The sequence below is a fragment of the Barbus barbus genome (genome assembly GCF_936440315.1).
Source record: "Barbus barbus genome assembly, chromosome: 19".
NCBI classification, from domain to species: domain Eukaryota; kingdom Metazoa; phylum Chordata; class Actinopteri; order Cypriniformes; family Cyprinidae; genus Barbus; species Barbus barbus.
The window spans coordinates 21,387,568-21,489,392 of NC_136747.1; the positions used below are offsets into that span (position 1 = coordinate 21,387,568).

At 35.9% G+C, this 101,825-nt stretch overlaps 9 protein-coding genes across 17 annotated transcripts; 3 read left to right on the forward strand and 6 right to left on the reverse strand.

The window, feature by feature from the left end:
* Window positions 1-229: 229 nt before the first annotated feature.
* On the reverse strand, window positions 230-4,048 carry LOC306885747 (uncharacterized protein). Of its 4 annotated transcripts, none has more exons than XM_079442500.1 (6): window positions 3,785-4,048; window positions 2,691-2,939; window positions 2,478-2,591; window positions 2,051-2,105; window positions 1,660-1,792; window positions 1,289-1,544 (listed from the first exon to the last, which is right to left on the reverse strand). In XM_079442500.1, exons 2-6 carry the CDS (start codon window positions 2,781-2,783, stop codon window positions 1,511-1,513), a joined length of 429 nt encoding a protein of 142 aa, XP_079298626.1. In that variant the 5' UTR covers window positions 2,784-2,939; window positions 3,785-4,048; the 3' UTR covers window positions 1,289-1,510. The 4 variants fall into 4 exon arrangements, with proteins under 4 accessions (XP_079298623.1, XP_079298624.1, XP_079298626.1 ...); XM_079442499.1 differs by lacking the exon at window positions 3,785-4,048 and adding an exon at window positions 3,497-3,603; XM_079442497.1 differs by lacking the exon at window positions 3,785-4,048 and adding an exon at window positions 3,497-3,634 and having other exon boundaries at window positions 230-1,544; window positions 2,478-2,939.
* A 9,213-nt stretch (window positions 4,049-13,261) lies between these two features.
* LOC306885273 (phosphatidylinositol 4-phosphate 5-kinase type-1 alpha-like) lies at window positions 13,262-27,190 on the forward strand. Its single transcript, XM_079441689.1, has 16 exons — window positions 13,262-13,801; window positions 14,081-14,184; window positions 16,477-16,511; window positions 18,659-18,748; window positions 19,179-19,309; window positions 19,405-19,522; window positions 19,818-19,970; window positions 20,472-20,771; window positions 21,110-21,306; window positions 22,402-22,485; window positions 22,562-22,610; window positions 22,712-22,796; window positions 22,880-23,074; window positions 24,425-24,557; window positions 24,722-24,822; window positions 25,373-27,190. Exons 2-15 carry the CDS (start codon window positions 14,142-14,144, stop codon window positions 24,798-24,800), a joined length of 1,692 nt encoding a protein of 563 aa, XP_079297815.1. The 5' UTR covers window positions 13,262-13,801; window positions 14,081-14,141; the 3' UTR covers window positions 24,801-24,822; window positions 25,373-27,190.
* Window positions 27,191-27,919: 729 nt separating this feature from the next.
* LOC306885275 (26S proteasome non-ATPase regulatory subunit 4-like) lies at window positions 27,920-34,774 on the forward strand. 4 transcript variants are annotated; one of them, XM_079441692.1, is made up of 10 exons: window positions 27,920-28,241; window positions 31,573-31,713; window positions 31,811-31,925; window positions 32,085-32,171; window positions 32,299-32,367; window positions 32,464-32,679; window positions 32,969-33,077; window positions 33,729-33,860; window positions 33,953-34,005; window positions 34,203-34,774. In XM_079441692.1, exons 2-10 carry the CDS (start codon window positions 31,592-31,594, stop codon window positions 34,368-34,370), a joined length of 1,071 nt encoding a protein of 356 aa, XP_079297818.1. In that variant the 5' UTR covers window positions 27,920-28,241; window positions 31,573-31,591; the 3' UTR covers window positions 34,371-34,774. The 4 variants fall into 4 exon arrangements, with proteins under 4 accessions (XP_079297818.1, XP_079297820.1, XP_079297817.1 ...); XM_079441691.1 differs by lacking the exon at window positions 27,920-28,241 and adding an exon at window positions 29,816-31,022; XM_079441694.1 differs by lacking the exon at window positions 32,085-32,171 and having other exon boundaries at window positions 28,164-28,241; window positions 34,203-34,686.
* Window positions 34,774-46,883, reverse strand: LOC306885274 (uncharacterized protein). The gene is made up of 5 exons (XM_079441690.1): window positions 46,700-46,883; window positions 44,673-44,801; window positions 44,187-44,501; window positions 43,809-44,111; window positions 34,774-43,695 (listed from the first exon to the last, which is right to left on the reverse strand). The coding sequence occupies exons 2-5, from the start codon at window positions 44,754-44,756 to the stop codon at window positions 35,488-35,490; spliced, it is 8,910 nt and encodes a 2,969-aa protein (XP_079297816.1). The 5' UTR covers window positions 44,757-44,801; window positions 46,700-46,883; the 3' UTR covers window positions 34,774-35,487.
* A 4,117-nt stretch (window positions 46,884-51,000) lies between these two features.
* On the reverse strand, window positions 51,001-53,195 carry LOC306885262 (uncharacterized protein; the record flags this gene model as incomplete). Its single annotated transcript, XM_079441673.1, has 4 exons — window positions 51,001-51,328; window positions 52,380-52,667; window positions 52,800-52,950; window positions 53,153-53,195. 4 exons carry the CDS (start codon window positions 53,193-53,195, stop codon window positions 51,001-51,003), a joined length of 810 nt encoding a protein of 269 aa, XP_079297799.1.
* A 2,273-nt stretch (window positions 53,196-55,468) lies between these two features.
* On the reverse strand, window positions 55,469-60,594 carry LOC306885804 (uncharacterized protein; the record flags this gene model as incomplete). Its single annotated transcript, XM_079442588.1, has 3 exons — window positions 55,469-56,036; window positions 58,910-59,027; window positions 60,570-60,594. 3 exons carry the CDS (start codon window positions 60,592-60,594, stop codon window positions 55,469-55,471), a joined length of 711 nt encoding a protein of 236 aa, XP_079298714.1.
* A 3,245-nt stretch (window positions 60,595-63,839) lies between these two features.
* On the reverse strand, window positions 63,840-70,222 carry LOC306885767 (putative ATP-dependent RNA helicase DDX6). 2 transcript variants are annotated; one of them, XM_079442557.1, is made up of 14 exons: window positions 70,033-70,222; window positions 68,372-69,217; window positions 68,168-68,231; window positions 67,824-67,928; window positions 67,210-67,339; window positions 66,954-67,100; window positions 66,759-66,853; window positions 66,455-66,577; window positions 66,218-66,346; window positions 65,341-65,457; window positions 65,148-65,211; window positions 64,915-65,016; window positions 64,600-64,828; window positions 63,840-64,434 (listed from the first exon to the last, which is right to left on the reverse strand). In XM_079442557.1, the coding sequence occupies exons 2-13, from the start codon at window positions 68,554-68,556 to the stop codon at window positions 64,620-64,622; spliced, it is 1,470 nt and encodes a 489-aa protein (XP_079298683.1). In that variant the 5' UTR covers window positions 68,557-69,217; window positions 70,033-70,222; the 3' UTR covers window positions 63,840-64,434; window positions 64,600-64,619. The 2 variants fall into 2 exon arrangements, with proteins under 2 accessions (XP_079298683.1, XP_079298682.1); XM_079442556.1 differs by having other exon boundaries at window positions 64,174-64,429.
* A 530-nt stretch (window positions 70,223-70,752) lies between these two features.
* LOC306885562 (hormone-sensitive lipase-like) lies at window positions 70,753-78,747 on the reverse strand. 2 transcript variants are annotated; one of them, XM_079442175.1, is made up of 11 exons: window positions 78,468-78,747; window positions 76,731-76,983; window positions 75,703-75,987; window positions 75,448-75,538; window positions 75,143-75,288; window positions 74,313-74,498; window positions 74,014-74,166; window positions 73,757-73,901; window positions 72,593-72,820; window positions 72,107-72,468; window positions 70,753-72,031 (listed from the first exon to the last, which is right to left on the reverse strand). In XM_079442175.1, exons 2-11 carry the CDS (start codon window positions 76,971-76,973, stop codon window positions 71,798-71,800), a joined length of 2,073 nt encoding a protein of 690 aa, XP_079298301.1. In that variant the 5' UTR covers window positions 76,974-76,983; window positions 78,468-78,747; the 3' UTR covers window positions 70,753-71,797. The 2 variants fall into 2 exon arrangements, with proteins under 2 accessions (XP_079298301.1, XP_079298300.1); XM_079442174.1 differs by having other exon boundaries at window positions 72,575-72,820; window positions 78,468-78,720.
* Window positions 78,748-85,520: 6,773 nt separating this feature from the next.
* slc9a3.2 (solute carrier family 9 member A3, tandem duplicate 2) lies at window positions 85,521-99,684 on the forward strand (the record flags this gene model as incomplete). The annotated part of the gene is made up of 16 exons (XM_079442589.1): window positions 85,521-85,800; window positions 93,261-93,563; window positions 94,196-94,356; window positions 94,513-94,591; window positions 94,686-94,863; window positions 94,968-95,188; window positions 95,290-95,492; window positions 95,696-95,785; window positions 96,811-96,881; window positions 96,963-97,092; window positions 97,236-97,399; window positions 97,550-97,667; window positions 97,838-98,011; window positions 98,720-98,771; window positions 98,869-98,946; window positions 99,416-99,684. The coding sequence occupies 16 exons, from the start codon at window positions 85,521-85,523 to the stop codon at window positions 99,682-99,684; spliced, it is 2,571 nt and encodes an 856-aa protein (XP_079298715.1).
* Between the last annotated feature and the right edge of the window lie 2,141 nt (window positions 99,685-101,825).

Consider the following 101,825-nt stretch of genomic DNA (forward strand, 5'->3'; position numbering starts at 1 on the left):
TAAACCGACAGTAATTTATATTCCTCTTTTCAACGTTGTGAATTGTGGAGGTAATTTCCACGTACTGATTAGTGATTGTTTCCTTTTTCATAATAATAATAGTTTTAATTATTATAATTATTATAATTATTATTGATGCTGTTGGTGTTAATGTATAAATCAACATAGTCAAGATTAAGAATTGTATAACCATATGCAGAAAAGCCGAACATTAAAGCTCACAAATGTTCTAAAATGTCTGTTTAATAGCTGAATTTGAAAGTTGGAAGCGTAAATATAAATAATTCCAACAGCCCAACTCCAGAGACCTGATCGAGGAGCTACTGGATAGAGCTGGAATGAACATCAAAAATAACAAAGAAAACCTCCTGGCAGAGATGAAGAAAATCATTCAAGGGAAACCATCACATTATAATTCTGATTGTTGATTCTCAGGTATAGTTTGTCACAACACAATGAAAATTCACTGGCTTTTCTAGTTCTTGCCCATTAGATGGCAGCAAAGAACAGGCGGTTCGAATGAGAGAGTTTGTTGGTTTGAGCTGTCTGAGAGAGCAAAAATCAACATAATCAAAACATTTTGTGGAAAATAGTTTATATGCAATTATATTTTTTTGTTATTTTGGTCATAGGTGTTAATAGGCCTATTAACGCAAGTTATTAGCCTCTAATGTCTCTGAAATAAATCTGTGGCTGACTTCTCTTAAGTTATATTAAAAGACTTTCTCCAACACCCTTTGGCATGAAACATGATGCAGCAATTTGACCTTCAGCCAAAGCACACGCACACATTCGCTTACCAAGTTGTAACTCTTTACAATTTTCTCCGTGTTTTGAGTTCATAGTGCATCAGAATCAAACTAAAGAGAATATTTAGAAATATGTTTGCTGTTTTTATACTGAGTTGTTTTCCATTATATAAATTATTTATAATGTTATTCTTTACACAGACAGGGAATAGGATGTTGGATAGAGAGAGAAGTAGTAGAATGTGCAGAAGTAGAATTCTTAAGAAACATTTTTTTTTCTTTTAGTAAAACCATAGTACAATATGTTGTAATAAAAAGTATAAAACAGTATAAAGACTATCATGGCATCCATTGAGCAACCCCCCCCCCCCCCCCCCCCCCCCAAAAAAAAAAGGATTCCATATGCGAAAGCAATTATGAAGATACCAAAAAAGTCTTCAGTTTTCTGTGGAGATTCTCCATACGTTACCATACTCATTTAGCAGATGCTTTTAACCAAAACAGTTTACAGTTTACCAACAATGTAACAACCAATTTATAATAGGGAATCAATAACTTTATAAAACAATTTTAAGGTTACATTAGAAGGGCTACTGGAGAGATACAGATGGTTCTGAATAAATCCATCATTTTAAAGCTGTCTAACCAGTCTAAAAGACACAAGACTTTCCCCTGAGAAAAGACTTTTTCAAGTATGTCATCTGTTTAATCCTAGAAATCTTTTTAGTTTAGAATTCCTGTTATAGATCGCTGTCTTGAATTCAGACTGCTACTTGAATTTGAGGGCAAAGATCCCTGTAATAAAGAATGAAAAGAATGAAAACTCTAAGATCAATCTTAGTGATTAGTATTCATATCATGAATGCATTCATATCTGTAGGAAGAAGGAAGCAATTCTTCAAAAACTCACTTTAGGGTAGATTCTCTCTTGAGGACTTCTGCAGTGACATTCACAAAGGCACAGACTGGACTTTGGTTCTGGAGCTTCTGTTTAAAACCATTCATTTCTTCACTCCATTTAGTCTTTTCACCGCCAAAATTACCTCAAAAGATCAAGAGAGGTTATATATAAGCATTTCTTTTCTTTGTTGGTCTATGTTTGCCTCCTTTTTATGGGCATTTTTTTTTTTTTGCAACCTAAGCCCAAAGTATACTTTTATACTTCTTGATGCTCAAGAAGGCAACAAAATGCTAACTATCACAAATGCTCACAAAACAGTTTGGATCATCCAGGTAGTTACACACGGTATTAAGATTCAAGGGTATGTAAACTTCGGTCCTTGCTAAACATATAAACATACCCTCCATGTCACTCTTCTCCTTCTCCATGGCTGCAACGTCATTACTCAACACCGCCTTTGAAACACAATACAGAGGCAGATTTTAAGGAATGAGAACAGAGCTAAACTGCAACACTTGTTACATAGAACACCCACTCTAGTCTTAGCATGACATGTTTCTTGAGCATTAGCTAAAGCAGATACCAAACCAAATAAATGAATAGCCTACATATACAAGACTGTTTGCGATCTATGACTTAGCTAGGCCTGTTCTTTTGAATTGTCTGACAGTAATGCTGGTTAAACTCATGTGGTTACTGCCAGTTCAGCAGTTCTTGTCAAACCTGCTTTAGTTCCATTGCTTTGCACAGCCCATATCAAACAATATGAAAATACTTCACAACACTCTATCATATTGTCATATGTCATGTAAAATTTTTTCACTCACCACTGAATCCTTGCATGCTTTAACTTCTTTGTCCTTTTCCTCCTTAGCAGAGTTCAACTTCCCGACCTCATCCTGAATTTCCTTGACCTCCTTGTCTACTTTGTCAAATTCCTTCTGTGTGTATTCAACTGTTAAACCGTAATTATTTACATCCAGATCTTTTTCTCTCACCTCTGCCTCTGAGAACTCTACTTCATTTGATAGTTTGCTCACCAATTCCTTTTTAAAGTGTATATATCCCACCAAGGCCATGATCACCAATATTATTGAACACAGGATCAGGGACGAGCATGACTTCCTCTCCATTGTATGTATATGTCCAAAATAATTTTTCAAATCAGCTTTCCTATATAATTTCCTATCAATGTTTTTCTTATGTCAGTAAGGTTTTTATATTAGGCTACCTTTTTTTCAGCCAAAAGAAGTACATGCGCGTATATGATGAAAATAAATGTTTGGTTCCTAAAGGAAAATACAAACAGAAAAACGAGGTGAAAACAATTAATAATGTCACAAAAAAAAAAAAATAATAATAATTTACAATCATATTTTGACATATTTAAAAATATAGGCCTAAATAAAATGATTTGATTATTATTAGGCCTATAAATGGTCTAAGTCACAAGCCCTTTCTATACATTAGATATTTCTTTTACATCCTTGTTGGAAAAAAAACTGCCTAAGTGTCTTTGCTGGCCTTAAATGGTTTAGACAAGCCTATAGTCTCCCAGTCTCGTCAAACTGTTCTTAGCTCTCTAAAGTCACAACGTTGAAATGCAAAACATCCCCCCCGTCTCGATTATTAACTTGTAATAACTTGTAATATTTTGTATAACAATTAACTCGTCTGATAATTATTTGACGAACAGTGGCATGCACTTGTCTTTTCACCTCACCTTTTCACCTCACATGGAGACTCCCAGAGGTCTGTGCACAGCTGCACGCCATTATTGACAAATATATATGAACAGGCATGAATGTGCCATTCAGATAAGTACAATAGGACTAATTAAACTCACCTCTGCCAGGAATATCACAGAATAAGCATAAAACAACAAAAAGACCAAGAGTAAAACAACAATTCTCCCTCTGTACGTCCTTATTTCTCTTACATCCAACTAGTACTGTAGGCTAATCATTACTTTTCCGTCTCAGTCATTCACAGACGACCAGTCTGACTAGTTAAGCAAGAAGTTTCATTTCGTTTTTTTTATCTCCTCACTAGTATAAAAGTAAAAATGTAATCATGTCATGTTATTAGCACCGCCAAAAACTTTTTTTTAATTGCTGTGCATGATTAGGCCTACCTTAATTTGAATGTTGTTCAAGTCTGATTGGATTTTGATTGTGAGAGCAGTATTCTCAGCCTTATCGTAGGCTACTCTTGAAGTCTTTTGAATCGCTGTAGCCTGTAAACTGGCTGTGAAAACCCTAACCTTCTTCAAATAATGAGACTTGCAGCAGCTAAGAAGGATATTTACATAGTAAAAACAAGTGGCTGTGTATGTGTACACAAGTGGGAATGAACAACCAACAACACGGGCTGCTATAACATTATGCCTCCTACTACTATTCTGATCTTCCGCAGTTCCTTCAACAGCAGCTGGCAAGCTCAAGGAACATGCTTGCAAGACTTTCAAGGAAATTGCAGCTCAGGTCTGCCCTCTGCTAAGTCACAGCTCACTCCATTATAGAGACAGTCAATCCACATGTCTGTGGAGGTTTAAGTGGCATGTGGCCAAGTATGGTGACCCATACTCAGAATTTGTGCTCTGCATTTAACCCATCCAAGTGCATACACACAGCAGTGAACACACACCCGGAGCAGTGGGCAGCCAATGCTGCGGCGCCCGGGGAGCAGTTGGGGGTTCGGTGCCTTGCTCAAGGGTCTCACATCAGTCGTGGTATTGAGGGTGGAGAGAGCTCTGGACATTCATTCCCCCCCACCTACAATCCCTGCCAGACCTGAGACTCAAACCGCGACATTCAGGTTACAATCCGACTCTCTATCCATTAGGTGCATAAATCTGATAGTAGTGCATTGAGGAAACCAATAAAGCAAATAATCAGAGATAATAAATTCCTCTATTTATTTTGGTTAATATTATTTTCACTTCTTATTTATATTTTCCTAATTAAATAATTGCATTCCACGTTCCAAAACGTCATTCTGAAAACAGACAAAGCAATTCAAATACACAGTTTCTGTTGCTGACAGCTTTCTAAATTCTTCCATAATAATAGCTAGAATAGCAATGTTGATCGACTCCTACACCTACACCACGGATATGGCTCGCCCAACAGCGTGAGTTGTGGCTTGGCTCATTTGTTCGTTCTATAAACGTCTGCAATTCTTTTCTGTGACGCTAGAGGCACAGAAATGACATGCGCTTTAGTTAGCGCGGCCATTCAACTGTAAATTTGTATCCACAGAGATATAGAATAGACTAGTAGCCTATCAACCCTAAATTCCTACCACAACGAATTGTTTTCATTGCAGAGTGCCATTGTGACATGCTGTCCCACAGTACTGGTTCATACGTGAATGCTGTGCAATTGGAGACAGACCTTTAGTTGTTTTGTAATATGAAACGCATCACATTCTTTATCTCCACTGTTTGTGGCCTTAACTGTATTAAAGTCTGGATTTTATGATGCATTCCAGCAGATAAGTGTGATCAGTATGAGAACGAACAAGAAAATCATATGCAATTTCGATTTTTTTTTTTTTTTTTTATGTAAGGAAATAGAAAATCCTTTCTGCACCAAAATGACCAACAATATGAGAATTTATATAGCAGTATATAATGAGTGTTTTGGGTAAACTACTCATTAAATGGCAGTAAAAAAAAAAGCTGTTTCTAATTTTGGATGAATGATGACAGTGGCTTTACCCCTGCAGCTGAACAATGACATTAAAGTTCAACTGTCTGGAAATATCATGGTAAGGTACATCAGAAGATTTTACACTCACTGTTACTGAGTAGATGGCAGACACATTAAGTGAGTTTTATCTGTTAATGTTATAGCATATCTATATAAAACCAAACTGTGCAACACAGAAATAAAATAATGGTTATCATGATCCACAGATTACAAATACCAATGTCAAAGCTCTTATTGTCTGGTTGCAACCTAACCTAAAAGTTACCAGCACAGTATTGCACCACTAGAGGGCACATGAATCCCACTACCCAGCTTGAAGGTCATGCCCTTTGTACATGCAAAATCATTATCAGTTTGCTCAACACATCCTCTTTTTGCTACCCTGTAGTTTCCCAAAGAAACCATAAAATATAAATAAAAGTAAATGGTTAAGCTCTAACAAAAATACAAGATTCTGCAATTTCTAGTGTGCTATATTCTATATATAGAAGCTGCAATCAAAGTCTAGTTAAAAGACATACATGTTTCTGCAGTTTTTTGTCTTTATTAACACAACAATGATATTTCAATACAATTTCTGGTGCAAGTTAAATGCCATTTTTGAGGTGAGAACATTGAACCAAATCATTTAAAATAGTATATAATCAGTTACTGTTTCTTCAGGTTTCAATAGGTGTCAGTTATTATTCTTCAATTTAAAGGGATAGATCACCCAAAAATGAAAATTTTGTCATTAATTACTCATGCTCATGCTTTTCCTGCAAGTATGCTGTGCCTTGTTTACATTCAGAGGAAAGCTCATGCATACATCTTGGTACTCTCCAAAATGGTGCTAAGATGACACGGAGGAGAAGATTTGTTGAAAGTTGTTATTTTTATTTTCTTTGTGCACAAAAAGTATTCTTGTAGCTTCATAAATTTACGGTTGAACCACTGATGTCACATGGAGTATTTAACAATGTCCTTACTACGTTTCTGGATCTTAATCGTGGTAGTACCCTTGCTGTCTGTCGAGGGTCAGAAAGCTCTTGGATTTCATCAAAAATATCTTAATTTGTGTTCCGAAGATGAACAGAGGTCTTATGGGTTTGGAACGACATGAGGGTGAGTAATTAATAACAGAATTTTCATTTTTGGCTGAACTATCCCTTTAAATTATTTAGCCAACAGAGCTTTTCTATATTGACAGTTTTTTCAGTCTAGGTTAATAGGAAGATATGTATTTCTTTTATGCAAAAGCAGACCATGAATTATGTAAGCAGACTTTTTTATTCAGTGCATTTTCCCAGTATCCAGCATTTTTATTCAGAGAAACATGAATGAGCAAGCACTGTGTTGTTGGAATATGCATGTATCACTGAAGATCATCCTGATCTGTTAATGGATTTTGTTTGTTCATGCTTCTATTTAGGTTTCCTACAGCTGATATGATTCATTTCTGTGGTGAGAGTATCTTAAGAATATTTTTGATCCAGTGGTCACTAGGTAAACCACATACCATCTTCAAAGTAACTCAACACTTTGTTCACACACTTGAACATAATTGTTGTAACTTGTTGAAAAACTGAATAATACTGATAATTATGCTGATAAAGTAATATCTGATTATATTATGTGCACATCTATAATACGTAGCCTATTATATATCAGACGATCACCAACAAAAACATGAAAAAAGTAGTGCTGGGCAACAATTAACGATTAAACGATTATCGCATCCAAAATAAAAGTTTTTGTGTACATAATATATGCGTGTGTACTGTGTATATTTATTATGTATATATAAATACACACACATGCATGCATATATTTAAGAAAAACATGTTATGTTTATATATGAAATATATTTCTATATAATATAAATATATACATATATGTACATGTAAATATTTTCTAAATATATACTGTATGTGTGTGTGTCTTTATATATACAAAATAAATATACACAGTACACACATATATATTATATAAACAAAAACTTTTATTTTGGATGCGATTAATCATGATTAATCATTGCCCAGCATGAAGAAAAGTTACCATATAGTCAATCAACTAAGTCTTTTATGGTCATCAAGGCTGAATTTATTTGATCAAAAATAGTAAAAACAAATTGTGAAATCTTACAGTTTAAAAGAACTGTTTCTAAAATATTTTAAAAATATAATTTATTAATTTATTCAGCATCGTTACTCCAGTCTTCAGTGTCACATGATCCTTCAGAAATCATATATGCTGATTTTCTGCTTGATTATATATATAATTGATTATAATATATTCAGGATTGAATTAGTAATCTTTTGTAACATTATAAATGTCTTTTCTGTCTGAAAAATGTATGATGTTTGATAAAGGTATTAATGTATTTTTCTTACTAAGGCTAGTGTATCTGAAAATTCTGCTTTGCCATAATAGGAATAAATTACATTTTAAAATATATTCAAATTTATTGGTACCCTTCAGATTTTTTTTAAGTTTCCACATCCAAAGAAATCTTATATATCGAAATAATAATAATAATAACAATAACCCATTGTTAGTGCTAAGGCAATGATTGTTATGAATTTAAAACACAGCAACTTGACATTATATATATAATATATTTAATAGTATATTAAAATACCACATTTAGCATGCCATATTATTTATTTATTGTATTTTTATATATTTATTTGAAGAAATTATTATATAATACTATTGTTTAAATGTATGTATTTAATTTTATTCATTTATTTATGCGATATTTATTCATTTGAATGCAATCAAAAATGTATGCCCTCTCCAAAGGAAGGAAGAGCCTTACAGGAGCCGTAGGCCTACTTCCCTCCCGCCAAACCATCACTGAAAAACCTCAATGCAGTCTGTGATCGTGGCAATGACCGCTCCAGATATCCTGCCAGCTGCCTCCCATCTTCAGGTTACAGCTACATTCTTCGTGCGGGAACTGCAGTAAACGGAGCAGAAGCATGGTTCAGTCAGTGCTGCCACACAGGTGTAGCACAAGGAGAGCAGCAGATCCTTTTCTGCGTCAAACAGGAGGTGAGTAGGCCTACAGACCAGGGGCAGATTCACACCACGTGCCAAATCAAACAAAAACACAACCAATCTCACAAAAAAATAATCTAACTCAACCATCAATATTCACAAGAAAAGAAAAATATTCAATGTCAAAGATGCCCTAAATAAAATACTCTTTAGTCCACTACAAACTAAAAAGATACAGAGGGTGGCACGGGTCTCTAAACTAGTGTTCTGTACACAATTGAAAGTTCAGTGTACATGTTGTATATCACGTGATGTCACCTGTTCTTTCTCTCTTCCCAGTTTCATGACAGATTTTACCACTAGGTAACAAAAACGGTAAAAGGTACAAAGAGAAAGAAGATCGAATGTCAAAAATCAGAAGTACATGGCACACATAAGCACGTAAGCTTCACAAGAAATGGTCAATGCAGTGAGCTCTAGCGTACATGGGAACTCCTGCTACCACCACAGGTGCACTTTTATGTGGCACACCCTTATTAGCGAGACCATGCAGTGTTGTCTCGATGATTGATAGATGAATAAACCAATCAGGTACGTGCGTCACCCTGCTGAAAGCAAAAGTAAAAGAAGGAAAGGGAGGAAAAACACTGTTCCCAACAGCAATCCCATGATTAGCTTTAACATTGAACGTAACAATTTATGATAACTAACATTGCTTCTATATACAGTAGCAGGTATAAATTGTTAAACTATAGCATATTTAGTCCACCATGACAAATATTGCCAAATATCTGAAATGAATAAAACAACTAAATAAATGGTTTATTTTGCTATTTCTTTCATAGCAGTAGTTCATTTGTTCACTATTTCATTAATGGGAAAAAAATAATTTCACAAACTGGTAAGCAGCTGATAAGTCTGCCCTGGAGGGAGTTTTGATCTCGTACACTTCAAAGAATTTCTCATTACTTCATGCTGAAATTGGTATTTATCTTGCTTTGTTTAGCTGCCAGCAGTGGGATACATCAAGATATTTGATGGTTTTCTAATTGCAGTTCCTCAAGCATGATGCATCACATTATTATCAGCAGAACTGATTGGTTTGCAAGAAGCCATGGGAGTATTTCTCTCATTCACTTGAGCAAGCCATTTTAATTAGATAAAAATGTGTGAATAAGCTCAATGTTTTAGAATAGGGTTGAAGAACATTCCTGGTTTGACTATCCACTGTTTTGATGTTTGAATTAGTATCATGCAGGAGTTTATATAAAATAAATGCAGATAACATTAGGCCCTTATGTCCTTTCTTCGAGCTCTGCTTGAACAACCAGCTTTGACCCGCCTCTCATTCCCCTTCCAACCCTTTCAATCCAGACACGGCCTTGCAGTATTTTAAAGTTCCCATCAAGACTGAAGAAAAGAGTGCAAATTTGCAAACAGGAAAGAAGGACTTTTTCTTTAACTTCAAGAAAAAACAAACAAACAAAAAAACAGTCATGGTTTGGAAAAGCACACTTGTAACTTCTTTGATCCGTCATCTAATTTAATTGGCAGGTATGTGCTTTATTTTACAAAACTTTATTCTCTTCTAATTTTGGAGCATCTTCTAATGGAATAAATGTAAACATTAATAGATATATTTCTCTAACAATGTCCATTGTGGTACCTGCACATTGTATTCAGATACGTTGATGCTGGCCCCTTTCTCCTCCCAATGCTTTCCTGTTGTCTCTCTACTGTCCTGTCCTAATAAAAGGCATAAAAAAGATATGCTGATGCTGCGTTCTCGAAAACTTCCTGTAGTAATACATTTAAAAAGGATCTTTCCAAAAAAACTAAAAAAAGTGACTTTTTAATAACATATATATTGTCTTTATTCCATTAAGGGGGACAGATCACTGACCCTAATGTACTGATGGAATCATCCTTCCCTCCAGCCAGTCCTTTGGTTAACAATCTCAATGCACGCTGTCTTTATGGAAATGGGCGTCCCAGATATCCTGCCTTCTGTTTCCCTTCATCCAGTTATGCTTACACTCATCGCGCTGGAAATGCAGTAAACAGACTAGAGTCGTGGTTGGGTCAGTGCTGCTTTGGAGGTTTGGCCCTTGGAAATGGACAGGTCCTTTTACTATAGCACTGATAACCAGAAATATAATGATGACTTTTTTCTTTGCATTTGCAGTGGGAAATTGCCTTGTCCTATTTCTGTGTTGAGGAATATTCCACTATGACTTTGGTCCATGAATCCTGCGAGAAGAATGGAGAATAAAGGTGGAGCTGCTTTGAAAGACAGGCTCCTAACCCTTCCTACCAACCCCTGTGTGGGTACACTGCTCCCCTAATACCACCTGACAGTGTTTTCATCTGGGACCCCAAAACCGGTTAAAGGGCTTACTGCCATATGTTTTTATTTCATTTTAGCAGCACCCAAACTCTGTCAATTAATCAACTGTGAATCACAAGAGTCAGAATATAGCATGCTTTTCATGTAATTTAATCATGCTCATTCTTCTAGAAGAGCTATGTATCAATACTTTTATTTTCACATGCATTATTTTATAATCACGGTTGATGTTCAAAACAAAGTGCACTGAGTGCAGTCAGTTTATTTTCAAAGTGGCAAAAGGATTCAAAGGATTGTTTTACATTTGTTTCCATGGCAGATGTATTTGTGGAAAAATATCATGAATAAATCACAGATCCTACATACAGCTGCCCTTCTGTCTGATTCGTAGGGTTATTTATTTATTGGGAATCTAGTGAAAGAATCATGGGAATCAGATCAGGTTCTGTTACTGCCTTCAAAATTGAATAAAACCTTTTTGACAAATGTTCTTTTTTTAAGGTTAGAAAAGAGTTTCAGCATCTTGACACATAAATCAGTGACATACAACAATAATTGTAGGGTTCTGTCAGGACCACTATCATCAAAGATGATTGACAATTAGCATATAGTTTGGATTGGCGGAAATTGTTCTGTTCTGGGCAAGAACTCCCTGCGCATCCATGCAGCCTGTCATGGATGAGAGCAGGGAGAGCACCGATAACCCCCAGGGTAAACAGAACAGAACAAACAAAAGTATTGCAGATTTGTTAAAAGTTCAGTAATTTTATGTACACATTTTTATTTGTCTGATTCGAAAGAGAATCAGAAGGCTTGATCCTGACTGACAGAGGAGGAGTTGGGGATGGAGGAGGGTAATTAGCTATTGAGCAATGCGAAAACTGCTGATAATGCTTAGATAGGTGTCGTATTCCTAGATGGGGATCAGCTGAGAGACAGCTGACGTGAGCTTGACTAACGTGACCTGCCAGAACTAACCCTATGCTCGATTTATACAGACACTGCATGATCATGGCAATATAGCAATATTCCTTTACCAGAAAGTAATAGTTGTCCTTAGATATCCCTTCCATAAAATATTGTTTAATACGGCTGTGTACCTCCTGTGTATTTTTAGGTAGTTAAAGATTAGTTAGTTGCTTTATGTTGGATATGGCATTGTTTAGCTTTATTTACAATCATTAGCATCTCATATAAGACATTTTTAAATGATTCCTACCAAAGATCAGTTCCAGTTATAGTTCTGGCTCTAAATTCTGATTGGCTAATATTTGTTTTTTCAATATTTGTGTGGTTTGTGCATAATTAGTAATAAATATCATTATTTATTGACTATTAATGTTAGTGTATTTTATCATAGCTGCTGTCACTGTACGAAATCAGAAAAAGAGGCCATGCATTTCAGGTCCCTCATAATTTATCATTTTAATTTATCTCACAAGGTTTATGAATGAACAAATATGCTCAATGAACACAGAGAACAGTGATTTAACCCTAAAACAGGCAAGAGTGGAAAATGATCAGCAAAAAATCATTTCATGTCACTTTTTATATCATCTGGACTTAAATAAAGCATATTCAAAGGAATCTTTGAAATATTTTATATATTTAGGATTTTATGAATTGTACCTCCCAGGATACTTTGCCCTATTAGGGTATAAAAACAACCAAAGTCATCAATAATTCTGATTTATTTGATGAAAACAAATATGTAATACTCAAAATTTGCTGAATGTGTGACATGTCTAAGTGTCCTCAAATGGAGGCACAGATATTTCTTGTATTTTTACATTTCTGAACTGTTTCGTTTTCATTCTCAGGGGTGGGGAATTCCACCCCTTGAGCTCCACTGTCCTGCACTGTTTAGCTCCATCCCTAAACAATCATATAATGTAATTTATGTAACAACATATAATTTTTATGTAACGTTAATCCTGAATCACAATCAAGGCTCAGAAATGTAGGAAGGTTCATGTGACATCAGTGGTTCAACCGTAAGCTGAGAATACTTTTTGTGCGCAAAAAACAACAACAAAAAAAACAGACTTTATTCAACAATTCTTCTCCTCTGCGTCACCCTATAGCGCCATTTTGGAGAGTATCACGTTCGTAAACAACATATGTATGCAGATATGTTGTTTACATTCATGTAAGGTGCTGTTGACACAGAACAGCATACATTGTTTATGCATGTGATACTCTCTAAAATGTGGCAGAGGAGATGAATTGTTGAATAAAGTCATTGTTTATGTTTTATTTGAGCACAAAAAGTATTCTCGTAGCTTCATAAAATAACATTTGAACTACTGATGTTATTTTATGATCTTCTTGCTACATTTCTGAGCCTTGATCGTGTTAGGATCCTTGCTGTCTATGGGAGGTCAGAGAGCTCTCGGAATGCATAAAAAATTTATTAATTTGTGCTCCGAAGGGTGAGTAATTAATGACATAATTTTAAATTTTGGGTGAACTATCCCTTTAATGCAGCGCTGCGCAGACCGATCATTGCATGACATCAAAGTATCGCGAGAGCAGACCGCTTCTTATGCTTTTGAATCGCTCTCGCGATACTTTGATGAGTCTGACATACTTCGATCTGTGTGCACAGCGCCGCTTCAAGTCGAGCACACCTGTTAACTTTAGGTCAAACTGACAAAACGAGCATAGAAAAATTGAACCAAGTCATGTGACCGCCATACTCAGAACAAGCTCAACTATGATGATGAAAAATTATTCCTCCTACCGGAGACTAATGGAGGAATATGTATCCTGTGGTGCACGTTGCCTCTTTAAGGGTTAAACGCCTATTTGGACTAGTCTGTATCAGTCGAGCTGTGGTGTAGAAAGCCAGTTTGTCCAAGTTCAACGACCACCGCGCCCAGCAGGAGGAAAGTGCGGCGCAACAACGTCACTTCCGCTTGTTTGGGAGGCTCGTGGAACGAGGACGCTTCCGTGCGTTTCAGCTGGTTATTTACTTCGGATGGACCCGGTAAAGTAATAAAAACAAGAATTTCGAGTACCTCAAAGATTCACACGAATCATCGAGCAGTTCTGAACGTAAACAAAAGTTTAACGGCCCTGTTTTTGATCCTCGAGTGAATAAGTTGAGGTAAGTTAAGCGCTCTTACCGGTTGTTATTGTGGGTCTCTATCCATTAAACCATTAGCATGCAAGCAAACAAACTTGTGTTTTGTTTTGTTTAGCGATTGTTTGAAATGAGAATGTAAAAAAGTACGACAGGTAACGTTAGTGTGGAACTAACTACCACGCTCCTCCAGTAGCTTACATGTCAGGGTAGAATATTACCTCACTAAGTTAAGTAACTTTTGTAATCCTCCATCAGTTAGATTCTGATAACAGACTTTATTTGAACATGCTTATCTTCCAGGGCTGTGGGGCATAAACCACAACTGAAAACAAGCAGGACCTTATGAAACTTCCGCCAGAAAATGGCTACGCCGGCTGTCGTTTCCACGGATGGAGCGAGCTCCAGTAAGAGCCCTTTATTTCCTCTAGCTCTTTATGACACATTAGTGTAAGGTAGATGAAGTTATTGTGCTCTGGCTTCAAAGAATGAATCTCATGCAAATCAGTCTTGTGTTTTAAAGTATGAAATGAATACCTAGGTTTGTTGAGCCCATATGGAAGCAGTGACCACACAGAGCTGTTTATTGTTGTTATTATTATTACCTTCTGAAGATTTTGATGTGTGCTGGCAGGACGTAGTTCAATAACTAACATTTTTCTTTTTGTGCCCTTCAGGTTAGTACATATGGTGATTTTCTAGTCATTACATCTAAATATGCATGAGTTTTGTAGATATTCAGTAGTTCCCAAAGCTTTAAATGGCACAGATAAAATATAAATGTGTATTATAATGCTCAGACAAGGGATGTTTGCTTTCTAACAAAATAAGCTATGAAAATGGTGCTCACTTTTATTATTATTATTATTATTATTATTATTATTATATTAGTATGGGAGCCCGTTTCTGCCATGGGACAAAAAGGGTCATTGAGACTTTTTATCCCTCAATTCAACAAAAAACTCACAGGAACATAAGCAATATATAAACTCAATTCTAAGAAGAAAAGCAATAATTGTGAAATATAAAGAATTTCACAATTGTGAATTTCACAATTACCGTTTCATTTTTTTGGTTTTCATTGTGGGGAAGTCGTGGTCTAATGTTTAGTCGGACTTGTAATCAAAAGGTTTCGGGTTCGAGTCTCGGGCCGGCAGGGATTGTAGGTGGGGGAATGTACAGCGCTCTCTCCACTCTCAATACCACGACTGAGGTGCCCTTGAGGAAGGCACTGAACCCCCAACTGCTCCCCGGGCGCTGCAGCATAAATGGCTGCCCACTGCTCCGGGTGTGTGTTCACGGTGTGTGTGTTCACTGCTGTGTGTGTGTGCACGTTGGATGGGTTAAATGCAGAGCACAAATTCCGAGTATGGGTCACCATACTTGGCCGTATGTCATGTCACTTTCACTTTCAAAATGGTCTTCCATATCAGTGATAGTAAAGTTTTTTTTTATTTTTATTATTATTTTTTTTTTATTACTGTTGTCACACTTCAGATGCTTTTATTTTGGAGGTTATTCCAACAGAGAGGTACATGCATGTGTGTAAGCACATGAGTGCCCATGTTGAGTGTTGTAGGCTGTCTGTAGTGTTGTAGACTGTCCTGTGACTGCCTGGGTTGTGCTCGTCTTTCTTATTTTGAGCGTAGTGCCACCACGCACTCAGCTGGTGTGATTGGGTTACAGTGTTTTCATGGAAGAACAAAGGAATTGAAACCCAGGTGTCTGTGCATGCTGCATGCTTACACTCATAGTTGTGGTTAACGATACATCTCAACTCCGTGTGAACAGCTTTCTTTTGCATTATCATTTGCATTTATTTTGCATTTTATTTGTAGTGTAGTTTTTCCAAAAGCAAATAAAACAAAACACCCTCAGGCCATTTAAGTAGATGAGATTGGTTCTTCAACAGAACAGTTCTGGAGAAATTTAGCATTACATCAGTTGCTCACCAACGGATCCTCTCTAGTGAATGAGTGCCGTGAGAACGAGAGTTCAAACAGCTGATAAAACACATCACAATAATCCACAACATTACTCCAGTCCATCAAGTAATGTCTTGTGAAGTTAAAATCTGCTTGTAATAAACAAATCTATGAAGAATTTTTTTACTTGGATTTTGATGTTAGAAGACTTTTTCTCTAAAGGAAGTGTTACTATATTATATTATGCAAATGCATTAACTGGTGGACTGGAGTAGTGTGGATTATTGTGATGTTTTTGTCAGCTGTTTGGATACTCTTGGATACTGGTGAGCAAGTGATGCAATGCTGATTTATTCCAAAGCTGTTCTTTTTAAGAAACAAACTTGTCTATATCATGGATGGCCTGAGGGTGAGTAAATTTGAAGCACATTTTAAATTTGGGGTTTGCTATTTCTTTAAAGTGTTTGTATCTTAAAACAGCACGATTCATGGATATCATTAGCTAGTAATTCACAAAATTAAGAAACAACACCGAAGCTAGACAGAATTTTTAATCAAACCAATAGGAAATGTCTAAGAAGTACATTCTAATGCTTCACATACTTGAAGTATGCGCTGTGCGTTCTTGAATTTTTGAGTGTCAAGAATCTTTTAGTTAATTGTAATACGGCTAGCTACATATCATAAATCAATCAGAGGGCACCATATAATGGCTAATGGCCTTTTCCACTATTAATTTGGATTCTAAAATTAAACTTTTTTTATACTCTATAGGTATTCCTGGAAATCGAAAGATGGCTTCCTCGGAGGTAATTATACGCTTCTCTATTGCTTTAATTATAGTTTCACATTCACTTTTTGTCTCATCCACTTTCTGTGGTTATTGGCCAATTTACTTATGGCTCCATACTGTAACTGTTTTCCTAATCAGGGCTAGCAGACATCTAAAGTTTGTCTACAATGTGATTTTTGGACTCTCTGCCCTCTTCTTTTATTTTTATTTATTTCTCATGAATCAGCACAGCTCTTGATGCGGTTCTTGATTTACATCCATTAAAGCGTTCACAATATATCCTGCTTAACTTCTGTGCTACTTATGTTACTTTATTCTTGAGATTAAGTTTCTTTGTTTTTTGTTGTTGCACTGAGAATAAACAGTGTTTTCTTTTTTTTTATTTATTTGGAATTTAATTAACCACAATTTTAAAGGGGGGCATAACACACACAGTTTCATCCAATCTCATGTTAATCTTGAGTACCTATAGAGTAGTACTGCATCCTTCATATCTTCAGTTTTATCATATTGATTCTCTCCAAAAAAATCCAAGCTTCTGGAGGCGTGCCGTGTGCGGCGCTAAAGATTGACGAGCACTTGCGTGACGATTGCCAACTAAACTCAGACATTTGATCATAAATGACAGCTGTTTCACTTCCCGTCTGCTGTTCTGAATCATGACCGGGATCTTTTATAGCTGGGACCGCTCCATCTTTCAGTATCAAACGATGTGCAGATCCAGCGTCAACCTGGGTCTTGTTTATAAAACGTTCGTCAACAAACACACTTGCAAAACTCTGTTGCTGCCCCGGAAAAACAAAATGCATCCACTGTTTAGTAACGCTGGGTTCTTAGGGAAGCTGAACTAGGTAAAACACACTTCTTTAGAGACATTCATCCTGAGTGAGTCCTGTGCACTGCAGCAGAATGAAGCGCGTTGATGGGTGCGCTCTTGCTCTCGCACTGGTCGATGTGTGCGTGGGTGCGCTCTTCCGGGAGAAATGCCCATATAAGGAGTTCCACCCTTCATTACGTCACAAAGCCACGATCTAAAAAAAACTTTCCGAAACCTGGAAGTGTGCATTTGGCACAGAAGTACTCTGTTATACGTCCAAATTGTTTTTTGAAACTTTGGCCATGTTTACCATGAGAATCCAACTCTTTAACACTGTAAATAACTCAACGTGCATGAAACCGCATTGGACCCCCCCCTTTAAATACATTAAGTTAAGAATATAATATAGTTGTCTATCAGCCATGTACAGAAATATCCCCTACTGAAATCAGTGATGCTGAAATGTTTTATTGAATCGCATCATTGTATAATTTGTTCATATTGATTTTAAAGGGTTACTCCATGCCAAAATGAAAGTTTTGTCATTAATCACTTACCCCCATGTTGTTCCAAACCTGTAAAAGCTTCGTTCATCTTTGGAACACAATTTAAGATATTTTGGATGAAAACCAGGAGGCTTGTGGCTGTCCCATTGACTGCCAAACAATTAACACTGTCAAGGGCCAGAAAAGTAAGAAAGACATCGTCAGAATAGTTCATCTGCCATCAGTGGTTCAACCATAACGTAATGAAGCTACAATAATACTTTTTGTATGCAAAAAACAAAGCAAAAATAAAGACTTTATTCAACATTTCGTTATTGATATGCTGTTTTTGTTCAAATCAAAGCGTAAATGAATGTTTAAAATGTATCCATGACGTACGGCTGACTCAGAACAGCATATGCAGTTTGCGTCCAGCGGATACTCTCCAAAATAGCGCTACGCTTACGCAGTTTAGATGAATTGTTGAATAAAGGGGGATTTTTTTTGTCTACAAAAAGTATTCTTGTAGCTTCATTACGTTATGGTTGAACCACTAATGGCAGATGAACTGTTCTGACGATGTCTTTCATACTTTTCTGGCCCTTGACAGTGTTAATTGTTTGGCAGTCAATGGGACAGTCACAAACCTCCCGCTTTTCATCCAAAATATCTTAAATTGTGTTCCGAAGAGGAACAAAGTTTTTATGGGTTTGGAACGACATGGGGGTAAATGATTAATGACAATTTTCATTTTAGGGTGGAGTAATCCTTTAACATCCTAAATAACTGATTAATAACTGAAATATTCTGATATTTTTGTCTTCTTGTCTGATGTGTTTACTGAGCAATCATATCTTTCAGCTTCTCAGCATCTCTGGTGCATCCCAGACAAACAAAAAGACCATGGGCCACAGAGGAATTGACCCCACTGGGGAAACCACATATAAAAAGGTACGAGCTGTGAATATTTAAATATTTAAGTTTGTAAGAGATGGGACCAGATCAAATGTATCGGCAGTTCAACTTACAATCTCTGTGTCATGACGCACATTCCTGAATCTGTCAGATCTTCCTGCAACACACAGATTATTGTTGTCTTCACTGTTCTTTGTTTGGCACCATGAAGAAGATAAAGCCTAATAAATTACATGGGCAGGTACATACAGATAAGACCAGCAGGCCTTGAGTTATTGCTACTCCCTTTCAATTTTATTAAATCACGTCATTTGTAGGCCTTCAAACTAGATTAATGTATCAGTGATTATATGTAGTTTTAAAATGAACCTTGAGTAGTTCCAGAAGAATTGTCTTGTTCTGTATTGTACACTAACTAACACATTCTTATTCTGTTCATCATGTGCCCTCCATTGGAACTCTTCAGACCACATCGTCTGCTCTGAAAGGTGCCATTCAGCTGGGCATCACACACAGTGTGGGAAGCTTGAGCCAGAAGCCAGAAAGAGATGTGCTCATGCAGGACTTCGAAGTGGTAGAAAGCATCTTCTTTCCCAGGTATGTGTGTCTGCATAAAAGTAAGCTTGAAGAACCTTTCATTAGTACTAGTCACACTGTGTACATAAATGTGCTTGTTTTTGTCTCCCTCTTAGTCAAGGCAGCAACTCCACTCCAGGTCATCACCATGGTGACTTCAAGTTTAAAACATATGCTCCCATTGCATTCCGCTACTTCAGAGAGATGTTTGGGATCCGACCTGATGACTACCTGGTAATCTTGTTTGTTCAGCAAACTTTATTTTTTTTTTTAAATTTTAGGTGTGGAATTGTCTTTGGAATCTTTTTAGGAAAACTTTGAATATTCATTTTTGTAACTGCTCTGGAATACTTTAGCTAGAATTTGCTGTTGTGTAGAGTTAAACTTGTGAATGATTAATTATCACTATATTCTGAATCATATCTAGAAAAACCAAAAGCGCTTCTCAGTGACACTGCATTTAGTTAAATGGGCACCTGCAAGCCTCCAGTCATATGTTAACTGCTGTGCATGTGTGTGTTTTCTGCAGTACTCTCTTTGTAATGAACCCCTTATTGAGCTGTCTAATCCTGGAGCGAGCGGGTCTCTCTTCTACGTATCTAGTGATGATGAGTTTATCATTAAGACGCTACAACACAAAGAGGCGGAATTCTTGCAAACACTCCTGCCAGGTTACTTTATGGTAAGTGTGTATTTCTATATATGTGACCCTGGACCACAAAACCAGTCATTTTTTCGAATTTATACATCATCTAAAAGCTGAATAGATAAGCTTTCCATTGGCGTATGGTTTGTTAGGACAATATTTGGCCGAGATGCCACTATTTGAAAATCTGGAATCTGAGGGTGCAAAAAAATAAAAAAAACTGAGCAAATCGCCTTTAGAGTTCTTAGCATGCATATTACTAATCAAAAATGAAGTTTTGAGATATTTACAAAATTTCTTCATGGAACATGATCTTTACTTAATGTCCTAATGATTTTTGGCATAAAAGGAAAATCAATCATTTTGACCCATACACAGTATTTTTGGCTACTGCTACAAATATACCCCAGTGACTTAAGACTGGTTTTGTGGTCCAGGGTCACATATTTGTAAAAACTCTCAACATTTCTTGTTCATTTTATCATAACCTATTAAGCGCAGTAGTTTCCATCACATAATTGACTTTTCATCTTCTAGAACCTGAACCAGAACATGCGTACGCTGCTTCCTAAGTTCTACGGCCTCTACTGCGTTCAGGCCGAGGGGAAGAATATCCGAATTGTAGTGATGAACAACCTGCTGCCATGCGCTGTACCCATGCACCTTAAATTCGACCTGAAGGGCTCGACATACAAGCGACGTGCTTCACCGAAAGAGAGGGCCAAGGTTTTGTCTACATACAAAGACCTAGACTTCATGCAGGACATGCCTGAGGGCATATTGCTGGAGAGTGACCACTACAATGCCCTATGCAGGACTATTCAGAGAGACTGTCGGGTAAGAGTGTTTGTCTGTGTGTGTTATAGACAGAAGCTGACGTATTGTAAGAGAAAAGAAACGTAAGCAAGGATGACGCAACATTGTCCTTGAATTTTGCTTACAAATTTTGAATTTTCAAAGTAGAATGGGTTTAAGATAACTGTGCCTTTCACATGGTGCAAGATCCAGCTATAAGTTCTGTGCTTGAGATGCTTGGTTGTAAATTTACACGTAATAAATGCATTGTGCTCATTCGTGGTAGCTTAATCCATTCTTTTTTTTAAAAACTGTTATGATTAAATCACTCTACAGTTTGCATCTGCTGCATGTGCCTCTCTATATTCCTGTATATGTAGGTACTACAAAGTTTTAAAATCATGGACTACAGTCTGTTGATGGGTATCCACAACTTGGACCAGGCAGGTGAAGAGGCAGCTACTGCAGTTCCCGATACCCAGAAAAAGGCACAAGGCCAGAAGCCCCTTTACTGTACAGCCCTTGAGTCTATTCAAGGGGAATCCAAGGGCAAGACTTCACCACAGCCCTATGAAAGGTTAGAGATCCACCTTTGGCTAGCATCTTGAATCTGAAAAACACCTGGTAGGACATTCAGAAATAGCACAAGACTGTCTAAATGTGTATGGCTGTAGAGCCTGTTTTAGAGAGAGCCTTACAATATCATTCAAAAGTTTGGGGTTGGTAAGTAAGTGTTTTTTTTTTTTTTTCCTTCATGTTTTTTAAATGGGTTTCTTATGCTCAACAAGACTGCATTTATTAACAGTAACATTTGTGCAGTTTCAAATTTCCAATATAATTTAATATATTTTCAAATGTTATTTATTCCTGTGATGGCAAAGCTGAATTTTAGCAACCATTACTTCAGTCTTCAGTGTCACATGCTCCTACAGAAATCATTCACTAATAGGTAGGGATGTCATGATATTATCAATATTGTGATAGCAAAACTGCCTCGATATTATCGTGGTCACATGACTATATGAAACGATAGATCTTGCAGGCAAAAAGTGTAGTTTTTCAAATATATTTATTTTGGGCCATTATGATTATTTGGCTCAGTCTCTGTCAAATGAACTAAAATTTAACTCGTTTATTGCACATGCTGTGAGTTTAGCACGCGTTTGGGAGTTGTTATTATTATTCTTTTCTAATTTGTTTGGCTTCCTAAAACACCATTGTGAATGTAATTTAGACTGAGAACAGTATATCACAAATAAAAAGAGGGTTGACTCCCCTTTAAAGTTCAGGTACAGGTCAATTCACTGACTTTTTAAACTGACTGAAGTTTTCTCTTAATTTTAGGATCTCAAAGTGCATTAGATAGAATAATTGAACTTTAAAATGTACAAAATTTTATTTTTTTTCCCCAAATCTTCATTTGACTTTTTTTTTTTTTTTTTTTTATATCGTATTGTGGACTTCATATCACAATAATATCTTGAGATTTTGATATCGTTACATCCCTTACTAATAGGTTAATTGGCTATAAGATGACTAGTCAATCAGTGTGACACATCCTTGGTTTAGAGCTGCAATTTTACTGTTAATAATAGTAATATTATTATTACTGTGAAATTATTACTTGTGCTTGCACATTTGTTAATGTGCGATATTTGTTGTTTATTTGCAGCATGGGAGGAATTCCAGCATTTAATTCAAAAGGAGAAAAATTGCTGGTTTTCATCGGCATCATTGACATCCTCCAGTCTTACAGGTAAACTGTATTTCCATATCTTTGCATTTTCTCCAAAATAAATTCCTATAATTTACTAATAACTGTGTATGTTTAGGCTTGTGAAGAAGTTGGAGCACTCATGGAAAGCTCTGCTGCATGATGGGGTATGTCTCATACTTTATATCAAACATTGCATGAAGAACAACTATACAAGCGTATTTTGTTTATTTTTTTCTCTCTCTGCTATTTAATGTTTCCTCTGCAGGACACTGTATCTGTGCACCGGCCGAGTTTCTATGCAGATCGTTTCCAGAAGTTTATGTGCAGTACAGTCTTCAAAAAACCTACTTGTAAGTTTGATCGTCACATTGAAACATCTGCAACGGATGCATTAAAGGCCTAATGCATTCAAAAAATCCTATTCTTCTTTTAGTGAAAACGTCTCCCTCAAAGAAAAGTCGAGGAGGAACCGTGTCTGGTGGGAAGAAGTCAAACATTTCAGTATCTGGACTATCACAACAACAGTCCCTTCCTGTAGCAGCAGAACAAACACAGCCACAACAGACTACAGCACAGCTGTGCAGCCGTGGAGCTGTGTCCCTCAGCCCAGACACTCAAGGAGACCGTGGTACGAGAAGACATTGATAGATAGGGGGGAAATGAGAAGGATAAGCAGGATAGCCTACCAAGAAAGCAGTCAAATGAGCCTTTAAATGCTTGTGCTTTCCGATATGATTCTCTCGTGATAAGAATATCTTCTAAATGCCTTAAATGTAAATCATTGGCCATGTTTCTGGACTGCTTGAGATTGCTCAAGGAAATCTTCTTTGATTTTCCTCATTGGTTCAGTGTTGAGATGTAAATACTAAAATTCTAAACTGTTTTCTGAATAGATTAAAAATGAAACATTAAAAACTGAAACGCTGATAATTGGATCAAATGATTCAAGTGAATTTTGGCATCACAATATTATATTGTACAGTATGAAAAATGTTTACTTATTTTAAGATTATATTTAAGTGTTTTTAAATTGTTTTTAAAGTAAATTTAAAAAGGCGAAACGTAATCCACATGTACACACAGAGGTATGCAAAATTAAAGCCTGCATAAAAATAAAATAAAAAATCTGTTTTCTAAATGAAACAATTCATCCATGTATGCATATGTTGTTGTTATTTTTTAGACTTTGTAATTTTTTTATTGAAATATCATAAATAATCCACTTACACTCCACCCCTGCAAGCTCCACCTGCTTTCACTTTTGAATGTAATGGCTATATTCCAAAATCCAGTCAACAACCTATTAATAGGGGGAAAATAGTCCCTACCTTGTTTCTTTAGTCTGTTACACTCAGATAAACATCATATGGAAGAAAATGCCCTTTCTATTTCATTGCAAATTTGAGTGGCAACTGATGCTGATATATTAGAAGAACATATTAAATATTGGCCCAAATAATATAAAACTGATATGTTGTGCATCTGTAATTGTGTTATTTTCATGATTGCTAATGACCATTTGCTTTATGCAGAGTTTACTTTTTGCATTCAAGCTACTTGAGGGTCTCAACTCTTAGGCCAGGGTTGCTCAACTTGTCCTTGAGAGTATGGAAAGCGTTGTTCATGCTATGCTTTGTTTTATTTCAAGGCTAGCAGAGATTACATGAGAACTTTGTGTAGTTTAATAGTCAGATAGCCTTGTGTGCTGATAGCAGAGCAACTGATAGCTGTAAACATCTGCCCCCTGCAGCACATACATGGACAATGCCAGCATTGTTCTCATAATTCAGGAATCAATAAAGCCTTCAGTTCTCTCAGAGGTTTATGCATTTGAATCATCTGACATTTTAGAAGCCTAAATGGAGTCATCAGCTAGTAGTGAAAAGCAGTTTTGTAGTTCAGTCTTTCCTGTCATTTGCTCATTTTAAATCATTATTGACTAAGGAGTGCTTACTCTTTTTCTCTCGTCTTTCCTCAGGTGTGCAGACTGCTCGTCCTGACCTGCTCCCACAGCAACTGAATGAAGATGAGATCACAAGTAGCTCAGCTGATACGACTCTGTCAGCAACCTCTCCTGTAAGCTTTCGGCCCTCAAACACTCCAGCTCTGAGGTATGTGGTTTAACAAGATTTGGTTGAATATTTATTTATTTTTTTAAGTCAGCTACTACTAATAATAGTGTATTGATTCTATGACATGCTGATGCACTCTGTCTTTTCACACATAATAAACATTTACTGACATTTCTATTGATTCAAGTTAATTTGATTCCCAGTCATAGCAGTATAGTTGCCCAGTCATCAGGGGAAAGCTTGGATGTGGAAGCCACTTCACTCAGTGAGACTGTTCCTTAGACAAGCAACAAGCACGTCAGAAGTAAGAGACATTCTGTTCTGGGCCGCAATCTGTTTTAGTGTAGACTAAACACAGTCACACTTGATATACTTGAATGTTTTGAATGACCTGCAGCAGTGGTTCTCAATCAGTTGGTTGCAATTGTGAACAGTTATAATTTGACATATGAAACTTGTCATAATCATAATTTTGCATATTGTACAGGCTATGCATGGTAATATGAATACAATTTAATGTTTGAGTTTAAGACTTTTTTTTTTTTTTACCATTTTGCTACGGTATTGGGTCACCACTTGATATCTGTTATAAAATCTGAAACCATTTGGGCAATGCTGCTCTATCATGCCAACAAATACGAAATGTGAAATGAAAGGTTCTCTTTGTCCTCAGTGCATGCACTTTTACAAATCATTGATTGCAATGTGATCTTTGTGTCATTTAATAGCCCTTGTGTGCCGATAACAGGAAATGAGAGCTGCCTTTTACAAAGCATGCACTGCTGGATTACTCGTCTTACTCATTCTACTCTATTCTGCAGAAGTTTAATTTATTCTTTCTCTTGCTGTTGCAGTGAAAGTCTTTGGATAAACAGGACAAAACAAATCCCTCAAGGACAATGATTTACACTCATTTAAGGATATCAGAAAAGAAAGAAAAAGAAACACATAAAAGTAAGAAGGACTTGCTGTAAACACCTATGGAAGTGGAAACCAGAGTATCTGGAGAACAAAAGGGAGTAGTGCACATGATCATAAAACTGTAAAGACGTAAGGATAAAGATATTCTCCCTCTTTTTTTATATATGTATTTGTTTGGATGTCAACAGTACAGCATCCAATACTGCTGCTATGAAATGGAACCAAAAGAAGATGCCACTGTTATACCTCAACAGTGTGAAATCACTGTTCTCAAACAGTGCCATATTTACAGGAACTTCCAGAACCTGGTAATGTTCACCGCAGAAGTAAAGTGATGAACTTCGTGTGACCTGCTCTTGGACAGCAAACTTGTCTTTTGAGTACCTCTGTGAGAGTTTTCTAGTGGACTTCATTTGACCATGCAATTTTTTTCTCTTAGTTTGCCAAGGAGACAAATCTACAGGAGTCATGTTATTTACTTTGTTAAGGGATGAAAGGAAATCTGGTTCATTGTGAGTTTTTATTGCCTATTTTAAAGACATTTTAGGAATATGGCAAGATTATCAAAAAAAATGTAGGAAGAGTCAAGCCAGATCAGGTTGCCTGAACAATCACATAAATAAGACACTTTTCAAATCTGTAAAATGTATTCGACTTGGTTTTATGAATCGATACGATTACAGTACTGTGATATTGTATTGGATATTTAAACGTGCCTTAATCACAAGAGTTATTTTGCCTTGTCATGAACAGGAAGCCTTTTAACATGCATGATGACTGTGAGTTAACTGTGCACAATTGCATGGTCTCCTCAAGTGTGGAGAACAAAAAAAATCAGTCAGTTGATGTGACTTATGATATACTTATTTAAAAAAAACTAAATTGGAGCTTGCCAAGAAAATGTTTTTCGTAGTTTTAATAGCTTTACATTGTTTGTGAGAAGCAAACACAGGGTAAAAAGATACCACATATTAAAGACCAAATTCAGTATTTCGGCATACGGGACTAATTTCAATTTTTTTTCTTTGTTTAGCATTGAATTTAAAATGGTTGTTTTTTTTAGGGCACAATAATACCTAGCATAGTAGCTACTGTAAAACATAGCATCTGTACTGTCTTCAGTATCTTTTTATGTTGACATAAACTGGGTAGAATAGGAACTTTGGTTTTGTGAAGAGAGATGTAATCAAATTAAACTAAATCCTAAACCAAAACATTTTTCTTTTCTTTTTTTTTTATAAATTCATGCTAATCTTTACGTCTGAATGCAGAGACGTTGGTAATAAAGATGCAAATATATATTTTTAATTCAAATAGGTAGAGTTAAGTAAGGGAACATTGTTGTTGTTTTTTCTGTGATTAATTTTTATAAACAAAAGAAACATTCCTGTACAAAGTCATATTTATTTGGATGTTTGCATGTAATTTATTTCTTTATCTCTACTTCTACGGTGTCCGATACTCGATGGCGGTGTACATTTGTTTGGGAAGCTGAATGAGTTTTTTTTTAACTGAACAATCACGATCTGGGATTCTTGTGCAATTGCTGTTTATTAGGAAAATGTTGCCTTCATTCCTATTGTCTTATCAAACTGAGAATAGTCTTTAGTAGCTTTAAATGAAAATATTCCTCACTCTTGTAATGACATATTCATGTATTACTGCTCTCTTTCAACATGATATTAAGATTTGGAGTAGAACATTAAGCAACATTTCGTGCTGTATGCAAATAATGAAATAAACAACACTGGAAAAGTAATGGAGTGTCTATTTACACTAAGTGCAAATAGCCCGCCTTGCTCCGCCCACCAAGTGTAACTGGACAAATCAACACTACAAAAAACAGTCTCTCAGGGCCAGACCAACCCGAGTTCGAATCCATTTGCTGAACCTGTTTTCCCCTCCCTTTTCGAATCTCATATCACATTAGAAAGGAATATATTTTCAATAAAAATGAAGGAAATAATCTGAAAGTTGAAAATAAAGTATTGGTAGGCTATAGGTGTAGGGAAGGCTTTGTCCTAATAAAATGGCATTTAATACTATATACGATAATAAATATCGCTTTTTATTTAATTTTTTCATTGATATGTTTATTATTGAAATGTTGTTGTTATATGCATGTCAATTTTATTTAATTTATTTTCTTAAATATGGGTAGATAGTATTTATAGAGTTGTAACTTTTTAGTTTTAGTCACTTTTTCTTATTTGTAAGTCGCTTTGGACAAAAGCGTCTGCTAAATGACAAAAGTAAAGTAAGTAAACTAAGTAAGTAATAATTTGAATGAAAATTACAATTTACACTCAGTTATGATTGCATACTGTTTTATAATGTACTACAATACTGAGGTGAAGATATTTGCAATAAGTAGTATAAACAGCAGAAAAACTATTTTAACAGTGTAAATAGAATAATTAGGCTGTATCCGAAATCGCCCCCTATACCCTCAAATAGTGCACTATTTGAGGGAACGGCCATTTTAAGTGGTGTTCGAAACCTTAGTGGATGTTCTCGAGTGCACTCATTCAATCCCACAATGCACCGCAAAAACGAGTGTACAACCGATGTACACTCAACCATAGACATAAAGAGTCTATGTCTATGCACTCAATTATGTCTATAATTATGTCTATTATGTCTATGCACTCAACGGCTAGAGAATCCCCAGAATGCACTGCGAGAGTCGCGCGCCGAGTGAATTCCCGCGTCTCGCCAGAAGATGGCGCCCGCAGCTGAATCATCCATCCATTGATTTTAGAAGCGCTGGTCCACGGCGTAATACAGTGGAATACAACAAAGGTACAAAATTAATTGTAAATTGACTATTAGGGTTTATACATAATTTCCGTGACAGAGTTCAAGATAAATCCTTCAATCTTACTACTGGAGCTGCCCGTTTCAAATGATTATTTAACAGGAAGCAAACTATGCAAAAGCAGCAGTCCTTCCGGTGCATTCAGTTTCCGAATTCACTCACTCGTTTTCATTCACTCCTTCAAGTGAACTATATGAGTGGACTAATGTAGGGAATAGTGAATGAGGGTATAGGGGCGATTTCGGATACAGCCTTAGTCTATTTCCACTAGGGGTTTTCAAACTGTGGGTCGCGGGGGACAAGGTGGGTCGCACAAAGTTCCTAGGGCGGGACTATATACAAAGATTAATTACGAATTAGCTACTTATTTATTGCTCAATGCGATTTTCGAATCGCAAACGCCGGGATTTAAAACACGTGTTTTGAAGCGCGGGCGCGCACGAGTTGTATTAATAGTGAGGGTCTCAGAGCAAAGGCTCATTATTAAAATGCTTGTCCGCATTATTAATGAGAAGAAACTTGCTCACTTCACTGCGCTGTGTTCTGCATGAGATTGCATACACCGGAAAATTCAAATGTTGCGAAAACTGTTTCAGGAAGTCTTTGTTCATTCATTTCTATCTTCTGTTTGAACTCTGCGCTAGAGCCCTGCATTTCGGCCCCGACTTTCTTATACCTCTAGGGCCGGGCTTCGGGACAACTTTCACGTCATAGTTCAGACGCGGGCCGGGCCTCGGGCCTGTTTTAGGCCTCTCCTTATTTTTATATTTAAAAAACTATATATTTTTGTTGTTCCGCGGCTGGTGGAAACAACATGAGTCTGTGCTATGTGGCTGTCAAGAGTGCCTTCAGCGCAGATGAAGAGTTCTGCCTTCAAATACACGCAATAAAGCTTGCCATAAAGTCCCAGCAAAAGTAATTACCATGAATGTGCCCATGACTTATTTACTAATAAACTAGTGTTTTCTGTGTCAGTGTCGCAAAGATGAAGATGAAGATCCTGACTGGCCATCTCCTCATTAGACGCGCCTTTAGAGAGAAGTGCATCTTCATAGATTATGATTATAATGAAAGAGTTTTTGTTTTCGATTTGATTTATTTCGTTAAGACGTAATTTAAAGCTTTCTATAGATATATTTATCATGTCTGTGAGGCATGTATTTGCTGACTTCCGGTTAATTTTTGTGAAGCCACCTGTTCAAGACTAGACGGCAGAAAGCGCATCATTGTTTTCTATTTTATAAAAGCAGACGTTTTGTTGATATTTTGAGTGCACACAAATAAAAGTAGACCCTTTACAGTTCCGAATGATGCAGTACTCTTATGAGCAAAAAAAACAAAACGGCGTATTTTAAGTTGTTTCCATTGAAAAAAAAAATGCAATTGATGCTGGTGCCTCCATGTCCTGCACTTTAGCTTCAACTCTCCGCACAAACTATTGGATACAGCGCACATTTATATAGGTTTAACGTTTAAACATTGATATATGCTTGAACTGTTTTAATATATCTATAGATTTTATTTTAGGCAAGTTGTGATGATTTGTGAAGGCTAAATTGATCAAACATATGCTACAATCCGCTTGGTCGTTACTTTAAGAAAGAAAAAAAAAACGTATGCCTATTTATAATGAACAAAAAACGTTTTTCTAAATTAACTTAATAAGAAAACTAAACGAAATATAATCACTTTGACATAATATACAAAATTTAACTATTTTAATAGCTGAAACGTCTGCTAAATGCATAAATGTAAATGTAAATTTCACATGTAACCACAAATGCGGGGTTAATTAACACTATACAAACATTTCCACATGCTAACATAACAGAATTTACAAAATGTCCTATTTCCTTGCCATATCATCACTAGGCTATATAGAGAAAAAAATGCGCCAAATTTAAAAAATCTTTTGAAGATATAGCTGAACATTTATTCAACCATTGCAAAAGTAAATTTGGATGAAGTAAATTTGTCATCTCGGTTTAGTGTTTATTTAAATTTTTTTTTTTTTTTACAATTATTTCACAAATATTTTAATCTCCAAACTATTTGAGAATCTGTTTTTCTTCTTAAGCTTTGCTAAAAAAAAAAAAAAAAAAACTGTTGGGTTGAAGGCATTTTCTGCGTTGAACCCAGCGATGAGTTTAATAACACTCGCACCGGAGTGAGCGCATTTCAAGGTTTTATGGACATATTTCATAGACTCATTATCGTCTGTAAATGAATAAATTAAAACGTAAATATTAGTAGAGAAATTTTACAGTGGTACTATAAAATAAAACGGCTAATTTTTTAAAATACTTAATTTCTGCCATATTATGCTTTTAATTAAGATTAAGCTTATAGTAATGTCAATTGTTTTTTTATCTCAAATATGTTGGTGGGTCTTGAAATAGAAATAGGTCGTGGAATGGAAAAGTTTGGGAACCCCTGCACTAGCACATTGCTAATAGCTTATCGCTAAAAAATACTGCTAAGTTTGGGACAACATTGGGGTAAGGAAATTTTGTCAATTTCAAAGTTTGGCGTGAACTATCCCTTCAATTTAACAACGTCCTCAGCAACGCGAACTCCAACCACACGTGAGAGCGACAAATACATTTCCACGCCGCGTCAGCGTCCGCGACAGAACTGTCAGCCAATCAGCCTCGCTGTTACAAATCGCGTCAGTGTCCTACATCTGTAAGCCAATCGGCGACGCCGTCACTTTGGGAAACGGCCTAGAGGATTTCCAAGATGGTGCTCGAAAGTACTATGGTCTGGTAAGAAATAAACAAACGCGTTGTTTTAGATATAGTTTCGCTTTTTACATAGTTAAAACTCCTCAGAATTACTGTAAATTCATAGTTTTATTTTGTTCTGTCACACTTTTGAACCCTTAAACGAGAACAAGAAAGGGAATTCAATAGTCGGTTTCTGATTAGAATGACATTCTCCTGAGTCATTATTCAGTCGTAGCTCTACAATAAAGAAACGGACCACTAACACAAAAACAGATTTATGACCTATAAACAATCGCCACTTATTAGTGATCTCAGTCTGATAGCGTCTTATTTAGTCTTCTAGAGCTGTCACGAAGCGATACTGGCTGTGCCTCAGAGATTAGTGAGCAGAATTGTTAGTATAACGCCCTCAAAAGATGTCTATATAGGCAGCTCACTCTGTTTTGATTCACAGACATTTATCTAAAGCAGTTTTCCACTACTGGGATCCAGTTTACTTTGACTGTTATGTAAATAAATAATTATTATTATTCTCTTGCACTTGTATACAATGGATGGAAACATGCTGATTGTCTTCATGTCTTAACAGTGTGGACAACAGTGAATACATGAGGAATGGAGATTTCCTGCCCACCAGATTACAGGCACAGCAGGATGCTGTCAACATTGTCTGCCACTCAAAGACCCGTAGTAACCCAGAGAACAATGTGGGTCTAATCACAATGGCAAAGTAAGTATGTCGTTGTTGTATTATACGTCATACATGTATGATTTGTCAGACAATGGTGTTGTTTGCATGTAATAACACATCTTTTGGTTTGGTGCAGTAATTGTGAGGTCCTCACCACTTTAACAGCAGACACAGGCCGTATTCTCTCAAAGCTCCATGCGATTCAGCCGCTGGGAATAATCTCCTTCTGCACTAGCATACGAGTGGCACATGTAAGTACATTCATTGATGGCTAAAGGGATAGTTCACTCAAAGATTGAGTTCCTTTTGTGTTCCATTGAGGAAAGAAGTTCATAACATGCTTTGGGGGATTTCCTTTTTTAAAAAGTACTTTAATCTGTTAACATTTACATTTGTGTGTCTGCATCTAGTTGGCACTAAAGCATAGACAAGGCAAGAACCACAAGATGAGGATTGTTGCTTTTGTGGGCAGCCCAGTAGAGGACAGTGAAAAAGATGTATGTTTATTTGTTGTTGCTTTTTATTGTTCATGAATGACAAATGCTTTTCATCTTACCTTGTTAGTCAATTGTGATATTTTGATAAGTTTTACAGTTTTTTTTTTTTTCACCAAATCCTTTCCAGCTGGTAAAGTTGGCAAAGCGGTTGAAAAAAGAAAAGGTCAATGTAGATGTGATAAATTTCGGAGAAGAGGTAACTGGCATGCAACCTTTCTTTTGACCACTTAAAAATCTTTCAGATTTTCTTGCTTCGATTTTTCACTTTCTCTCTTTTAATCAATCTGTTCAGGAAGTGAACACAGAGAAACTGACTGCATTTGTGAACACTCTGAATGGAAAGGAAGGCACAGGTTCTCATCTGGTCACAGTGCCCCCTGGGCCCAGCCTGGCTGATGCCCTTCTGTCTTCTCCCATCTTGGCTGGTGAGGGTGGTACCATGATGGGCCTGGGTGCAAGTGACTTTGAGTTTGGAGTGGACCCCAGTGCTGACCCAGAACTGGCTCTGGTAAGATACAAATTCTTCTTTTATATAACTGCACTGAAGAACGAGTCCATAACCTTAACAGGTGAAATGTATTGCTTATTTAAAGGTGAAATTACTGATAGATACGTTAAATATGCAGAATCATCATTCCTTAAAAATGTGTGAACACTTAAGCTCTGTGATGCTTTAAATTAGTTTGTTTACCAGCAACTGAATTAAGCTTTTTTTTTTTTTTTACTTCAATTTCACTTGACTTATTCTAATGAAATTGAAAGGGGATATAATTATTTAAGTTGCTCTTGATCCACAGGCTCTGCGTGTGTCTATGGAGGAACAAAGGCAGAGGCAGGAAGAGGAGGCTCGAAGGGCGGCGGCCCAATCTGCAGCTGAGGCTGGCATTCCCACCTCAACCGCTGATGGTAAGGATGTATATAAATGTTTAAAGTAGTGAAGGATGATAAGCATAGTGGCTCTGTGCTAGTACTGGGTAGATTGCAGGTTTCAAAATTTACCAAAATTTTAAGGATTGCATATATTGCGTACAGCGCTCTCTCCACCCCTCAGGACCATGACTGAGGTGCCCTTGAGCAAGGCACCGAACCCCCAACTGCTCTCCGGGCGCCGCAGCATAAATGGCTGCCCACTGCTTCGGGTGTGTGTGTGTTCACTGCTGTGTGTGTGCATGTTGGATGGGTTAAATACAGAGCACAAATTCCGAGTATGGGTCACCATACTTGGCCGTATGTCACGTCACTTTCACTTATTAGGTCTTGCTGGTTAGTATGACCCCGCTGGTAGATGCTGGTACTACATGATCCGACAGCATAAAGCATCTTTCACATTTTGATAGCCTTTCATGGTGACTTTAACATGGTCCTAATTCTGAATAACCTTTTCATGTATTGATTTATTTGTGTAGCCTGTTCATGACTGTAATGAAATTGGATTGATGTTTGCTTTTTATTATTAAACAGATATTCACCTCAGTACTTTGATTATTTACCATTTAGTTGATACCCATTGCAAGACCAAGTCCTGATTTTCTGTGCCTCTTTTCTTCTCCCCTTCAGAATCAGAAGAAGCACTTCTGAAGATGTCTGCCTCTCAGCCTGAGAGCAGTGTGGCAGCACTGCCAGACTTCAGCAGCATGACAGAAGAAGAGCAGATAGCCTATGCTATGCAGATGTCCCTGGCAGGTGGAGGTTTGTGCCTCCTCCTTGTACCTTCTTATTCTTAGATTATGCTCTGTGCTTGACATAGTATGTGACAATGACCATTATCCCTCTTATGTCAGAATTCGGAGAATCAATGGATACGGGAGCGCCAATGGACATTGCGAAATCTAAGGTAATAAAAATGATTGTCTGCTGGCCTCATCAGTCTCAGGATACCGAGAAATCAAATTTCAAATTTGCTTGTATTTTATAGTGTCAAATTGCTGAGCAGTTTTTGTTCATTATATATACGGTACCCGTGTATTTTCCTTGTGAACAGAACACATATCACAATGTCTTTTCTCTTGGGCTTTTTAACTGATTCTACAGGAAGAGGATGATTATGATGTAATGCAGGACCCAGAATTCCTCCAAAGTGTCCTGGAGAATCTACCTGGTGTTGATCCCAACAATGAGGCCATCCGTAATGCCATGGGCTCCCTAGCCTCTCAGAGTGGTAACAAACAAGAGGGGAAAAAAGATGAGAAGAAGAAATAAATTCAAGTGTTCTGTGACTGATTGTGATTGATGTACAAGCCACTTGACATGTGAAATGAGTTCATTCAAAAGGTGGCCATCAGAAGTCCTTATAAAAGCAGTTTTAGATGCATATGGAGTTGCTAAGACTTTCACTACCAGATTATTGCAATGTTGTGTGGTACCTCAAAAATTCACACATAGCTTGCTAATAATCTTTTTCCCCTTCTGCTTTGTGCACAATTGATTGAATATTTGATAAAACCATGCAAAACATGTATCCTGAACGGTTTATCCTTTTTCTATTGCCATTAAAACACAACATCTGGTCACAAGCCTTACAGTTTGTTATTTTTCTTGGAAACACATTTTACTTTGGTTTTTCAGTAGTATTTTTGGTAATATAAATAAAAATTACACATGACAAGTAGTATGTTTTATTAAAAAAATGAATACACTTAAAACCATAGAATCTTTTGGATCTTTTCAAAGACATTATTTTCCAGAAATATTCTAATGTTCTCAAGATCTACACATTTTTACAATAAACTATGTTTGTCTCAGCCAGACAGCTCAAGGTTAATCTACATTGAACCACCTCTCAATATTACAAAACTGAACTTTAAAAGGTTTTGAAAATGTAAATGTAACCATGAGATTTTTACAGAGGAAGGACTAGGAGGTTGTGCAGTTATACAGGATTATGTATATCTATTTACAGAACCAAAACTGTCACTGAAGGCACAAAAGGAGATGATAAATGGTAGTACAGAGATAACTGTGATGAGGCATAGTGACATGACCCCAGTAATACAGTATTTAAGAGTGGCTAGTGGGCAACAATTTTTAAACTGAATGGACCTGAGGGTTGAAAAAGCATGTTAGAATGAAGAGTCGTAATGCTAATTTTTTCACACTGTTCAAGACGTAAAAAAAATAAAAATAAATTACAGCCTGTATTTCAGCCTTTAGCCTGTAAAGGCTAAATTATTTAGCCTATATTACAGCCTGTATTTCTGCCAATGTTTGCTTTAACATTGGAACTGTAAAACATAGCGTCATCAACACATTTGTTTCAAAACATTCATTTTAAAGCATAATATCTGTGGGAAAATGTCTCCTAACATTATCACAATGATCAGTGTACTTTTACATATGCATCTCCCATTGCGTGAAGTATGTAATGTTCATAAAGGCCCAACACGCTGGTTAGTTTTTCAGTACAGTCTGCACATTCAAAACTCTCCTCTGACTCTTCTTCTTGAGTAGGTTGTTCTACTTCCATGTCAACACTTGTCTCCACAAATGTAGGGCTTCTCTGACAGTTGAGGCTGTAATTATGTTGACCATTTGCCATCATCTTTATGCTTTCATTTAAATTTAGATTGGTGGTTTCCTGATCTGAAGTGGCCTGAGGTAGGTGTGTGCTGTCCAATTGAGAAGTGATTTCACTATTTGGAAGTTCAGGACCAGGATTCTGAGAGTCTGAGACCTCCTCCGGTTCATCAGGGTCCAAATTAATGACAGGAAGCTGCATTTTGCGACTAGGGGACACATAGAGCTTGTCGGGGTGGGAATAAACATACAGGCTGTCATCATTGGGTATGCTATCAAGTTTGAGGTTTGATATATGATTCCTGTGAGTGGAAGGTGGGGTAGATGGTGTGTCATTACAACAAGAATTGGACAATTTTGAGGTAGGTAATACTGCTGGACGGATGTGAGTCTTTGCATCTCGAGAATGGCGTATCTGATGAGCATAGAGCAAATCTCCAGTTGAAAAGCTCGCTTTACACCTTTTGCATTTGTGAGGAAAATCAAGCGGCTTTGATGGAATATCAGGGAGGGCCGGTCCATGGTGTATGGTGTGCGTTTTCAAGTGTTCCTTTAAGACTCTTGTATTTGTGAATGATAGATTGCAAAGGAGACAAATGTGAGAGGTAGAACCATTGTGCAGAAGACTGTGCTTGATTAGGTTTGTTAAACTACTGAAAGTCTTAGAACAGACATCACATTTCAGACTTTTACGAAGTTTATGAGACTCACATTGGTGAGCATGCAAGCTTGCCTCCTGAATGAAGGTTTTGGGACAGAGTGGACAAGCATATGGTCTCTGCCCGGCATGGTCAATCATATGCTCTCTAAAAGAGCTAAAGAAACGAAACTGCAGGTTGCACTGTGTACAGGAGTAACAACGGCTTTTTAGGCGATGACGCTGCTGATGTAGCCATAGTTTACTCCACCTTTCAAAGAACTGTCCACAATGTGCACAAGTATATCTGAAACCAGGAGCATGCGTTTGCAGATGAGCACTCAAATCCCTGTACCTCTCGAATCGCTGACCACAACGTAAACATTTAAATTTCCAAATACTCCGAGTGATTTCAATGCATTCTAGAGAGCTACTAGGGGAAGTACAGTTAACATCAGAACGAGCGGGTGATTGGGTATTTGGGAGCTTGGTGGGTGAACATGTTTTAGGAAGTTTTGAAAGATCTGTATCTCTTGTTTGTGTAGGTTCCACATCCATCAATCGAGGCAGCTGCGGGAGCTGTTCTGAGCTGGTTGGTGTTTGGGAATTCAGCTGAAATCCTGTACTTGGTAGACTCTGAGATGAGGTACACTTTAGAGGGTAGATTTGGGTAACGCTTTGCAAGATTTCGGCGAGTGTTGCACCACAAATCTTCTCCTCCCCACTTGACTGGCAACAAACCTCACAGTGCACATTCATCTCTGAATCCTTCTCATAACACTGTCCACAAGAAAAACAAATATATGGGGGAGAGCTGGTGTGTGTTTGAAGGTGAAGTGTATATTGGCACCATTTCCTGAAAAGCTGTTTGCATATTTGACACTTGAAGAATACTGGTGTGTTCACTTGACCATCAACTCCTTGACTTACAATGAAGCCCTCAATGTTACTGCTCGCCTCATCATTTCTCCTTGCGATGCATGTTTTGGATGCTTGGTGCATCCTAAGTGCAGACAGGGCACTGAATCCATGACCGCAGTGAAAGCAGGAGAAAGGTGTCTCACCAGCATGGTCTTGAGAATGATTTTTTAGTGCTTTTAGTTGGTTAAAGCCTTTTCCACAAATTGAGCAAGCATATGGTTTAACAGGCCAGTGGGTTTTTTCATGAGCTGTGAGGCTTGACTGTTTCCAAAATGTCTTCCCACAGTCTTTACAAGTCAAGGGCTTCTCCACTTCATGCACTTGCATGTGATCCTGCAATTTGACGCGTTTTACAAAGTCTTTCTTGCGAATAAGGCACCCATAATTGTTTGGGGCCTCCGAAGCCACATTTGATGAAGTATTTCTTTTGCTCTTTATGGGCTTCTGTGGTTCACTGTTTGCTTTTGATTCCTGCAGGTGAACTTTAAAATGACACAGCAAATCATCTTTCTGCAAAAACCTTCGGCTACAGCAAGGACAAGGAAAAGAGGTATCCTCTTTATGTACGTTATGGTGGGACTTTAGTTTAGACAGTTGAGAAAAGGTTTTTCCACAGATCTTGCATTTGTAGGGTTTGTCCCCTGTATGAACACGTTGATGAATGGTATATGCTGTAATGTGCCGAAAGGCAACTCCACAGTATTTGCAGGTGAGAGGTTTCTTCACTATTTCTTTAGGCTTGGATCTTATTGTCCTGTTATTAGTCACTTTGTTTGGCATTACAACACAGTCTTCACTATCCTCCTTCCATTCTATGGAAGGCTGGAGTGCATTTTCTGGCTCTGGTGGGTTATCAAGTACTTTTTTCCCAGACGTTCCCATGCTTAGTCCATCTGCTTCCTGAGTACATTTCCGTTCAATGTTGGGTTTGATTTTTGTATCCAGAGAAATTTGTTTTGACTCCTCCTTGAACACATTACTAGAAATGAAATTACAAATTCCTCTTGAGACTCCTGTATTATCAGTACAGGATTCCACAGAAACCTCAAATGAATCTTTTCTGTTCAGCTCAGCACTGTGTTCTTCCACTTTGCACTTCTTGACTTCTTTCATTAAACTGGAGTAGAGGTCACTGGGAGAACTGCATAGGGTGTCTGTTTTTGGTGTTATCTTGCAGGTCCTTGGAGTTATTGGTGAGATCATTTCAACACTGTTTGACTTGGTTTTCTCAATATCATTTTTCTCTGGTGTGACTATATTATTTTGGTCCTCAGTGGGAAATTTACTGGTCATACTGAACTTTGTCAGCAAACCTTTGGCTGGTTCACAACAATCTTGTGTTTTTGATCTTTGAAGCTGTCCATCTTTAATTTTTTGTCTCTTCCGACCACGTTTTCTTCCTCTCAGTACTTTAATTGTTGCCTTATTCTCTGTCTTTATATCTGCCAACACATTGTCATATTGTATAGCAGTTTTTTCACAGAGTTTCTGTTTCTTCACTGTACCAGACATAGGCAAAGATGTTTTCCCTTCCTCATTAAACACATTTGTGGAGGTTTCTGGGAGGGAAGTTATGTCTGCTTTTTGAAAACCTTTGACTGATGTTACAGATGTTCTGCTGGATACTCTCAAGCTTGTTAACTTTGGGTCTCTTATTGGTCTTTTAAGGTTCTTCCCTTTTTTACGCCCAGATGTAGAGATGCTTTGTAACAAGAGAGAATGCTGTGTAACAAGTTCATTAGAACTCTGAAGGGATTCCGAGGGCTTCGTCCCCAATTGTTTGGTAACAATTACATTTTTATCCATATCTTTTTGCTTTATTGGACTTGCAGCTGCTTTGATAGTATTTTCTGTGCAGTCTTGACATGGAGAGAGATCTGAGATCTGGACAGATGGAGAGGTGTTATCTTCTAAATGTGCTACAAATAATTTCTTTTTCTTGCTTTTCTTTGAAGGGGGTCTTCCTCGTCTTGGTGGCTTTTTCTCAACAGTGTATTTGTCTTCACAATCAGCAGTTTGTGGGGAACTTGAAAGAGTCTCTCCAAGTGTTGTGTCTAAAGAGACTGTGCTCTTGCCCTGTGTTAACAAATTCTCAACAACTGGACCTGTGTTTATTTTTTGTGTCCTAGTTGATTTTCTTGATTTCAGTACTGGTTCTTCTGGAATGTCTGTTATCCTATGTGACATTTCAGAAATTTGAATTTGTGTGTTGTTTAGAAAATCAGAGGCAATTCTGTTGTCATAACATATATCTTTATGTTCCTCTTCTTTAATGGTTTGAGTCAACTGGCAAGCCATCTTCCTCTTCTTTCGTCCAGGTTTTCTACCCCTTTTCTTAGGGGGTTTTGTGGCTTTGAGGTCTTTTTGATCAACCACAGCATCATCTTTTTCAGGCTGCTGTGATCCTACCGTCTGACTATCAGACACTTCACATAAATCTGGAACCTGTGTAAAAGTGACCATGACACCTGCCTCATCTGATCCAGTATTTTTCTCTTGATGCAAAGAAACGCTAGTAAATCCATGTGTTTCTGCAATTTCCCTGGATTTTTTGGATTTCTTCTTTTTAACAACCTTTAAATGCTGGTCACAGCTGCCTGTTTCAAAATTCTCAGAGGCTACCCCTCTCACAACAGTTGGTAAATCTGATATTTTGTCCTCTCTGTGAGGCAGTTCTAGGATATTGCTTTGTTCATTCTCTTCTTTTTGTTCTAGCAATTGTTTCTTTTGTGTTTTCTTTGCCTTCTTCAGTGAGCTCTGAGGGCTGGCAACATCTTTAGTAGTAATGGAAACCTGGTTCCTGGCTCCAGTAATTCCAACATGACTTTCAGCTGTTTCATTCACATTGTCTGTCTTCATGCAAGGGTCTTGTGTTGCATCCTTACTCTGAGATACTGGTAGAGGCAGAACCACATCCTCTGGTTGATCATTTCTGACTTTCAGTGCCGATGTTCTCTTTTTCTTACATTTCTTTGTCATGTCTTCTGACCTTGAATTTGTCTCTCTATTTGAAACTGAATTTTCTTGCTGCACAGTAGTCTGTTCTCTAATATCGCTGACTGCTTGGGTAATGTGTGTTTTGCATTTAGTGGCCTTTTTAGGCTGTTTTTCCATCTTCACTTTTGTCTTCTTTTGTTTGAGAACATCTGAATTATCCATTTCTGTGGCTGGTGTAGAATCAAATGGATGGATTTCTTGTTGCATTGTTTGGTCAGCTGCAGGTGTATATACTGCTTCATGTTTAATGTCAGACATTTTCTTTGACTTTTTTCCTGTGCAGTGAACTGAAGTTGAAAAACATTCTGTTTGCTTCAGAGTGAGTGTAGAAGCCTGCATTTTGAAAAGAGCAACTGAATGGTCATCCTTAATTTCCTCCCTAATTGCCTTTTCCACAGTTCTTTTTTCTTTTAAAGTCATTTGTGAACTGGAGGCTACTATGTTTGCACCAGATTTTGAGGGTACTGCAGCCAGATCTTCTTGCTGGTTTACACTGAATATTTCTGCTGCCTCATTTTTTATTTTGGTTACAGTCTTTTTTCTTGGCTTTTTCAATGTGCTCCTTAGTCTAAAACTCCTTGAAGATTCAATCTTTGTAGGTAAAATAGAACTTTCTTGTGTCACAGTTGTAAATAAAGATGTTTCTTCAACCAAATTACCATTTAAGTGGCTGTCATTTGTTTTGTTTCTAGAAAATCCTTTGGCTTTCACAATTTCTTCTGGATTTGAAACCACAATAGATGAAACATCTTCTGAGGGCGGTAAAGTGACGTCGCCCTGTTGGCTAATAGTGGATGGTTTAGCTTCTATAAACTTGAAGTCTGTCTTTCTTCTCTTACTTGATGTCTTTTCTGTGTTCTGTTGGCTGACACCTGAATAGTCAGTTTCTGTAGTATACACAGAATCACCTGAAGAAAGAGTCATATGAGTGGGTTCACAGTTCTCACCGACTGTGTTACAAGAAACTTTTTTGTCAAGTTTTTTTCTTGTTCTGAATCTTTTTGTAGTTGGTTGCACAATGCTAACATCAGATTCTGTGAGTGCATTCAAAACACTTTGTTGAGCAGTTGTTTGGTCAACTGCAGGTACATGTATTTTCTTTTTCTGTGACTTTCTTGGTGTGCTGAGAATAACAGGAGACTCAACTTCATTTCCAACATTTGAAACAGAATCTGGTTGCTTAGCAGTGGCTGTGGAAGGCTGTGTGTCCAAAAGAGTAGTTTCACTGTCATCTGCTCTAATTGCCTTTTTTAGAGGACTTTTTGCTTTCACAGTTTTTGATTTGGGAGTCATCGTGTTTTCCATATCCTCTTGTGGGCACACGTTGGGTGTTTTTGCTGGTTTGTTGATATGTGCTCTTTTCTTCTGCTTTGATTTCTTTGGGTTATTCTGAGGGCTTAGAATCTTTAAAGATTCAGTCACTGAGGTTGAAATAGAATCGGTTTGACCCTCAGAGTCTAGTGAAGACTGTCTATTCAGCAGACTAGTTGCATTCTTATTTTTTCCTTTAGAAGCCTTTAAAGGAAATCTTTTCACCTTCTGATGCCCTTTGAGGTCCATGTCTGCCTCAACTTCTGAAAATGTTGTGGGAACATTTTTATGTGGATCATCTTTGCTTTGTAGTGTTTGCTTTGTAGTCTTTTTTCTGGACTTTTGTAATTTTTCTGGAATGGACTCTAGACTAGAGATGGCATGCTCCATTACTGCTGGATTACTGACTCCTTTCACTGGAGTTGTGTCACTGACCTGAAAATGTGATGTACAGTCCTCTTCTGGGGACAAGACAGTGCTTTGAGACAAACACTGATTGCCAAGGGTAGCAGAGTTTTTTGCCTTTAAACGTAACCTTGTTTTTTTCTTCAGTTTCTTTCTAGAAACAGCCTTCCTGTTGATCCTAGCATTTGAAAGTACTTCCTGTGAGGCTTCAGAGCAGCTATGATCTGGCTTTTGTGAGGTCTCTGCTGTATCTGCCAGTAGCTCAAGTTGTGACATCCGCCATTTTTTCCTAGGTGCAGGTGGGTTTACATCACTATTTGTAATTAAAACTTTCTCTTTTGGTGCAGTGCTGTCATGATCAGCCAAGAAAAGGTTTTGATTAGCTTTCTCCAATCCTGTCGTGTCTAGTTTGACAGCACTGTCTAATATTTCTGAGCCATACATAGAACAGTCATCTCTTTTATTAGATTTGTGTATTGGTCCTTTTAATGCTTCAAGCTCAGTTATTTTTCTTTTTCTTGCTTTCTTATGCCTTTGCAATGGTTTCTGTAGGTTATGCTGAGAGGAGCAGTCCATCCTTGATGTGGGAGAAGGTGGAGCTTCCTGAACATTCTCAGTAGATGGAGGAATACTGCTTTCTGAAGTAATGTTGAGAAGTAGCTTTTCACTTCTTTCAGAGTTTTTTTCATTCGCTTTAAAAGGCAGAAGATGCGTACTTAGACTTGTTGGGGTTTGTTTTTCTTGGACATGAATATCACATTCATCTGTAGTTCTTTGAGTAAACACAGAAGTTGAGGTAAGTGTCAGTGTCACATCTTTTGAATTGCTCTCTTGAAAACAAAGCTCATTTAATTTTCCACTTTCGACTGGTTCAAACTGAGAATCTTTGCATTTATAATCAGTGTGAATTTTGTTGGACACAACAGGTAGATCTGGAACTGTCTCTGATACTGAAGAAGAGTTCTGAATTTCAGGGGCAAATTTAGTTTCTAGCTTTAGACTGAGTTCAGTTTTGGTGTTAATAGATGTCTCTTGAAAATCATTAGTTTCAATTTTTCCTGGCACAGGTAGACTGTTCTCAGAGAACCTTTCTTCTGTTGATATCCGCAGTTTTAAGTTTTCACATTCAACCACAGCTGTGTTTTGACTGCCCACTGAGGCTGGAGTGGGTACAAGATCATAAACTTGCTTTTTTAGCTTACTGCCAAAGTATTGACTACTGGGCAGATATGCAGCAGTTTGTTTTATTACTGTAGTCTCAGAGACATGCAGATTGCTTGTCTTTACTCTCTCATCTTGCATATTATGCTGTAAGGAATGATCCTGAGAATTAACTGAAGTTTTTCCATCTGTAACCTCTGCTTGGTGACAGCCCTTTTGAAGATCAAGATGATGAAGACCATATACAGTAGAACTTTCAGGAACAGTTTCATTGTTTACTTCTGCCTGTTTGAAGCCAGTTTTTGTGCTGGCAGTTTTTCTAGGACTGACATCTTTGCCCGACAGCCCACATTGTTGTGTTGTTCCCTGGAGGGTGTGATCAACAGACTGGTTGTCCAAAGGAATACCTGGAAACTGTTCGCTTTTCATAAGACTTTCTGATGAAGAAAAAGGAGTGTATGAACTCCTGTCAAATCCTGGTAATAACCCTGGCTCATGTTCTCTGATTGCAGTAATTCCAAGTTCCTCTTTCCCTAGAGATGATCCAACATCTAATATGCTTGGCTCCTCATGTTTCCCCTGAGAACAGATGAAATATATGACAATAAATCAATTATTTGTTCTTTGAGGACTTATTTTGCATTCTGTTTTATAAAATCTACATTCAAAAGATTTTTTATATCAGCACCTACCATTTCCAGAACATCTTTATTTTTACTGTTGTCATCTGACAACATTGAAATAAAGGAATTTGATTCTTCTTTTACTCCTTGCTCATCCATGTTCTCATTTAGTTTGGATCCTGCAATCTGATAGTGGTCCTTCAATCTAAAATTTGTCTCAGTTTCAGGTTCTTTATATATAGGATTATAATCCATTAGGGGGACACGTTCATCCATGGATAATGTCTGTTCCATTTCCATTCCATTACTCATCTCTAAAGCATTTTTGATCACTGATGTCCAATTACCATTTCCCTGGTCCACTTCTAGGTTCTGTGAAAAGACAGATATTAAGTGACAGTGAAGAAATAACATTTATTTTGGTTATGCAGTGTAGAGGTTACATACCTTTTCATGTGTCACATATTGGGCACACCTGAGAGGAAGCATATGTGTTGCACTAGGTAATGCTTCACCCAAAGGGTCTGTCAAAAAATCACTTTCTTCCCTTCTCTCCACTGCTATCTTTTCATCCACTGCAGTGCCAGGTTTGATGAGGCAATGATCATCAGGAGAATAGGCATATTTATCAGAGTTTGTTAACATTGCTGAAGAAGTTCCATGGTAATCTGGTAGCAAAGCCTTAAATGCACCACTCATACAAGATGACAGTGGTGTCATTGGTTCTCCAACAGCAAAGCTGTCTCCTGTCAAGTCATGCTCCTAAAGAGATATTTGAGTTTAGAAGTGAGGAACTGCATGCAACCTAATATTGTTGCTCTTCAACCTTACAATTGAGCCAGGTACCGTGAGAGAACTCTTCCGCTCTTTCACAATAATTCTCCTCAGTCATTACTTTATCATAATGTAAAAAATAAAATGACTGTAACCTACCATTTGACGTTCCCCTGCTGTATTATAGGGAACCCTGCTGTTATGGCTTCCATGTTTATTCCATGGGGGTAACTCGTCATCCATGGTCCCCAAATGGTTTATTGGAGACAAAATATTCTTATGAAATGCCTGAGGGGGGAAAATTGTTTAGATTTAGTTCTAAGTTTAAACTCATGATTTGAACATTTCTTATAGATCAAAAATGTTTACTACCAAAATGAATTTTTTATATAAAAAAAAAAAAAAAACTAATTTTAATTTATTTTAGCTACATACAGTGGCATGCAAAAGTTTGGGAACCCCTTGCAGAATTCACATTCACTGATGCTCCAGAAGGCAACACAATGCATTAAGAGCCGGGGGTGAAAACTTTTGAACAGAATGAAGATGTCCAAATTTTTCTTATTTTGTAGAAATATAAATTTTTTTTCCATTTAGTACTGCCCTTCGGAAGCAACAGAAGCTACTTGCATGTTTCCTGGAAGAAAAATTAAGTACAATTTACCTTGATCTTCAAATTCAAAAAGTTTTCACTTAATGCATCGTGTTTCCTTCTGGAGCATCAGTGAATGTTTGAACCTTTTTTAATAGTTGTGTTTGAGTCCCTCAATTGTCCTCAGTGTGAAAAGATGGATCTCAAAATCATACAGTCACTACTGGAAAGGGTTCAAATATGCAAAAGATGCTGGAAAACTGAGGAATCTGCAGGACATGGAGAATTTTTCTGAAGAACAGTGCTCAGTTGAACTGTTCAGAACAAACAAGGGACTCAAACACAACCATCACAAAACAAAAACACAGTCGTAGATCATCCAGGTAACCACACACAGTAGTAAGAACCAAGGGTTCCCAAACTTTTGAATGTGGTTATTTTAATAATTTCAGCTGTTTGTTTATCTTGTGGACTATATGCAAACATCTTTTATGTAAAATATCTTACTCAGGACAGTACTAAATAAAAAATAACATGCATTTTGTATGATCTCTCTTATTTTGTTAAAATTATTCACATTTTCACAAATTCTGCAAGGGGTTCCCAAACTTTTGCATGCCACTGTATTTGTGTCAGAAAATAGAAGACTGCGTGATAAAGACCTGAAGATGACGATTTTGATGGCCGCATAAAATATAACGCTCTATTTTAAATTATTTACTTTAAATCTCCATATCTGCACCTTCTCTGTCTTGCATGGCAACATTCACAACTCTGAATACCTCTATGGCATAGAGTAAGGAAGTAACTGTACGCATAATCTTTGTAACATCTTTGTATCCATCCATTTAATATTCATTTCTACTCAGTTTTACAAGTTTCAATAAAATTTTCATTTTTTTTTAGAGTGTGTAAACTGATCAATTAATTCTTTATTAATTCTTGATTAGGCTAAAGCAATTATGATTTGTGTGAATATATATTCTTGTAAATAAATACTTGTAAATATATATTTTCTTGTAAATAGGCAACTTGTATACACTCATAGTTACTTGTTTTGGTTTTATGTTTCCCTATCCCTAACTAAATGTATATATACACAAGATTAACAAACACTGAGACAAACAACTCAGACTAACTCCCTTGCGATTATTTTGATAGTGACAGAAATGATCATTATAATAGTGTTTTTTAAATGTAAGTTACATTTTAAAAACAAAGGGGGAGGGGGAGTGTTCATGGACGCTACTAAATTACTTGCAAACCAAGGCTGGAGGAAGTCCGAGCTTCTTGTGCAGTCGACCATAAAATAATATTCCTCAAAAGCGTTTATTACAAACCCACAAATAGTAATTCGATGGTTTCGATTGACGGAGTTTGTTTGTTGGTCGCGCCTGAACCTTAGCTTTGTGCTAATTCGCAAACTAAATATTACTGCATTTATATAAATTTACATGAAACACGACTTAAATGTTAAGTGAAAGCCCCAGTAGTCATCTGCTCGATGAACAGTATAAAGCAGTTCGCGTAGGCCAGTTTTGAAAATGTAAAAAATGCAAGCCACTGTGAGAAAACAGTGGGCTCGTGCACTCACCGCTTAATCCCTGGCTCGCGCACGGTCATTTATTATTGGTTGTTAAGAATATGTCCATTTATCCCAGAGCGTTGCTACTGTATGAATATCCGTGTCGTGTAATTATTTCCCCTATTTAATGCATCTGTTGTGGGGTCCTGGTATATCCAAACACAACATCCGTAATAGACCGGAAGACTGAGAAGTCTGTGTGGTGTGGGACACTCGTGTTGTACTGTGAGTGCATAAAAGTTAAATATTGTTACATTATAGAACAGAGTTTGGTTCAATAGATTTATTATTAGCTATTTGATGTATTTTGATAAGTTAATCACGTCTATTGTATATTTCTTTATATACATTATTGATTCCAACAAATATGTTTTTGAAGTTGATTCTTATAACTTGGCTGTTGACCCAGATTTAAATTATTTTCCATCATTTAATGCTTCAAACTCTTGTAGTTTTTACTGAAAATCAGTTTAATGATTTATGTAGATCTTTGCCTTCTAATGTCTTTTCTACTTTTCATTTGAACATAAGAAGTTTATCTAGGAATTATGATCATTTTATTCATTAATCTTTATTTAAACATCAGTTTTCTATTATTGTTTTATCTGAAACATGGTTAAATGAAAACTCTAGAGAAATATTTAAATTATCTAAATATAACTGTTTTCATTATGTTAGAAAGAACAGGTTGGGAGGTGGAGTATCTTTGTTTATGCATGACGATTATAAATTTAAAATTAGGGATGATCTTGCCTTAAATTCAGATATAATTAATGTGGAACATTTATTTGTTGAGCTCTCAATTGGTCATGGAGGAGGAAATATTATTGTTGGTGTTATTTACCGAGCATCTGATTCCAATATTCAAGATTTGAATGATACTTTTACCAACTTACTTGATTTGATAAACAATGAGCATAAATATTGTTATATTTTGGGTGATTTTAACATAAATCTTCTAAAAAAGAAATTTGATACCCCTACTGCAGATTTCCTAAATATTCTTTATTCTAGTTATTATTTTCCTCTTATTCATAAACCTACAAGAGTTTCAGCAACTTTAATTGATAACATTTTAACAAATTATCTAAGTCAAGGAATTAAATCTGGCGTTTTATGTTCAGACTTCCCTGATCATTTTCCTATATTTCACTATTCTGAAATTAGGGTTAACAGTGTTAAACTATCAAAATAAATTCAGCAAAAGAGAATTATGAGTAAGTTAAATATTTCAGAATTTAAGGATCTGATTTATAGTACCTCTTGGGATGATCTGTATAAGGAATATGATGCTGATAGAGCATATCAACAATTTATGACTGTTATTAGTTCTAGTTTTAATAAATGTTTTCCAGTCAGTAGTTCTGCGAAGAAATTTAGTCAGGACCTTAATAAGTCTTAGTTTATAGTTAGTTTACGGAAAATGTTGAAGACAAAGAACAAACTCTATAGAAAATATATTTTAAATCCCACTCCTCTCACATGGTGTTTATAAATCTTACAGAAATAAATATAACCATTCTATTAGATCAGCAAAAAAGCAATACTTTGGTGAAAAATTTAATTTATGAAATGATATTAAATCCACATGGAAAGTAATAAATCAGTTGCTGCAAAGAGAAAAGACCAACTCGGAATTACCTTCAGACTTTGTGGATGGCGAAAATTCTTTTAATGCTCCATTTGACATAGCTCAAACATTTTATGAATTTTTTGTTAGTGTTGGTCATAAATTAGCTAATAATATCCCTATTGGTAATGGTGTACCCCTGGATTATATATTAGGAAATTTTCCTTTTATCTCTATTTTTAAGCCACCTGAAATGCAGGAAATAAGTGAAATTATTGATGAATTAAAATTATCTTCAGTTGGTCATGATAATATTTCTGTATTTCTTGTCAAACTGGTGAAATGTTCAATATTGCAGCCACTTGTTCACATTTTTTCTCTTTCTTTGAAAACAGACATTGTACCAGAGGATTTAAAAATAGCTCAAATTATTCCTCTGTTTAAAGCAGATGATCTGCAATGTTTTAACAACTATAGACCTATATCTATTTTGCCATGTTTCTCAAAAAGTTTAGAAAAATAGTATATAAACGGATTCTTTCTCACTTAGACTCAAATTCTATTCTTTATAAGCATCCATATGGATTCTGAAAAAAACACTCTACTTATATGGCTTTGCTTCACCTGATTGGAAAATCAAGAATTTGCTTATAGTATTTTTTTAGACTTGTCAAAAGCTTTTGATACAGTTAATCATTACATTTTATTGGATAAATTGTATAAATATGGTTTTCATGATTTTACATATAAATTGTTGATGAATTATATTTTTAATAGAAGACTTAAAATAAAAGGGTTGCTATTCTAGCAAAGCAAGCCTACTCTGTGGGGTTCCTCAGGGGTCCATAATTGGACCATTACTATTTCTTATTTATATAAATGACCTGTCGAATGTTTCAAATATTCTTACTCCAGTTATGTTTTCTGATGATACAACCTTAGTTCTCTCTCACTCAAATTTTAATTCATTGATTAAGAATGCAAATGATGGTTTACTTGCTCATGCAAATTATCGTTAAATATGATAAAATCAAGTTTTATAATGTTTAGTGGTAAAAAAAAATATACCCAAAGGATTTATCAAAAATTATTATGGAGTCTATTGAGGTGCCTCAAGTGTGAACTACAAACTTTTTGGGAGTATTTATTGATGAGACTTTGAGTTGGAAAGAACAAGCTGATTGCGTGAGCAGAAAAATACATAAATCTACTGGTAAGGAGGGTTAGGCATCTTGTTACTACAGAGTGTCTTATGCTTTATTATAGTTTAATTTATCCGTATGTTTCATATTGTAATATTTTTTGGGCGAGTACTTTTCCTACTACTCTTCGAATAATTTTTGTTCTTCAGAAGCATTTTGTTAGGATTGCAACCCGATCAAACAAATATACTTCATCTGCTTCTTTATTTCATAAACTTCTTACCATTTATGATATTAATATTTTTCAAATATGTGTTTTTATGCATAAGATATATTCAAGTGAGGGTTACATTCCAGAGCAATTTAAAGTGTATTTTAAAGTAAATTCACAGGTTCATTGTTATTTAACTCGTAAACTTTCAAATTTTAATTTTCCTAAAATTCTCACTTGTAGAGGTCAATACTTGATAAGATTTAGGGGTGTTCAATTATGGAATAATTTATCTCATATAGCAAAAAAATTTTCCTCTTTAACATGTTATAAAAGAAGAATAAAAGATCATTTAAATGCTGCTTTGTAATAATTTATCTGGTATTTTATGTACCATAGATGGTTTATTTTGAGTATATTCTGTTTTTGTTTTTTTCGACATGTTGTAATTAATTTGTATCTGTATATTTGTAATTGTAATCTAGCTCTTCATTTAGTTTCATGAGTTTATTTGTTTTTCATTGTTTAGGTGGAGGCTCTAAATAAGCCCTTTGGGTTTTCTGCCACTCCCTGCACAGTATATGGATTGCATTATATATTTTTTGATTGTTTGTTTGTTTGTTTATTGTGTTTTTATTGTATCTATTTACCCTTGTGCAAAATAGACTAAAACTAAACTGGAAACACCCACAAAATATATATATATTGTAATGTATTATATGGGTCAGTGACAAATAATTATTTGTAATAGTGATAAATTAATAATGATCTAAAAAAAAAATGTCTAGTTCAAAAACGTTCTAAATGTTAAATCGTTAGAATTTATATTTTAAAAGGAATGTTTTTTATGCTGGTTTGAAAAACGTTACTAGTAAAGTGTTAATTTGTATTATTATTTTTTTTTTTAAAGAACAGTTTATTTTTAAGATTAATAATAAAAGTGCTGACTAATATAGGCCTTTTTTTTGTTTGTTTTTTCATACCCAGACAGTAGCCTATACAAACATTTACAAGACCTATACATTTTTAACTTTAAGATCCACAAAAATATGAAAATGACTTATTCAGAAATTAAAACATGTTTACCTTTTATATTCTTGTGTATTTTTTAATAAGAGATTCAGAGAAAACTAAGTGATGTCATTGACCCATATACATGTTATACACAGACAGTTCATTTAACCAGGATACTTATACTCATGGGTACATGCTGGTTTTATTGAGCTTTATTTTGCATAGCTTACATCTGTAGTTACATCCATGTGCATCCATGGTATATTTCACTCATTACTTTGACATTTCCAATACCTTCATTTCTGCAAGCAACGTTTAGTGAAAAAGTTAATCAATTCATTTTCCTATGAGACCTCATTCTTATACACTGGTATTACAAGCCCTCCATGACTGTCTCTAGTTGCTTCTGGACCTGAGACACATAGGGCTCAAACCAATTTTTTATCTCCTCTGCCTTTTCCTGAATTGTGTTACGCATATTCTCTGTGTTCTTCTCAACTTTCTCCTTGAGGTCCTCCATTTGTGATTCCAGTTTCTCTTTTATTCCTTCTCCCTGGCTTCTCAGCAGATCTGCCAGAGTCGTCAGCTTCTCTTCAGCACGCTGATGCACTGAGGTGAAGTAAGGGTCGAGACGATCCTTCAAATCCTCCATACCCTGATTAGCACGAGAGCGAACCTCCTCAAAGTATGTTGACATTTTCCTTTAGACCAGAGAATAAACAATCACAGAAATAATTCAAAATGGAGATTTTCATAGATTCGTTTTTTACTATTAACTATATTTCCAAAAATAGATGTTTGCAAATTATATAAAATATATTTTTGGTTGCACTTTATTTTACAGTGCGTGTACTTACATGTACTTACAGTGTACTTACCCAAGAAAGTACTGGTAATATAAGGTAACTACATGGGGTAGGGTTAGGTTTAGGGGAAGGTTCAGGGTTAGTACTTAGTTATTGTAATTACCACAATAAATACATAGTATGTACATGAGGAATAGGACTGTAAAATAAAGTGATACCATATTTTTTTATAAAAAATATATATAGAATATATATACAAGTTATTTTATTTTATCTTAAAATTGTGAAAGTGCAAATCAATTTTTTTTAATTATCTTTTGATTATCATATCTATGGTATTTCTATGGTAATGGAGATATCAAAGTCAAAATGTGAAACCTTTTATTTATTTAATGTACATCCTAAACTGTCAGTGTCAATAAGGAATACTAAACAATGATGTCCAATATTAAACAGTGATATATACAAGAACAGTAAGTTATAAAGTTTGCCTTGTACACTACCATTCAAAACATGGGGCTGGTAATAATTTGTAATGTTTTTGAAAGATGTCTCTTATGCTAAATACTGTAAATAAGGAACATTATAAAATATTATTACAGTTCAAAATAACTGTTTTCTATTTTAATACATTTTCAAATGTAATTTATTCCTGTCGTGACAGTGTCACATGTATCTTCAGAAATCCTTCGAAAATGCTGATTTGCTGCTCAACAACATTTATTATTATAAATGTTGAAAACAGTTATGCTGTTTAATATTGTTGTGGAAACAGTGATTCTTTGATGAATAGAAAGTTCAAAAGAACAGCATGTATTTGAAATAGAAATCTTTTGAAACATTATAAATGTCTGAACTGTCACGTTTCAAATGTCTTTAAATGGTAGTGTACCTTTTATTGAGGTGGAGCAAAAGTCATGTAATTGAGATCAATTATGTCACTCACTTGTTGATCTCTTGGATGTCCTTGTTAAAACGTTTCCTTAGTTTCTTGGCGTAGTTGTTGACCTTGTTCTTGACCTCATCAGCGTTCTGTTCCACAATGGTTCGGAGCTCCTCTGTGTATTCATTGACACGATCCTTAGCGTCCTCCATATGTGTGCGGAGCTTATTTGCCAGCAGCTGAACATCTTCATTGAATCTATTGGCAGTCTCCTGTGCATAAGGGCCCAGTTTGGAGTGCAAGTCATCTTTGTACATTTGCAGCTCCATCATGCTTTCACTCATCAGTGTGCTGCAAAGCAATGAATGTCAATATCATACATCAGCTTTCTTGACTCTGGACTTTAAGTTAACTTTCTACATCTTTACAGATTCAAATTTTCAAATATTTGCTCTGCTACAATGTTTTGTAGCATTTACTCACTCTAATTCTCTGCCAAGCTGGGTGGCCTTGATGTTGTCCCTCATCTCCTCAGCCTTAGAGGTCAGCTCGGACACATGGTTCCAGAACTTATGCACTGCCTCTTCCCAGCGGCTTTTTGGCTCATCCTGAAACAGGAAGCGCCCCTGGCAGCCTGAAAGTCAGAACGGAGCACAAATATTGTTTAATGTATCAAATATTTGTTAATGTAGTCCGTTGTTGTAGACATCTCATCTGTACTGTCAAGCTCTCAAAGAAAACCATCACATAATCCATTCAAATGATCTGCCGAAGTAATCCAAGTTCTATTCACATTTTAAAGTTGTGAAGATTTGCATTTGTTGGTGATCTCTTACCTGAAATAACAGCGAGAGCAAGGATTACAGCCACAAACTTCATGATTGTTTTTGGACAGTACACCAGACAGATTTTCCAATGTGTTCTGTAATGGGAGTTTGGAAGCAGCTGGTATTTATATGGCTTGGATCACATTCATGTTGATAGCCATAATGTGACTATGAACAGGTGAATTGGCAGCTTGTGTCCAAAGTTCTTCAGATACTTATCGCAGTCTTCCATTCCACGTTGCAGGATTAAGGTTCCAAAAGGACAAGATGTACTATAATTTAAAAATTGGTTTATTAAAAATGAATGTGGCTCATTGGTTAGGTGTTCTAGCCAGAGGTATCTCAGTGAAAGCACAGAACAAAGTCATAATGTCATATTTGAACATCAATGTATTTTTTATTGAACGCAATTGAATTGTTAATACCAAAATAATCACAAAACACAAAGAGATGGATCAAGTCATAAAAAGTGGGACATTGATGTTAATGTCAAAAAAAGACCTTTGTTGCAAAACAAATATTTCATTGTTATGCAACAAGACATTTGCTACTAAAAAGCATCTTGGCTTGCATGATTCAAGGATCAAAGCTTATCATTTATCTCTCGTCTAGTTGCAATTTTATCACTGTACTTCACATTCACCCCATTTGGAAGGAGCATTGTAATGCTTAAAATGGAGCTGTAACTATAAGCTCAGCAAGCTAAGAACACTTGACTCATGTAGCCATGTTTTCCTGTGCCCATGTATTGTTGGCTTCTTTATATAGATGATATTATTTTCTATGGTACGTCTACAGTACAGTACGGGAAAATGACATTGTGTTTTAAAGTAAAACAGGATAAGATATCATGTCAGCAAATCAGAATCAGTCTATTATCTTGAGCATTTCTTGCATGAAGACTTTGTGCAAGAGGACTGTGATAAACAAATTTTTGCTCACGTACCACACATAATAAATAGATTAAATAATAGGTTGTTTTGTAAAAAAACATATCTGTTTAATAGGCCTCAGTTGAAATATAAATATATATCAAATGCGTAATTGACACTGCATCAGTGTTGTTTCTCACATTTAGTTTTATATTGTTATTACCACCTAAGATATTATGCTTATTATTTAACATGTAAAGGTTCAACTATGAAAAAGGGATACATTATACACTTTCACATCTGTATTTGCTCTTTTAAAGTTTCAGTAGGCCTTTTTTTTTTTTTTTTTTTTGGTCACAGACAATAACTGATGTCAAGCCAATGCACTTTTATCCAGGCTATTTATCTTAATTGAAATGTTACAAAAAGTAGGTAAAACATTCCTCATAGGGTTTAAAGGCCACATGACCTTAAAATTGAAGTGTGGAGTAAAATGGCTGGGTGCTTGGTGACAGGGTGTTGTCAAAATGAACAGGATTTGAACCCTTGTTCTTTTTTTCTGACTAACAAATAAAGATAAAGCAATTCACTTTTTTTCAGCATATGGACAACTTGGGTGCTTATCCAAGTATCACTCCTAGTCCGCTACATTTGTGGCTCTAAAGACTGGAATACATGATTTTTATACAGATATTTGCACTCTGGACAAGTAGATGCTATAGTTACTGAAAGTCAGAGGCAGTCTGCAGATTTTGGAGAGTTGACAGAGCTCACAGAAATCTGCATAGTGAGTGATGGCCACAGACTTGTTTTTATTTATCATGTCCTAGCAAAAAGGCTCATGTTTCTGTGTGATTTCGGTGTGCTCAGGATGACTTAATTCTGGTAGTGTTTGATCAAGTAGTTGGCAAGTCAAGTGTATGATGCCTAATGTTTATTCCAGCTTTTTACACCAACAACAATACATTCATAAACATGAATCTCAGTTTGATGGACAGATATATGTTTTGTTTTATTTTTTCACAATACTTGCAATGCATATATTTTATTTATATAGGTACCTATAAGAGTACAGAGATCCAGCAACTTGATTAAAATCATTGTGAAAAAAAATCCCTGCTCATTGCATAAGGAAAATAAACAAACATAAGTAATCATATTTGGGTTGCCAGAATTAATAAAAGTTCAGAAGCCTCACACACATTTCTGCAATTAAAATCTTGCATATGGATCACAGCATTACACATTTATTATACATAATGTAGTATATTAGACATAGTGTTTGTTGATTTTTAAACCCTCACACAATTGGAGTGACCACAGCATTATAAATTACTGTTTGTGCTATTTCATTTTTTTTTTTTTTTGAAAAACATACATGAGCAACAAAGAAATATACTAAGTGAAACCCCCAATGGTAACAGAAGTGTCCTTTTGCATTTCCCAATTTCTCTCAAGACTGCTTGTTCTTGGCAAAGGACTCCCAGAGAGCTGTTAACTGGGCCTTCAGGTCCTGGGTGTATGGATCCAATTTGCTGAGCTCCTCTGAATAGGGAGCCAGATTCTTCCGAAGCTCCTGACTTCTCTGGGCCAGCTGACTCTGAAAGGTTTGGGCTAATGGTGACATGCTCATCTGAAACTCCAAAAAGTGCTGGTCCAGTTTCTGCTTCAGCTCCTCGGTTTGAGGACCCATCTCCATCAAACTGCTCTCCAGTTTGTCCTTCAGCTGCTCAGCCCCCTGGACCAGAGTAGATCTCAGGGCCTCAGAGTTCAGGGCCTCTGCATACGGAGCCACATCCTTCTTCAGCCGTTCAACCTGCTCCTCAATATCACCTCTGATCTCCTCAACGTAAGGCTTGAGCTGGGACTGCACAGATGTCATTTCCTGTTCCAGGCGCAGTTTCAGCTGATCCGCCTCTTGGGAAAGTTTGGCCATAAGGTCTTGAGTCAGAAGAGTAACTTGGCTTTGAATGGCCAGGGTGTATTTGTTGATGGCATCTGCACTTTGAGAGATCTTGTCACTGAGAAGAAATGGAGATAGATGTTTGTGTTTTTCAAAGTTTTATGATTTGTTTTATAGCCGGTTTATCAGTTCGTCGTCTTATTTATTACACGCTTACTTGATTTCTGACCAGTTTTAAGAGCGCCTCCAATTTTTATTAAAGCACTAAAACAAACACTTACCAGTGAAAACTGCAATGACAAACACTATAAGGGCCTTCATGATTATATTCAGACTCTACAAGAAAAAAAAAAATAATTTCGTCAGGCAAGACCACTATAAATATTTTTGACTAGCTTGCATTTAACTGAAAAGTACACAAGTATGCATTCATTTGTGTTTTGTCCAGTTCCTTACCTTTCTCTTGTCCTCTTCTGTAAATGTTGAGAAGGTATCAGCACTGTATTTAAATGGGTTGCTGAGCTCTGGTAAAAGCAGTAAAGTCCAGAAGGTAGTGCCCTGCTGTCAGCTGTACATACCATGTTACTTATTCCACATCATGAAATCAACCGAACTGAACGCACTCACAATTATTCATACAGAGTCATATATAAGTACTGTATAACAATTAAGTCTAATATTAATGTCCTATAAAACTTAAAGACTTCCAAATGAAGGAAAAAAGAAAACAGAAAAAATAATACTATCAAATTTTAAAAAATTCCTGTATTATTAGTTTTGGTTTAGTTGAAAATATTAATAAATTGTCTTCATTATTAGGGGAAAAACTTTTTTTTTTCTTTAACAGCATGCCAGCTCCCATGGCTATTTTAATGGAAGCACAACGTTACTGTTAAATATTTTAAATTGAAATGCATTTTTACAAAAATCTCTAAAATTGTAATTGGCTTAACTTTGTTAAAAACCTTCCAGAGTGTTGTGAATAAAAAAAATCCCTGATATAATATAATGTAATGTTTTTAGCCCATATATTCTACATCTACACCATAATTCTGTTTACTTTACATAGGCCTGGTTTCACAGTCAGGACTTAGACTAAACCAGGATTAGGCCATAGTTCAATTAGGACATTTAAGTCATTTTTATAAACATGCATTAGAAAAAACATTACTTGTGTGCATCTTGAGACAAAATAAAGGCACTGATATATTTTAAGATCAGTCAGAGCAAGTTTCTTTCAGTTGAAACAGCTCAGATTTAGATTTTAGTCTGGGATTAGGCTTAAACCTTGTCTTTGAAACCGGAGGATAATGTTTTAGGCATGAATTCAAGGTAACATTCTCACAAGCCACATTTAGCAGTAGGAGGTTTTCCTGTGCATGCAGCGTTATCATATACTTTTCAAAATGAAGTACACATTCAACTACAAAAGATTTGTAACTGAGTATTTACCGTTTGATATTTTTTCCTTAAGCAATTAAGGAAAGACTATAAGTAAATGATTGAGAAAACAGCGTAAGGTTACTACAGGATCTGCAGACTGGATGTGTTTATTTGTTTGATACAGTCTTGAAAGAAGAAACCAGCGGTATGTCAGTGAGGTAAAAGGTTACTTTAAGCAGTATTGTAAACCAGTCACCATCTTGTCTAGGCATTCATCCAGTTACACAAAACTGCCATCAAGACTCTTTGCATCTGTGCTTATCAATCAGGTCAAGGAGAAACAGAACTGACCCCTTAACTTCTGTCATATTGATTCAGTTGCATTCCAGTGAACACAGCTTATTATGGCTGCATTCCAATGCAGAAAATATGCTGTGCATTTAACATTACTCTCGCTCAAATCATCTGTTCTAAAACGGTCACATTATTTTGATAATGAAATTAATTTAAGGTAGAACTCAAAGGGAACACTTTGTAGATTTCATGTTATGCATACTACATAGTAATATTATTACATTTGAATATTTTTCAATAAAAGTAGAGTTCGAAAATTCAATTGAGCATTGCTATAGTCCCAATGAAACAACATTTCATATAAAGTATAAACTAGCAGTACTCTCTCACAATCATTGAAGTGCAGCAGTACATCTCTGTCTTTGCATGTTGGTCTGCATGTATTAATGTAAGGTTGTTGCCATGATGATTGATGAGTCAGGTATTAAAGAGGATCCTTTTGGACATTGCCCTCTACATCACAACACTTATCTGTATTTAAAAAGAGTCTGATATCTGCTGAACATGCAATCCCTAAGAAAGACGCAAGGGACATGCATGGGACAACTAATCCGTTTTTTATTTTTTTATATTATGTTCTGGCATGTATTCACCTAAAAAAACTAAAAGACAAAAAAATTAAAAACCGGACAGGGCCAATGGGCTTGGTAAAAAAACAAAAAAAAAACAGTGTTAACGCAAGTAAAGCAATCATATTAGCTACAGACACAATATGATATGTCTAATTAGTAATTTATACTTTTTAATCATACACTATACTTGGTGTGGAGACACATGTTTTGTTTTAAGAATTTATCCATGTTTCACAATACTTGCAATGCATATATTTTATTTATATAGGTACCTATAAGAGTACAGAGATCCAGCAATTCATTAAAATCATTGTGAAAAAAAATCCCTGCTCATTGCATAAGGAAAATAAACTGACTCAGAACTTCATTAAACACAAAACAAAAAATAAACAAGGAAATATTTTTTTTAAATGAACGTAAACAAGATCATCAAAGGCAAATTGTGTATTTGTTCTTGGTTTCTCCTATAATGCATCAAGCAGTAGTGATGTTTTTAAATGTGCTTTTTTGGATATTGGAATTATCATGCAAAGGTTGGTCTGATACATGGAACTAACGACAAATATTACTTATAACAAATATTATTATTTTGTTTCATGTTTACTGACTGATTTTGCACTGATGTGTAAACGGCAGCATTAACCACAAATGAAGGTATGATTAACCAGTGGTGATACCAAACCCACACTGGAACTTGCTTGTTCTGTTGTTAAGGAAAGCGCAGAGGGCCAGTGACAGAGGCAGAGGCTGCAGCTTTTTTTCAAGCATGGCTCCAACCACCCGGTTACTGTCTATAGAACCTACAGAGAGAGTGAAAAATTTATATCCCACACATTTTAATCAAAGAAATCTCATGCAGACTGCAAAGACAGGATAAAGATTTTGTAACAAGTAAGGTATCTGGGGTGGATTTTCATTGGAATATCAGGCAACACTCTTTGGAATGACACAAATGTTTTAAATAAGCCTGAATTGGAATGCTGCTCAAAGAATGACGACACAATTACACATTTGTGACTAAAAATAGATTAAAAAAAAATATGTAGTTAAGACTTAGGAGCACGTGCGCAATTGCTGAATTCATCCTAACCCCACAAAATGATGAGATGTTGATGAATGCTGTCTGTATGTACAAACGCATGCATATTTACCAACCTTTAAAGACTAGATCAATTTTGGGGAGGTCCAGTTGGCATCCAAATGATACACTATAGTGTCCTGCATCCGGGTGCTTGTTTCAAACTCCACGCCAAACTGCAACTAATACCAAACAACAAAACAAATGTCATTATAAAGCAATAAAACAACATAAATGAATAAATACAGACATGACTCATTCTGTAAACATGAACATTTAAAGTAAAACCTTTACCTGATCATTGGCTTTATGGTAATATGACCCATGAGCTCCAGCTCCAGCTCCAGCTCCTCCTAGTGTCAGTGTGGCGATAAAGTTGCTGCCTGTTAGCAAATACAAATTAAGTAATAAAACTTGCAGACTGAATATTTGATTTCAAATAAATACTGCACATCAATCTGTTTACAATATCTATTTACTTTGCACATTTTCATTGCATATTGTATTTAAAAGGTTCTGTTGCAATTGAAAAAATTACATTTTATTAAGGCTACATCCGTATTAATCTCCATATTTTTGAAAACAATATGTGAATAAATACATAGATATATATGGGTACAATATGCATTTCATTTTCAAATGTATCCACTTCGGAGAGTGACTTCAAAAAGCTGTTTTCACTGAACAAAAGGCCAAAGCATAGAAAAAAGAAAAATGTTTATGTTTATCCACTACAGAGACATCAGAGGCAGTCATTACATTGTTTAGAGCATTAGAAAAAATATATATTTTATTCATATTTTTTTCCTAAAAATAAAATGGCACGAATAGACATCAAAAAGGCAAAAACAATGGGATTTTTTTTTTTAAATCACCAATACATTTTTAGGTTTCAGGGTTTTTTTCTTCTAAACTTTGTTTAAGGATGATTCTCAACTATGTTATAAAATAACAAAATGATTTGATATACCATTTTGTTTTATGCAATATGTCTGTAAAAATTTCCATAAACTGGTTTTCCCATTAAACACAGTGTATCTATACTGTATCTAATTTGCATATTAATGTGTTGCTGTTGGGACAGCATGTTGAAAAAAGAATTGTCATAATGGGAGTAATAATTGTGTTAATAATTGGCCAGATGTTCATAACAATAATATTTCATAAGGAAATTGATATATATAATTAATTTTTTATTTATTTTATTTATTTAAAATAAATAATTTCTTTTTCTATTCAATTGTTATGATTTGATACACAAAACCGCGTTTCCTAAGAGCGTTCGCCATAATCCCAAAGCGCGTGCTAAGAACGCGCGTTTTCATAGCAAAACGAGCTTTTGCTGTCAAAGCGCAGTAGCGCACGCTTTTGACGTGTCAGTGTGCAATCAGACGCCCGAGCAGGCGTTTATGAGCACTTTGGCTTTCCATAGAAACGCACTGATAGAAGTGCTCTCTCTCGCGCGCACGCTCCACTTCTTCAGTTCTCATACAGCGCGCGATCAGTTCTCAGCGCTCAAATACACACACAGCAGTCCACATGTCTCTCATGTAGAGTATCTCACGGAAATACAGTCCGTTATGGTTTAAGTGAGCTTAAACAGGTGGGTGAAAACTGAATGCATGTCAGTAGGCTATTACATACATACCTTCCGTCAAAATGGACAGCATTCCTAATTATCTGTCATAAATGTTATCCAACAAAAGATGTTAAATAAATGTATATTTGTTAAGTAAACCTACTGTATCTGAAAAATTAGTTTAATCTCTACCAAAAAATTAACATTTATTCCAGTTTTTCCAAATTCAATCCTTGATTCAAATTTCTCATAACTAAGCCTAATTGATTTGGTCTAAAGAGAGTCTGCACATCCACAGGAATAAGTGTAACACAAAAACACAAAGTCATGCCTCAAGTCTCCAATCTTTATTAAGCAGTTTACACTATTTATACTTTGCATACAAAGAAATGTAACCGCCTTATCCTGCGTGTTGCATTTGTACTCCTCCATAGTTAAACAAGAAAAAACCATTAATATTATTTCTATTAAACTCCACAGAAAAACGCTGTTGTTGTCTGACCAGATTAATCCCATTCAAACCTATGGACAGCGCGGAGTTGTTTGGAACTATTGAGAGCTCCATGAACCACGTGACCGCGCGGCGGCGAGATCAAAGCGTGTCTACGGCTCTGGTTCTAACGATGTTCGTTTTGTGAATGATTCATTCTGTCAGAGTCGGATCTTCTCAATGAGTCTGTTGAATCGCATCACATAACCATCAGTCTCATCTACTCGTTTACGAGTCGGACAGAATGGTTCGTGTAAGAAACGATCCGAGCGGTTCTCGTGGCAATTATATGCATATTGTTTGGCCGTTAAGTTGCATTATGTCTTCAACAAACTTAAAACTAAAACACCCTCATCATAAAATGTGGTAGAAAAAAAAGTTTCTGCACAGCGATGACGCAATTACGTCGACGTAAAGTAATTCCTCAGTGAGTTAATTGAACTGTTCAAAAGAACCGATTCATGGAAACGAGTCAGACTCCCCTTACGCCTTCTCTACTTTCAGCTCGACAAAACAAAAGTTAAATGGCTATTGGTCTGTTTACCTTTCAACTACGTAAAAATGAAGCGGGTTTGAGAGAACGAACACAAACTAAAAGGGCATTTGCGTGAAGGTCAACGAATGGGCTTTGGAGGTTCCCAAATGCATGCTTGTCTTCCCCATAACCTGAAGTGTAAGATGTACATAGAATAATAAAAACAACATCATCCAAACAGAACTAGAGTTTAGTAATTCGATTTATGCAATGGATCCTTAATGAAATAAATACTGAAAACCCCGAACTAGGTACAACTAGCCATTTTAAAACTCTCCTCTAATAAATAGCAAATGTTTCCAATTAGTAAATAATAATAATAATGAAATAGGGTATATAATAAATAATAATATAGGACACAATTTAATAAGATTTATGGACACATCCGAGTGACAAATTTATGTTCAAACTGAACAAATCAGAAAAATAAGCCTTAAAAAAATGTAGATTCACAAAAAAATATTTACTACAGTCACTTCAATAAGAAACAGTTTACCAATTTAAATGTTAAAGTGTTTCCTCTGGAAAAAAAAATAAAAAAATACATCCCCTGATATAGATACTTTTCCACATTCACATAAAGAAAAACCGTACTGTTATCTTTCATATGAATGTAATAAAGTTTGGGACAGATGGCACATTCATTCGATTTCAAGCTATAATACATACTATAACCCCAAGCTATTCAAACAAAATAAACAATAGAGACATAATATAAATCGCTCACACAGTCATGAGCATTAAACCATTCTTGCATCAGTTACAAACAGGGCATCACACATCAAAAAAAAAATCTCTCTCTCCAGGAATCCTATACAAAATTTACATTAAACATTTGTCCCCATTACATCTGCTCCTCACTTCCATTAGCTGTGATAAACCATATAAAACATAACGAAAAATTCACAGCTCATCACTGCATGACAGAATGGATAAAGAATTAAAGTTTGTCCACTAAAATATGATTTTGAAATATGCTAATAGTCTTACACAAACAAAAATCTTTTGAGTAGCACAGCATCATCAGCAGAAATTTGCAATCTGGCTCAAGGTTTCCTAATTTAACTGCATGGTGCATATTGGCCTGAACTGTGCTGTTTTAATAGCTGAAGAAACACGCAAACCGAGGTTTCTACACTAAAGCTTTGAGCTACATGCCACATATCCCTGCATAGCGGGAAAAGAAAAATCCCACAATAGAACATCTTTTGGAGAGGGGAAAAAATATCAGCTGCCACTGAGAAGATGCTACAATTCTGCTGTATGAAAATACTCTCTTAATCAAAATATCTCATAAATGCAACATGAGGTTATGAAAAGCCTCTTGCAAACATCCAAAAGGGAAAATAAAAATGTGCCTTCTTTCTGCCAAAGTTACATACACATACACACACACACACACACACACACACACACACACATCCGGAAATAATGTAATAAAGTCCATTCATTACCAACTTTATACATTCATTAATTTCAAAAGAAATGAAAACTGCATGCTATTTTGAAAAAAACTAAAATAACTTTCTCACCAACCTTTAAATGAAGAAAAAAAGAAACCCAAAAGACTCTTATGACAAATCATTTAACAATAAATGTGAGGATCTGCTAATGTATAATGACTGCGTTGTGGTGAATTTTGATATCAGCTTTCACGTAGTAGTCTGACATCTTTCACATTATGCCAGTTTTGGCATGCCTGTTTTAGTAATGTCTAATATAATATAATTTCAGAATGATTATTTATATATATATATATATATATATATATATAAATAAAAATCACAAGATACAAAAAAATTCCACAAATTTAGTCTCTGTTTGAAACCATAATTTACATCTATATTTCTTAATGAATTCCAAATTTACATTTATCTGCGACTACTAATGAAACTACGAAAAGCACCAATATTAATGCAGATTTTTTTTTCTCAGGCAGTTTAATGTAATGGTTCATGTTGACACCTGAATCCTGAGGTCTGCAATATTTCCATGGATGCTGGTTTCTCTAGCTGCCTCAGACTGAATATGAAGAGAATTTGAAAATGTTTTTCATCAATAAATCAATACCAATGATTCTTTCACAGAATCCAGTAGCACCAATATGCTGTGGATTCAAAATCCTGTGTTTAGTCTTTGGGAATACTTTAACATAGCAATGACATTAATCTAAGACAGAGACGATATATATTAAGGCACTTGGGTTCAACAGGCTTTGTGTGTAAATTCTCAACTAATGATGCAAGTATGCTACGCTCTATTTTCACCATTAACTTTGTTTATTGTTTTCTATCAAACAGGAAATTTTCTTGCATGTCTCAACTGGAATGTGTATGGTCATTTATAAAGAAGGTATAACCATCCCAAAAATGAACAATGAATGCAAAAAAGAGAGCAAAACATTGACAGCAACTAAAAACGGAAAATACTGTGGAGGTGGAAAAGATGAGGAAATTTATGAGCAGAGAAGTTACTGGTTTTTGCAAAAGCAGATGCAAAAGTCTGGTTCAGTTTCTCCAACTGCCCTAGAAAGAGCAAACGTTAAAGTCAGTCCAATTATCACTAATTCAACATGGAAATATTAACAGACATTGCAATATTAGGTATTCTCAGATCAATAAACAAACGTTAGATGATTTTCCCCATTACATGACATAAGAACATAAAGTCTCCCAACTGTATGCCTTTACCTGCTCTCTAATGGTGCTTCCTAATGGGCTTCAGAGCTTTCGCTGGGCTGAGGTGTCTCTGCCTCACAGTCAGGGTTCAAAGAGTGAAACTCTGCCACATACAGGCTCTTATCAATGCTGCCGGGGATGGGTTTTATGTCTGTCATCAGCTGGTCCTCAACGGTCTTCAGGTTAAAGCGATCCTCAGCGCTAATGAGATTAACTGCCAAACCCAAATGTCCAAACCGGCCTACAAATTAAACACAATAGAAAAGTGTAAAGTCTAAAGGTAATCCACATTTAATCCACCACATCTGTGTTGTTTGTTAACTTCACCTGAGCGTCCGATGCGATGCAGGTATGTTTCTGCATTCTTGGGAAAGTCAAAGTTGATGACCACATTTACTGCCTGGATATCGATGCCTCTAGTGAATAAATCTGTTTCAAGAGCATAAATTCACCGAGTTAAAAACACCTTGACAAAACAAACATTTTATTGTTTACATTTGAGGTTATTATGCAATTACACAAAAATAGAGATAAGATACTATATTATGTACTACACTCACCAGTGCAAACAAGGTTCCTGCAGAGCCCGTTTCTGAAGTCGTGGAAAACACGGTTTCTGTATTCCTGCCATATGAATGAAATGACGCACAATGTTTGCAGTCACAAGTTCCAAGTATTTGACTGAAATTAGTAAATCATACTGAAGAGATTTGAATTACACTGGAACTGACAATAGCAAAATACATACAGTACCTGCATCATCTTTGCGTGAATGTAGAAGCAGGAGTAGCCCAGCTGCGTGATCTTCTTGGCCAAAAGCTCCACTCGCTGAGTAGAGTTACAAAAGATGATGGACTGATTTATCTGCAGCTGTGGAGAGAACAAGTGCTTGGGTCATGTCAACTGTAGAAACGATGCCATTTTTATAATTCATTAAAGAGCAAAACTACAACAGCTGAAGCTAATACATAAAAGGACTAATTCACCCAACAATGAAAATTTGCTGAAAATTGACTCTCCCTCAGTCCATCCAAGATGCAGATCATTTCTTTCACTTGAACATATTTGGAGAAATTTAATATTACGTCACTTGTTTACCAATGGATCCTCTGCAGTGAATGGGTGCCGCCAGAATGAGAGTCCAAACAGCTGATAAAAACATCACATTAATCCACGCGACTCCAGTCCATCAATTAATGTCTTGTGAAGTGAAAAGATTTTGGCTAGAGTCCTCCATCTATAACTTTGCATCCTCCAGTGAAAAAAACACAAACTTAGGAGAGATATGTTGTATCTAACTTTGTTTACAAGACTGAAAACAGCTGAATGAAGGTTTTATTTTTTACAAACATGCAGCTTTTCACTTCACAAGCCATTAATAAATGGATTGGAGTCATGCCGCTTACTTGTGGATTATTATGATGAGTTTATCAGCTGTTAATACTCTCATCCACTGCAGAGGAACCATTTGGTGAGCAAGTGCTAAATTTTTACAAATCTTTTCTGATGAAGAAACAAACTCATCTAGATCTTGGCTAGCCTGAGGAATTCATCATTGTTGTGACATGAAATTTTACCCGCCCTAAATATAATTTTTTTTAAATGTCCGAAACGGAAATGGACTCTTTACCCTGGAGAACAGTGTGTTAAGGCAGTGGACTTTCTGTCTTTCTGTTACATAAGCATAGTACTGCGTAATGCCTTTGAGGGTCAGTTCCTCCATCAGATTAATCTCATAGGGCTTCTGCAGGTGCTTTGCCTGAAGAGATACAAAGTGCATAAATGTAAAATCTGCAGATGTAGAAAGAGACACATGAGCACAATGAAAGCATAAATGTGTTCAAAATGATGCACAGATTTCTCTAACCATAAACGTCTGTACGCTGATGGGGAATGTGGCTGAATAGAGCAGAATCTGTCTGTTCTTTGAAAGGAAACCAATGATGTCCTCAATAATAACCACAAAGTCCTGAGAGAGCAGCTTATCAGCCTATAATAAAACAAGCAATGAAGTTTAAACTTAGATAGTGGTATTGATAACATACATACACCTAAATGACTCTGTCAAGATGTTCAGTTGTGACAGAGGGCAACAGTGTATAATCCTTTTATTAATTATAATTTGATTCATATTCTGACAGGTATGAACAGTTAGCATGTGCAATACTCACTTCATCCATAACCATCATTTGAACTTTATCCACTTTGGCTATGCCCTTTTTTATCAAGTCCAAAATTCTGCCAGGTGTTGCTATAACAACATGAACTGCAAAAAACAAAAAAAAAACATTTTGAACAACGTGCTTTTACTGCAGAAGATGATCACACTGTAAACTCTTTATGATTAGGTGATCACTGAACATTACCCTCCTCATCCAGGCGCATGATATCATCTCGTAGGTTGGTCCCACCTGTGGTTGCCATGACATTGAGACCACCCAGGTGCTTGCTGATCTGAATACTGATCTGACTGACCTGCAGAGCCAGTTCACGAGTGGGAACTATCACAACGGCTGCAGGTAAACACAGAAAGATAGCACAGTAAAAAAAAAAAAAAAAAAAAGGGGGGGGGGGGGGGATGAAGAGGTACATCTTGTGTAAACTGTTTTGGGAGAGAGATACCTTGGATATGATCCTTTTTTATGTCAATTCTCTCCAGAAGTGGGATCAGGTATGCACCACTCTTTCCAGTCCCATTTTTGGCACGAGCCAGTATATCACGGCCAGAAAGGGCAATAGGAATACTCTCCTCCTACAATAAAAAAAAAAAAAAAAAATCTAAGGAATAGTTTAAAACCCAAAGCAAAAATTTGCTGAACTCATCCTCTGTACTTATCCTCAGGCCATCCAAGATACAGATGAATTTGTTAACTTCATCAGAATAGATTTGGGGACATTTAGCATTACATCAGATGCAGTGAATGGGTGCCATCAAAATGAGAGTCCAAACATCTGATTAAAACATCACAATAATCCACATGACTCCAGTTAATCAATTAACATCTTGTGAGGAGAAAAGCTGCATGTTTGCAAGTAACAAATTTCATTAAAGGATTTTAACTTTAAATTGTCGCTTCACATCTAAATCTTGGATGGCCTGAGGGTGAGTACATTTTCTTCAAATTTTCATTTTTGGGTGAACTATTCCTTTAAGCATAAACACTGAGGATACCCATGTTGTTCAAAAAGACTTGTAACTTATGTAACGTGTGTTTTGAAAGTCTTGCATCTATTACCTGAATGGGGGAGGGCTTTTCCCAGCCCATCTCAAAAATGCCCATCAGCAGCTCTCTTTTTAGACAGTAGTCCTCAAACTCATTCCCTTTGGTTGCAGTCACATCCTTGTGAGAAAGAAAGAGTAAGAAATTGATGGATCATAAGGATATCTGTACTTCTACTTTACCAAACGAAAAACAATCACTATTAATCAAATGCATGATGCATGTTTATATATGAATTCTACATTGTGTGTTATGGTGAAAAAACAAGACATCCTTATAATGACATTACATTAGACGGGGATTCTGTTTGCGCTATTTTTAAAAAGTGAAGGTTTAAAACATTTCACTGAAAGACTTACAGAAGTTTTGACTCTATTGTCCTTAGCAGGGAGCTGTAGGCTTTTTTTCCAGTCATCACCAAACCTGTGTGTCAGTATATTAATATATATACATACTACTGTTCAAATGTTTGGGGTCAGTAATATTTTTAAGAAAGAAATTAATATTGTTATTCAGTAAGGACTCAATTAAAATGATCAAAAGTGACAGTAAACTCAGCTTACCTGATACCAGGCCCTTCCTGAGATGCATTGGCTGGTTTCTGGGTCCCCATGGGCTCCTTTCCAGGCTGAGCACTCACAGTTTGGGGTCCTAATAGAGTGGGGGCTTTAGGCTGTCCTATTAGCTGCCTGTTGTGTGTGTTCAATCCCATAACAGCTGGGCCAGTGTTCTCCATCTTTGTTGCCATTTTTTAAGTTTCTTAAGCTTTTTAACTTTTTTTAAATGCCTGCCTAAGGTCTAATAAGACCCAGTAAACCATTCACAGTGTCCACAAGGTCTCAGTAAAAAGCGTCACTAAGGAACCTTATGAGATATTTACAAATTCTACATACAGCTTTGGCTCTACAAATAAGAGCAATGCTGCCACACAAGATATATTACAAGGTCTCTTCTAAAAGAAGATAAATATATGTATGTATGTGTATAAATATTGCAAACCTGCACACAGTATAGAAAATTATACCTGGATGGGTGTAATGAAGAACTAGTCTGCTAAGGCAATGTGAACTACAGAAAGACCTAGACCAGATCTTTCTTTTTGAGTCTACACTTCTGCAATATTTACAGTATGCAAACAGAGCTTTGTGGTCTTCTGGCTGCCAGTTCTCACTTTTCTTTTTCAAATGCAGTTTAACTCTCAAATGTCCTGATTACAGAGATCATTTCATTTATAAATTTGTCTGGTAGGTAGGATTCACTCCAGCACATCAATAGACAAAAGAACACTTCCGTTTAAATGTCCAACGGGGCTGACTACAAGTCAGTTCTTTAAATAATAAGTTAGGTGGAGATCTTGTGTTCGTCCTTTTCTCTGTGCTGACATTAAGTTGCACCCACAGCTGTGCCACCTGCAGAGGAACAATGTGAAAATCAAAGTCAATTCACTATACAAACTGAAAATGACATGAAATATTCTGAAAGATATCCAGTATTAATTTATTACCATTGTACAGTAGTAACTATATCATCTATTTGTTATATATATATATATAAACTGTCTAATGCTGATGTGATAATAGGTCATTGCTTATTTAAATATTCCCCTGTCAGAAAAAGCACTGTGGTGGTCTCATGGTATTAAATGGAAATACTATATAAGAGTACCTTGTTGTGATGATACTAAATGTTTCCCATATTAAAAATCCACTTTAAGGTACTTAAAGTAATAACATTGAAATACTATGGCACTTTTACTTTGAGTGTCATTGACAGTACAACATTATCTCTGTAAAATAAAAACAAAAATGAATAAATAAAGCCTTACTTTCTGACAGGTGGTAAATAGAGTTAACTGCATACATATTTACTTTCGCTTGTTTACCAATCACATTTCAGTTCTAACCAAATGTTTTATATTATAACCGGTAAACGAGCAAATACAAAAACCGACAGTCATTCCTTCACAACTCTACACATGAAATAAAAGTCTGGCTTCAACTTTTTAAACACAAGCATTTCAGACTCACAAACACTGAGACTGATAATCGTTTCCAGTTCATAAATAATAAAAACATCGTTTCACTTGTTAGTTACTTTAGGCAGGCAAAACATAATCCCAAACAGACCGACATTAAACAGTTTAGTTAGCAGGTGAATTGTGCTAAGCTAGGCTAATCGTAAAACATTACTGCATAATATCCGACAGTTAAAACCAAACATTTACCTTTACTTATGTCAGTATCCTATGTTGCCGTATATGTGAGATAAATTACTTCGTAATCAACGTAGTATGTATCGTGTCGCTACAAGCAGCTCGTCTCTTTGTTGTATTTCTGTAAACACGGTCGACATGTATTGAGTCCCTCAGTGGGGTTCATATGAGGTGCTGCCATCAGCAGTACGGAGGCTCTTATGACCACAGGACTATCAAACATGCCTTTATTTACTGCATTTCTTTCTTTGAATGGAATGGATGCCTTAATTCTTCCTTAAATACATAGTGTATTTTAGACAGCCTTATTAGTCATCATAACCCTTACGAAAATTAACCATGGTTTTATTGTAGTAAAAGGGTAGTAACCATGTTTTTTGGCGTATTGATTACCATTTGTATAACCACAGTTGTAATACAAATACCATGGTTAAACTATGGTTAATGTAGCAAAAACAAGGTTAATTTCTTGTTACCATGGTTTAACTATAGTAACAATGTTTTTTTTTTTTGGTTTAATTTGTAGTAGCCTAAAACCATGGTTAATTTTCGTAAGGGAAATATTAATAATACAAATATAAAAAATATTAACAGTTAATGATTTCAGACTCACTCTTTCTGTTACTTGAAATTCTTCTTCTTATAAATAAGTGACTAGTACTTATCAAGATACCATATTTTTCTTGTGGCAAAATAAAGAGCAAAATGTAAAACAGCACTGGAAACAAACTTGCTTTAAAAATAGTGGATTATTTATTTATTGCATTTGACATTCTGTTCATCAAAATCCTCTCAGAAATGTACAGTATAGAACAAACATCTTTGGTGTTAAAAGAAAAAATACAGGTCTGAATCTAATTTGATTATGGCTACGTTTAGTTTACTGCATAATAACCTGAACTGGTAACAAGTCACAGTGACCATTTCTGGTGCATCTGGCCAGTTTTTCTTCATGAAATGGTGAGGTAACCTGTTAATATAAAGGTTCAAGTCTTGACAACAGTACTGTATGAAAAGACACAATGCTGTAACCGCATGCTCAAAGTTTTGTCTGGTGTATAACACAAATATCCTTGTCAAATTAATTATACATTTTCAAATAGTGCTATAGCTGACTAATACAACCAAGGGTGTCAACGTAATTTCAGTTCATGGGCCGAACTGGACTAAACGCCACCTTATGTGGGAAAATGTAATTTTTTTTTTTTTTTTAATAACATACAGATGGCATGCACAAAACATGCCCACAACTGTAGAATAAACTTTATGCTGCTTAACCAATAATGAGATACAAAGAGAGAGATTTACTAAATTTAAAAAGGTTACATTTTTAAATTAAACAAGAGAGAAAAACTAAAGCTGTGTTCAACACCCTTCTGTTTAAACAGTCAAACCATTTTCATTTCAGATAAAGATCCACAGTGCAGTTGCTTTAAAAAAAAAATGTTAGTTTGCAGTGCAAAAGCAGCTAGGATTGATCTAATTGCATCACAGGCACAATGGTTAAATTTTGGTGGATGAAGAGACATTTGGATTGGTCAGAACACAACAGTGAATAGTTATTGTGAATACCTAAAAATGTCACTCTGATGAAAAAACTGCACATTAAACCTGTAACTTTTGTATTGTAAGATGGATATATAATTGCTTTCAGGCTGGTGGATTGACTCTTTTTTTTTTTTTTAAATAAATTCTGGTTCTGAACCTGTCAAAACTAGTTTCACTTCATTGTTATTTAGATCCCTGGAACTTCCTGGACCTCCCAAGCCTAAACTGTTTAACTGAGCTCCGGCTGCCTCTGATCAGCAGGTAGGTCCTCTAACTGGAAGACTTCTCTGATTCGTTTCACACATATATCAGATGCTTCCTGGGTTTCTTTGGAGAGCTGAAATAGACTCAGGAAGCCATGAGGAAGGTCTTCAACCACAGTGAGCGTCACAGGCTGGTTCATATTCCTAAGCTTTTTGGCAAACATCACTGAATCATCTAACAGGGCATCCAAAGCAGAGGCCTGAGAAGAACAATCAAAGCATTAAAATAATAGTTTCAACATTGTTCCAGCAAATGCATTTTCATCATGTCTTACCACTATATGTACTGGTGGAAGCCCCTTGAGAAGACTGTCTGGAGCAAGTAGAGGAGAAACAAATGGGTTATTCATTATTGGTGTGCAAGGTGTGTATATATCCACCAGACACCTAGACCGGAGTGGCTCAAAGTTTTCTGGGTATTCTTGGACTTCCTGTGGTTTCTCTACAGAAGGTAAAGGACCGTTTGATGGTATGGTTGAAGAGGATGCTGCTGCTGCTGCTGATTTTGGTTCTAATAAAGTCTGAAACCAATTTGTCGCTCCTTGGGCGAAGTTAGTCAACAACTTTACTGTGTCCTGTCCCAAAGCAGCTAAGGTGTCGATCTGCTGAGCTGGCTGCACTGACTGACAACTCGAACCTAGAGAGATAGAAAGAGTGACCAAGGAACAGTACAATCATGAAGGTGCGGTAGATAAAGCTGTTTTGATACAATCTGTACTGTATAAGCTCTGTATGTGACATGCCTTGACTCAAAAGCTCACCAGCGTAGGCATCAATACACTTGTAGAGCACACTCAAAGGCAGCAGAGGGTCGATTAAAGTGAGCAGTCTGGATGGTGAAGCGTCTGTTGTTAGCAGAGTTGCTGGGTAGGCTGCCACAATCCCATCAGGAACACGTACACCATGAGACATTGCCCTCATAGAGACGGTTATGCACAAGTTACCGCCTGCACTGTCTCCCGCCAAACAAACACGCTCTGCAGTCGAGCCTGTGAAGCAAGATCAACATTTAGAGAGTCCTGAGGCATGGTTGGCATGGATTGCCTGTCATGTCCACACCTATCATTATGCTCACACACCTAAAGGTAAAAATACATTTCAAATAGTTCTTTCTCGTTTCATAGGATTTGTGACTGGCTATATGGTTCTATGGAGGTTAAATTAAAGGTGGAGTAAGCTATTTAATAAAAGTTATACTTCTTCACATCAACATTTATTTCACCAGAAAGTAATTTTCTCCCATAGCATTTTTGTAACCTTAATATTTAAGTGTTGCATAACTTATTACTGGCTTTCCTACTAGTTGATTGGATGATTAAAAACTTAAATGTTATTACATTTAAAAATTAATCTGATTCAGCCATCAGATTATAGGAATTTGACAAATACTTGTCAGAAGTTTTGTAGTGTGACACTATACTTCCTCTAAAATAAGTTTACAAATTATTTTATATTTATTATACACTACTGTTAAAAAGTTTGGGGTCAGATTGTTTAATGTTTTTAAAAGAAGTCTCACCAAGGCTGCAATTTATTTAAATTGTACTGTATTATACTGTACAGCACTGTACAGTAATATTGTTTAATATAATTACAATTTTAAATAACTGTTTTCTATTTCTATTCATTTAATAATGTATTTTTTTTCCTATTTACAGTCGTTACTCCAGTCAGTGTCACATCATCCTCCAGAAATCATTAATATGCTAAATAATATGCTAATCTGCTGCTCAAGAAACACTTCTTGATGAGTAGAATATTTGCATTTGCAATTTAATTTGTTGCAACGTATGACATTTTTTATTTAGCCAGCAATAAAATCATTGACTAGCGCATGTAAATATTACAATTACATCATATCCCCATTAAACAATTAATGTCTACATACTAGTTATTCCATTTGGAGAGGAGTGTGCTTTACAAACCCAGCAAGTGGCAATTCTTTAAGGCCCAACAGTAGGCGTAGAAACACTCTTCTAGAGCCCGGGGGAACGGGGCCTCTGGAGCCAATGAGTAATCCACAGAGAGAATAGGCACATTCAGATCCTTAGACCAGCTCTTCAAGTAATTCTACAATAGAGAGAAAAAGACACAAAGGGCCTCAGCAAAAATAAAAATCCTAAGAAAGAAATTATTTAGGTAAGAAACCTTATATAGGGAAGAAAAATGGCCACAGCCATACCTCATGTGATTTTGAAGTTTGTGCAACAAAGCCTCCACCGTGGAAGTGTATGAGCAGGCATGGAGAAAGAGGAGCTGTTTGACGACTGAAACCCCCCGGCAGAGAGAGCTGAGGCCCCTCGGGACGAGAAAGGGCCAACAGTTCTGCACTGTCCTGTAGGAACAGTTTGAATATGGAAGACAATTGGCAGAATTGACTGTTTGAAAGAAAAGTCATTCAACATTATTCAAAGTCTGGTTTGAGACTGTTTGACTTAAAAGTATGTAATTAATTCTTTCTTTTCCATGAAACACACAAACCTGTCCTTGTCGGAGTGTGTGTGAGATCAAGCGCACTTTGACTGGCCCAGGGCCCCAGTGTGCAACTGGAGGATTCACAGAGACTGAGAGACTGGGGTCAGAGGCCAGTGGCAAACTCAGACTTACACCTGGTATGGTTAATATTAGGTTCACCTGCACCACAGTGGAAGCAATCCTCGTCAAACTCTTTAGAAAAACACAGAAGAGAAAAAAGACAGAAAAAAGATAATTGAAACTCTTCTGTCTTATTGAAACTTACCATTCAAAAGTTTGGGGTCAGTCAGATTCTTGAAAAGAAATTAGTAAATTTATTCAAACTCATTGATCAAAAATGACAAAATGTTACAAAAGACTATTTCAAATAAAGGTTGTTCTTTGAACTCGCTATTCAACAAAGTATCCTGATAATTTATCAAAGTTTCCAAAAGTAATAAGCTGAACAAGTGTTTTTAACATTGCAAATAATAAGATTGTTTCTTGAGCAGGAAATCAGCATAATATAATGATTTCTGAAGGATCATGTGACACTGAAGACTGGCATAACGATGCTGAAAATTTAGCTTTGCATCACAGGAATAAATTACATTTTAAATATATTTAAATAGAAAACAGTTATTTAAAATTGTAATAATATTTCACAATACTTTTAACTGTATTTTTATTCAAATAAATGCAGCCTCGGTCAGCATAGGAGATTTATTAAAATTAAAAGAAAAATCTTACTGACCATAAACTTTTGAACAGTACTGCAAATATATCATTGCAAACCTACAGTTTAAAGGTACTGATGTTGTTTTATCTGTTCTCATAGATGAACACAACAAACTTACTGATAATAGCTCAGTCTCGGTAATGTTCCAAAAGGTTTTCCAAAACTGCATATCTAGATTTTGAGTGATGCGCTCAAACTCTGTCCCCCTCAACTCAGGATCTACCACGTATTTGCCCGATGTGAAGAAAGAAAGAGCAGCAATGCCTGTAAATAAATCAAAGTTCATTGGTGAAAGGGATATGTAAAGGTGTGAGAATTATAAGAGACTAATTTCTCCACCAACAGCAGTGTTTTATGGGAATAACAGACAAGAATGAATCATGATCTAATATTATGATGTGCCCTATCTGAGTATACTCTTACCTAAGCCAGTCTGCTGTTTCTTGTAGTTTTCACCAAAGGACACCATACTGATGACCACTGTCTGTAGAAAAGGCCTGAGAGAGGGGGAAAACTTGGAGCAGAGACAAATAAATAGAGACTTTGTCTTTCTGGAACCAATTTGCATACGTCATAAACGGCATGCACCAGTGAAAAGATAAAAATCTTTTATTCATGGGAGGTTCCTAGTACTGTTGAAAAACTCTTTGTGCAAAATAACTATTAATATTATCTCACCTGGAAGCCCAAGCAACGACCATAAAAACAAGCTTTGTGCATGGAGATATACTCTTGCACAAACCGCTTGCTTAAACCCCCTTCCTCCTGTGAATAGAGCTGACCATGGGCATTGTCATTGAGTAACAACTTTGCCAGATAAAGCAATGCCCGCAGCTGGCAAAGGGCACTACAGTATGCTTCTATTTCCGCCATATTATGGTCCATCCTAAAAAATGCTCCACTGCAGTTCGATGCGATGTAACGGGCCTTCTGAAGGATGTGGGTGATGCAGGAAAGGACCACCTATGAAAAACAGAAAACATCAATGACTCTTATTGTGGATATTAGGCTAAATAAAATAATCTTCTATGAATATTTGTACAATTATTTATAAGAATACACTGTTTATGTATACTGTATATATAGAGGAATATATTGTATATATATATATATATATATATATATATATATATATATATATATATATATATATATATATATATATATATAAATACAAAAATAAAACAACACCAATATTACAAAATATAACATTAAAAGTGAATAAATCATTCGTTTTTCTAAAGAAACATTGTTCAACTGCAACACCAGCACTTGTCTCCCGAGCCTATTGAGTTTTAACAGACCCCTTACAGCATGCATTGAGTTTGGTAGGGGGTAATTAAGAATGAATGGGGCAATATCACGTGAGAGGAGGGGATGCCTCCGTTGGGATATTATTGTATATGACTGGTTACGTTCGACTATTATTGGTTCATGCGATAAATCCCGCCTCTTGTGTTCATGTGCATTCTGTTCTGATCTATAAAACTCAAAAATAGTTAAAAGTTAAAATATATATTTATATATACCACTAAACCACTAGATTACAGAGAGGAGCAAATATATTCACAGCTGAAAAGGTTTTTTATGACATGCCTTTATTTGCATCTAACCCCTCATTTGCAAATATAAAACAAAAGTTATTCAACATATTAAACTCCCCTTGTTATCCATTCAACATTTTTTTTAAATGAACCAGTAGTTACCTTGACTAAGGTCCGATATCCGTTGCCGGGAGTCTGCGCATCCAAATCAAAATGGTGATAGACAGTAGTAAAGCCAGTGATCAAGGGTTCAACAGCACGACCATGTTCCTGAATCTGTCTCATGACCCCCAACAGACGATCAGTGGCGTCGACATTTGAAGAATTGCTGCGGGATCCATTAAGAGCCAAGATGACTTCCGAACACACCATCTGCAATGCTGCGAATACATCCTTATGATCCATGTCTGACAAACTGAGAACAGAGATATCAACAATAAAAATTTGAAACCCAAAAAACCTTCAAAGACATAAAACATCACTCTGAACGTAACAAAGAAACAAAACACAAACAAAACAAAACCCAGTCTGGCAGTAGCCAAACAATGTCATGAATATAACTATTGTATTCTAGAGAGAGCAGAGACTGACAGATAGCAGCCTGTGTCAAAGGACACAAAGACTGAATGTAGGATCACAGTATATTCCTGCAGCATCTAACCCTTGTGTCATCAAAGTCCAAAAGAATGCATAAAACCAGCTACTTTCCAAATTCTATAATTATATTTAGTGGTATGATGTGTGACACAGATTTCAAGAAAAAGCTTTTAAAAGGATTTGATTATTCTCTGCTATAATTACTAGAACAGGAGTTCCAGACCATGATGAGAAAATGCAGTGCAAATGGACCATGTTAGACATGATACTGGATCTCAGGAGCCAAATAAAAGACTTGCTTCATGATTAGATACAGTAGACTAATTAGTTATGACCGGTAATATATAAATTTAAACTCTTTGCTCCAGGAAATGCTAAATTTGTAAAGGAAACCAAATTCAAACCCGGCTACGGCTCATAGCTTAGAAATGAATTATTCACTCACACGCTGCAGCAACTGTTACAGATGAACTGATCCCTATTCAGTACTTTACTCAACAAACACTTAAATGTGCTGAGACTACAATTCACTTTCACTGTTTTTCGTGATTAGATTGTGTGCTGGAAGACAACAATCAAATTTGATCAATAAAACAAACCTAAAAAGCCACTTTGCACTTTTAACCCACCATCATGTAAGGAATAGTTTTGGACATTGGCATATTATAGAACTAATATAGTATAGTATATTATTGAATCACTGATACTTGAGAAAATATATATAAACTCTATAAGTTTTTGTTTTACATAATTTTGCTTGTTTTATGACTGCTTTGATGAGCAGATGTGTGATGTGCAAAACATGAGTTATAAAATATTAATTGGGCAAAAAATATAATATAGTAAGTATAGTAATATTAAATAATTAATAAAATATTAAAGTTTTTTATATTTATTATAAATATTTTACATTTTCAGTAAGGGTTTTACAGGTAACGTAAAATACATTTTTAGAGAAAACCTACGAAGGTGGTTGCACACAAATATAAAAAGCATTAAATATTTATCAGCTGTGTCGCTTGTTTTCGTTATTATAGTAGCCAAGAACAGTAGCCTAAAACAGCAAGTAATATAAAAGGATCTGGCAACCCAATTTGCGCGACACAGCGCTTGCCAAACACCTCCAGGGTGCGATAGGTTGCTCATTAACTTTCAATGGGGTGAAACAGATATCACGAAACGTTTGGAAATGGTGGCCCACCACTCACACATTTAGGAGACAACGGTCAAGACGCCAGCTAGCCCACAGAAAAGTTTTACCCATGCAGATTGAAAGGTTTCGGTTTGTTAACCAGCGCTTACCTGTCACTCAGTGAGCTCCGCCGCGCGTGCAAGTTGCGCCTGAACCGCGAGCGTTCGCTGACAGCAGCACCGCATACTGTCACCGCAAAACTATAGACACTCGGGCATTTTCATATCTAAACACAGCGTGGTAGAAAATGTCTTGTGTTTTCGCTTTAACTTGCTTGTATCCTCTTCCGTGCCTGTCAAAATTTCGACAAACCCGCAGCATCATGGGTACACGAGTTCAGTGCAGAGTCCTATCGACGCGACTGCTTCCACTGCAATCAACGCCTACTATGTCGCGTTCTAGTTTAGTCAGTAGTAGAGATGGGGTCGTATAAAGAAATCCAGTAATACCTAAAAATACTAGATCTTATAAATAGGCTACATAATGCTTTAATATACAACAAAATAAATATTTTAATTGATGAATAAAAGTTAAAGTTAAAAGGGGATTTTTAAAAAATAAATATCAGCTCAGCTGGCTATTTTTCAGAAGTGGTAGCCTACATATTATTATTTAAAAAAAAAATGTTATAAATGTGTACAGCTTATTAATTGCAATAGGCTATTTGTTGTACAAAACAATAGCCTAGTTTTATTGTTATATCATCATATTGTTACATCAATATATATTTGCTATGCAGGTTCACTTATATAGCATGTTAAATAAATTAACAATTAAACAATTCATAAAATATTAATGAATAATAATAACAACAACTTTAAATTTCTTTCTTTCTCTCTTTCTTTTCACAGTGAAATGGTCATAGTGAGCACAGAGTGGCAGTTATGGTGAATTTGCCTGATGATACCCTCTGCTGGTCAAAGAGGAAACTGGCTCAACTCTGGATAATACTGATGACAGAGTTCCTGAACTCATTTAAAGTGAGCATAGCCTGTGTTCTGTGAAAGACAAATACTTGAGAAGTTATCTGAGTCTCAGAACATGACAGGTTGATAGGAGTTTAAAATGAACATGTATTTATATCTGTCTTTTATTTTTATTTTTTTTATAAAGCCCGATTTATTTAGTCCTATTTTATATATATATATATATATATATATATATATATATAAACATTCATTACGAATGCCATGTGGTGACATGCATTTTTGACTGCTGTTTGAAAGAATCATGCAAAACGTTAGGGTTCCCTGTGTATTTTGCTGTTAAGAACTTCTATGGGGATCAGTAAGTTTTATCTTATCTTTCTTATCTTATCTTTAAAGAGGGAGCTTACAGTTGGTCTATTTTTAGGGCTCCCTATAATATTTTTACAACGTATAGTCCTTAATGACTTCAAGAGCTGTAATTCTTCACTTTTTTAACAGCTTCTTAAACAGACAGAAAGACTTTAAAAGGTCACAAAGCACTTAATCCCCTTGCAGTTCTCTTATATACTAAAATAGTTCTTAAAAAACCTACTCACCCTCAACCCATCCAAGCTGTATATTTGTTTCTTCATCAGAACGGAATTGGAGAAATTTAGCATTAGGATTATTGTGATGTTTTGATCAGCTTTTGGACTGATTTTGACGGCACCCATTCACTGCAGAGAATCCATTGGTGAGCAAGTGATGTAATGCTTAATTTCTACAAATCTGATGTTCTGATGAAGAAACAAACTCATCTACATCTTGGCTAGGCTGAGGGTGAGTAAATTTTGCAGCAAATATTTGGGCGAACTATACCTTTAAAGCAGAGACCGAACAAACTCAAAATAGATTGTTTTTGATTAGTCATATTTGCTTATAACCTCCTGAAACAAGTGAATGTCTGACGTTAAAGCGTGTGTTCAGCTTTGTGTGATGCCTTGATGTTACACTCTTTACATCTCTATACGCCTACAGTGCTGTTCACCAGCTGTCACCAGCTCAGGCTCTTGTTGTTTCTTTGGTTCTCACGTTACAGTTGACAACTGCAGTTTTTGTATTTAGCATGCTCTGGCATGGCATCACCCATTGTGCTAAAGAGGGCATGCTACCTAAATTAGCAGCGCAATGCTAACTTGAAATGAAATGTTTTTATGTGGTCCTGTTTTTAAATAGCTAGAATACAGCAGAATTGGAATAAAAAAAGCAATCAAATGCAAACTGAAAAATAACATAAATGATAAAACATAAAAGATAACATAAAAGATACAGGATTGTATCTTTATTTCTATTTGCACTTCATATTTATTAATTTCTTATCTTTTATTATTCTCATAAACCTTTTTCCTGGGGATTTATGAACTCTTACCTGTCTTATCTTTAAGGGGCACCTTTTAAAGTGTCTATTTTTAGGACATCTAACAGTTTCTATTTTTGGAATTTATTCATTTGTTTTTAAGACAAATGCTTAACTTAAGCAGGTTCTCTTCAAGTTGCCCAGGCTTGTCAATAACTTGTCATTTAGATTAGATGAGGCAATGCACTGATGTTCTGCAATGCGATTGTGAGCCAGAAAGGCCTGCGGTTTACCAATGTTTAGTATAGCTTGAAAGGTATTGTCTGTTGCAAAGTGAAGTGGTTATTCCATGTATCTAAAGTTTGTTTCCTAGTGTCTGTGGGATGAATGAGCGTGATTCAGAAGGAAACATGATGCATTAAGAGCCGGGGGGTGAAAACTTTTGAACAGAATGAAGATGTCCAAATTTTTCTTATTTTGTAGAAATATAATTTTTTTTTCCATTTAGTTCTGCCCTTTGGAAGCAACAGAAGCTACTTGCATGTTTCCTGGAAGACAAATTAAGTACAATTTACCTTGATCTTCAAATTCAAAAAGTTTTCACCCCCGGCTCTTTAATGCATCGTGTTTCCTTCTGGAGCATCAGTGAATGTTTGAACCTTTTTTAATTGTTGTGTTTGAGTCCCTCAATCATCCTCAGTGTGAAAAGATGGATCTCAAAATCATAAAGTCACTGCTGGAAAGGGTTCAAATATGCAAAAGATGCTGGAAAACTGAAGAATCTGCAGGACCTGGAGGATTTTTCTGAAGAACAAAGCTCAGTTTAACTGTTCAGGACAAACAAGGGACTCATGAACAACCATCACAAAACAAAAAAACAGTCGTAGATCATCCAGGTAACCACACACAGTAGTAAGAACCAAGGGTTCCCAAACTTTTGAATGTGGTTATTTTAATAATTGCAGCTATTTTTTTTTTGTCTTGTGGACTATATGTTAACATCTTTTATGGACAATATCTTACTCAGGACAGCACTAAATAAAAATAACATGCATTTTGTATGATCTCTCTTATTTTGTTAAAATTATTCACATTTTCACAAATTCTGCAAGGGGTTGCCAAACTTTCGCATGCAACACATAACATTTCTCATGATTTGTTGGAATTTCTTCCTTAGGATTGAGAAACATCACAGAAAAACTTGACACAACAGATTTTTAAAGCGAACTACCTTAAATTACACATACCGTCATTTACACTAAAACAAAACTGCTCCTTTTGAGTCTGTTTCTGAAAATATACACTGTGAAAATGATTTTTCTTAGCTGTAAATAAAACAAAGATTATACCATTTCAGTCTTTCAACATCAACATTTCCTGGTTAATACAAAATGTTCTTTGTAATTAATTGTGAAATGTACTAGCAATTCCTTAGCGAAAATGGTTTAAAAGAAAATCTATTTTTTTGAGTGTGCCTTTGATATGCTTGCTTCCTTAAAAGGAACAGGAGAAAAACAAGGCATGGTTCTTCTTTAAAATACAGGATTTGTACGATCATGGATTTATTGAGCATACAGGGAAGGAAATTTTATATTCCTGTCAAAGCGATCAGACCTCAGTGTTTTCTAACACTGCAGTGAAAAACTTTTCCGCATCCAGATTTTCGATTCTAAAATGAGAAGATCAATATTTAGATAGTGTTTATAGCACGATGTTCGATTGTACCACTGATTGACTGGACGGTAAAATACACATAACGGGTGTGTTCACGTGTAAATACAGGTTCATGATGTTCTGACCTTCTTCTAAATTAGCTGTAAAAGTACTTTCCTGCTGAGAAGTCCTTCACTGGCAACAGTAAATATTGGCAAGCCACTCAGAAGGCTTGTTAATGGCCAAACCTTCGTTTCGTGAAGCCTGTAAAGTCAAAACAGTAGAGCGTCTCCACCTTCAAACGTGGCTGAATGACATACGCTCAAGACACATGGAAAGACTTAACCATGTCTGAAAAAGACAGATAGTATTAAACCTTAAGTGTGTTGCTTTACTCTTAACTTTCCAAAATCAACCCGTTTCCCTTAGAGTTAGCAGGAACTTAAAAAAGAAGAGAAAGCGTCTTTTGTTGGAGCGTATCAAGGAAGTCCCAGAATCTTCACTGTGCTAAAAATAAATAATGCTTTCTCAAGTCAAGTCTGCTTTATTGTCAATTCTTCCACATGTACGGCACATACATACAGATAATTGAAATTGCGTTACTCTCAGACCCTTGGTGCATACAGTTAACATTTAAGACACTGACAGTAGACGTTCAAATACAGATAAATACAGTTTAAACGTGTATATACAGATATACAGATGAGGACATTGTAGAAAAATAAAGAAAGAGATAGATCAAGTGGCATAAGGCACATGGCAGATGGAGTGCAAACCAGTTAAATAAAACAAAACTGTGCAGATATATGTCTATATGAATAGAGTGTATATATATATATAGTGCAAGAGGAGGTTATCAGTCTGAGGACATTGTAGAAAAATAAAAAAAGAGATAAATAAAGTGGCATAAGGCACATGGCAGAATAGATAAGAGTGCAAACCAGTTAAATAAAACAAAACTGTGCATTTATGGGCATGACAAAGCTTGTAGTTGTTAATATTTCCTTGGGATTTGACGTTTTTATTTATGCTAAACTGCATTGAGGATTGCCGTTTTGTTTGTGGATTCACACAAACTCAGCAGTCAGTCAGAGAGAATGCATTCCCTCTTTTAATTGTTTAATAAAAGAATCCCATCGTGTTAAAAAGAACAAAAAATTATACAAACAATATTGTCAGTGTCCTGTTTTATGTCATACACAAATGTGTGCATGTGATTGTTTTGAAAATAAACAGTCCTTAGCAAACAAAATAATGGGAGGACGTCACAAATTGTGTTAAAAGTACAGGACAAAAATGATTGCACTGTTATGCTTTAAAACATCTTTTATGCTTTCATTCCAAAAACGTAATAATACTTCTCAAAGATGACGTCCTCAAAGCCTCTGAACCAGCATGGAACAACATGTTACATTATATACCCATTATTTATCCTGTAAATGTATCCTACCTTCATAGCAAAGACACAACCCCTAAACCCTTTGAATCTTTCATTTTGAGGGAGAAAGATGACGTTGCAACATATTATGTTGCACTTTTTCATAGATGCATGTTCAGTGAATGATTATGCAGAATAAATAGTATGTTTTTCTGCTCCATGTAGTTCTTTAAAGGCAGTATTGCATAAAATTCATCAGTTCTCTTCAACAAAGAAGTACACAGTTTTGGAAAACAACTAAATTCCATAATATTCCATTTTTATATTAAAATAAACAAGGTGGGCCATTTGCACTTAAAAAAAATTTATATAAATAAAATATACAGCATTTATACAGACATTGAATATTTACATAATTCAAAAATAATTACAAATATTTAATTAAATAAATAATAATTTATTTAATTATAAAACATTAAAGTAATTTATTAAATGATATTTATTTGAACTCTGTGACTAAGAAGCAAGCTATTAAAAAACAAGGATCTCACTTTGGTTGGGATTGTACATTTCTCTTTGTGATAGCTTTTGGGTTCTGAAATTATTTAATAAAATGTTATGTTGTTATCAAAATGCAAATAAAGTAGCTGGAACAATGGGGTAATGGTGTGTAGTGGTCTTAATTAACACGTGATTGACATGTTATTAATGATTTAGTATGATTAATGTCTGTATTTGTCTGGAATCTGTCTTCAGGATCAGCAGGATTCATTATAAAATAGGTCAGAAGAGGGATTCAGGAACAGAGCTTGAGGATGATAGCCCACAGAGTTCTATAAACACAGACTCATGAGGGTTATGGAGGCTCACGGACGTCTCTTCCGGTGTAACTAGGGAGGATGGTGCTATTCACCTCAAACACAAACAAATGAACTTGCTGTTAATGCAATAATCTACATTTTCAGAGTCATGAACTGATGTCTCAGTAAAAGCCTTAATACTGTGAATTCAGCCCTTACCTTTTTTAAACACCCAAATTACACCTGAAATAAAAGTTACTGCAAAAAAAAAATTATATATGTAAAGTTTAAAAAAGAATGTGTAAAAAAAAAGGAATAATAAGATAATGTAGATGAGATATATTTTCGAAACCTATAGCAAATTTTTTTTATAAATAATTAATGAAATAAATAATGAATCGCAAAATAAACTTAATTTAAAATGCAATTTCTGAACACAAACATTATGCAGTGACTTTATCAAGGAACATATTAATTAAATTTATGCAGTGCAGATTAAATGACATTAAAATAGAATGATGAAGTAAGTGAATGTAAATGATGAACGGTGAAATGATGAAGAGTGGAAAAGCAACTAGGTAGAAATGTCTTAACTTTGTCCTACCTGTTTTACGTTCAACTGGGGCTTGTGAGAACAAAAAGAGCTTTCATGACATTGATGTTTAAAAAACAATGGTTATTTGTCTTTGCCATATGTATGGGCCTCTGTTATTATCTGACTCCAAAAGTGTTCAAACCCTCCCCTTCAATAAAGAAACTCGTCAAACAAATCTTTTGGATGAGTCCCACAGAAATAAGTACACACCTGTGAGAGACAACAGGGAGGGGTCAACAATCTACCTCCAGAGTGATTCTATATTTTATAAGAGGAGGGACAAATAAGAGAAGGAATGTACACCATATGAATGTCAATCTCAGACTGACAGAGTGAGGAGAAAGACACTGATGACAACTGCTTAGAAACGCCAGGATACAGGATTGATTACATAATTACAACATCAATAACAGCTAATAAATACAAGTAGGCACAAGCAGAAAGGGAAATACGAAATACGTAAAAGTCTGCGATGGCGTTTCTAAAGCAGCTTCTGGCAATATTGATCATTTTCAGTACTTCATGCAAGGCTGCAGCATTAGAAGTAGATAGTGTTGAAGTAGGCCATAACTATTCTTCAAAATCATCAGCCGTTCAGGATACTAGTACCTCTACCGACAATTCCACCGGTGGTGATGGACATGCCCCTTCGGCAATCTCTACATTACCTATTGTCACCTGGAAATGGCATCATGTGGAAACTCCATACCTGGTGGCCCTCTGGATATTGACCTGTTGGCTCTGTAAATTAGGTAAAAACATCACCAAACTAATCTTTTTTTCATCTACAATGTTAGTATTTTAGTTAGTACAGCAAAGGACAATAAAAATCTACTGTAAGCATTTTTGGCACAAACAAATATGACTCTGAAGCTGAAGCAAATTTCATCTTAAGTTTTGTAAAAACATATCATAATTTAAAAGACCGTAAAAATATGGTAAAAACCTGTTCATAGAAAGTTTCGTAACTATATACGTTGAAAAACTGTATTCTAATGGGACATTCCATTTAATTTTACAGTAAAATACTGTTGACTTACTGTATTTTAGAGGTGAAAAATAACAATTTATGCAGTGAAAAACCCTCATCAATTTGCATTCCCAGAATCGCCTGTGTGACACTTCACATTTGATGGCTTATCACTGAAATAACAGTTTCTTCTTCTTTTTTGGTGTCATGTTTGTTACCAAGATAGTTTTTGTATTTGCATGACACTCTGTGCACCTTCTGTACTTTAGAATTTACCTCAGTTGTGGAAAAGCTACTTTCGATGAACTCTGATTCATTATATTGGTTTTATTACTGCCTTTGTTTTTTCAGTAGCTTTTTATTACCACCAGTAATTTTATTACCACCTGTGTTTTTTCAGTTGGTTGATATATTAAAGGGGTCATATGATGCGATTTCAAGTTTTTCTTTCTCTTTGGAGTGTTACAAGCTGATTGTGCATAGATAAGATCCCTGAAGTTACAAAGACTTAAGTCTCAAAACCAAAGAGATATTCTTCATCAAAGTTAAAGCCCGGTACACACCAAGCCGACGGTTGGCCGTCAGGCAGTTTTTGTTCGTCGGCAGATGAAGTTTTCTCAGTGTGTTCTGCGCCGTCGGCTGAAGTTGGTCCTCGTCGGCTTGTTTTCGGCCGATTCGACGTTGAATTGGCGTCGGAGCTCGTCGGCCAGTCGGGCCATCGGATCATTCTGATTGGCTGTTCAGCTGCTGAACCAGTGCGCGAGAAAAAAACCCCTACTTGGCCGTCGGGTGTCGAGTGTCGGCTTGGTGTGTCAGGGCAACTTTGGACCAAGACGTTGCCGACGTCGGTCGACCCCGCAGTCTGCTTTCGTCGCCACTAGTTCGTCGGCGTCGGCTTGGTGTGTACTGGGCTTAAGACTCTGCCACGCCCCCTTAAAATGGCTCATTCAAACACGCCCCCACATGTCTATGTCACAATGTGGAAACATTTGCTTAATGCGGCCCAAATGTTCATGCAAAGAAAGAATGGCGGCGTTTTTTCAGTAACCGCAGTAGTGTTGATGCAGCTCTGTCAGGGAGAAGCTGTGTTTCTAGGTGAAAGCAAAAGCACTTTATTTGGCCTTCAGAGATGCATTTAGGAATCATTAAGATTACTTACAACAGAACAGCAACGCATTTTATGGACGACCGTTTCATGAACCTAAGAGAGGAGGTATTTCTGACTTTGCTTTGACAATCTGGTGCTTCTGAATCAGCGACTGTATGTTTTGTTATTAGCTTAATTATTTGCTATTGACTGTTTAAATGCAGAGTTTTGCACTCTTGTGTGTTCACGTGTGTGAGAGAGGTACACACTGTCACACAACCTCGGCTTGTGTGCAAACACATATGAGCTTCATCACTGTGTCTGTCACGCGACTCTGTTCCCCTCTCGGGCTTGAACTGATAGTAAAACTAAGGACATAACTGTCTGTCTTTATATTTATTATTCAGAGCAGACTGTGCTTGTCTGAAGGAGGGACTTTGTAGAAAACAAAGCTTTTGAGAGTGGCAGGGCATAGAGGACCTACAATAATGTACAGTATTTGAAAAATAATGTGTTTTTTGAACATTAAAGCATGTCAACATATTCTGTTACACCAAATACATAAAATAATGATCTTTAAAAAAGCATTATATGACCCCTTTAAAGGTAAAGCTATTTTATTTAGAGGTAGACCTTTTAGTATTCTTACCAGGAATTTTCCACCCTATTATATGATGTTACCTGTTCACTGATTGAGTTTGTAATGCAGAAAAATTAGAAGGTAAAATTTTCTCCCTCCGAATGGGTAAATTTGACAGCTTATTATCGAATGGAAATGATTCAAATAGGTTATCTGATATCTTCAATATCGGATTACAGACAAAACTTATTTTCTGTACTTAGATAAAGCCCAAATAATGTGCTGCAAAACTAAATCATTTTGAGTCAGAAAAAAGCACTTCAAATTAAAATACTAAGTACAGTCCAGACAAATTCAATATCGTTTCAGTTATCAGTCAATTTGATCTAAATCAAATGTATTTTTCTATGAAATTCTGCCACAAAGAACACTGCACAATGAATAAAGCTTGCCTGCTTTCTTTTTATAAAAATTAGACATGCAGTATTTGGATGGTGGACTGCTCCAAACGAAACAGTTGTCTAAGCAATCATTTTCATAATAAAGGAGTATTTATGCCTGCCACCTAAAGGCTTCATGGAGGTACTACATACTGAAACTCACATCTACTTTTTAAAAATTATTATTATTATTTTTACTACAGTAGAGAATATTGTATTGAACATGATGGATGCAGAAGCATGCAGCATTAACAGAGAGTGCAGTGTTATGCTGAATGGGTGTTAGATCAGGTTTAGAAGTATAGGTGTAGATGGCATTAAGGGATTTTAATGGCGCAGCTTGAATAGGCTTGTCAAAACATAACTGTACAAACAATTGGGCAGAGATTTGACTTTTGGTACTGGCATAAAAAGACGGCTAGTGACCAAAGCTGTTCAAACTTCATCAATGCTAAACAGATTTAACAGGAGCAGAGTTGATGAGAAAATAGAGAAGAATACAAAGAACAATACATAATCAAAGTGTTATGAAGGTTGAGTTCAAGGTGATAAGTCAAGTTTAGATAGGACTAGTAAATTTCACAAATAATTATAAAGAAATGTCAAGTAGTGCATTTAAGTAAAGATGAATAACATTTTATTTTCTTGTAAAATGCACTTCGAAAAGTAACTTTTACAGTGAACAAATATTTAAATTTATTTACACATATGTGACCCTGGACCACAAAACCAGTCTTAAGTGTAAATTTTTCAAAATTGAGTTTTATACATCACCTGAAAGCTGATTAAATAAGCTTCCCATTGATGTGTGGTTTGTTATGATAGGACAATATTTGGCCGAGATACAACTATTTGAAATGGAATCTGAGGGTGCAAAAAATCTAAATATTGAGAAAATCACCTTTAAAGTTGTTCAAATGAAGTTTTATCAATGCATATTACTAATCAAAAATGAAGTTTTGATACATTCACGGTAAGAAAATTACAAAATATCTTCATGGAACATGATCTTTATTTAATATCCTAATGATTTTTGGCATAAACAAATTGATAATTTTGACCCATACAATGTATTTTTGGCTATTGCTACATAATATACCCCAGCGACTTATGACTAGTTTTTTGGTCCATGGTCACATATCTGTAATTAATTATTTAATTTTTGTTCAGTTTGTTTCAGTCAAAAGGGGTAATAATCAATTGTGAATGTCATGTAATCAATTCGATTCAAAAGTTTCATAAATTGACAGCCTATGTTAAAGTCTGAAGGTGAGTGCTAACTGTATTTCTTCATGTTTCATGTCAATGTGACCTGCAGTTTTAATTTCAAGTTCTCTGTGTGCAAAGATCCTGAGTTCATAAACTCTGTTAACTGCCTGTTGGCAAGAAGCAAATGAGGTATATAATTTAGATTTAGTTCCAGGACATGATCGGTAACACATCACTGGCAATCATAGACAAAGCTGGAGATCTACTCTCTGAGAAATTACAGTGCTGAAACAATACCTTACTGCTAGTTAATAATGTACTACATTAAATAATTAATGGGCCACCTGAATCTTTGACTTTCCTCAAAGGTACAGTGTCAGGTCAGCTTTAGTGCATGATAGTTGAAATCAGACTATAGTATTTCAGATTTAAAGAATTGAAATAAACTACACTAAAATATCATATATATACTGTTGATGTTCTGTCCTGTTCACCCCATTATTTCCTGTTCTCCCAACAATTTTTTATTATTAAAAGTCACAAAAGGCAAAAATATAACAATAGCTAACTTTTACTTATTAAAATCATTATTTATTTATTTACAGTTTTTACATTTACAGTTAATATATGCATATAGAAATTAAAAAAGTTAACAAATATTTCTCCTAGGATAAGTCACACAACATGCATCAAAGAGTCAGCATAAACCTATTCACAATACCGGGACTTGATGTATCACATACTCTCCAATGTTGACCGTTGATTCTGTTGCCGAGGTATGCAGAGTACATACCCACTGTACAAGTCGGCACTACTGATTGCACTGAGAAAGAACTACATCAATTATTACTTAAGATTTCCATAAAAGATGCATGCTACTATTCTAGTATTCTCAATTGTTAAATAATTTTAGCTCACTTGTGAAAGCATTAAGTCAAGGTCACCCACAGCATAACGGACATGAACGTCCCCCTCATGCTGTAACTTTCCTTACTATTTTTGACAATGGGTATAGTTACAGAAATATATAAAAGAGGGTGGTCAACAAGGTGCAGAACAGTTTACTAGTTTAGGCTAGCTCTGTTTGTTAAGCATTACATCCTTTATTGCCCAATCACACAGTTGGCAGGATTTAAACTAGTTAACTACCTCAAATCCAAGAATAAACACGTATTCCACATAAAATGTAATCAATAAAATGTAATCAAATGTATAGTGTAGTCTGTAATTGTTGGCTGGTTAATCAATTGCAGCCTTAAAATATGACAAGTTTGAACAGACCACAATAAAATAACACGGATCAAAGTTGAAATAATCCTGTTGCATAATATCATTTAGATGCTACAAAGACATTGTAAAGTTCAGTAATTATGGGCATTCAAATGTATAATCTCATCACGAAGAAAGCATGGAGGACCTTGTCTGGCAGTGGCAAAGCTTTTAAATGCTGTATGAAATAAACCAGCAAGTGATCCAATAGGAAAAGACTCGTTTCTCTAACTTAGACATGAGAGCAAATGGAGAACAATTAAGTGTTTTGCTAAAATCTTCTGACATTTTTCACTTAATAAAAAGTTCCAATAATGTCTCAAACTGTGTTCAGTGTGATCAGTTTGATCTGTGCTTCGATCAAATATTTCCCATCAGACACTTCCAAAACCAAATGAATAAGGTACAGGTGTAGTAATATTCTGTCCACTCCATCGTGGTGAAGAAGAAGATTCAGACAATCCAATAAGAAGATATGTTAAGCCTCACTATATTAACTAGCTTACCTTAAACATTGAGTAGGATGAGCGGTCTATCTGCCTCTAACTTCCTTTCCTGCGGAAGAAGATGAAACACCAATCTCAGAGGCACAGCTTAATTTTTAGCTCAAGTAGCTTATCTAGAATGAATCACATGAAACACAAAGCTCCAGCAATAGTTTCAATTGTTTATTGTCTGCTTCACAAAGTGAGTTTAATATGTCTTCAGCTACAGGCAGTTTTGGAGCTGTGAACTTTTACACTTTTCAGTCTCTCACTAGTTAATCTTCTAACAATGACTTGCATTACATTTTTCTGAAAGTCATGAACATTTCCACATTGTCATTTCTGATACATTGGAAATTATGTATTGGGTTCGACATTCTGTGGTGGAGATGATATTTTTAACATGTTCGTCTTGGTAAGGTTAATTATAATTATAATAATTACAGTGCCCTCCATAAGTATTGGAACAATAAAGACAAAATTGCTCCGTTGGCTGTGGAGTCAAGACATTTGCAAATATGATTAAAAGATGAATATGAGACAAAACTACAGAATGTCACATTTTATTATTAGCCGTTTCAACACATACATGTTTTACCAAATAAAAAGAACAGCACTTTTAGAGTTCATCCCACTCATTGATGTTCAATCGGATTTAAATCTGGATATTGACTTGGGCAATCTAAGACTTTCCATTTCTTTGCCCTTATAAACTCCTTGACTGAACTGGCAGGGTGTTTTGGGTCATTGTCCTGATGCAATATGAAGCACTTCCCAATGAATCTGGTGGCATTTTCTTGAATATTGGTAGGCAAGATGGTTTTGTACCCTTCCAAATTCATTCTGCTACTGTCATCATACATTAAGTCATCAGTAAAGTTGAGAGGACCTGTTCCAGAGACAGCCATACATGCTCATGCCATGACACCACCTCCACCTCCACCATGCTTTACAGATGAGGCTGTATGCTTGGGATCATTGCAGTTCCCTTTTTTCTCCACATTTTTGTTTTCCCATCACTTAGATAAAGGTTCATCTTTGTCCCATCGGTCCATAAACACAGTTCCAAAACACTTCTGGCTCACCTTTGTCCTGGGCAAACTCTACTCTTGCCTTTCTATTTTTGGTGCTGGTCAGAGGTTTGCATCTTGCTGTGTAGCATCTGTAATTCTGTGTCAAAGTCTCCTGAGGACAGTAGATTGTCAGAGCATCACCCCAGCTTTCTGGAAGTTGTTGGTGATTTTACAGACACGTCTTTTAGGTTTCATTTTCACAGCTTTTATGATTTGTCTGTCATCAACTACTGTTGTTTTCTCAGCCGATCAGGTAGTTGTTGGTGTCTGGTGTCGCTGGTGGTTTCCAAACTCTTGATTTCTCCATGCCCTTTGTTTATGCTAGAGCTCTAACTGACTTCCTCTTTTCTTTTAGCATCCAAATTGCTTGCTTTTCTCTCAAAGTCAGCTCCCTCGTCTTCATCCTGGTTTGTGTGTGTCATCATCGAATGCAAGATTCAGAATGCAGAAGTAATGAATATAACTGATACGACACATTCCCTGCTTTTAATATCTGAAGAATTAATGCAACAGGACACACTTAGAAAGACCTGTGAGGCAACTGTTCCAATACTTATGCTCACATCAGATGAAACTCCAATGAAACTCTAAAAGTGCTGAACTTCTTAGCTGGTAAAACATATATGTGTTGAAACGGCTAATAATAAAATGTGACATTCTGTAGTTTTGTCTCATATTCATCTTTTAATCATATTTGTAAATGTCTTGACTCCACAGCCAACGGAGCAATTTTGTATTTACTGTTCCAATACTTTTGGAGGGCACTGTATATCTAGCAATTTATCCAAAATACACATAATTAATTTTTTTTTCAAACAATATGAAAGCCTTAGTTACAATAAAACGTGCATATAAATTAGAAACAAAACACAGTTTTAGCGTGGTTCATATAAAATTTTTTTTATTCAAACAATTAATACTTTTATTCAGAAAGAACACATTAAATTGATCAAAAGTGACAGCAGTGGAGACATTAGACTAAATCAGCATATTAAAATGATTTCTGAAGGACAATGTGATACTAAAGTCTGAATAATGACAGCTAAAAATGAACCTTTTTATCATGTTTTTTTATTTTGCTTCTTTTCTCTCTTTTTAGTGTGTGAACTGAACCACAACGTCACCGCTGTGTTCCCAGAGAGTGGTCTGCTCATCATCCTGGGCTTTATTTTGGGAGCAATCGTCTGGGGAGCAGACAAGGCGCAGACTTTCAAACTGATCCCCACCAACTTCTTCTACTACTTGCTTCCCCAGATCATCTTGGATGCAAGTTACTGCATGCCAAACAAACTATTCTTCAGCAACCTGGGTGCCATTCTCATCCATGCCATTATCGGAACGTGCTGGAATGCAGGCACTGTTGGCATTGCATTATGGGCCTGCTATGAAGGGGGTGCAATGGGTAAATCTGAGTTTACAATGACATTTGTTTTACAAATTTACACATTTCTGAACCGATGCTTGAGAAAGCCAACTTGTCATTTAAACTAATGTTTTATATAAATTTACTATATACTTAAATACTTTCTATACTTCTAGCTTGTTTAATACAAATGAACTACTTAATATACTTAATCTATTTAATACACTAAAGTTTTGTGGTCACATTTTTTAAAAGAAATTAATACTTTTATTCACCAAAGACATATTAAACTGATCAAAAGTGACAGTAAAGACATTTAGAATTTGACAAAAGATTTCTGTTTCAAGTAAATACTTTTTTAAACTTTCTATCATTAAAATCTATCATGGTTCACACAAAAATATTAAGCAGCACAATTGTTTTCAACCTTTATAATAATACATATTTCTTAAGCAGCAAATCAACATATTGGAATTAAATTCTGAAGGATAATGTGACACTGAAGACTGGAGTAATGGCTGCTGAAAATTCAGCTTGGTATCACAGGAATAAATTACATGATTTTTACTGTATTTCTGACCAAATAAATGAATAAACACAGTCTTGGTGAGCATTAGAAACTTAAGTTAAGTTTCAGTCAGTTAATAAAACTAAGTTTCACTAAACCTCAGGGACCTTGAACATCGGCCCTCTGCAGTTCCTGTTATTTGGTGCTCTGATATCTGCTGTGGACCCTGTGGCTGTGATTGCCGTGTTTGAGGAAGTGCATGTGAATGAAGTGCTCTACATCCTGGTGTTTGGAGAGTCCCTGCTCAATGATGGTGTCACAGTGGTGAGTCTCAGTTTTTCTCAACAACTCTGAATGTCACGGCTCATTTTTGAGGAATCATGGCTTGGTCATATACAAATGTACTTGACTGTCAGATTCTATTTGATGGCTATTACATCTATCTAATATTATGCATCTCTCTCGTTCTGGCTGTCGCAGGTACTTTATAATGTGTTTGATGCATTTGTGTCCCTGGGAGGCCCGAAGATCAATGCCGCAGAGATTATCAAAGGAATAGGTATGACTGAAATTAAAAAAATATATATTTTAGTTTTTTATATTTAATTTAATTTTAGTTCATATTATTTTAAGGATTTTTTTTGCTCTTCCAGTTTCGTTCTTTGTTGTGGCATTTGGAGGCTCGTTTCTTGGTGTTGTGTTTGCCGTTCTGATATCTATGCTGACCAGGATTACCAAGAATGTCCAGGTCATCGAAGCCGGCTTCATCATTGTGCTTGGCTACTTGTCTTACCTGACGGCTGAGATGCTCTCACTCTCTGCAATACTTTCGTAAGATCTTCTTAAGGAACTCAGTGCTTTCCTGATAGATGAAAATAAATAAGTACATTTAAAGAGTTCACAATAATAATTTACTGTGGTTTGGCGTGTGACAGGATCACTTTCTGTGGTGTCTGCTGTCAGAAGTACATCAACGCCAACATGGATGAGAAATCTGTCACAACGTTACGTTACACCCTGAAGGTGATGGCCAACGGCTCAGAAACCATGATCTTCGTCTTCCTGGGAGTTTCAGCCATTGATAAAAACATCTGGGTTTGGAACACTGGCTTCATCCTCCTCACAATCTTCTTTGTTGTTGTATTCAGGTTCATGGGTGAGTTAAAGTCATGAATTCCTTGAAAGACGCTTCCTATAGCTCTATTAAGAGTATGTTCATGAAAACTGACATCAGTTGTGTTTTTTTAATATATGCAGGTGTTTTCTTTCTCAACTGGGTCTTGAATCAGTCTCGTCTGATTCCTATTGACATCCTGGACCAGTTTGTAATGGCCTACGGTGGCCTGCGAGGAGCAGTGGCGTACGGACTAGCAGCCATATTGGATGAGAAAAAGATTCCAGAGAAGAATCTAATGCTTGGTACCACGCTCATTGTGGTGTATTTCACTGTCATTCTTCAGGTGGGACCCGTCAACCACTCATTCAGACCGTAGCTAATGCATGCAAAAATGGTTTTGTTGTAAAATCATGGTAGTTGCTTAAATTCAAGGCCTGTGATCGCAAAATGATAAAAGTGGGCATTCTGTGATGCTCCCAGTTGTCCTCATCTGACAACAGATATGGTTTAGCTTACTTGAAGTCACTGTGTGTGTTGTTTTTGTAGGGGATCACCATGAAACCACTGGTTCAATGGCTTAAGGTTAAAAAGGCAACTCTGTCAGATCTGACACTCAATGGAAAAATGAACAACAGGGTAACCATCACTCACAACACATAGTGAACCCCTCTACTGCATCTTATTTTTTGGGACATTTTAGTTTCCTGTTTCCATAACAATGACTTTGTTTTTCAACATTTGTTTATTATTAAAAAGCTACAATATAAAATCAAGTAATAATGATATAATATTAAATAAAATGACCTTACTCCACGGCTGTACTGTCAAGACAAGAACTCTTCCCTTAACAGGATTACAACATATAGCATTTATGAGTAATGATACCTATCTCCAAGCAATAAACAAGCATTTCCATAAAAAATATAACAATGTTTCTCTCTTAAACACTTTCAACATAGCCTATTAATGGAGTGTTGTCTGCTCACCTGAATATACGTATCTTTGTGAGCTGCTTTTCTTTCGGCCTGTAGTAGAGTAAACAATTAGATGATTATTTGCTTATTTGCGTTAATCTCATCGTATTACAGCGCTTGGGTGGGGTAGATATAATAAAACTAGACAGTAATGGCTGAACACGCGAGTATTTGGACCGATATACCACACAACCGAATCAGCTGAATGAATGAGTGAGTGAGTGAACCTTTTACGCTGGAACCACTCGATTCAAATTCAAACTTACAGTAGGCTATAACTTGCGTTGCAATGTCGATGATTCACACCGGTTCAACCGATTCAAATGTCACCCCCGATCGGATCTCGCTTGTTCTGCAAATAGCTGACAGTGTAAAATGTAAACTTGTCTTTAAATGAGCTGAAATGTTGTCAAGAAAAAAATTATTCTTGCGTTTTGCAACTATCCCACAAACTTTTCACACATCTTTTCTCATGTAAATCTACATCATTTAAAAATATTGACACACCTTTAAGAAATTATGTAGGTAAACTCGCTACTGCTGGCTTATTATGGATAGAGTTTCTACACTGCAAATATGATTTAGTCTATGCACAGTTATGGACATCATGTAAGTAGTGGTAATTTTAAAAATCAAAATGTGAAGTAGCCTACAATAAGTGTGATATAACTGTGTATGTCTTTATAGGCTTTTGAACACATACTGACAGCAATGGAGGACATCTGTGGCCGAATGGGAGATAATTGGTGGACCAGACAGTGAGCATTTCACTTTTCACAAATATTCATGTATACAATTTGTTTGAGATGTAAAAAAAAAAAAAAAAAATCCTCTCTTAGTTGGAAACATTTTGAAGACAAGTATGTCTGCTGGCTACTAATGAAGAGCGATGCCAGAAAGCACAATGACCCAATCTTTGGTGCCTTCCACAAACTCAATCTGGAGGATGCCACAAAATATGTCAGTGAGGTGAGAGCAAAACTACTCATTCAGCATATAGCATCACCAGTTTCTATTTCCAGCTTTCAGGAGGCTATTTTTCCATTAACGTATCAACTACTGTCTATGGAGAATGATCTGAAAAAATGTCCTCAATATTTTTTCACATTTAGGGTGAACGCAAAGGTTCTCTGGCTTTCATTCGTAATTTTGACAGTGCCTCGGTTGACTTCAAGAAGAAGCTTGCTTTAGAATATGGAGACATCATTCCTGATTTTATGACTGACATGCCAGAATATGATTTTGGCATTGACAATGTTCCAGTGACTTCTGTCATGTAAGTTGTTTGTCAAATGTGTTTGTCCCAACTGAATGTAGTTCCTCTCTGTAAAGTTAAGTATAAATGTTTTATGAGAAAATTGAACAAATAACTAGATGGCTAAAATATGTTGTGCTTAATGCATGTTGACAATAACTTTCAATCTAGGAATAACACGATTCCATCTGTATCCCTGGATATCCATGAGCAAGACAGGAAGAGCGTGCCTAATGACCTCAGTGCCCATTCTCTACTAGATCAGCACCTGTACAAGAGCAGAAGACATGTAAGAACTGTCCTGATCACTCAAACAACAATTCCATTTTTTTTTTTTTACATGGAATATTGTTTACTTATCAGTATTTGGATGTTTAACTACAACATGTCTGCCCAGTGGAAAAGCTCATTAGAATCCCATTCCATCCAAATCAATCCATTTCTCCTGTTTTTGACCAGAACCGTCCCACTTACAGCCGCAGTCACTATAACACCTCAGAGAATCCAGTTGAAATGCAGGAGATCTTCCAAAGAACCATGAGAAGCCGTCTTGAATCCTTCAAATCAGCTAAGATGGGTGTCAACCCTGCCAAAAAACTCTCCAAACATCCCAAGAAGGATTCAACACACAAGGTATTAGACCTTCATGTCCTGCCATCTAAAAAAATACTTTGAAATAGGGTTCAAAGCAGTGGCATAGCAAGTCAGTCCCTGGCCCTGCAAAAACATTTGTACCGTGCCTGCCACCCAGTAATCGCAATAACCATGTCTTGTTCCTTTTAATATAACACAAATCGTAGCCTTTAAATTCTGCAAATATTATCATGAAATACAACAATAAATGTGTTTTTCCGCTCTTTAATGTGGCGTGAGACAGAAATAAATAAATAAAACAACTCACTCTTTTTAGTTGTAATTCATTTAATTTAATTCTCCAGGCCTTTCTTTCAGCAAATTTATCCACCATGTCCTTGGTGTTTAATGTAAGGCTTCGAGTATTCTCAGTGGAGTGAACAGCTACTGTCGATAGTCTTTTGATAAAAGAGAATTAAAATGAAAGAAATATAATTAAAATGGTGCAGGTGTCGCTGAAGCTAGATGTGATACAGTTGTGAGACAGTCTTTTCAACTAGCTAGATACCAACCTCAGTTTTTTTTATTATTAATTTTATTTTATTTGGCTGTCATGATGCAGTTATATGGCAGCAATATAACAAATGCACTTGAAATGCAGTTTTAAAAGTTAAAAATACTTCAAAAATATTAAATTGGTCGTAAAACTCTCAGATATATTTGTTCCTAATTTTATACAATATATGCATTTCTATTGTGTATTTTTAGCCTAATGGAAAGCCAGCGGACCCACACAGAACCCATCCATATGGAGATGAAGGTATATTTTTATATGCTGGGTTACTTATTTAAGTACTGTAAGTATAATTTTAGCATGAATATATGTATCTAAATGTTATTTTGTTTTTTCCAATCAGATTTTGAGTTTTCTGCTGACAGCGCATCTAGCAGTGATGTTGGTTATTTCCCAAGGAGAAGCACAAATGCACCTGGTGGTAAGAATCAAGCTGCATAGTGAATTCATGTGACATATTAACATCATATTGTACATTGGACCCTTTTCGCATTTCTGGGGGTCTTTGAAGCGGAAATGGTCAGTGTAGAATGGAAACAAATTTAATTTAACATTCCCATTTGTTCCAATAGCAAAATAAAAATGATAGCCTTTCTATGACCTTACAAAAGAGTATAGAGAGACTGATTGCATTAGTTGGAAGAGTTAACTAGTTTTCTGTAACACAAGTATACTGTTGTAAATGTACATTAAATACAATAAGTTTAAATACATGAAATACAAAAAATGAAAATATAAAAAACTTTGCTAGATTTACAATGGTAATAACTGTGGAAACATGTCATATAAATTTACATTAAGTGTGCAAGTGAATAGAAAATATATGTATTATTTTAGGGTTGTTTCCATGGTATCTCATTTCAATATCATAATTACTCTAATTACTGCAGCTGGCGTTGATAATCCAGCGTTCATACCTGAGATGGACACCTCTCCACCCATGAGGAACCCACCCTGGCAAACAGAGACAGCAAACAGCACAGCTGTGGCACCTTCCCAGAGAGCTCAGGGTCGACTGCCCTGGACGCCCACCAACCTGAGACATCTAGCACCGCTAAGAATGAGCACACACTCCACAGACTCCTTCACGATGGCTGATGCTTCGGTTGATGACGAGGCGCCTGAGAAAAAGCCCGGAACACATCATACTAGATTGTAATTTGATATAGTTTCATCCTGCCAAACATGTGATTAGGTTAATTCTATGAAACTGAGAATGCATTTCATTTTAGGCAGATAGGATTGAGATTAAGAGCTCTGAGATTAAGGAATCAAAGTGTTGAATCGTAATATTCATCATATATCTTTAAAAATTGATATACATATGCTGCAGTAACTTGAAGTCATACTCGGAAATGTTTTACATATATATATTACCTATACACACACACACACACACACATACAGATTTAGAAGAGACACTGTTATTGAAGTACTTACGTATGAGGTTATGGAATGTTCTTGAGGGTTTCAGTACACAAATCCACATTTTTGTGGAAGCTGTTATAGCACTTTGACAGCATGCTAGAAAATAGAAAACATGGCGCTTAAAAGACAAAATCATTACTCCCAAATATATTTTGTCTTTACAAACCGAGTTAAAAATTGATAAGCAATTGTCTATTGGTTCTACATTTTACCTGGGTCTATACACATTTTTAAACTCAGCATGTTGTATATGATTTTTTATTATTGCATGGTCATTCTGTGGGTGCTTCTTTGTAGTATCGCAATATCTGTTTCTGCATTTCTGTAATCTACAATGATTCATTTTTGAGTTTTACTCAAAGCTAATAATGTTTTATTAGTCGAATGAAGACCATTAAAATGTAAGTCATTAAAAATAATAGTTTAACAGTAACTTATTCATGTGTGAATGTCATGCTTTATGAGAACTGGTGAAATCTGTAACTTGAAATCAGCTAATAGTGTCTGAAAAAATTATTTTTAACCGTAACTCTAACCGTAAGTTTGAGTAATACAATTGAAATGCTTACTAATGAGCAAATAAAAAATAAAACAAATGTGAAAAGCACAAAAATTATGATTATAAACCCTTTCAATTTTAAGCTGACTTGAATTCTATAAATATTATATTCCTCTTATATGAATAAATTCTGATATAGTCATATAGCCTATAGATAGCCTATAGATATAGATGGCAAAAGATATCCATTGCAGTAAAGGAAGAAGTGTATATCATTTAAGTTAAAAATGTTTAATGAGTAAATGTTCAATGAAGCATTTTTGAAACAATAAAGTGCAATTCTTTATTATGTGTACATTGCAGTATGCATGTTGTGTAAATTATTACACAGACAAAATTGTTAAAATCATAGAGCAGGATTTGAACAAACACACAAAACTCGCATAAACCCTTAAAACAGACTAATTTCCTATAAACCTCAGACTTATTAACACATCACAGCATGCCATATAGCAATGCATAACCTACAAGCAACAAACTACAGTATTTACTCAGTTTACAACAACAATAAAAGTGGAGAGTTATTGTGTCAGTAATCTTTGTCGATTTAAAAACTTGTGAAAAAGTAGTAATACCTTTAGAGGGGCTGAAATGCTAAACAGTTAATTCTCAAGGGGAAGTTGTGTTGTTTTGCCTTTAGCTATTCTACTTATTTTTCAGTTCAGTAGGCAGTACAGCTGTCATCTCTGGATCTATGATTAAAGCCGGCACACACACATGGGTACAAGCCGTACCGATCACTTCCTTTTTTTTTTTTTTTTTACGTCACACCCAGACAGGGCCAAGTAAAGAGTAACAGTTTAACTCAAATGTGTGGAAACTTTCATTTTTTTTAACTGGTGTATACTAAAGCCATCAGAAAACAGCAGTGTGATTTCACAAAACAGGAAGGTTTAGCATACTTATAAAAACACTAAATAAAGAAAAAAAAATCAAGACATAACCCAAAAATAAATAGTCTGTCATCTTTTATTCACCCTCATGTTGACCCAAACCTGTTTGACTTTTTCTTCGGCCTAACATAAAAGGAGATGTTTAGTAGAATGTCCAAGCTGCTCTTTTCTATACAAAATAAGTGGATGGTGACCAAGAATTAAGAAAGAAAGTCAGGTCAGATTTTGGGGTGAGCAATCTCTTACACAATCTCTTCAAATCTCTATGCACTCAACCTCTGATACTGTTACAGGTCTATGTGTTTTTCAGTAAAAAGTCTCACAATACAATATACAATAAACATGGTGTAGTGTCTGGACAGAATATTTGTACTAAAATTAGTCCAAAAAGTCTTCAAAGTAACAATGCAGCAGTACAGC

Coding starts and splice junctions, on each gene's coding strand:
- LOC306885747 (XM_079442497.1), bottom strand. CDS start 2,783: ATGGAGAGGAAGTCATGCTCGTCCCTGATCCTGTGTTCAATAATATTG. Junction 1,793..2,050: donor GGAGAAGAGTGACATGGAGG/GTATGTTTATAT, acceptor TGATCTTTTGAG/GTAATTTTGGCGGTGAAAAG. Junction 1,545..1,659: donor AAGAGAGAATCTACCCTAAA/GTGAGTTTTTGA, acceptor TCTTTATTACAG/GGATCTTTGCCCTCAAATTC.
- LOC306885273 (XM_079441689.1), top strand. CDS start 14,142: ATGGCTACGCCGGCTGTCGTTTCCACGGATGGAGCGAGCTCCA. Junction 19,523..19,817: donor TCCGACCTGATGACTACCTG/GTAATCTTGTTT, acceptor TGTTTTCTGCAG/TACTCTCTTTGTAATGAACC. Junction 22,797..22,879: donor AGTCTTCAAAAAACCTACTT/GTAAGTTTGATC, acceptor TTCTTCTTTTAG/TGAAAACGTCTCCCTCAAAG.
- LOC306885275 (XM_079441691.1), top strand. CDS start 30,997: ATGGTGCTCGAAAGTACTATGGTCTG. Junction 31,926..32,084: donor CTAGCATACGAGTGGCACAT/GTAAGTACATTC, acceptor GTCTGCATCTAG/TTGGCACTAAAGCATAGACA. Junction 32,680..32,968: donor CTGACCCAGAACTGGCTCTG/GTAAGATACAAA, acceptor CTTGATCCACAG/GCTCTGCGTGTGTCTATGGA.
- LOC306885274 (XM_079441690.1), bottom strand. CDS start 44,756: ATGGATGACGAGTTACCCCCATGGAATAAACATGGAAGCCATAACAGC. Junction 44,502..44,672: donor CAGCAGGGGAACGTCAAATG/GTAGGTTACAGT, acceptor ATATCTCTTTAG/GAGCATGACTTGACAGGAGA. Junction 44,112..44,186: donor AATATGTGACACATGAAAAG/GTATGTAACCTC, acceptor GTCTTTTCACAG/AACCTAGAAGTGGACCAGGG.
- LOC306885767 (XM_079442557.1), bottom strand. CDS start 68,556: ATGGCAACAAAGATGGAGAACACTGGCCCAGCTGTTATGGGATTGAAC. Junction 68,232..68,371: donor CAGGAAGGGCCTGGTATCAG/GTAAGCTGAGTT, acceptor ACTGACACACAG/GTTTGGTGATGACTGGAAAA. Junction 66,854..66,953: donor CATGCGCCTGGATGAGGAGG/GTAATGTTCAGT, acceptor TGTTTTTTGCAG/TTCATGTTGTTATAGCAACA.
- LOC306885562 (XM_079442174.1), bottom strand. CDS start 76,973: ATGGATCATAAGGATGTATTCGCAGCATTGCAGATGGTGTGTTCGGAA. Junction 72,469..72,574: donor TGGTGAGCTTTTGAGTCAAG/GCATGTCACATA, acceptor CTATCTCTCTAG/GTTCGAGTTGTCAGTCAGTG. Junction 72,032..72,106: donor TTCCACCAGTACATATAGTG/GTAAGACATGAT, acceptor TGTTCTTCTCAG/GCCTCTGCTTTGGATGCCCT.